Source organism: Sceloporus occidentalis, unplaced genomic scaffold, assembly GCF_023333645.1.
Source record: "Sceloporus occidentalis isolate IW3139 unplaced genomic scaffold, rSceOcc1.0.p SCAF_282, whole genome shotgun sequence".
Classification (NCBI taxonomy): Eukaryota; Metazoa; Chordata; class Lepidosauria; order Squamata; family Phrynosomatidae; genus Sceloporus; species Sceloporus occidentalis.
Genome location: NW_028317262.1, coordinates 236226 through 344518, shown reverse-complemented (window position 1 = coordinate 344518; position 108293 = coordinate 236226). Strand labels below are relative to the sequence as shown.

Genomic DNA, 108293 nt, shown 5'->3' with positions numbered 1-108293 from the left:
CAGAGCATCACACCACCCCTTAATCTTCTAACACAGTTCTGCAGAGCATCACACCTCCCCTTACTCCTCTAACACAGTTCTGCAGAGCATCCCACCACCCCTTACTCTTCTAACACAGTTCTGCAGAGCATCACACCTCCCCTTACTCTTCTAACACAGTTCTGCAGAGCATCACACCTCCCCTTACTCCTCTAACACAGTTCTGCAGAGCATCACACCACCCCTTACTCCTCTAACACAGTCCTGCAGAGCATCCCACCTCCCCTTACTCCTCTAACACAGTTCTGCAGAGCATCACACCACCCCTTACTCCTCTAACACAGTTCTGCAGAGCATCCCACCACCCCTTACTCCTCTAACACAGTTCTGCAGAGCATCCCACCACCCCTTACTCCTCTAACACAGTCCTGCAGAGCATCCCACCACCCCTTACTCCTCTAACACAGTCCTGCAGAGCATCCCACCTCTCCTTACTCCTCTAACACAGTCCTGCAGAGCATCCCACCACCCCTTACTCCTCTAACACAGGCCTGCAGAGCATCCCACCTCTCCTTACTCCTCTAACACAGTCCTGCAGAGAATCCCACCACCCCTTACTCCTGTAACCCAGGGCCCATACATACCCCTGGCCCTCCCCTACTGCCCCTGGACAGCAGCCTCATGGAGCCCTGGAGGATGTGAACTCCTAGCCGGGCTTCGTTCTGCGCACACATTCTGCATCACCGAGCACTAACCACACGAGACACAACTAACAGCCACTGAACTCCAACAACATGGCCGCCAGCACCACTTCCGAGACCGTCACACTACACCCCTCGGGATGCTGGGACTTGTAGTCCACGGGCTCACTACAACTCCCACAACGCAGCACCGAGCCCTGACAGGTTTATTCCCGCTAATTCTACACAAATATGAAAAATGATGACTTTGTGTATTTAACCTTTTTATGGCTTCTCTATGATCCAAGCACTACGGTGTTAATATTGCGTTTCTATGGCGATCGTAAAGCCACATATAGCGCCATACCGAAACCCAGCTCGCGGAGAGTGAAACGCGTCGTCTTCGGACACACGGGGTGGGGGGTGATTAATAACCGCGCCACCGCAGACAGGAAGTGACGAGCGCCGTTCCTTTTTTCCGTATTTGATGAACCTGCACAAAAATTAGCCGTCATTTTGTCCCGGAATAGTGATTTCTAAAATAAAGTGTACTGAAATAGGGGGAAAAAAGCAGACTTTTTGTCATTTCTCCAACACAGCAGGGGCCGCAGCTGGACAGCCACCCCACTTATGATCAGCGACGTCCCCTAATTCCAGGGATACCCCACATCCACGGCGGGGGCCACGTCCACTCCTTACATTACCCCAGAGCGTGTTATCGTAATACTACCGGCTTACAGGGGGGTACTTCTAACGATGGGGTAAAGGCCGTTGGGGTACATTTTTATCGTTTTCATTATTTTTTCCTCTTTTTATTATTTTCCAGGTGAAAAAAAATACAGTTCTTCTTTAGGGGATAACTCTCAAAAAAAAGTATTTAGTCAACCAAAAACAACCCCACGGAATTCTTAGAATAGTTTTATTAAGATGGCCACAGAACGGCGGCGCACAATATTCACATGGGGCGGAGCCACCAGCTCGCTCCGCCCGACAGCCAATTACCTCGCAGCGTTAAGCGGACTGAAATATCTTTAAGTGGCGTTGCATAGGCTCTCAGCGCCAAGCGCTCCTCCCCAGGCAAACGGCTGGGACGTTTCTGGGTTGAGTTCTGCTCAAGCAACAGGTCCGGGTTCGAAGCGCGCATGTTGGCAACCTTCTGAAGGTGTTACCCAGCCGCGCGTGGGATGTCTTCACCCCACGGACCAGGAAGCGACACGTTTGAAACGTTCCTCTCGCGGGTCAATGAGTGAAGTGGAGGCACTGGGTCCTGGGGGGCCCGTCTGTTAATAAATAACATTAAGTCTGTTTGGAACTCTGATACCAAAGCAGGTCTTCCCTGAAACGCGTCCCACCAAGCACAGGCTACTCGACGCAGGTCCACCGAATCCCTCCGCCACGCCGACCGGGAAGAGGCCTTCTTCTGGAACCGGCTTCATGCGCGGCTCTTCCTAAGGACGTCGTTCTCCTGCTCCGTTTGATTTCGTACCAAACCCTACGGAGAAGACGAGCGGACGCTGGCCAAGGGGGGGGGGGGGGGGGTGAAGGCCGTCCGTATCATATGTGGCTTCTCTGATGGAGGCTGAGGGACGACTTGCGGCTGAAGCATTTCCCGCATTGGGGGCAGGGAAAGGGCCTCGCTCCCGTGTGAATCATCCGATGCCTGATGAGGTGCGAGTTCCTGCCGAAGGACTTCCCGCACTCCGGGCACGAGTGGGGCTTCTCTTTCCCGTGGAACCTCTTGTGCACCATGAGGTTCTTCTTGAAGGGAAACTGTTCCCCGCATTCCGAGCACGTGAACGGCTTGTGGGTGGTCCAGTGGCGCTTCAGCAGGCTCCTGACGGCGAACGCTTTGCCGCATTCCGCGCAGACGAACGGCTTTTCCCCGGCGGGGCGGCTCTGGTGGGACGCCGCGTGATGCCCGACGAGTTCCGAGTCGGTCCGAAAGCACTTGTTGCACACGGGGCAGAAATACAGGTTCTCTGCCGAGGGCAGGACCTGCGCCAGCACGTAGCTCCTCTCGATTTCGTTGTACCTCCTGAAGTAGAGGCTTCCGTCTATTCTCTGCAATGGCGGACTACCGGCGCCGCGCTCCTCCGAGACACCGGCCGCGCCAAGGCGAGGAGCGTCTTCCCCATCGTCTGAAGCGCATTCTTCCTTAATAACCACAGAGAAGTACTCCTCCTCCTGATGTCCCTCTGGGGCGCAGTCGCTGGCGTCTCCAGGACTTCTTTCTTCCCAAGACAAAGGCTCTTCCTTAATACGCCTCGTCGTACATTGTGTGGCCCCGTACACGCTCTCAGGGGCCCCTCCGCCTCGACGCGAGCTCGGTTCCTCCTTTGTATCAGTGGAAGCGCGCCCTGGGGATGGGGAGACATCGGAGTCCGTGGGATCTTCTTCTTCACCAGAAGACGTCGCCTCGGTTGCGCTTCTCGCGGGTTTATTGGGTGGCTCGCTCGGAGGGCCGGCCTCGTCGTCCGTCTGCTCTGGTGAGACAAGGCTGGGAAGTTCTGGAGGTGGACCCCCGTCTGCCGTTGTGTCTACAGAGGAGAAGCAAGAAGACGTCTCTCCTGGTCATTCTTATCCCCGCTCGACATGTTAATATCAGCGCTAAAAGCCCCTCTACACCCCCGTGTCCCTGCTCCACCAACACATACCAACTGTCCCGAATAATATAACACTGTGTACTGGATGAAGAAAAAAACATATGGGAGGCTTTTCCTGTCAAGATTCCAAACCCTTTTTTATTTTATTTTTTTTATATACATTTTATATTTTCTTGATTTATTTTTTTTTTTCTTCAGTATTCCGGATCTAAAAAAAATGGCATTAACTGCAAACTTTGGAATTATATTTTTTATATATATATATATATATATATATATATATATATATATATATATGTTTTTTTGCCTTGTAAATGTAAATATTTATAAACAGCCATTTATTTATTTCATTAAAAATTAAGTCCCTGCTCCATAAGTCGTGTATTTTATTGCCAGTGAATAAATCTGGATTCTGCATCATTATATTTGGATTGTTCGTCTGTTTTTATCAATTATCCAAAAAATGTAAATGTAAAAAAATAAATAGAATTTAAAAAAAAATTAAATTCAAAAAGTAGAAGTTTCCTCCATCACAGAGTCGGGTATTAGTTAGAAGACCCTCGCTCGGGACCCCTTGGCCAGAGGATGATGGGAAACGTCTCCAGGTGTCTTACCCTGTGCTCCGAGGGGCCGGTGATTCTCCGACCTCTTAGGCATTTCCAAAATATCCACCTCCTGCGTAAAAAAAACGTGTCAGCGATGAGCCGCTCCCCACCCTCCATGGAGAAATATACAGTGACATCATCACACTGTACAGGAACAATGAGCCGCTCCCAACCACTACATGGAGAAATAGACGGTGACATCATCACACCTCACAGGAACCTGAGACACACAATGAGCCGTCACCATCCAGACACACGCCTCGGTGTTACTGTATAACGTCCCGTTCCCAGCAGCGCTCACCTCTCCAGTCAGCAGGGACATCATCTTGTTGGTCAGTTCCAGGATCTTCTGCTCGCGGTTCCTCTCGTGGGTCGGCGAGTGAGGTGGAGGCACCGGGCTGGGGCTCCGGGTCCCGGGGGGCCCGTCGGACACGCGGGGGATGGGGTCACTGGGCTTCCTGACGATCATATAATCCTAGGTATGGAGAAAGACTTTACGAGGAGCCAACAGCTTCTCCAACTACAACTCCCATGATCCCTGTAGTTTTTAGGTCTCAGAGTTACCCCCGCAGACAGCCCCCTAGGGTAGTAATCGAGTGCAGGAGCCCCGCTCCCCCTCACCTCTCCGGTCAGCAGGGTGATGATCTCCAGGGCGAGCTCCAGGATCCTCTCCGACACCCGGCTCCGCTTTTTCCCCATCTTGGCTGCTGGGCTGGAGGTGAAGGAAAAGCACATTAACCGGTCCCAGAAACATACCTGCTATGACTATAATGATACCGGGCCCCTGGGGGCCACACACTTCACCTGAGTGTCTGCTATTACAATATAAATACAGGGGCCTTAGGGGCCACAAACACCACCCCAGTGTCTGCTATTACAATACTAATACAGGGGCTCTAGGGGCCAAACACTCAACCCAAGTGTCTGCAATTAAAATACTGATACACTTCACCTCAGTACCTGCTATGCCTATAACGATATTGAGCACTATGACACAGGGCCCCAGAGGGCCACATGCCCCAGCTATCTGCTATTACAATAATGAAGCAGGGCCCTTAGGAGCAACGTTGTCCACTTGAGTATCTGCTATTAACAAAATGACACTGGGTCCATGGGGGCCACACTCGCTCAGCCTCAGTATCTGCTCTGCATGGTAATGACACGGGGTCCCTGGGGGCCACACATACACACCCGCTTTACCGATCTCTTCTAATGATGTCTGCACGCGATTCTTGCCCCCATAGAGCGGCGCTGACTACCCGGTTCGATAATAACCGATTCAGGGGGCCCCCGAGGGCCACAGAGGCCCTTTCGCCTGTCACCGGCAGCCCACTTCAGCCTCAAAGCCCGGCGCGCGGGGATGACGTCACTTCGCAAAGCATCACGGAACACTGGGCCAGGAGACGCGAGCCACGTTCTCTATGGCAACAGCGGAAGCAGCCAGGCAGCGCGACCCATCCTGTTACCATAGAGATCGGGAAATGCACGTCCCACACAGCCGTGACGCCACTTCCGGTAGAGTGGCTATAGGCGAGCGAACGGGACAGTTTGACTGCCTATGTCATTGTGTATAGTTCCATAAATGACAGACAGGGCAGTGTGGCCCTCAGGGGCCCCTGTATTATTATAGGGAGTCAGATACTCTACACTGCTGTAGATGGTAGGCAGGGCAGTGTGGCCCTCAGGGGCCCCTGTATTATTATAGGGAGTCAGATACTCTACACTGCTGTAGATGGCAGGCAGGGCAGTGTGGCCCTCAGGGGCCCCTGTATTATTATAGGGAGTCAGATACTCTACACTACTGTAGATGGCAGGCAGGGCAGTGTACCTCTAAGGGCCCCCTTTATTAGTATTATTATTGTAAGGACTCGGATACGCTACACTGCTATGGATGACAGGCAGGGCAGTGTGGCCCTCAGGGGCCCCAATGTTGGTGTTATAGGGCCACTGGATACTCCCCTCTGTCTATCACTTTAACAAATGCAAATTGCAGTCCACCAAAAAGATGGCGGTCGTTGCATCAGCGCTTCCGGTTTATGGCACTTGAATTACCGCAAGCTGTTTCCGTTGGTCAGTGGATAGGCGCAGGAAAGTTTCTACTCGCACCGAGCCGGCAACAGCGCAACAAAAAGCCTTAAAAAAAAAGGCAAAAACCTGGAAAACGTCTCTTTGCCCACAATAAAAATGGCGCCGGGTGACGTGCGTCGTTGGCAACGTCACTTCCGTTTCACTGAAGTAGTGAGGAAGAGCAGAGTGCATATTTTGAAGTCGCTGGAAGAGGTGTGTGTGATCTCAGGGGGGTGAAAACCTGTCTGTCCGGGGTTTACCCAGCAGGTGGTGGCTGTGTGTGATGGGGGTCACCTCCTGCCAATCAGTGGGGCACAAAGGGGGCAGGGGTAACTAGAGGGAGGTATATATGTGCCCAGTGGAGGCTTGTTAGAGGTAGTGCTGTGTATCTACTACTCCAACACACACCTGTGTACTATCTGTATGTGCCATACGTCCCAACTGCCCTTGGTTTCCAATCCAAATAAGTGCTGCGCGGGTTCAGGGCCGATAAACGCAGCCCATGAGCAACGTGGCTACTTATTGGTCAAATAGAGAGTAGTTACAATACCTGGGTTGCTTTTGCTAAGAAAATCTTTGGTATATGATGTCATACGTCCCTGTCCACACTTTGCGTGCGTAATAATGACATTCTGCCCCTGGATTGGCCCGTTTGCCGCGTGCGATGACTGTGACGATCTCCTCAGCCACTCTCCTTCAGGGAGTCGCTTACATCCCACATACTGCAGGGGGCAGCACTTTATACGAGTGTCGTGGAAAACGTAGCCGCTGCGGTCACTCAAGTGACCGCCGGCCCGGCTGATAATCGAGAGATAAGATGGGTTGTCTAGACCGTCCAAGTGAATTCCATATTGTTGGTGTACTCGGCGCTGTGCAGCGATAAGCAGCCATACATGGCGCTGTCCAGCCACGTGCCTCTTGGCATGGTAAGTGGGTCCCAAACATACAGTCTGTCTGGACCTGGGCCACAATTTGGGTAAATTCAGCTCATTTGGTTTATTAACCATTTATAATCTTGTAATAAAATGAATCAGGCTCTGAAATCCGTTCCATGGGGTTTCGGGTGGAAAGGAGTTTCTGCTCTGAGGGCCCTTTTTTATCATTTCAGGGGCCGTTGGTAAATACAATATATTCTCCTCCCCGGTCACTCCGAGGATAGACGGACGGACGGGTCGGACGCGATGATCAACAGCAGGAGCCGGGTGGCCGAGAGGATCCTGGACCTCACTCTGGAGATCCTGTCTCTGCTGATGGGAGAGGTGAGAGGAGGTCACGGCGGGAGACGCTCCATTTTCTCCGTGTTTATTATATTCGGATAACGCTGATTTGATGGAGTGCAGAAAGTTGGGGCTGCCTAGTTGCCTGTTTTTCTGTCAGTAGCCAAACACCTATCCCGTGCAGAAGTGTTACGGTAGGACATTTCATGATGCTAGCACTTCTCACGTTGCATAGGATTATTTTATCGTGGAGAAGTCCGGTGGCCCCGTCATGTGTAAAAAGACTCGCTGTGACCCAGACAGACCCCCCGGGACCCGGAGCTCCAGCCCGGTGCCTCCACCCCACTCGCCGACCCTCGAGAGGAACCGCGAGCAGAAGATCCTGGAACTGACCCACAAGATGATGTCCCTGCTGACTGGAGAGGTGAGCGCTGCTGGGAACGGGACGTTATACAGTAACACCGAGGCGTGTGTCTGGATGGTGACGGCTCATTGTGTGTCTCAGGTTCCTGTGAGGTGTGATGATGTCACCGTCTATTTCTCCATGGAGGAGTGGGAGTATTTAGAAGGACACAAGGAGCTTTACAGGGACGTGATGATGGAGGCCCACCAGCCCCGCGGCTCTCCGGGTAATACGATGACCGATCTCTGGCCTGTTTGTCACAAGCAGTGCTGTCTCCGTGATCTTCAGGTGGATTCATATCTAGAGTTGGGTTTCATTTCTTTTATTTTTTTATTCAGTAGCTGAATCTGCCTGCGGCGACATCTTCATTAATTCCGGGGATTGTGGGAATGAAGAGAAACGCGACCTTCTTCAAACAGACCCTCAGAATGTGAATATAGAAAGCGCGACGGCGAGCGAGTCTTTGGAAGATATTACAGGGCAGTCAGGCCGCGACGCTCACACATCACAAGAACCTGCGCGGCGGGCTCCTGCTCATACATCGCCGACCCCCGTCACGCGGGAAGCCGCAGACTTTACTTTGCTTCGTATAAAAGAGGAACCAGCCTCCTCCGATGAAGGTGACGTCACAGACGAGGAGGTTGACTACGTAGCTATTCGCATCACGGAGGACGCAGACTTGGAAGAGACGCAGAGATTGTGCGATATGTGGGAAAAACCGCTGTCGTGTTCCGAATGCGCAACATTTTTTGCCGAGAGCTCCGCTCTTGACCATCGCCAGGATTCGTTTTTATGCTCCGAATGCGGGAAGACCTGGGGGGAAAAGCCGTTCTCGTGCTCGGAGTGCGGAAAGCTTTTCAGACAGAACTCGAACCTCATCATCCATCAGCGGATCCACAGCGGGGAAAACCCGTATGCATGCGCCGACTGCGGGAAGACCTTTACCTGCAGCACTCGTCTCTTGAACCATCAGGGCACCCACAAAGCCGAGAAGCCGTACTCGTGTACTCAGTGTGGAAAATGCTTCACCATGCGAAATTGTTTCAACATCCATCGTAGGATCCATATGAAGGAGAAGGCACAGGTAGGATTATATATGATATTCCAAGCAGGGGTGCATTTATTTCTATAGACCTGATAGGTGGGCATTTTGGGGAGGAAGGAATTCTCCTTCCTGTTTTAGTCAATGGGAGTAGCAGTAGCCAATCGCTTGGATGCTATGCTTTTTTTCACTGTTTAGAGAAGTGTACGTCATATCTGTCCATCGATCTTCATTCTTGTCCCTCGATCTTCATTCTTGTCCCTCGCCAGCCGACTCTCGCCGGAGAAAAGCCGTTCTCGTGTTCGGAATGCGGGAAGTGTTTCAGATGGAACTCGGACCTCGTTATACATCAGCGGGTCCACACCGGAGTAAAACCGTATTCGTGCTCGGAGTGCGGGAAGAGTTTTAGTCACTACTCATCCCTTGTGAAACATCATCGGATCCACACGGGAGAGAAGCCATATTCGTGCTTTGATTGCGGGCAGAGGTTTACGAGCAGCTCGTCTCTGGCGAAACATCGGAAGGGCCACGCAGGAGAAAAGCCATATTCGTGCATGGAGTGCGGGAAGAGCTTTACAGACAACTCTTCTCTTGTGAGCCATCGGAGGGCCCACACGGGAGAGAAGCCATATTCGTGCTTGAAGTGCGGGAAGAGTTTTTCATACACCTCGTCTCTCACAAAACATCAGAGGATCCACACAGGAGAGAAGCCGTTTTCATGCACCCACTGCGGAAGGTGTTTTGCCCACAAAAGTAGTTTAAAAAAACATTCTAAGCTTCATACGAGGGAGCAGCCACAGGTATGACATCATGGTATCCGATTTAAATGAAAACTGTGTAAAATGTTTCCATGCCTTAATAAATCATGATACCCCAAGCAGGGGCGTAGTTTCCTGCTTCTCGGGCATTTAGGGGTTTTGTGGACCACAGGGTGGGTGTCAAAGAAATGTCCTTTTTGCATGCAACAGCTTAAATTCTGTACCGTAAATTGGAATATATATACGTCATGGGTCCCCGCCGCTGTGGTCCCGCTTGCCAGAGTATCCCAGGGACATGGTCTCTATGGCCCAGCCCATGCATTGGTGCGGAGCAGGGTTATTCTTATGGGAACGCGGCGGGGAATCCTCTTCTCCTGTGGTGGTCGGCATGTACCGAGCAACGCGCGCCCGGTTTTATTTGCCGGCTGTTCACTTCCTTTTCCTTATTCCTGCACTATATGGCCAAAAGTATAAGGACACCTGATCGTTACGCCAACAGGGACTTTGATGACATCACGTTTTAATTACATAGACTTTAATATGAAGTTGGTCTCAATCTCAAGTGCTGTAGGTGGCACAGTCGCCATGGAAACCAATAGATTTATTATTCTAGCAGCTCCTTGTGCAGCACAAAATTGCCGTTTTATAAAAATCCCAGATTTTGTGGGGTTTTTTTTCATGTTAAGGCGGCACCACTTAACGTTCGAGGAATATAACTGGCGCTTCTGTTCATTTGAGAAAAGAGGTTCAAAAAGCATTAACTGTGACAGAACGGCACCCAAGTCCCAAGCAGGACACCATAGTAGTCTTTGTGGTCTAATTCCGGAGGTATTTCCGACGGTGGAAATCTCAGACTCGCAGGTAATAAGACACACGGTCCTTCCTAAAAACACTTAAACCTGCTGGGTGTGGCATTATGCCTGAAAAAAAAAGAGAGTCCATAGGCGATGACCCCCAACTCAACAGTACTCGGAGGTCTTCTAGATCTTGGCGTACTTGACGGAAGGGCCGACTGAACTAGGATATTCACGACCTGAGTCAACTGAGCACAAGCAGTCAGCGGCCCTTGCTTTAGATGTTTCTGATTGGGATGTAGGACTGGACCCTGATGGAGAAAGCTTGGTCCGTCTCCATGGTCTTCTGGGCCAATCCAGGATGACGATCCAGTACACAGACGTGAGCTTTGTAACCCTAGCTCCGAAAGTCCACCAATAAGTGCTATTTTCTATTTGCCCCCCTCTTTTGTGACGTTTTGAGATAAATAGGTTCCAGTTATTTCCAGCTTCAGCATCCATTGAGTCCTACCGCCGGTAGGCTTTCTGATTGGGGCGAGAGCTCACAGTTGAGCCCCAGGAATTATTTAAAAAATGCATGCCCCTACATACCAAAAATAACCTCCACAAACCATATAATCCCTAAAAGAACACACCCCTGGGGCTTTAAATAATACCCCGCTTACCTTTCGAGGAGGCCCGGAGTCTCCCAGATGTGCCGACGTGTGACTCCCATACCTGGGAAAGCTCTAGATGAGCCAGCCTTTAGACTCTTCAAATATTAACCCTTTAATAAGCCCTAGTCATCTGTGCAGCGACTCACCAAATGGCTGATAACCTTGACTTGTCGTTATTTAATGGCACACTTCAGTCACCTGCATTCAAGGATGGATATCAACCGTAACATACTGCAAGCACAAGTACCAACTGGGAGTCTCATATATGATCACGGCGGGGGGGAAGAATAGGAAGGGGCAGCTCCAGGCTGTGACCCGAAAATCTGCCCCTTCACCCAGACATTGGGGCAAAAACCCTGAGAGGCCCCAGGTAGGGCAACTCCTCGGGTCACTGATGACCGGTGACCTAATGCCCTCCTCACCAGTTATGTTTGATTTCACTTGTTATGTCCGGTGACTCCTGTTTTACCCGTTGTACAGCGCTACAGAATATAAAGGCGCTATATAAAACAACAATAACAATAATAATGTGTTTATCACGACGATCACTAATATTTTACTTCACTACATTTCTTAATTGGAAATACTCAATACCTCTCGTTCCGGTGATATGACCACGCGGGCCCTAAGGGTGGTCTTCAGACGGGTAAACAATATTTTTTCTATTTAATATGGGAAATGTAAGGAAACGCCAAAAATAGGGTTACTGTAAGTGTCAGTAATTCCCTCTGCTTTATCTCCTCTACTCTCCATCCTTCTGCCTCATCATCTCTACACATCCTCTACATAGATAAGGAAAAGGGGGGGAATGGCGGCCATTCTGGGGGCAGGAAAACAGACTGACACTGATTACAAATTGTAACCCACCAACAAGATGGCGGCGTCTGCGTCCATTAATTACGACACTTCCGGCTAATGGCGGAACAGGTACCGGAAGCTGCTTGTGTTCCTCGGTTCGTAGTCGCAGATTATCTTTCTAGACTCACTGGGTTGCCGACGCTAAAAAGAAAAAAAGCCTCCGAGACGGAACAAGAATATTCTTGCTTCTGAAGACCTGGAAAGCTGGTCTCTGCCCACAACAAAAATGGCGCCTTCTGAAGCTTGCCGCTACTTAACGTTGTAAAACCAGGTGAGTACGTAATTTGAAGTCGCTGGAGAGCTGTGTGTGGTGTTAGGGGGGTGAAAACCTGTCTGGGGTTTACCCAGCAGGGGTGGCTGTGCGTGATGGGGGTCACCTCCTGCCAATCATTGGGGCGCACAGGGGTAACTAGAGGGGGTATTTTAGACTGGGTCTGTGGGGTTTATCCGAGTCCCAAAAGCCATCGCTTTATCCCATTGACCCTTTATAATCTCATAATGATAATCAACCTAGAGATCCGTTCCATGGAGGTTCGGCTCTGAGGGCCCTTTTTATGATTTCAGGGGCCGTTTGCTGCTGTTGGTAAATACAATATATTCTCCTCCCCGGTCAGGCCGAGGATAGACGGACGGACGGGTCGGACGCGATGATCAACAGCAGGAGCCGGGTGGCCGAGAGGATCCTGGACCTCACTCTGGAGATCCTGTCTCTGCTGATCGGAGAGGTGAGAGGAGGTCACGGCGGGAGACGCTTCATTTTACCAGCTGTCCAGCAAAAATATAATTAACTAGAACCTGCCGGGAGATCGGCCCCACTTGGCCCAGCTGGTCGCTCATTTCTCCTGCTGAAAAGACTCAACCATTAATAGTCGTTTGTGTTGTCTTAGATTATTATTATCCTTTATTTATATAGCGCCAACAGTTTACGCAGCGCTTAATACAATACATAAATTCAAGGGATCTGACAAGACAAGAATTGACAGACTAAGACAAACCGATACATTTGGTGGAGAGAGCCCTGCTCGCAAGCTTACAATCTAGATTCAGGAGCCGTATGTCTATCCATTCATTTCATTAGGTGTTTCTCGCACTCTCTTTAGGATTATATTATTGTGAAGAAACGTGGAGACCCCGTCATGTGTAGAAGGAGTCACTATGAGTCAGACGGACCCCCCAGCCCGGTGCCTCCACCTCACTCGCTGATCCATGAGAGGAACAACAAGCAGATCCTGGAACTGACCGACAAGATGATGTCCCTGCTGACTGGAGAGGTGAGCGCTGCTGGGAACGGGACGTTATACAGTAACGCCGAGGCGTGTGTCTGGATGGTGACGGCTCGTTGTGTGTCTCAGGTTCCTGTGAGGTGTGATGATGTCACCGTCTATTTCTCCATGGAGGAGTGGGAGTATTTAGAAGGACACAAGGAGCTTTACAGGGACGTGATGATGGAGACCCACCAGCCCCGCGGCTCTCCGGGTAATACGATGACCGATCTCTGGCCTGTTTGTCACAAGCAGTGCTGTCTCCGTGATCTTCAGGTGGATTCATATCTAGAGTTGGGTTTAATTTCTTTTATTTTTTTATTCAGTAGCTGAATCTGCCTGCGGCGACATCTTCGTTAATTCCGGGGATTGTGGGAATGAAGAGAAACGCGACCTTCTTCAAACAGACCCTCAGAATGTGAATATAGAAAGCGCGACGGCGAGCGAGTCTTTGGAAGATATGACAGGGCAGTCGGGCCGCGACGCTCACACATCACAAGAACCTGCGCGATGGGCTCCTGCTCATACATCGCGGGAAGATCCGGCAGATACTCTGACAGAACCCGCGCCCGCGGACTGCGCGCCGTCTCGTATTAAAGAGGAAGCGGCTTCCCGCGATGACGGTGACGACACGGACGGGGAGGCTGATTGCAGGGCAGTTCGCATCATGGAGGAGAGACGATGGGACACGGGGGTGAAGCCGTTCTCGTGTTCTGAATGTGGGGACTCTTTTACTGAGAGCTCAGCTCTTGCCCGTCACCAGAGATCCCACACACGGGAAAAGCCCTATTCCTGCTCCGTGTGCGGGAAAACCTTTAGCTGTGAATTTGTTCTCCTTACCCACCAGCGGATCCACACGGGAGACAAACCCTTCGCGTGTTCGGAGTGCGGGAAGCTTTTCAGACAGAGCTCCAACCTCGTTATCCATCAGCGAGTCCACACCGGAGAGAAGCCGTATTCCTGCTGTGAGTGCGGGAAGAGGTTTACGCACAGCGTGTGTCTTCAGAGACATCAGAGCGGCCGCAGAGGAGAGAAACCGTACTCGTGTACCGAGTGCGGGAAATGTTTCACCATGCGGACCTGTTTTAATGTACACCGTAGGATTCATATGAGGGAGAAGTCTCAGGTATGACATCGCCGTGTGTCGGGATGCGGTGTTGGGGGAAGATTGTTGATCTTGTGGGAGAGAAGGGCGCGTTTGAGAGATGCTTCTCTTGAGGTTGGCGGATTTGGTGAGTGACTGGGGCGGATGAAGGAGAGAGTTGAGTAAGGTCAGCGGACATGGTCTATGAATTCTTCACACTTCCATCTTGCAGATGTCGAGCTTTAGGTAGTAGGACACCTTCCGTGGTGCAATAAAGACAACATATAGGTGGTACCGGAAACCAAAGGATGTTGTCCAAGGAAGACGGTGTGGATGAGACGAGAGAGAAGGTCTCAGATCTCACACTGAAGAACACCAACTGAGATTAGTAGGGGGGAGAGGAAGAAGCTCCAGAAAAAGTTTGGTTAGAAATGGAGAATGTATGTGGATGGTGTTAGAATGAGTGTGGCAGTAGAGTGTACTGTAGAGTGTGTTAGCATGAGTGTGTGTCCGCATATAGATGTGTGTGTGTGTGTGTGTGTGAGAGCGTGTGTGCTCACGTGTAAGTATAGACTAGAGCGAGCGTGTGCTGCAGCAAGTCTGCGTGTTAGTATGTTATTATTATTATTATTATCTTTTATTTATATAGCGCCAACAGTTTACGCAGCGCTTAATACAATACATAAATTCAAGGGATATGACAAGACAAGAATTGTGCTTGTAGGTAGGGGCCCGCTGGAGAAATACTACACCCAGGCCCCACTTGCCCTAGGCTTCACCCCTGTGGTTTTTAGTGCCCGAGCTTCGTTTTAATCTGTTTCCTGTAGCCGTTTTTTTATTCTCGTTATTTCCTAGCGGATCCAGGCGGGGGAAAAGCCCTTCTCGTGTTCGCAATGCGGGAAGTGTTTCAAATGCAGCTCCGAACTCATCGTACATCAGCGGGTCCACACGGGAATAAATCCACACCCGTGCCCGGAGTGCGGGAAGAGATTTAGACACCGGTCGTCTCTCGTGAAGCATCAGCGGTCCCACACCGGAGAGAAGCCCTATTCGTGCCCGGAGTGCGGGAAGAGCTTCTCCCACAGCTCGTCTCTCGTCAAACACCGGAGGGACCACACCGGGGAGAAGCCGCATTCCTGCTCGGAGTGCGGGAGGAGTTTTTCTCGCAGCTCGTCTCTCACCAAACATCGGATAACCCACACGGGGGAGAAGCCGCATCTGTGTTCTCAGTGCGGGAAACGGTTTACCCAGAAAAGTAGCTTAAATAAACATCGGAAGATCCATGTTAGGGAGGAGTCACGGCTATGACATCACTGTCAGATTTGCATCACATACCCCAATAGATCATGTGATGTCCCAAGCAGAGGGGAGAGGGGGGTTTCCGCGTATATTTGGTTCCTGGGTATTTGGGGGTCTTGGTGGACGACAGGAAGTGATGTAATAGCTTAAATATGAAAATAAATGTATTCTGTTTTAATGCCGTCTCCTCTTATGTCATACTGGGGTCCATGTAAATCGCTGCTGGTGCGGTTATTGGGGTGTTCCTGGTGTCATCGACCTCTTCTCCTCCGGCGGTCTCTGCTGATGTCTTGGAGAACTCAATGGCAGTAGAAGCAGCCAATCACACGTACGGGATCTGAACACTGATGTCCTGCCAGCATGCAAACTGGCGGTGCTGCTGATCGTGCGCAATACATTTGCATATTAACACTTCCTGTTTTAGTAGGGGGGGTTCACACACTATAACACATACACACCTCCATCTCTGAAGAGGGGGAGTCCGTTATCATACTTACACATACACAGTTACACATACGCAAACCATACCACCCTTACACGTACACGCAGACACAGTAACATATGTGCACCGCGGTCTCTCTGAGTGATGACAGTGAGTATGTGCACCGCGGCCTCTCTGAGTGATGACAGTGAGTATGTGCACCGCGGTCTCTCTGAGTGATGACAGTGAGTATGTGCACCGCGGCCTCTCTGAGTGATTACAGTGAGTATGTACTCTATCGATGCTGTAAAAGTCGTGCGCTCTTATTGATTCAGGGCAAATAATAATTTAGGAGAAAAGATTACAGAAAATGGTAATTGTTATTATTTACCCCCCCCCCTCTCTGTACATACAAGAGGCACAAACGCTGATAGGGAAACAGAGAACCCACCAATAACATGGCGGCTGATGCCCCTTCACCAGGGACACTTCCGGTTGAAGGGAAGACCGGAAGCAGTTTCCGTCGCTCAGCGCACAGATCACTTTTACCGTCCCTCAAAGTCTCCCAGCTAAGAAATAACCCGGGGAGGAGCCAAAAACCACAACCAAAATGGCGCCCGCTGAGGCAGGTAGCTACCTGGCGTCACTTCCGCTTAACGGATATCGTGAGATAACTGGTGAGTGCAGATTTTAATGTCGTCGGGAAAGGTGTGTGTGACGTCAGGGGGATGAAACATCTCTGTGTCCGGGGTTTACCCAGCAGGGGGTGGCTGTGTGTGATGGGTGTCACCTCCTGACAATCAGTGGGGCAGAGGTAACTAGAGGGGGTATATCAGGTTGATTCGGTGCCCAGTGGAAGCCTGCTAGAGGCAGAGCTGTGTATGTACTACCCCAACACACACCATGTGTATTATTGCCATGCATAATACCTCCCAACTGCCCTTGGTTAACAACCCAAGTCCCACCATGGTAAAAATGATTTTAAACCCAGTACTGTGCAGGTCCTGGTGAATTAGAGTATTTGTGCAGTCATAGGGCCCGCCGTACTGCCCCGGGAAAGTGCTGTCCCCCCCCCCCCCGTATTGGGGAAGAGACCATTATACATCCATACTGCGCCACTGGCTAATATGTGAAATGTACGCACTTCACGGAAAATACAGCTGTAGCGGCATGCGACCTGGGGGGGGGTCAGGACTGAGCACCCCCCACCCAAAACATACAGTCCCATGCTCTGGGGGCTTGTAACGAAGTAAGTCCCGAGGCCTGGATTTACCTACTTATGCCCAGAGACTGCTGGGCTGGTGGCGGATGGCATTTCCAGTACTTTCCAGGAGGAGCCGGGGTTCCGCGTAACGTGTTTGTGCGAGCTGCACTGAAGCGAGTGAGGGTGTGAGTGTATGTGTGTGTGTGTTTTATTGTGTGACTCTTCTCACCTTTAAATTTAATCTATTGTCTTTTTTTTCTTTTCTCTTCTCCCATCTGTCTCCTCTCCTTTTTCTCTTCTCTCCTTTCGTCGTCTCTCTACCCCCTCTCATTCCTACTTTCTCTCATTCCTACTTTCTCTCATCTCCTCCTTTCTCCCTTGTCCCTTCTTTTGTCTCATTTCTCCTTTCCCTTTTCTCCTTTCCTTTTTTTCTCCTTTCCTTTTTTTCTCCTTTTTTCTCCTTTCCCCTTTTCTCCTTTCCCCTTTTCTCCTTTCCCCTTTTCTCTTTTCCCCTTTTCTCCTTTCCCCTTTTCTCCTTTCCTTTTTTTCTCCTTTCCTTTTTTTCTCCTTTTTTTCTCCTTTCCCCTTTTCTCCTTTCCCCTTTTCTCCTTTCCTTTTTTTCTCCTTTCCCCTTTTCTCCTTTCCCCTTTTCTCCTTTCCCCTTTTCTCCTTTCCCCTTTTCTCCTTTCCCCTTTTCTCCTTTCCCCTTTTCTCCTTTCCCCTTTTCTCCTTTCCCCTTTTCTCCTTTCCTTTTTTACTCCTTTCCTTTTTTTCTCCTTTTTTTCTCCTTTCCCCTTTTCTCCTTTCCCCTTTTCTCCTTTCCCCTTTTCTCCTTTCCCCTTTTCTCTTTTCCCCTTTTCTCCTTTCCCCTTTTCTCCTTTCCTTTTTTTCTCCTTTCCTTTTTTTCTCCTTTTTTTCTCCTTTTTTTCTCCTTTCCCCTTTTCTCCTTTCCCCTTTTCTCCTTTCCTTTTTTTCTCCTTTTTTTCTCCTTTCCCTTTTCTCCTTACCCTTTTCTCCTTACCCTTTTCTCCTTTCCCCTTTTCTCCTTTCCCCTTTTCTCCTTTCCCCTTTTCTCCTTTCCCATTTTCTCCTTTCCCCTTTTCTCCTTTCCCTTTTCTCCTTTCCCCTTTTCTCCTTTCCCCTTTTCTCCTTTCCCCTTTTCTCCTTTCCTTTTTTTCTCCTTTCCCTTTTCTCCTTTCCCCTTTTCTCCTTTCCTTTTTTCTCCTTTCCCCTTTTCTCCTTTCTCCTTGTATATCTTTGCATTTCCCAATGTCTCCTCTCAATTGTTTTGTTTTAAATGTGTTTAATTTTTTCACTCTTTTCTCTGTAAAGAACAAAATATGAAAAAAAAAATTATAATTACAAACCCATCTATCTCCTCTCTCTTTTCTCTTCTCTCCTTTCATCATCTTTTTTCTTTCTTGTGTCTCTTCCTCCTCTCATTCCTACTTTCTCTCTTGCCCCCTTCTTTTGACTCTGCTCTCCTTTTCTCATTCTCTCCTTTCTCTTTTCTCTTTTGCATTTCTCCACGTTTCCGCTCAATTACAAAACCCTGCCCCTGGCTGCACCACTGGAAGCAACCCTTAAAACATAATCCATATATATATATATTATATACTTAATCCTATCTGTTTACATTTTATTACTAACATATATTAATATGGTTTTAATAAAAAACAAAATTCTGGGTGAGGGAGATAATGGTTGTAAAATTGGGCTGGTCCTGATGCGTAAAATAGCTCTGGTACTTAAGGGGTTAATGGCGTTAACTGGAAAGAAGCTTCCTCTCTGAGGGCCCTTTTTATGATTTCAGGGCCGTTTGATGCCGTTGGTAAATACAATATATTCTCCTCCCCGGTCACTCCGAGGATAGACGGGTCGGACGCGATGATCAACAGCAGGAGCCGGGTGGCCGAGAGGATCCTGGACCTCACTCTGGAGATCCTGTCTCTGCTGATCGGAGAGGTGAGAGGAGGTCGCGGCGGGAGACGCTTCATTTTACCAACTGGGGGTCTCCGTGTTTCTTATATTCTTATAAAGCTGAAGAGCTGATAATCTGATTGGTCCCGGGGTGGGGGGAGTGCAGAAAGTGTATAGAATTATACATATTCCAGGGCTCAGTGACACTTGTGTTTCTCACGCTGTGTAGGATTATATTATTATGAAGAAACGTGGTGGCCCCGTCATGTGTAGAAGGAGTCACTATGTGTCAGACGGACCCCCCAGGACCCGGAGCCCCAACCCGAAGCCTCCACCTCACTCACTGACCCACGAGAGGAACCGCGAGCAGAAGATCCTGGAACTGACCAACAAGATGATGTCCCTGCTGACTGGAGAGGTGAGCGCTGCTGGGAACGGGACGTTATACAGTAACACCGAGGCGTGCGTCTGGATGGTGACGGCTCATTGTGTGTCTCAGGTTCCTGTGAGGTGTGATGATGTCACCGTCTATTTCTCCATGGAGGAGTGGGAGTATTTAGAAGGACACAAGGAGCTTTACAGGGACGTGATGATGGAGACCCACCAGCCCCGCGGCTCTCCGGGTAATACGATGACCGATCTCTGGCCTGTTTGTCACAAGCAGTGCTGTCTCCGTGATCTTCAGGTGGATTAATATCTAGAGTTGGGTTTAATTTCTTTTTTTTTTTTATTCAGTAGCTGAATCTGCCTGCGGCGACATCTTCGTTAATTCCGGGGATTGTGGGAATGAAGAGAAACGCGACCTTCTTCAAACAGACCCTCAGAATGTGAATATAGAAAGCGCGACGGCGAGTGAGTCTTTGGAACATATTACAGGGCAGTCAGACCGCAACGCTCACACATCACAAGAACCTGCGCGGCGGGCTCCTGCTCATACATCGCGGGAAGATCCGGCAGATACTCTGACAGAACCCGCGCCCGCGGACTGCACGCCGTCTCGTATTAAAGAGGAGGCGGCTTTCCGCGATGACGGTGATGTCACAGTTGGCGAAGACGATTACGTAGCTGATCGCATCACGGAGGAGCCAGACTCGGAAGAGACAGAGAGGCCGCGTGATACGGGGGAGAAACCCTTCTCGTATTCTGAGAGCTCAGCTCTTGCCCATCATCAGAAGACTCTGACGAGATACCGGCCGTTCTCGTGCCCCGTGTGCGGGAAAATCTTAAGCTGTAAATTCGCTTTCATCATTCACAGGCGGATCCACACGGGAGAAAAGCCGTTCGCGTGTCCAGAGTGCGGAAAGTGTTTCAGACAGAGCTCGAGCCTCGTGGTGCATCAGAGAATCCACACCGGCGTGAGGCCATACTCATGCTCGGAGTGCGGCAAGAGCTTCACGCACAAATCTGGCCTTGTGAAGCACCTGAGGACCCACACGGGAGAGAAACCGTATCCGTGCACGGAGTGCGGAAGGTGTTTCGCCCATAGGCACGGTTTGAGAAATCACCTGAAGATTCACGTGAGGGAGAAGTCACGGGTATGACATCACGGCGTCCGATTTAAATCCAGAGTGAATATATGGAAAGGGTTTTCCTCGCCTCAGTAAATCAGATCGTTGATTCCATGCACCGGTGCCTGTTTTGTGGGTCTTCTGGACTCTTGGCACACCAGGCGAGATGACGGGCGTCCAAGGAACTCCCTCCTTCTAAGGAACTTGGAACGGAAGCTGCTGGTTTTTGACGGTTCTCTTTTAAAGACATATCCTAATAGGATTTACAGAGTTATCCCGCAATAAAGCTTTCCATTCTTGGATGTGGGAAAATGTTAAATATTATCATTATTATCTTTTATTTATATAGCGCCAGCAATCTACACAGCGCTTAATACAATCCATATATTCAAGGGGTCCGACAAGACGAGAATTGACAGACTAAGACAAACCGATACATTAGGTGGAGAGACTCGGCTCGCAAGCTTACAATCTAGAGGGAATGGGGTGACAAAAACAAGGCACAGAGAAAAAGGGTGAGAGGTAGCATTGGGGTATCAGTGATGGGTGAGAGGTAGTGTGGGGGGTATCAGTGACGAGTGAGAGGTAGTGTGGGGGTATCAGTGACGGGGTGAGAGGTAGTGTGGGGGGTATCAGTGACGGGGTGAGAGGTAGTGTGGGGGGTATCAGTGACGGGTGAGAGGTAGTGTGGGGGGGTATCAGTGACGGGGAGGTTATGGGGCGGCTTCTCTGAAGAAGTGGGTTTTGAGATGGTTCTTGAATGTCGGGAGGGTGAAAGCTGAAGGTTCTTTGGAAGTCGGTTCCAGAGGTACGGGGGCAGCCCGAGTGAAATCTTGTAGACGGGAAGAGGTGAGGAGGAGAGCCTCAGCTATAGTACAAGGATTATAACCTTAATTATTGGGGTAATAGGGAGGCAGCAGAAGAAAAGCAGTTGGGAGAGCCCAGCGGGGTCTAGGAAGAACCTAATGAGGCTCTTGTCTTCTCGAGTTCACTTCCAGTGGGCGTCCCTTGTGGAAGGGAATGCACGATCGCGTAATCGTCATTCATTGGATGAAAGCGGCGAGCGCATCTTCTAACAGCATTACCCTCGAGTCCCCACTCAAGTAACACAGAAAGTAACTGCCTTCTAGGCTCAGTAGAACTGTCATGGGGGGTGGGGGCTTAAACAAAGAATAAAGTTACCTCCTCCATTTATACCATCGGCGGATAAATCCCCGACTCAGGTTTCGCTAACTATACGTTAGCTTCGTCAGGAGAACTCGATCGAGTGAAAGAGCCGATCCTATAGTTACTGGAATCTCGGTAAGAGTCACGTAAGGGAGAAGTCGCCGGTATGACATCACAGTGCGATTAAAATGAAAAACAGAGCGTATGCAGCGGTTTTCCAATAATAACACTCGGGGTCCGAGTTGGATGGTTGTCATGGTGTCCGCGGTCATGTTTCTTCTCCGTTGTCCAACCTAACCATCGTTGGGTCTACGACAAACTCTTTTCTGTGGGTGTAAGTTTGAGGCGGCTTGACGTAAGCTCTCCGGAGGCGACGCGTTGCTTGGAGTGGACCGTCGTCTTGCGATGAGGACATGCCCACTATCGTTCATTATATCGTTCGTATAGAAAAGTGTTTGGGACTAGTGTATATCGAGGACACGCGTGTGACTTATGGAGGCTTTGGCGGACGAGTTTAATGTGTATCTCTTTCTAAGTCATCGTAGTTAATTTGAGTGAAAAAATTACAGAAAATGGTAATTGTTATTTTTCTGAGTCTATCTCTCTCTCTACGTGTAAGAGGCACAAACACAGCATATGAATAACAGACAACCCAATGATTGCAAAACAAAGCCCACCAACAACATGGCGTCTAAACTCTTCTTATCAGCGACACTTCCGGTTCAAGACAGTTACCGGAAGCTGTTGCAGTTGCCTCCTGGCGCACAGCCGCAGATCAACCTTTCTAGAGTCCCCAAGATTCCTACCTGACCCGGGGAAATGAGTGTAAGACCTGGAAAACGGTTTTCTACCCACAACAAATATGGCGCCCGCTAAGGCTTGCCGTCACGCAACGTCACTTCCGTTTGGCGAACGAAGTGAGAAAAGAGGTGAGTGGGTGGTGGAAATCGCTAGGAGAGCTGTGTGTGACGTCAGGGTGAAATCCTGTCTGTCTTGGGGTTTACCCCGCAGGGGATGGCTGTGTGTGATAGGGGGCTCCTCCTGCCAATCAGTGGGGTACACAGAGGTAACTAGAGGGGGTATATCAGGCTGGGTCTGTCCCCAGTGGAGGCCTGCTAGATGCAGAGCTATGTATCTACTACTCCAACACACACCATGTATATTATTGGAATGCACCATACCTCCTAGCTGCCTTTTGTTTAGAACCCAAGTCCCACCACTCTGAAAATGATCCAGTACTACGCAGGTTAATGAGTGTAAGATCAGTACACATGCGCATCATTAGAACGCTTACATGTAGAGTGCAGCCCGGCTCAATAATTTTCCTGGGTGGCGCCAGACCCGCGCAATGATTTTTGTGGGTGGAGCTAGTTTGGCAGCGGGAACCCAGCAAGGTGTTGGGGCACATGGAGGAGTGAAGGGGTCAAGCGATACCTTCAGACAAGTTGGCAAACTGGGGACAGGGTTGGCAATGGGAGGCTGGGGACAAAGATAGTTGTAGGAAGATGTCGCTTTGGGAAGCTGCTTGGTGACTAAACGTGGGACTATGTCACTAAACAGCCTTATCTGTCACTAAACAGCTTCCCATAGCCCCATGGGACATGGCACTGTTAAACTATTGACAAACTGATGCTGTTTAGCTATTTGGGGACCACGATAGCGCTGTTTGGGTGTAAATATGGCACTGTTTAGCTGTTTGGGTGTAAAGATGGCACTGTTTAGGTGTAAAGATGGCACTGCTTAGCTGTTTCGGTGTAAAGATGGCACTGTTTAGCTGTTTGGGTGTAAATGTGGCGCTGTTTGGGTGTAAATGTGGCACTGTTTAGCTGTGTGGGTGTAAATGTGGCACTGCTTAGCTGTTTGGGTGTAAATATGGCACTGTATGTCTGGGTGTAAAGATGGCACTGTTTAGCTGTTTGGGTGTAAATATGGTACTGTGTAGCTGAGTGTAAATATGGCACTGTTTAGCTGTTTGGGTGTAAAGATGGCACTGTTTAGCTGTTTGGGTGTAAAGATGGCACTGTTTAGCTGTTTTAGTGTAAATGTGGCACTGTTTAGCTGTGTGGGTGTAAAGATGGTACTGTTTAGCTGTTTGGGTGTAAATGTGGCACTGTTTAGCTGTGTGGGTGTAAATGTGGCACTGTTTAGCTGTTTGGGTGTAAAGATGGCACTGTTTGGGTGTAAAGATGGCACTGTTTAGCTGCTTGGGTGTAAGTTTGCCACTGTTTAGCTGCGTGGGTGTAAATGTGGCACTGTTTAGCTGTGTGGGAGTACATGTGGCACTGTTTAGCTGTTTGGGTGTAAAGATGGTACTGTTTAGCTGTTTGGGTGTAAAGGTGGCACTGTTTAGCTGTAAAGATGGTACTGTTTAGCTGTTTGGGTGTAAAGGTGGCACTGTTTAGCTGTTTGTGTGTAAAGATGGCACTATTTAGCTGTTTGGGTGTAAATGTGGCACTGTTTAGCTGTGTGGGTGTAAATGTGGCACTGTTTAGCTGTATGGGTGTAAAGATGGCACTGTTTGGGTGTAAAGGTGGCACTGTTTAGCTGTTTGGGTGTAAATATGGCACTGTTTGGGTGTAAAGATGGCGCTGTTTGGGTGTAAATGTGGCACTGTTTAGCTGTTTGGGTGTAAAGATGGCACTGTTTAGCTGTTTGGGTGTAAAGATGGCACTGTTTAGCTGTGTGGGTGTAAAGATGGCACTGTTTAGCTGTTTGGGTGTAAATGTGGCACTGTTTAGCTGTTTGGGTGTAAAGATGGCACTGTTTAGCTGTTTGGGTGTAAAGATGGCACTGTTTAGCTGTGTGGGTGTAAAGATGGCACTGCTTAGCTGTTTGGGTGTAAAGATGGTACTGTTTAGCTGTTTGGGTGTAAGTGTGGCACTGTTTAGCTGTGTGGGTGTAAATGTGGCACTGTTTAGCTGTTTGTGTGTAAAGATGGCACTGTTTGGGTGTAAAGATGGCACTGTTTGGGTGTAAAGATGGCACTGTTTAGCTGTTTGGGTGTAAAGATGGCACTGTTTAGCTGTGTGGGTGTAAAGATGGCACTGCTTAGCTGTTTGGGTGTAAAGATGGTACTGTTTAGCTGTTTGGGTGTAAATGTGGCACTGTTTAGCTGTGTGGGTGTAAATGTGGCACTGTTTAGCTGTTTGTGTGTAAAGATGGCACTGTTTGGGTGTAAAGATGGCACTGTTTGGGTGTAAAGATGGCACTGTTTAGCTGCTTGGGTGTAAGTTTGCCACTGTTTAGCTGCGTGGGTGTAAATGTGGCACTGTTTAGCTGTGTGGGCGTACATGTGGCACTGTTTAGATGTTTGGGTGTAAAGATGGCACTGTTTAGCTGTTTGGGTGTAAAGATGACACTGTTTTTGTGTAAAGATGGCACTGCTTAGCTGTTTGGGTGTAAAGATGGTGCTGTTTGGGTGTAAAGATGGTACTGTTTAGCTGTTTTGGGTGTAAAGATGGCACTGTTTAGCTGTTTGGGTGTAAATGTGGCACTGTTTAGCTGTTTGGGTGTAAATGTGGCACTGTTTAGCTGTGTGGGTGTAAAGATGGCACTGTTTAGCTGTTTGGGTGTAAAGATGGCACTGTTTAGCTGTTTGGGTGTAAATATGGCACTGTTTGGGTGTAAAGATGGCACTGTTTAGCTGTTTGGGTGTACAGATGGCACTGTTTAGCTGTTTGGGTGTAAAGATGGCACTGTTTAGCTGTGTGGGTGTAAAGATGGCACTGCTTAGCTGTTTGGGTGTAAAGATGGTACTGTTTAGCTGTGTGGGTGTAAAGATGACACTGTTTGGGTGTAAAGATGGTACTGTTTAGCTGTTTGGGTGTAAAGATGACACTGTTTGGGTGTAAAGATGGCACTGCTTAGCTGTTTGGGTGTAAAGATGGTGCTGTTTGGGTGTAAAGATGGTACTGTTTAGCTGTTTGGGTGTAAAGATGGCACTGTTTGGGTGTATATATGGCACTGCTTAGCTGTTTGGGTGTAAAGATGGTACTGTTTAGCTGTTTGGGTGTAAAGATGGCACTGTTTAGCTGTTTGGGTGTAAAGATGGCACTGTTTGGGTGTATATATGGCACTGCTTAGCTGTTTGGGTGTAAAGATGGTACTGTTTAGCTGTTTGGGTGTAAAGATGGTACTGTTTAGCTGTTTGGGTGTAACGATGGTACTGTTTAGCTGTTTGGGTGTAAAGGTGGCACTGTTTAGCTGTAAAGATGGTACTGTTTAGCTGTTTTGGGTGTAAAGGTGGCACTGTTTAGCTGTTTGGGTGTAAAGGTGGCACTGTTTAGCTGTTTGGGTGTAAAGATGGCACTATTTAGGTGTTTGGGTGTAAATGTGGCACTGTTTAGCTGTTTGGGTGTAAAGATGGCACTGTTTAGCTGTTTGGGTGTAAATATGGCACTGTTTGGGTGTAAAGATGGCACTGTTTAGCTGTGTGGGTGTAAAGATGGCACTGCTTAGCTGTGTGGGTGTAAAGATGGTACTGTTTAGCTGTTTGGGTGTAAAGATGGCACTGTTTGGGTGTAAAGATGGCACTGTTTGGGTGTAAAGATGGCACTGTTTGGGTGTAAAGATGGCACTGTTTAGCTGGTTGGGTGTAAGTGTGCCACTGTTTAGCTGCGTGGGTGTAAAGGTGGCACTGTTTAGCTGTTTGGGTGTAAAGATGCTACTGTTTAGCTGTTTGGGTGTAAAGGTGGCACTGTTTGGGTGTAAAGATGGCACTGTTTAGCTGTTTGGGTGTAAAGTTGGCACTGTTTAGCTGTGTGTGTGTGTGTGTGTGTAAATGTGGTACTGTTTAGCTGTTTGTGTGTAAAGATGGTACTGTTTAGCTGTTTGGGTGTAAAGGTGGCACTGTTTAGCTGTTTGGGTGTAAAGTTGGCACTGTTTAGCTGTGTGTGTGTAAATATGGCACTGTTTAGCTGTGTGTGTGTAAATATGGCACTGTTTAGCTGTTTGGGTGTAAAGATGGCACTGTTTGGGTGTATATATGACACTGCTTAGCTGTTTGGGTGTAAAGGTGGCACTGTTTAGCTGTTTGGGTGTAAAGTTGGCACTGTTTAGCTGTTTGGGTGTAAAGATGGCACTGTTTAGCTGTGTGGGTGTAAATGTGGCACTGTTTAGCTGTTTGGGTGTAAAGATGGCACTGTTTGGGTGTAAAGATGGCACTGTTTTTGTGTATATATGGTACTGTTTAGCTGTTTGGGTGTAAAGGTGGCACTGTTTAGCTGTGTGGGTATAAACGTGGCACTGTTTAGCTGTTTGGGTGTAATGGTGGCACTGTTTAGCTGTTTGGGTGTAATGGTGGTACTGTTTAGCTGTTTGGGTGTAAATGTGGCACTGTTTGGGTGTAAAGATGGCACCCATCTCTAACATGTGAAATGTACGCAGCTGTCATCATGGTGACCTGTCAACGTCAGCACGGTCTCAGCCACAGGCGGCGGCCCTGACATCCATGTGATGCTGAGATCCGTTTCATGGAGTTTTTATCATTTCAGGGGCCATTTGTAAATACAATATATTCTCCTCCCCGGTCACTCCGAGGATAAACGGACGGACGGACGGACGGACGGACGGACGGACGGGTCGGACACAATGATGGACAGCAGGAGCCGGGTGGCCGAGAGGATCCTGGACCTCACTCTGGAGATCCTGTCTCTGCTGATCGGAGAGGTGAGAGGAGGTCACGGCGGGAGACGCTTTATTTTCCGAAGTGGGGTTTTCCATGTTTTTGTTGTTATTTACAATTTGTAATTCATATTTACCCAAGAAGCCAAAGTGCTGGTCAACCTGAAATTCAAAGAAGTACAAAACTGTATTTTAGGACTTTGTGAGAATATCTACTGGGAGCAGGAGGCTGAACGCCTTTCATTAGGTGTTTTTCTCGCTCTCTCTTTAGGATTATATTATTGTAAAGAAACGTGGAGACCCCGTCATGTGTAAAAGAAGTCACTATGAGTCAGACGTACCCCCCAGCCCAGTGCCTTCACCTCACTCGCTGATCCACGAGAGGAACAACGAGCAGATCCTGGAACTGACCGACAAAATGATGTCCCTGCTGACTGGAGAGGTGAGCGCTGCTGGGAACGGGACGTTATACAGTAACACCGAGGCGTGTGTCTGGATGGTGACGGCTCGTTGTGTGTCTCAGGTTCCTGTGAGGTGTGATGATGTCACCGTCTATTTCTCCATGGAGGAGTGGGAGTATTTAGAAGGACACAAGGAGCTTTACAGGGACGTGATGATGGAGACCCACCAGCCCCGCGGCTCTCCGGGTAATACGATGACCGATCTCTGGCCTGTTTGTCACAAGCAGTGCTGTCTCCGTGATCTTCAGGTGGATTCATATCTAGAGTTGGGTTTCATTTCTTTTATTTTTTTATTCAGTAGCTGAATCTGCCTGCGGCGACATCTTCGTTAATTCCGGGGATTGTGGGAATGAAGAGAAACGCGACCTTCTTCAAACAGACCCTCAGAATGTGAATATAGAAAGTGCGACGACAAGCGAGTCTTTGGAACATATTACAGGGCAGTTAGACCGCGACGCTCACACATCACAAGAACCTGCGCGATGGGCTCCTGCTCATACATTGCCGACCCCCGTCACTCGGGAAGATCCGGCAGATACTCTGACAGAACCTGCGCCCGCGGACTGCACGCCGTCTCGTATTAAAGAGGAGGCAGCTTCCCGCGAAGGAGGTGATGTCACAGTTGGCCAAGACGATTACGTAGGTCATGTCACTGCCGGGGGGGCTCGTTGCGTGACATCGAGGCTGCCAGAAGTACAGAAACAATGTGACAAGAGGAAGAAGCCGTTCTCGTGCTCCGAATGTGGGAAGGGTTTTCCTGCGCGCTCGGCTCTCGTTCTTCACCACAGGATTCACACTGGGGAGCGGCCGTTCTCGTGCTCCGTGTGCGGGAAAACCTTTCGGAGTAGATTCATCCTGAGTACCCACCAGCGGATCCACACGGGAGAGAAGCCCTTCGCGTGTTCGGAGTGTGGGAAGCGTTTCAGGCAGAGCTCGCACCTCATTATCCACCAGCGGGTCCACAGCGGGGTGAAGCCGTACTCGTGCTCGGAGTGCGGGAAGAGCTTCACATACAGCACATGTCTCGTGAAACACAAGCGGTCCCACACGGGGGAGAAGCCGTATTCCTGTTCTGAGTGCGGGAAGTCTTTCACCATGAGGAACGATCTAAGTAAACATAATAAGATTCATATAAGGGAGAAGTCACAGCTATGACATCACAAGCGAAAACTGAATATATTTAAAGACTTCCCGTTCTGCAGAAGATCATGTGATTGACTTCCTTCGTGGGCATTTTGGGCAGTTGACGGACGGCAGGAGATCAGTGTTTCCTGTATAATGTTTTTTTTTGTTATTTTAATGTATTCTAATACGATTTAACAAAATTAACCGTCAAGAACGCTTTATCTTCATGGCTGTAAAGAACCCCTTCCTTTGCTGTGTATGGATCTTCCATTTTAAGCACTGGTGCCCAGAATTGCAGGCGCATTTAAGGTGAGGTAATATGATATCCTCCTCCCGGGGGGGGGATACCCCGTTTTATACATGCTGATATCTCATCGGCCTTTGCGGCTGCTGACTGGCATTGTGCACTGTAGCCGAGTCTGTTCCCAATTATTCCTAAATCCTTTTTCTCCCATTTAAAGAATAAAGTTCTCCATAATGCATAGCTTCAGAAGTAAGAAGCTTAGTTCTAGCACGGCTCTACCGCCTACTAAGGGAACATGAGTTAAACTGATATTGGGATATGTGTGACGGCAGAACACACTGACAAGCGGATCAGAGCCGAGGAGCGGCTGGTAAACAGAAGATTATCTGGGGCAGGCAGGGGTGGGATGCTCTGCAGAAGTGTGGGGGGAGGGGGTGAGGATATGGGATGCTCTACAAAGGTGTGGGGGAAGGGGGTGAGGATATGGGATGCTCTGCGGAAGTGTGGGGGGTGAGGAATGGGATGCTCTGCAGAAGTGTGGGGGAAGGGCATGAGGATATGGGATTGCCCCCCAAGGGGCCGAATCTCTCCACATTTGATAACAGCCTGACTGCTCATTGGTCAGGTTACTTTTGACCCTTTCACTGCTCGGCGTTTAACATATGTCAGATGGACCGTCTATTAATGTTCATGGATAATGAGCAGATACAGAACGCTGGGCAGGTTGTGTGATGTAGTGGATGCGTGGACACCCGCCCGGCATCCATGTTTTTATCTGTATACAGACATTGAGGGCAATTAAAGTAGAATGTGAGCTCCTCGCGGGGGAGGCACATAACGCTGATGAGAAAACACCCTCACGCTCACTCACTCACGCTCACTCGACCGACTGCTTCCGCGTCGCTGATAGGGTAAGTTAACCCCGTTCCATAACCCCCAACTGTCCCGATTTGGTTGGGACAGCCCCGACTTTGGGGCTCTGTCCCGCCTATCCCTACCTCTGTCCCACTTTGCCGAAAGGCATTCACCTCGTCATCGTCATCCCTGTGCTCTGCATCAATAACCGGCGCGTAGTGATGAGGGACCAGAAAAGCAGAGATATGAAGTGACAGACCTCATGCTCCCACCACAGGATGGGGTAAGAGATGGTGAGAAAAGGGGTGTAAGGGTAGTGTATGTGTATATGTGTGTGTGTATGGGCAGGTGTGTGTAAGAGCAGTGTAGGTATTTGTAAACTGGTGTGTAAGGGAATACGTGTAAGGGCAGTGTATGTGTATATGTGTGTTTATGGGCAGGTGTGTGTAAAGGCAGTGTATGTGTATATGTGTGTGTATGGGCAGGCATATGTAAGGGCAGTGTATGTGTATATGTGTGTGTATGGGCAGGTGTGTGTAAGAGTAGTGTAGGCAATTGTAAGCTGGTGTGTAAGGGAAGACGCATAAGGGATGTGCATGTGTGTTTATGGGCAGGTGTGTGTAAAGGCAGTGTGTATGGACAGGCATATGTAACGGCAGTGTATGTGTTTGTGTGTATGGGCAGGTGTGTGTAAGAGTAGTGTAGGTATTTGTAAGCTGGTGTGTAAGGGAAGACGCATAAGGGATGTGCATGTGTGTTTATGGGCAGGTGTGTGTAAAGGCAGTGTGTATAGACAGGCATATGTAAGGGCAGTGTTTGTGTGTGTAAGAGTAGTGTAGGTATTTGTAAGCTGGTGTGTAAGGGCAGTGTATGTGTATGTGTGTGTTTATGGGCAGGTGTGTGTAAAGGCAGTGTGTATGGACAGGCATATGTAAGGGCAGTGTATGTGTTTGTGTGTGTATGGGCAGGTGTGTGTAAGAGTAGTGTAGGTATTTGTAAGCTGTTGTGTAAGGGAAGACGTGTAAGGGCAGTGTATGTGAGTGTTTATGGGCAGGTGTGTGTAAAGGCAGTGTGTATGTATATGTGTGTGTAAGGGCAGTGTATGTGTATATATATGTGTGTGTGTGTTTATGGGCAGTGTGTATTAAGGTTCAGGGGGGGAGGATAACATCTGCCAATGATACTGATAATTAATGATAATGAGCCAGCATCATGGTGGACAGCGCACTCCATTAGTTCTCCTTCCTCGCGGTGGAAGGTTTCGTTGACCGGGCAGACCGTCAAATGCACTTGTGTCAAATTGAAATGGCATGGGACCGAGAGTACCCAAAATACCAACATGAAAATAAATGAAACTCAAGGAAGAACCACCAAACCAACCCAAAATACACGTATGTGTTACATTTTATATCGTTACGTTTTATTGGTAGAGCACCGGTAACGGATTTCACAGCGAAATGAACAAAAGGGGAAAATATAAAATCACCAATCACGTTAACGCGAACCATATACAGAATGAACAATAACTCGAGCTCACGTTGACATATGCCGTCACAGAAGGAGAAAAGGGCTTGCCTTATGAGCTTGCAATCTATTCTGCATCCTCCTGAGCGGTGCTAGGATTGAGAATGATTGTCCGCAATATACTTTAAGGCTGCACTGAGCTCCAGGCTCGATGTCTCGCTCCTTTTTATGGATCATTCAAAACACAGAGCTGCCAGAGATCAAATGACATCACAGCTTCTGTCTCTTTCGGGGAGATTTGTTTCTTTTGAGCACTGGCACGAGCTGATAACGGACGCCGTGAGAAGAACGACGTTACCTCTTTGTGCTGTAGAGGAGAGGAAGAGAGAGGGGAATGCATGAGTTTTTCTCTCTCGATATTATGACAATCTCTCTACCACTCCTTGACCATAGTAACTTTCCTGAAAAAGGCCCTCTACCCGTCTAGATGGTGGAACCAACCTAAAGTAACGCCACCGGCGGATGGTGGAACCAACCTCCTTCTAATATAACGCTACCGGCGGATGGTGGAACTAACCTCCTCGTAATATTACGCAACCGGCGGATGGTGGAACCTACCTCCTTCTAATATAACGCTACCGGCGGATGGTGGAACTAACCTCCTAATATAACTCAACCGGCGGATGGTGGAACCAACCTCCTTCTAATATAACGCAACCGGCGGATGGTGAAACCTACCTCCTTCTAATATAACACAACCGGCGGATGGTGGAACCAACCTCCTTCTAATATAACGCAACCAGCGGATGGTGAAACCTACCGCCTTCTAATATAACGCAACCGGCGGATGGTGGAACTAACCTCCTTCTAATATAACGCAACCGGCGGATGGTGGAACTAACCTCCTAATATAACTCAACCGGCGGATGGTGAAACCAACCTCCTTCTAATATAACGCAACCGGCGGATGGTGAACCTAACCTCCTTCTAATATAAAGCAACCGGCGGATGGTGGAACCAACCTCCTTCTAATATAACGCAACCGGCGGATGGTGAAACTAACCTCCTTCTAATATAAAGCAACCGGCGGATGGTGGAACCAACCTCCTTCTAATATAACGCAACCGGCGGATGGTGAAACCAACCTCCTTCTAATATAACGCAACCGGCGGATGGTGAAAATAACCTCCTTCCAATATAACGCAACCGGCGGATGGTGAAACTAACCTCCTTCTACTATAAAGCAACCGGCGGATGGTGGAACCAACCTCCTTCTAATATAACGCAACCGGCGGATGGTGGAACCAACCTCCTAATATAACGCAACCGACGGATGGTGGAACCAACCTCCTTCTAATATAACGCAACCGGCGGATGGTGGAACCAACCTCCTTCTAATTTAACGCAACCGGCGGATGGTGAAACTAACCTTCTAATATAACGCAACCGGCGGATGGTGGAACCAACCTCCTTCTAATATAACGCAACCGGCGGATGGTGAAAATAACCTCCTTCTAATATAACGCAACCGGCGGATGGTGAAAATAACCTCCTTCTAATATAACGCAACCGGCGGATGGTGAAACTAACCTTCTAATATAACGCAACCGGCGGATGGTGGAACCAACCTCCTTCTAATATAACGCAACCGGCGGATGGTGGAACCAACCTCCTTCTAATATAACGCAACCGGCGGATGGTGAAACCTACCGCCTTCTAATATAACGCAACCGCCGGATGGTGGAACCAACCTCCTTCTAATATAACGCAACCGGCGGATGGTGGAATTAACAGATTGAAATAATAAATATAAGGATTACAAAACAATTTGTTTATTTTTAACAATTCATCCCCCCTCCCCCACAAGACTTTTCCTGCGCTAACAGAAACCCATTAATTCAATTTTGGAATAACCACATTTGGCCCCGTAACACTTTTTCTAAATGTAAAATTTTTCTCACGGCAAGTATCTATCAGCTTGGTGGATTCTCTGGTGCTTAAAAAGATGTGATTTTTGAGTAAAGCATCTGCCACATTCCAGACACATGAACGGCTTCTCTCTGGTGTGAATCCGTCGATGGGAAACGAGCTTCCATTTGTCGGTAAAACACTTCCCGCAATCCGAACAGGTGAACGGCTTCACCCCCGAGTGAACCATCTGATGTCTCACAAGCTTTGACTTGTCTGTAAAGCTCTTCTGGCATTGAGAACAAGAGAACGGCTTCTCCCCCGTGTGGACCCTCTGATGTCGGACCAGCTTTGATTTATCGGTGAAGCTCTTCCCGCAGTCTAAACATACGAACGGCTTCTCCCCGGTGTGAATCATGTAATGCCTCTCAAAGCTTGATTTATTTAAGAACCGTTTCCCGCATTCTGAGCAGGTCAGCTTATTGAGCTTGTGAATTGTCTGATGGTTAGAAAGTTCAAAGCTGTTGCTAAAGTATTCTGGACAATCAGAGCAGCTATAAATCCCCATTTCATGACTTGTGTCACCGGATACCATGTTATAGGTTTCAATATGGCCGCTGAAGTTTAGATCTGGAAAGCCTGGATGGGTTACAAGTTGATGACTGTTATTGTGCCAGGATTCTCCATAACTCTCAGGAACGTATTCCGCCTGCATACAAGCGCCAGAGAAATGTGCTTCTTCATCAAAGGTCTCTTCCTCCTTGATATGAATAGCTGTATACTCCGTGGGCATAGAAATACTGTTGTCCGTGAGATTCCCTTCTTCACACGAGACAGATTCCAACTTTGCGTAAGTTGGATATTCAGTCTGCGTGTATTCTGTAGGTGACAGAAGATCTCCTTCTGATGAGACGGACGGTTCCTTGCTACGCGCAGGTACATATTGCGATGAATATTCTGCCCCTGTGTGGTCTATGGCCGTGTAAACCACGATGTCCATGATGTCTCCGTCTTTACAGGAGACAGGGGCCTCCGTCGCGTTTTGTTCAGATCTCCCCTGCGCAGAGCGTTGTTGATCTCTTTTGGGGCATTTTGTTATTCGATTGGTTTGAAGTCCAGTTTCGGTTACATCATGTCGTGGAGAAACGGTGGCGCCAAATCCTTGAGATGTGTTTCTCCCCGCGGCATCATCTGTTGAAACCAAACGCGCCGATATTAGATTCGACAAAAAGCGATGGATCATTTTCTATAACACGTTCTACAGCAACGCCTGCAGCATGAAGTTATTACACGCTAGACTCCACGGTATAACCGCCCAACTCAACCGTTCTTGGAGAAGAAACCCAATGGAACATCTTACATTCCAAAGGCCCCTGAGAGTGCAACCAAAGTTCAATAAAGACCATCAGAAAGTTACATTCGGCTTCCTCCCGCTGTAAAGACTTAAACATTAACCAGTTGTTGGTCTCGTCTTAGATTCAGGAGTCGTATCTCTATCCCGCGCATGTTTAATACCCTCGCTGTATCTCGGCTCCAAGATGGACATATTGAGATCTTAGACTTTGCTATATTCCCCATTTTAGTAGCCTCCTCCGAACTCTCCGTCAATATCATTATGGAGATAGCTTGAAAAATTATAAATAATACATTTTAACTTTTAATCAGAACTTATAACATATAATTCCTCCAAAAGACAAAAAATAACAACACCTTAAATAATGTGCATATGGTTAAACGCATTGAGTGAAAATAAAGGCTTACTTGCCGGGGGGGCCGTCTTATATATCACACCTGCTCATTTTCATTAACTACTGGACCCCCATCTACCAAGAGTATTGTAAAGTGGAGCCTCACTTAATAAACTTCAACTATACTCTCCTCCAGTAAGCGCCTGTGAGAAGAAAGGACCGTGAAGACACCAACCTTCGAATGTCCGTGATAAGCACACGAGTTAATTCCTTGTCGTATGTTTCTGTCTCTTGCGTGGGACACGGTTACCAATATTCTCTGCTGCAAACATGACCGTAATAAACCCCCATCCTACCCATTGGACGCCAGTTATAAACCTCTTACCCAATGAGCAGCGGGGCTGGTGGGTCTCCATCATGACGTCCTCATAGTGCTCCTTGTGTCCTTCTAAATACTCCCACTCCTCCGTGGAAAAGAAGACGGCGACGTCATCACACCTCACAGGAACCTGAGACACACAATGAGCCGTCACCATCCAGACACACGCCTCGGTGTTACCGTATAACGCCCCGTTCCCCGCGGAGCTCACCTCGCCCGTCTCCTGGAGATCGTTCTTATCGGCCGGTTCCGGGGTTTCGTTGTCATCGTTCCTCTTATCTGTCAGCGAGGATGCTGGAGGCGCCAGGAATGGGCTCTGGATCCTGAAAGCTTTTTCTGCCGTACGATCCTCCCCGGGGTTCTTCATAATAATATAATCCTATTTATTGAGAGATTAATTCAGATGTTTTCTTTTCTTTTTTGCCCCAGTTGTAGTTTTTGCCCCATAATATAAAGTTTTCAGACAGCTGCATATCAGCCATTTGTATGATTCTCGCTTTGTTATCTGAGCCTCAATCTACTAAACAGAATGGCTCAGTCTTAATCAACTAGTTGGACTCTCTGACTAATGAAATTCTATGGAGGAACGGGCTTGATTAGCATCGCCATAAAGCATCAGCTCAGTGTGGTGATTGAGCCGGGAAAGTCACCCAAAATATCACTGACAACAATGGCGCTCTGTGATATATTATCAGGAACAGTCAGGTATCGGTGACCTTCCTGCGGAGTTCCCGGCCCCCTCACCTCTCCGGTCAGCAGGCAGATGATCTCCAGGGTGAGATTCAGGATCCTTTCAGACACCTGGTTCCTGCCCTTGTTCCTCCTCACAGAGTCCATCAGATGCTCCATTAATGGTCTCTGCTCTGTGCATTTACTGGGAAATTCTCTGCTCTGCATTGTCGGCTCAGTCGCCCTAAAATTGGGAGACACCCGTATTACACGTGGGTCTGGGGTCCCCCTGCAATGAGACACACGCAGCTGGCACAGCTATGTGCCCCTGCATAAACGCAGGTGACATGGGTTACAATCTGTAGGACAGGCCCTTGATGGGAGGGGAGAGAGAGTGGAGAGAGAAAAGAGGGGGGAGAGAGAGTGGAGAGAGAAAAGAGGGGGGAGGGAGAGAAAAGAGGGGGGAGGGAGAGAAAAGAGGGGGGAGGGAGAGGGAGAGAAGAGGGGGGAGGGAGAGGGAGAAAAGAGGGGGGAGGGAGAGGGAGAAAAGAGGGGGGAGGGAGAGGGAGAAAAGAGGGGGGAGGGAGAGGGAGAAAAGAGGGGGGAGGGAGAGGGAGAAAAGAGGGGGGAGGGAGAGGGAGAAAAGAGGGGGGAGGGAGAGGGAGAAAAGAGGGGGGAGGGAGAGGGAGAAAAGAGGGGGGAGGGAGAGGGAGAAAAGAGGGGGGAGGGAGAGAGAGAAAAGAGGGGGGAGGGAGAGAGCAAGAAGAGGGGGGAGGGAAAGAGCGAGAAGAGGGGGGAGGGAAAGAGCGAGAAGAGGGGGGAGGGAAAGAGCGAGAAGAGGGGGGAGGGAAAGAGCGAGAAGAGGGGGGAGGGAAGAGGAGGGAGAGAGAGGGAAGAGGGGGAGGGAAAGAGAGAAGAGGGGGGAGGGAAAGAGAGAAGAGGGGGGAGGGAAAGAGAGAAGAGGGGGGGAGGGAAGAGAATAGAGAGAGAGAGAAGGGGAGAGAGAGAGAAGGGGAGGGAGAGTGAGAAGGGGAGGGAGAGAGAGAAGGGGAGGGGGAGAGAGAGAGAGAAGGGGAGGGGGAGAGAGAGAGAGAAGGGGAGGGGAGGGAGAGAGAGAAGGGGAGGGAGAGAGAGAGAAGGGCAGGGAGAGAGAGAGAAGGGCAGGGAGAGAGAGAGAAGGGCAGGGAGAGGGAGAGAAGGGGAGGGAGAGAGAGAGAGAGAAGGGGAGGGAGAGAGAGAGAGAGAAGGGGAGGGAGAGAGAGAGAAGGGGAGGGAGAGAGAGAGAAGGGGAGGGAGAGAGAGAGAAGGGGAGGGAGAGAGAGAGAAGGGGAGGGAGAGAGAGAGAAGAGGAGGGAGAGAGAGAGAAGAGGAGGGAGAGAGAGAGAGAGAAGAGGAGGGAGAGAGAGAGAGAGAAGAGGAGGGAGAGAGAGAGAGAGAAGAGGAGGGAGAGAGAGAGAGAGAAGAGGAGGGAGAGAGAGAGAGAGAGAAGAGGAGGGAGAGAGAGAAGAGGAGGGAGAGAGAGAAGAGGAGGGAGAGAGAGGGGGAGAGAGAGAAGGGGGAGAGAGAAGGGGGAGAGAGAGAAGGGGGAGAGAGAGAAGGGGAGAGGGAGAGAGAGAAGGGGAGAGGGAGAGAGAGAAGGGGAGAGGGAAAGAGAGAAGGGGAGAGGGAAAGAGAGAAGGGGAGAGGGAGAGAGAGAGAAGGGGGAGAGGGAGAGAGAGAAGGGGGAGAGGGAGAGAGAGAAGGGGGAGAGGGAGAGAGAGAAGGGGGAGAGGGAGAGAGAGAAGGGGGAGAGGGAGAGAGAGAAGGGGGAGAGAGAGAGAGAAGGGGGAGAGAGAGAGAGAAGGGGGAGAGAGAGAGAAGGGGGAGAGAGAGAGAGAGAAGGGGGAGAGAGAGAGAGAGAAGGGGGAGAGAGAGAGAGAGAAGGGGGAGAGAGGGAGAGAGAAGGGGGAGAGAGTGAGAGAGAGAAGGGGGAGAGAGAGAGAGAGAAGGGGAGAGGGAGAGAGAAGGGGAGGGACTGAGAGAGAGAAAGAGATGGGGAGGGACTGAGAGAGAGAAAGAGAGGGGGATGGGGGGAGAGAAAGAGAGGGGGATGGGGGAGAGAGAGGGGGATGGGGGAGAGAGAGGGGGATGGGGGGAGAAAGAGGGGGATGGGGGGAGAAAGAGGGGGATGGGGGAGAGGGAGGAATGAGGAGGGAAAAGGAATGAAGGGGAGAGGAGGAATGAGGGGAGAGGAGGGGTGAAGAGGTTAAAAGGGAGAGAGAGTTGGAGTAGAATGGTAGAGTGAGAGGAATGAAGGGGAGAGGAGGAATGAAGGGGAGTGAAGGGTAAAGAGAGGAGGCAGGGAAAGAAGAAAGCGGAGGATGGAAGAGGGGAAGCCTGGGAAGAGATGAAGAGGAGCAGGAGTAAGAAAGGGGGGTGAAGGGGAGAGAGGAGGGTGAAGAGGGAGCGACTAGTGAAGAAAGGAGGTGGGGGGGGGATAAAGAGGAGAGGGGGAGATAAAGGTGGTCCGTATTTGACTAAAACTGGAGAGGTTTGTGAGAGAAGAGACAGAAAAAAACCCGGATCACCAACAACACAGACCGACCTGCACCTTCCGCCTCCCGATTATCACTGAGCCCAATCAAACCGGAAGTCACTAACGGGAGGTGCCTGCGTTTCACGAAGCTACCATCGGCTGCGTTTCAAACCTCATTCCTATTGTGGGCGGTTTCCGTGAAGAGTTCTATCCACTAGAGATCGCGACAACAGCAGAGCGTAAACCCATTGACTCCGAGCATTCTTCGTTTCTAAAGCAGCCGCCATATTGTTGGAGTCACGGAGCCATAAACCTGGTTAGAAACATTCAAAACGGCTCCTCCGGTGGAGACGCAATTTCAGAAACATTGTATCTTCTGTGTTTAGAGCTTCGGTGTCCTTAGCCCATCGCATTGTGCCTCCTGCGGCCAGGAATCTGTCGCTATGGTTACAGAGGGGTGCCCGCGGCATGCTGGGAGTTGTAGTAGAGAGTGCAGAGAGCCATATGAGTGACAGTCTTGGGAGAATGATTAGTTTATGAGCTGAGCTTCTCCTTCACAATTTATATTATTATTCATTTATTTCACCCAAAATCTTAAAAATTCTGCCATTCTGACCCAAAAAACACACAGAAAACATTAAATGAATGTGATAACTGAGAATGCAAATACTCCCATGACATCATCGGTTAACACAGAGGGTGCAGTTTGCGGTTTGGGAGGAGGTGGTAGCACAGAGCAGGGAGCTATTCTCAGGCGCTCCGTCCTTAGTAAATAGGAGTCTTTACACCTTTCATTGGAGCCAACAGAGAGAACCTCAGCCGGCAGACCCGCCTCATCGAGTCTGTAAAGACTCAGACCTTAAACAGTCGTTGGTCTCGTCTTAGGTTCAGGAGCCGTATGTCTATCCCATGCATGTCTAATCCCCTCACTGTATTACCCTCTACCACCTCTGCTGGGAGGATGCTCTGCTTACCTTTCACCCTCCCTGCCTCTTTCTGTGTGTTGAATAAAGACGGCGGGCTTTGCAGCGATCTGAGTTATCAGACCATTTGGTAGGTTGCAGAATGAAGAAGAACCACCGTACTTCTCGGCCCCTGTGTCCCCCTTCTATTGGGTCCCCCTAAATGAACTCTCGCCCCTCAATGCTCCTTTATAAGTATCAAAAACTGGTGATGCATGTATTCCAATTAAATGATCCCTCTTTGAAGCAGGTGGTCACCCTTATGATGTCACGGTGACATGGCCTCCATCCGCTGATTCATTTTTTATTTTATTCTATGTACTTTAACTTTTTTTCTATTTCTCGTTCTTTTCCCTTGTTCTTTAGCGCTGCATTGCTGATCGCAGTACCTCTGTTCAGCCTGCGGGGGAAATCATCAGAGGTCTCAGGAGGGTCTGGATAGACGAGGGGTTACTAAAGATTAATGAGGATCCCATCGGCCCCGTGGATCTCTGCCATGCCCTCATCATCATGCACGAGCGCTGGTACACTTTTCCACAAAGAATGCCCGATCGTGCAATCAGGCAGTCCCTTCTAGTTGGCGTCAGCAGTACGGTCACTAGAGGACAGGAGAGATTCAGCAGGGTCTCCCTAGACTCCCCCTGCTGGCTGATCACATGCATCGCGATCAGCAATGCAAGTCAATGGAGCCCTGATTGCCGAAGAGCAAAAAGATGCCAGATCAGAAGCAAAGCTGACGGAAAGTGAAACTTAAATAATAGAAGATACATAGGAACATGCTGATATGAAACAAGCTTTATTGAAAAAAGAAAAACAGAACAATCAGGAGGAAATAACGCTACAACTATTAGGATTTCTATTTTTTTTTTTATAATCTCGGGTTAAACCCGGAGGAAGAAACCAATATCCTAAATCGTTACCGCAGGATTTCCAAACCTACCGATCTCACACGGGATGTGATCAGAAGATTCTGTTCTCACAACTTTAAAGAGAAGGTCCTGACGGCTTCGAGAGAAAATAGAAGACGAGACGATATTTACAAAGACTAGGAAAGCCTGGAGATCGTCCACGAGTCGAACCAACTCCTTCGGAAAACAAAACATCCAATACAAATGGGGATTTCCTCCAAAACCGACGAGGGGTTACTAAAGATTAATGAGGAATTTCTGTAAATTCATTTCATCCATATGGGGGTTTTTTTGTTGGCATAGCCTATTGTTATAAAAATTATCTAATTAACAAGGCCTTTTTTCATTGGAATTAGCATTTTTTTATCTATCATTATCATTGGAAAGCTTTTTTCTATCTACCAACGATCTCCCAAAGTAGTCAAACTATATTGGGAAAGTCGCCTTAGATTTTTTTTTTTACATTTTTCCTCCTAAATTTGGGTTTGTAAATTACAAATATTTTATCAAATCTGCTAATCCTGCTAAATTAATTGATAAAGAATGTGCTTTACCTTAATGTTATAATTATTAAAGTATTATTAACTATACACTACAATTAAATTATATAAGTTACACATTTGTTTTTGTTTCTTGACAAATTAATCTATAAAAGATATATTTTACTTTTGGGAATTTTTTTTTTTTTTGTACAAACCAATTGTATTTTATAATTATTACTGAATTGTTCAGGATTCGTTCCTGGGTATAATTTGGGGTTTCTTATTGATAATTATATTTTACCAAATTCATCTATAAAAACGGGATACTTTACACTTGGTGTGAACCGATAGTTCTTTATAATTATATGTAATTAGTTTGATTAACTTTATAATAGAAATAACCTATGGCCTGTTCTTTACTTCATTAATTGCACTTTTGTGAATAATTCACTAACGAATGGTTTATTTCAATAGTTTTTTTTTTCTCCTCCCGTCTCCACGCGGCCCGGCCAAAGACGCCTCCTCGATGTCGTCGGTGACTGCAGCGAGGCTATATCTGATTATTTCTATTTGTTGTCTGGATACCCCATTGCGGAAGTTCCGCAGATAGAAGGTTATGAGGTCCACTGAGGATGTCCAGGATGCCGGATAGGGAGGGACGTTTGAGTTTTGCTTCTCATCACTCGGTTTATATCCATAAATGCACACGGTCTGAACTCTCCTCTCAAAAAAGATGGATGCTATCAGACCTAATGAAGAAAGAGGTCATGCATTTCTGGCTATGGTACCAAGTAGACTGACAACGACGTACCCCTCAATCCTCAGATAAATGTCGGAGATGCGAGAAAGAGGTGGGCTCATTCCACGCGTCTGGTGGGGCTGTGCAGAAGTCAGACCTTGGTGGCATTTGGTCATTTCTGGCCTCCAAAGGCTTGGACAGCTATGGTAGAAAAAGAAATCTGAGACAGCATCTAAATAGGTCAGATATTCCAAAGAATAAACTCTAGCGGTCTTCCCACTTCTTTGTTGGGGCTAACGTAGTCATAGCTAGAAACCGGAAGACAAAAAGCCCCTTTAGACTGGTCTACTTTGACTTATCAAGTCCCGTCCAGATGCAAATATCTGGACTAGGTGAATTAATACCCTAGAAGACTAATTAGAACTAGATTGTCGATATACTTTTTTACTCCTCCTCTGGCATCCTCTGCTTATTGTTTTATTTTGTCTAATACGGGAATTATAATAAAAGATTTCCCTCATTCACAGCAGCAGCTCGTTGGCTTGGTGGATCTTCTGGTGCTTGAGAAGCGTTGCCTTTTGAGTGAAACACTTCCCGCACAGCGAGCACGGGAACGGCTTCTCTCTCGTGTGAACTATGTGATGCCGGAGTAGATTTGATTTTTGAGTGAAAAACCTCCCGCAGTAGGAGCAGGAATACGGCTTCTCGCCGGTGTGTCGCCTCCTGTGTTTCTCGAGGTGCGAGCTATAGGTGAAGCGCTTCCCGCACTCGGAGCACGAGTACGATTTTTCTACATCGTGAACCTTCTGGTGCTCGACGAGATGTGACTTTTGGTGGAAGCTTTTCCCGCAATCCGGACACGTGAACGGCTTCTCTCCCGTGTGGACCTTCTGATGGGAGACGAGCTTCCAATTGTCGGTAAAACTCTTCCCGCAATCCGAACAGGTGAACGGCTTCACCCCCGTGTGAACCATCTCATGTCTCACAAGCTTTGATTTGTTGGTGAAGCTCTTCTGGCAATGAGAGCAAGAGAAGGGCTTCTCCCCCGTGTGGACCCTCTGATGCTGAGCGAGGTTTGATTTATCGGTGAAGCTCTTCCCGCAGTCTACGCACTCGAACGGTCTCTCTCCGGTGTGGATCATGTAATGTCTCTCTAAATTGGATTTACTTAAGAACTGTTTGCCGCAGTCTGGGCAGGTCAGCCGGTCATCGTCGTGGACCGTCTGATGTTTAGCAAGTTCTGAATGGTCAGTAAAGGATTTGGGACACTCAGAGCATCTATACGTCCGTTTCCCCTGGCAGTCTGACGAGACGGACGGTTCCTTGCTACGCGCAGGTACATATTGCGATGAATATTCTGCCCCTGTGTGGTCTATGGCCGTGTAAACCACGATGTCCATGATGTCTCCGTCTTTACAGGAGACCGGGGCCTCCGTCGCGTTTTGTTCAGATCTCCCCTGCGCAGAGCGTTGTTGATCTCTTTTGGGACATTTTGTTCTTCGCCTGGTTTGAAAGCCGCTTTCGGATGTGTTTCTCCCCGCGGCATCATCTGTTGGAACCAAACGCGCCGATGTCAGTTTCGACAAAAAAGCGATGGGTCATTTTCTATAACACGTTCTACAGCAACGCATGCAGCATGAAGTTATTACACGCTAGACTCCACGGTATAACCGTCCAACTCAACCGTTCCTGGAGAAGAAACCCAATGGGACATCTTACATTCCAAAGGCCCCTGAGAGTGCAACCAAAGTTCAATAGAATTTACATGCAGGAGATAAGACCCCAGCTCCTGCTGCAAAGACTCAGATCTTAATCCGTTCTTGGTCTCTATAACAGGAACCAAGGGGTCTAGCTGGACATCGCTGCCGTCCTCATAGCGAAAGCCGGCGACAAGATGCCTAGCGATTCCTGTTCTCAGGGTAGAGGGTCTGCCGAAGAACCCGTTCCACCACTCAGGATGCAAGAGAAATTCTCTCACTGTACGTCTGCGTTTGAGTGAAGCTCAGCGGCTGGCCTTTTCTTTTCTTCTTACTAAAACCTCGATGCGATGATCCACACCTTTTTATATTATACGGCTCTCAGTCTGTGTGACCGGAATAAATGCCCGTCCTACCCATTGGACGCCAGTTATAAACCTCTTACCCAATGTGCAGCGGGGCTGGTGGGTCTCCATCATGACGTCCTCATAGTGCTCCTTGTGTCCTTCTAAATACTCCCACTCCTCCGTGGAAAAGAAGACGGCGACGTCATCACACCTCACAGGAACCTGAGACACACAATGAGCCGTCACCATCCAGACACACGCCTCGGTGTTACCGTATAACGTCCCGTTCCCCCGCGGAGCTCACCTCCCCCGTCTGCTGGGGATCGTTCTTATCGGTCGGTTCCGGGGTTTCGTTGTCATCGTTCCTCTTATCTGTCAGCGAGGATGCTGGAGGCGCCAGGAATGGGCTCTGGATCCTGGAAGCTTTTTCTGCCGTACGATCCTCCCCGGGGTTCTTCATAATAATATAATCCTATTTGTTGAGAGATTAATTTATAACTTGCGCAAAGGTATGATGTCATAATACTGGGCAAATACAGTAACAAGCGAGGAATCGTGAAACTACGGGAATAGTCTTTGAAACCCAATCCCTGCGTCAGGAGGACATTCTACGGCCCTGCTGGACACGCTGTATGTTTCTAATGGAGATTTCTCGCCAAGTTTTCATAAATTTTGCTCTGTTTTCTTTTTTGCCCCAGTTGTAGTTTTCCCCCCATAATATAAAGTTTTCAGACAGCTGCATATCAGCCATTTGTATGATTCTCACTCTGTTATCTGATCCCCGATCTACTAAACACCCCGACTCCTTATCATACTGCCTGTGGGGAACAATAGAATGGCTCAGTCTTAATCACCAACAGGACTCTCTGACTAATGAAAGTCTATGGAGGAACGGACTTCATTAGCATTGCCATAAAGCATCAGCTCAGTGTGGTGTTTGGGCTGGAAAAGTCACCCAAAATATCACATGACTGTCCTATATTTTTAGTACTAACAAGAGATCTGCATACAGAAGACCCCAAAAATACCCATCATGAACGCTCTGATATATAGTCAGGAACAGTCAGGTATCGGTGACCTTCCTGCGGAGTTCCCGGCCCCCTCACCTCTCCGGTCAGCAGGCAGATGATCTCCAGGGTGAGATTCAGGATCCTTTCAGACACCTGGTTCCTGTCCATGTTCCTCCTCACAGAGTCCATCAGATGCTCCATTAATGGTCTCTGCTCTGTGCATTTACTGGGAAATTCTCCGCTCTGCATCGTCGGCTGAGTCGCCCTAAAACGGTGAGACACCCGTATTACACGTGGGTCTGGGGTCCCCCTGGAATGGGACACACGCAGCTGGCACGGCTGTGTCCCCCTGCATTAACGCAGGTGACATGGGTTACAATCTGTAGGCCAGGCCCCTGTATCTGGTGAAAATCTATCGAGTCTGTATCAGTAGCAGACAGACAGACAGACAGACAGAGTCCCGGTGTCCCTGTGACCCGAGTCTTCTCCCCTACGCCACAGATTACATGCAGGCGAAGGGGGGTCCGGCAGCCACCGTGATAACCGAAGCTGCTTGTACTGAAAGGGTTAAACCCATTAACGAAATGACTGAACATAACTCTATACATAATGATTGTTACTCTATATATCTCCCAGCGTCACTTCCTGTCTCAATCCCACCTTTACTTCCAGCTCCAACAATACAAGCCGAGGACATTAGTGTCAGGAGGAGGGAGAGAGAGGGAGAGAGAGAGAGAGAGAGAGAGGGAGAGGGAGAGGGAGAGGGAGAGAGAGAGAGAGAGAGAGAAGGGGGGTGAAGAGAAGAGAGAGGAGGGGGGTGAAGAGAAGAGAGAGCAGGGTGAAGGGAAAGAGAAAGGGGGAGGGTGAAGGAAAAGAGAAAGGTGGGAGGGTGGAGGAAAAGAGAAAGGAGGGAGGGTGGAGGAAAAGAGAAAGGAGGGAGGGTGGAGGAAAAGAGAAAGGAGGGAGGGTGGAGGAAAAGAGAAAGGAGGGAGGGTGGAGGAAAAGAGAAAGGAGGGAGGGTGGAGGAAAAGAGAAAGGAGGGAGGGTGGAGGAAAAGAGAAAGGAGGGAGGGTGGAGGAAAAGAGAAAGGGGGGAACAAAGTTAGAGGAGAACAGTAAAGCGTGAAGAGAGGAGGCGGAGGAGATGAAGAGGAGCCGGGGAGAGGAGGGGGCTGGAGGGGTCAGTGTTTGACTAAGATTGGAGGGTTTTGTGAGGTTTGGGGAGGACACATAAAATCTCAAATCCTTTTATTATGATGGCAGGTACATCCGGTACCGATCCCAGTAACCACCCGAATCACATAACACCCCGGAACATCGACACCGACAGCGAATCAAGCACCGACCTGAAGCTTCCGCCTCCCGATTATCACTGAGCCCAACCAAGCCGGAAGTCTCTGACGTAAAGAGCCTCAGTTTGGGCGGTTTCCGTGTAGAGTTCTATCCACTAGAGATTGCGACAACACTAGAACATTCTTCGTTTATAAAGCGCCGCCATTTTGTTGAAGGTATAGAGGAATAGACCTGGTTAGAAACAATCAAAACGGCTCTTCCGGTGGCGACGCAATTTCAGAAACATTGTATCTTCGGTGCTTAAAGCTTCTGTGTCCTTAAAGACCATTGAATTGTGCCCCCTGCGGCCAGGAACCTGTTGCTATGGTTACAGAGGGGCACCCGCGGCATGCTGGGAGTTGTAGTAGAGAGTGCAGAGAGCCATTCCACCTCCCAGCATGCACCGCTCAGGCTGTTATTAGATGAGTGACAGTCCTGGGAGAATCATTAGTTTATGAGCTGAGCTTCTTCACGATTTATATTATTATTCATTTAATGTATACAAAATCTTAAAGATTCTGCATTCTGACCCCAAAACACACACAGAAAACATAAAACTAACTTCTTCAGGCCAGGTTTTTTTGTACCCTTTGTCATCTAATTTACTTTAAAAAAAAATAGAGAAAATCTGCTAAAAAATAAAATACTTTTTCTGATTTTATTTGAAAAATATTTCACTCATCTACTAAATCTAATGAAAATACCAAATGTAATAGGTAATAGGGCATTTTTTCAAATCTGGTCGTTTTGTCCCATGCCCTATTTGGGACACCTTTAAACCTGGCCAATTCGATTTACCCCCTCATACCATATATTTATGAAAACCAACCCCCCCCCCAGGGTATTTCAAATGCTGGTATTTTAACACTTTCTATGGCAGGATTTTTGGAAAGATCTAGCGCTAATGTTAAAAATTGCTGATAAAATTAAGCAGTTTACTTTTGTTACCATTTTTGAATAAATTTTCTTGGAATTGGCTGGTTCCTGTTATGATATCATGCTGACATCACTGGAGCATTGTTTAAATGTTACTATATTTTTTTACTAATGGCAGTGATTAGTAAGCTGGGCTCCATTGACCTGCACGGTTGATTGCAGTACCGTATTGATCAGCCTTGAGTTAGAGGTCAGAGGTCTCGTGCGTCGGTGCGTACAGAACGCTCGATCGCCGCGGGCATCCCATTCCGGTAGGCGTCACTGCTGACACCCTCAGAAAACTCACTGGGGTTGAAAAAGGACTCAACCGCGTCCGCCTAGACCCAGATGAGATCTCTGATTACTCCCCCTGCTGGATGATCGCACGCATTGCGATGAGCGATGCACGTTCCATGGAGCCATGCTTGCTGATCACAGTGTGATCAGTGCAGGGGGAGAGCGCGGAGGGAAGAGATTGAGAAACGTTTCTCCTTCTTCCCACAGAGGGAAAAAGTTAAAAGAAAAAGTTTTTCTGATAAATTATAAATAAAACCACAATGCAGTGAATTTATTGATGTCATTGCGACAGCACCGGCATTCATACGATGTACGCGGGATCCCTCACATTGCTTTAGAATAATATGTAAGGGATGGATGTGGCCCTATAGAACATAAAAAATGTGTGTGTGGGGGGGTCTAATCAGGGGATGTTGCTGAATGTAAATCGGGTCATAGTTCATAAGAGGCAACTACAGAATTATAATTTTTCGTGTTTCCATGGTTTCAAACAAAAAGCCCCATCTTTTCTGACAACGATGTATAAATCAAACACGGAACTCACGGTAAAAACGTATCGGAAGGGGTTAAAGACATCCCCCTTTAAGAGGGCATGCTGAGACATGAAGTGACACAAGACTCGAGGTCATGCACCAATTTATTTACAGAAGCTTGCTGGCAGTGAGTGTCCACTCCATGCGCACTGATGAGCTGCGATTGGCCAAATCCATCCTGGGCATTTGGAGTTAGAGCTGGGGGAGGGGTGGTGAAAAGGGGATCACTAGTGAACAGCTACCACGTGCACTAAAGTGCACATGATGGCCGGTGATGTTTGATGGAAACGAGTCGATTCCTAGAACGAGACATCTTGTGACTACTGAGACATCTTCCTCCTCTCGCAGCGAGACAGCTAATCGGCCTTGTGGATCTTCTGGTGTTTGAGAAGCGAGGACTTTTCGATAAAGCACTTCCCGCACTGCGAGCACGGGAACGGCTTCCCTCTGGTGTGAATCACCCGATGCCTGACCAGGTTTGAGTTGTGCGAGAACAACTTCCCGCAGTAGGAACACGAATAGGGCTTCTCGCCCGTGTGACTCCTTATATGCGTGACGAGGTGCGAGCTATAGGCGAAGAGTTTCCCGCACGCGGAACACGAGTACGATCTCCCGCCGTTGTGCACCTTCCGATGTTCAACGAGATGTGACCTTTGGTGGAAACATTTCTCACACGCCGAGCACGTGAACAGCTTCTCTCCCGTGTGAATCCTGCGATGCGAAATTAATTGCCATTTGTCGGCAAAGCACTTCGCGCAATCCGAGCAGCTGAACGGTTTCTTCTCCGAGTGAACCGTTTGGTTTCTCTCGAGCGTGGACTTCTTCATGGAGTTCTCCTCCCCCCCCGTGTGGACCCTCTGATGCTGAGCGAGGATGTATTTATCGGTGAAGCTCTTCCCGCAGTCTATGCACCCGAACGGTCTCTCTCTGGCGTGGATCATGTAGTGTCTGTCCAGATGTGATTTACTGGAGAAGCGTTTGCCGCAGTCTGGGCAGGTCAGCCGGTCATCGTCGTGGACCGTCTGATGTTTAGCAAGTTCTGAATTGTCAGAAAAGGATTTTGGACACTCAGAGCATCTATACGTCCGTTTCCCCTGACTTGTGTCACAGTCTGATGAGACGGACGGTTCCTTGCTACGCGCAGGTACATATTGCGATGAATATTCTGCCCCTGTGTGGTCTATGGCCGTGTAAACCACGATGTCCATGATGTCTCCGTCTTTACAGGAGACCGGGGCCTCCGTCGCGTTTTGTTCGCATCTCCCCTGCGCAGAGCGTTGTTGATTTCTTGTTTGGAGTCTTGTTCTTCGATGGGTTTGAAAGCCGCTTTCAGTTTCGGTTACATCATGTGGTGGAGAAACGGCGGCGCCAAATCCTTGAGATGTGTTTCTCACCGCGGCATCATCTGTTGGAACCAAACGCGCTGACGTTAGATCATTTTCTATAACACGTTCTACAGCAACGCCTGCAGCATGAAGTTATTACACGCTAGACTCCACGGTATAACCGCCCAACTCAACCGTTCTTGGAGAAGAAACCCAATGGGACATCTTACATTCCAAAGGCCCCTGAGAGTGCAACCAAAGTTCAATAAAGACCATCAATAAGTTACATTCGTCCCCCGTCTACTCCCCCCGCTTCTCCTGCTGTAAAGACTCAAACCTTAATCAGTCGTTGGTCTCGTCTTAGATTAGGAGCCGTATGTCTATCCCATGCATGTTTAATTCCCTCACTGTATCCCGGCTCCAAACCGGACATATTGAGATCTCTGTGTTTCATCCAGCTAGCCATTCCTCATTTTAGCGGCCCTGCTCTCGATAACGCTATGGGATGGGGTCTCCAGAACCGTCCAGTTTTCCCCTCAGTTTGCGCTTCTTCTCTTAAAGCTACCGTCCTCACCTTCAAGATGAGAGCTGCATCTGTGGAGAGCCTCAGTGGTTTCCTTTTTTGTTTTCTGACAAATTTTATCGCGATGATCTGCCTATAACAGAACTTCTCTTAAATATACCCAGAAGGCCATCTAAAGATGTCCGACCCTCAAAGACTCTCTCTTTCTTTTCATTGTACAAAAATCATCCTAAATGTTAGTGTGAGTGTGGGTGCAGCGCAGCCTCCGCCTGTATATTAACCTGCACTGATTGACCCCCATCCTACCCATTGGACGCCAGTTATAAAACTCTTACCCAGAGAGCCGCGGGGCTGGTGGGTCTCCATCATGACGTCCTCATAGTGCTCCTTGTGTCCTTCTAAATACTCCCACTCCTCCGTGGAAAAGAAGACGGCGACGTCATCACACCTTACAGGAACCTGAGACACACAATGAGCCGTCACCATCCAGACACACGCCTCGGTGTTACCGTATAACGCCCCGTTCCCCGCGGAGCTCACCTCGCCCGTCTCCTGGAGATCGTTCTTATCGGCCGGTTCCGGGGTTTCGTTGTCATCGTTCCTCTTATCTGTCAGCGAGGATGCTGGAGGCGCCAGGAATGGGCTCTGGATCCTGGAAGCTTTTTCTGCCGGACGATCCTCCCCGGGGTTCTTCATAATAATATAATCCTATTTGTTGGGAGATTAATTAAAACCAGGAAACATCCTCCTGTGTAAATTATTTTATTTCGCAGTGAAGTGAGAAGACATCTTGCGCAGTGAGGTATGATGTCATAACAATACTGGGCAGATACAGTACCAAGTGCGGAATTATGAACATATAGGAGATTACTGTACCCAGTGTGCACATCATGAACGCTCTGATATATAGTCAGGAACAGTCAGGTATCGGTGACCTTCCTGCGGAGTTCCCGGCCCCCCTCACCTCTCCGGTCAGCAGGCAGATGATCTCCAGGGTGAGATTCAGGATCCTTTCAGACACCTGGTTCCTGTCCATGTTCCTCCTCACAGAGTCCATCAGATGCTCCATTAATGGTCTCTGCTCTGTGCATTTACTGGGAAATTCTCCGCTCTGCATCGTCGGCTCAGTCGCCCTAAAACGGTGAGACACCCGTATTACACGTGGGTCTGGGGTCCCCCTGCAATGGGACACACGCAGCTGGCATAGGGAGGAGGAAGGTGATGGGAGGGGAGGGAGAGAGAGAGAGAGGAGAAGGTGAATGGAGAGAGAGAGAGAAGGAGGGTGACGGGAGGGAGAGAGAGAGAGAAGGAGGGTGACGGGAGGGAGAGAGGAAGGTGGTGGGAGGGGAGGGAGGAGGAGAAGGGTGACGGGAGGAAGGAGGAGAAGTGTGATGGGAGGAAGAGAGAAGGAGGAGGGTGACGGGATTGAACAGGGTGAAGGGAGAGAAGGCGTTGGATGAGGGTGAGGGAGGGAGAGAGTTGGAGAAGTGTAAAAAAAGCTAAAAGGGTAGACGAGGATATGGAGAGACGCATGGGGATAAAGGGGGACAGCATTTGACCCAAATTGGATAGGGTTGAAGAGGGAAGAATAGGAGACGGGGTGAATATGGGAAAGGAGGAGGGAGAGACCGGGGGAAGGGTAAAGGAGGAGGAGTAGGGGAGGGAGAGGAGGAGTAGGGGAGGGAGAGGAGGGGTGAAGAGGTGAGAATTTGAGGTGGGGTGAATAGGGGAAGGGAGGACAGGAGAGATGAGGATGATGAGAAGGAGGAGGTAAGAGATGAGAATGATGAGGAGAGAATAGGAGGCGGGGTGAATAGGGAAAGAAGAAGGGGGAAAGAGAGGGAGGAGGATGGATGAAGGGGAAGGAGATGAAGAGGGAGTGTAGGGGTTAGAATTTCACTGGAGGGGTTTGTAAGAGAATGGAGGGGAAGCAGCAATACAAATCTAAAATCCTTTTTATTATAACGGTATATCGGTACATCCGGTACCGATCCCAGTAACCACCCGAATCATAAAAACACCCGGAACACCGACACCGCGAAAAAGCACCGACCTGCAGCTTCCGTCTCCCGATTACCGCTGCGCACAATCAAACCGGAAGTCACTGCGTTTCAAACCTCAATCTCATTGTTGGGCGGTTTCCGCGCATAGTTCTATCCACTAGAGATCGCGACAACGCCAAAGCTTAAACCCGTAAACTCCGAGCACTCTTCGTTTATAAAGCAGCCGCCCTATTGATGGAGGTAAAGAGCGACAGACCTGTTTAGAAACAAACTCAAAACGGCTCTTCCGGTGGAGAAATTGTGTCTCCTACGGCCAGGAATCTGTTGCTAAGGTTACAGAGGGGCACCCGCGGCATGCTGGGAGTTGTAGTAGAGAGTGGAGAGAGTAATAATAATATAATAATATTCTATTATTTTTCTCTGCAATATGGTTAGAGATGCATTTGAAGATCTCCTACATCTTTTGATGGCTGTGATGTCATGGTGACATCACTGGGCTCCCATTCAATTTTATTTTATCTTTATTTCATTTTTCCCCTTTAATTTTGGAAGGGGGAGGAACTATATTTCCGCCCTCTCCTCATCTGCTTGTTCCGATCACAATGTGCAATACAGATCGCAATAACTGTGATCAGCCAGCAGGTGGAGCAGCGGGAGAGCTCAGAAGGGTGTAGAAAGACCATGCCGAGGCTCTCCTCTCCTCAAAAGAACTCCCGGGGGCTTCTGCCAGGCTGTAGAAAAAAGCCTTCTACGGAGGCTGTGTACACCCTGGCCTCTGCATACGTGTAACAGAACACGTACCTCTATGTACATACACTGACACACGGCGTGTAAATCCAAACTTTTCCTCTCATTGTTGTGATTCTCAGTGAACAAAGATAAGCGGACCAGCCTCTCAGCAGAAGGGTATTAAACATGTATGGGACAGACATACGGCTCTTGAATCTAAGACGAGACCAACGACTGATTAAGGTTGGAGTCTTTACAGCAGGAGAAACGGGCGACTAGACGGGGGCCGGATCCTTTCCGTATAATATGCAGGTTGAAGTAACAACATTGATTTATTGATGAGATATTCCACATGTACAATAATCAAGTATCCCCCCCCCCCCCAATAAAATGTTCCTCAGGATCCAGAAAGGGAGATTTGTCGTCCCCCTCCCCTGGATGTCCATGAAGATGTGCCCCATGGTCATGGCGGCCCCCGTATCGCCTTGTCCCGGGATAGGTAAATATTTCTTCTCTTGCGCTCAGGACGAGCGCTTCTTGTGGACCCGCCGATGATGTATTAAAGACGACATCTCGATGAAGCATTTCCCGCACTCGGCGCAGGCGAATGGTTTCTCTCCCGTGTGGGTCCGCCGGTGCGCGACCAGGTTCGATTTCTTGGTGAACGCTTTCTCGCACTCCGGGCAGGGGAAGAGCTTCTCCCCGCTGTGAATGCTCTGGTGTCTCTCGAGGTGCGTGCTGCGGGAGAAACACTTCCCGCACTCGGAGCACGAGAAAGGCCTGACGCCCGTGTGAAGCCTCTGATGCGACACCAGGTTGGACTTGTCGGTAAAGCGCTTTCCGCACTCCGAGCAGGAGAAGGGCTTCTCCCCGGTGTGAATGCGCTGGTGTTTCACCAGATCGGACTTGTACGAGAAGCCCTTCCCGCAGTGAGGGCAGGAGAAAGGCTTCGCCTTCTGGGCCGCCTGGTGCTTCACGCACTTCTGGCAGTCGGAGCAGCTGAGCGCGTTTGGGGCGCTGTGCGTTTGTTGGTGGGCAGCGAAAGCGCCGATTTCGGCTTTCTTCTTCTCCTGATTGTCCACCATGACAAAGTACTGTAGCTGTATATGCTTGGCAGGGGCGTAGATGTCGGTGAAATTTTGCGCACGAGAGGCGGGTTCCTCCCTAAACCGAGAGGTGTGTCGCGTCATTGGGCGGCCGGCGGGTGGATCAATGACTGCGTCGGTGGGATTTCGTTGGCATATGGCGGAACCCTCCCTATCACGAGGTGTGCCCCCTCCTCGTTTGGCCAGTCCCTTCTCGATACGCGTAGATGTGCGTTTGGGGGGTGCCACGTCTGCGAGCTTTTCATCGCCCCATGACCCCGAGTCCTCTGTAATCATAACCGTTTTATATTCGATCTGTTCTTCCGAGGAGCTCTCTTCATCCCCGGAGTCCGACTCGTCTTTAACGATAACCGTTTTGTGCTCTATCTCGGGTTCCTCTCTGGGTGCGTAGCTGTCGCTGAGGTCACCTTCGTCACTTGTGTCCGGTTCTTCCTTTACATGAACAGACGGATGCTCTCTACAAAGGTCTGTGTCCGAGACAGTCCCTTCTTCACACGAGTCCCCCTGAACACGAGGAGGTTCTGTCCATGTACGTTCCGCGGGGGCGGTAACGTTAACGTCTGTCTTGTTGCCCTCTGTCCGCGCGATGTTCTGTCTCGTGCTTCGAACAGATTTCATGCGTCTCGGGGGTGATTTACTTGCAGTCGCGGATTTTGCTCCTTGATCGGTTCTGCTGCCCCATTTAGCTTCACGCCCGCGATCTGCTGAAGGAGCGGGCGTTAGAGAGCTCTCTTGTGTAGTTCTCTCCACTGATCCATCTACGGGAAATAAATAAATGTCAACATTTTAGACGGACATCATTTAAGATTTTCTGATCAAAAACAAACATTTGCATTTCAAGTGCCGCTCTTAACCAATCAGTTTAGTTATTTCTCATGCAGAAAAATGTATAATGAGCAAGAGAGAAAGGAGAGAGAGAAAGAGGAGAGTGAGAGAGAGATAAAGAAAGAAAGTAGAGAGAAAGAGCAAGAAAAAGGAGAGAGAGAAAGAAAAACGAGAGAGATACAGAGAGCAAGAGAGAGACAGAGAGCGAGAGAAAGGAGAGAGACAGAGATAGGGAAAGACCGTTTACCCCACATAACATAGACAAGGACACTTGGGGAAGACGCTTCGTGGAAGATGGTTACAGCCATATTGATCCAAAAGGAGATGGGGTCTAAGGTCAAAGCTGATCCTCTTTTTACTGGGTCGACATAGAAAAAGATATAGAGTCACCTAAGCTTTCAGGACACCAGAGGTCTTTTCTTCAGATGGAAAGTAGAAGAGACCTCTGAGGTCCTTCAAGTAATGTTGACCCAATAAAAAAGTATCAACTTCGACGGCGCAATGAAAAGATTCTCAAAAAGACAATATGGACTATGAAGTCATCAGTTTTTTGGCCTAACACACCAAACAAAAATCATCTTCTTACCCCGGAAAATAAAGGACTGTGGAGTCTCGGTCATGAAATCCCTGTCTCCTTCCAAAAACTCCTCCTATAGGAAGGAACACACACAATGAGCCGCTCCCCACCCCTCTATGGAGAACTAGACGGTGACATCATCACACCTCACAGGAACCTGAGACACACAATGAGCCGTCACCATCCAGACACACGCCTCGGTGTTACTGTATAACGTCCCGTTCCCAGCAGCGCTCACCTCTCCAGTCAGCAGGGACATCATCTTGTGGGTCAGTTCCAGGATCTTCTGCTCGCGGTTCCTCTCGTGGGTCGGCGAGTGAGGTGGAGGCACCGGGCTGGGGCTCCGGGTCCTGGGTGGTCCGTCTGATCCATGGGAGCTTCTGCTACACGTAACAGGTTCACCAGACCTCTTGACAACCTTACAATTCTACAATAGAGGGAACCGACAGGTGTGATGGGCTTCAACACTGAGGTCCCTGATTGTCCATCCAGACTCATTATACACCCAAACATCTCAATACCATAACCGCGCCTGATGAAGACGAGAAGATGTCCGCCTCAATTCAGCTCAGGGTAAGGGTTCTTCTGGGGCTCTCGGTCTCATTACCTGCTTTCTCCAAACCTACAGCAACGTCACAGTGACCGGGACAAGACATTCCCAGCGGCCCTCACCTCTCCAGTCAGCAGGGAGATGATCTCCAGGGTGAGGTTTAAGATCTTCTCACAGAGCAGACCGCGGTCCCTCATTACTGCCGGTAACCCGATGGGCTCTGGAACGAGTAAAATATATACGGCGCTCACCATATGTCACACATGACGTAACCGCAGATGGCGTCAAATGTCCTTGACGGAGGTTCTTCTGCTCTTCTTCCTCAAGCTACTCACCTGTTCAGAGGAGCTTACAATCTACCCTTCTAATACCCTCAGCCAGCACCTTGAAGAAGCCATCTGTCCCACCACCTTCGAGATCTCCGGCCACATCCCTATGTCCGCAAATCGGGGCACCTGTAGCCATCACGAGCTATGACCGGCTCCTGCCCCAATAGCCCCTTTAGTCTTGGTCTACGTGAGGCAGGGGAAGTCAGGTGAGGTTTGCAGCCTTAGGGCTCCTTATTACGGAGGATATTACCCCTGGGGCATTAGTGGGCGTATTTTAGATCCACACTGACCCCCCCAAAGCCCCCATTTATTCCAAGTGTGGCGGAGACAGGGGGCAGACAGACAGGAGGTTTTCTGCTTACTGGGGAGGGCATTACCCCCGGGGCAATAAGGGGTACATTTTACATCTTGGATCCACACAGACCTGTCAGTCCTGCCCCAAAACACATGAACTAATCCCACACTGACCTGCAGCTCCTGCTTCATAACTGAGATCATTAGAAACAGGAAGCCACTAACCGGAAACAGCTCACTTCCTGCTTTTTGCGTTCCGAACCTCTTCCTAAACCTTTTTTCGTTTTCAACCTGTCGCTATAGAGTTGCAAACACCAGAGTTCGTGGCTTCTGCTGCCATTTCACCGAAACTCACACAGCTTCACTGAGCAAAAGGCTCCGGCACCATGGCTCCTGAGATAATAGTGCATCATGTCTCGAGTGTTTATGAGTCTCACGAAAAGAAAAAAAAATCCAGTTGCATGCTGGGAGTTGTAGTCCACATTTCTATTTATGGGTTTTCCAAGAATACAGCTCCCAGCATGCACCGCAACACCAGCAATCCTATTATTGCCCCCCACCATTTACATAGAAATACTGTTTATCCCTTAACTCCTTCAGTCCTGGGTGGATTTTTTTTGTCATTCCCCCCCCCATATGTTTGTAAACCCACAATTCCCCTTTTCCATATATGAACGCACACAAATTATACATCATTTTTTTAGGGAGAAGTAATATAATAAAAAAACATAAAACAGAATAATTACCAGATTTGCTCGATTATAAGACGACCCCCCAAAATCTGAATATTAATTTAGGAAAAAAAAAGAAAAAGCCTGAATATAAGACGATCCTGTAGGAAAAAAGTTTTACCTGTAAATGTTAATTCATGTAAAGTATTTTTTTTACAAATAAAAGCTATGATTGAGAAAAATATTTTGTTTTTATTTCCTTTTATTTTCCAACCTGCCCCCCCCCCCCCAGTTATGCACATCTGCCCCCAGGCAGCGCTTAGAAGCAGTCATGTAATTTTGTTTCTGGAAGAATCATTATGAAGCCCCCCCGATTCAATGTTATTTATTGATTCTTTTGGTTCATAGATCCAGTGACAAAGCGACCGTCTCCATTTCACCAATACTGTGCTTAGCTCTGGATCGGAACCCCAACAAACACATGGGACGCTATTGGAAGCCCCACCTACGTTTTAAAAAATGTTACCCTCTTTACAGAAATGAAGTTGGAAATCACCAGAATTGTTTTTTTCTTGGGTTCATTCCGGAATTAGTGACAGGCGGTTGATTTCTCTCTCGTGTGAATCAGCTGATGTTTAAGAAGGTTGGCGTTTTGGCTGAAACGTTTCCCGCATACCGCGCAGGCGAACGGTTTCTCCCCAGAGTGAATCCTCAGATGCGTGACGAGTATGGACCTCTGAATAAAAGATTTCCCGCATTCGGGACACGCGAATGGTTTCTCCCCCGTGTGAATCCTCCTATGCCTGTCGAGGGTTGATTTATCCGTGAAACATTTCCCGCAATCAGAACATGAGAACGGCCTTTCTCCGGTGTGAATCCTCCGATGTTTCAGGAACTTTGACTTATGGGTGAAGTCCTTCCCGCAGTCAGAACACGTGAACGGTTTCTCCCCGGTGTGAAGGAACTGGTGTCTAACCAACCGCGAGCTACGGGTAAAACATTTCCCGCACTCGGAGCACGAGAACCCTCTCTCCCCTGTGTGGATGATCTGATGTCTAAAAAGACTCAACTTGTCGGTAAAGCATTCCCAACACTCAGAACACGGGAACGGCTTCTCTCCTGTGTGGCTCTTCTGGTGCGTGAGAAGGTGCACGCTTTGGGTAAAACCCTTCCCGCAGTCGGGACACGAGAATGTTTTATCTTCGTTGTGAGACTCTTGAGAACTAAGATCTGAGGTCGACGTAAAACTTTCCAAGCTCTCGGAACAGTTGTGAACGCTCTTTGTTGGGTGATCTGCTTGGAATGGTGCATGAGAAGATGCATCACTACACGTCTCCATCTTAGACATCTTTAGCGAGAGGCTTCCTTCTTCGTATGTGGCCGATTCATTCTTAATTAAGGTTGATGTATACTGTAACTGTGTATTGTCTCTGGATGTAGATATGTTGGGGTCTATGAAACCTCCTCCTTCACACAAAGCCGATTCCTGCTTAATACGAGTCACTGGATACTCTGTCGCTGTACCTGGTACAGGTGTGGCGTTGCCTGCAAGAGTTGTGTCTTCGCAGGTATCTGAATTCTGCCCCATATTCCTCAGACAGTTGGTCTGTTTCTTCTGTGGTTCTCTGGCAGGCAAGCATTGGGTTCCCTTATTTTTGGTACGGTCTCTGTGTGATTCCGCAGAATCGGCTGACGTAACACGAAGGGGAAATTCGCTGCACGTAGTGCTTGCCATGAACCCTTCTCCTGGAAGTAGATGGATTATGAGGCGATTGCGAAACTAAACACGTTGGCGATCAACATTCAGTGGCAAATGACTGACTCAATCAACAACTAAACAATAGGGGAGAGATATTGTTGTACAACTCTTACCCGGAGAGCCGCGGGGCTGGTGGGTCTCCATCATCACGTCCCTGTAAAGCTCCTTGTGTCCTTCTAAATACTCCCACTCCTCCATGGAGAAATAGACGGTGACATCATCACACCTCACAGGAACCTGAGACACACAATGAGCCGTCACCATCCAGACACACGCCTCGGTGTTACTGTATAACGTCCCGTTCCCAGCAGCGCTCACCTCTCCAGTCAGCAGGGACATCATCTTGTTGGTCAGTTCCAGGATCTTCTGCTCGCGGTTCATCTCGTGGGTCGGCGAGTGAGGTGGAGGCAGCGGGCTGGGGCTCCGGGTCCTGGGGGGTCCGTCAGACACATCACCACCCTTCTTAACAATCATGTAATCCTACATGTAGAGAAAGTTAAGGACATCAAAGTGTCATCTTCTCATGTCCTATATTATGCCCTGTTCATGCATGAAGATGAAGGGAGGTACTGGAGAAGTAGCTGTGGATGTGATGTGGATAGAGACCCTGCCGCTACAGAAATGTATGGATATGCATTGGAGGGATCAAGACATTCCTGTATGCAAATGTTAGACTGGAGTCCAATTAAGAGACCTCAGTGGACTGGAGATTATCTTCTGAAAATCCGATTTAGCCTTCGTTATAATTGGGTAATTCACACTAATACCATGAAGCGCAGTCTCACCAATGCCCTCACCTCTCCGGTCAGCAGAGAGATGATCTCCAGGGTGAGGTCCAGGACCCTCTCAGTCACCCGATTCCCGTCGTTCATGATCGTGGGGTCAGTGGGACGCTCCGAGGATAGGGTCTGGTAATCCCGGCCACTGAGGCTATTTTTCATGTTTCACAGAAAAGGAATCTAGAAAGGGAAGCAAAAAGTGCTCAGATAACCAGAGAGAGGACTGAGAGTAACTTCCGGGGACCAAATGAAATCAGAGGATATGTGTGACCCTGAGAATCTGCCCCTTAGCTGATTTAGCCCATTTACCCTGAAACTGGGGTGAAAACCCTGAGAATCTTTATATTTATCCCGAGACTCGGGTAAAAACCCTGAGAATCTGCCCTTTCACCCCGTGACTGGGGTAAAAACCCTGAGAATCTGCCCACTGACCCTGAGACCCTGGAGTGGGGTAAAAACCCTTAGGTGCCGGTGATGCTGGTAGGTCTCTCACCCGTTTCATCATTCACCACATGCATTGCATATAGGAGGGTAGGGGCTGGCGACAGACCACCTGGAAAACAAACTCACGTGACGTTATAGTCATGTATGACCAGTAACCGCTACAGCTGCAGATCATCTCATTACTGGAAGCACTGGAGAGCTCCCAGTCTCCACTACCCTTTCTCTGTTGCCCTGTGGGACACATAAATCTGTGACTGTCTTAGTTAAATCCCATTACTGCTTTTACACATCACCAGCAGCTGTCCGGGAGGCTTGCCCTAATCCAACATGGCCACCAGCAACTTCCTGACAAAGACACTCCAGCCACTTCCTGCCTCTATCTGCTGCACAGGCGTTTCTAACAACGAATGAGTAAAACTACATCTCCCATGAGCCGCTGCGTGAGGAGCGCCTCTGCGAAAAGGGGTCTCTGGGGGCTTCCCTATCTGGGGAGTGATGATGATAATAATAATAATACATTCATTATTTAACCCCTTCAATCCCAGGGGTTTTTGGTACCTCAAGTCCCGGAGCAATTTTGCCATTTTTGCGCTATGTCGGTTTTCCTGTGAATAGTGTACCCGTGTAAACTATATATTGTTTTTTCAAGGAGAGATAGAGCTTTCTTTTCATACCATAGTTAGATGATTAACTGAAAATTTAGAATGAGAAATTTACTAAAAACTAGCGAAAATTAGAAAAAAACACCCAATTTTTTATAAATTTTCCCTCTGAATCCTCACAAAATTAGGTAATGTGATGGAAAATCCCCTCCAAGTTTATCAATTCAGGTGTCCTCATTTATATAGATTTTCCATACTTTCCCAGCACTTTTAGGGAACAAACTATAAGGTGTACATTATTTTTTCTTTTTTATTATCTTTTGTATATATATATTTAAAAAAAAAATGATTTTATTTTTTGTATTTTTTTGTAGGGACCTTTTGAACATGTTATTAATGCCACTGATGTCACAATGACATCACTTAGCTCACTTTTTTTTTTAATTATTAATTTTTAGGTTTTTTAAAAAAATCACTAACCTTTTTTTCCCCCTATGTTTCGTTTTTCATTATGTGAGTATGTGAGGAGGTTGAGAAACATGATCTCCGCGATCCCCCTGCACCGATCCCACTTTCATCTTTTTGCAGCAGTGACGCGACCCGGAAAGGAATGGCCGATCGCGCGACCACCGTATAAAAATGTAACAGTTTTACGGCTTTTTACGGCGATGCTGGCTTCTGCTGTCAGGGGGGAGTCCAGGCTGTCGTTTGACATCCCTGCCACTGCAAGAAGGGCGGGACGTAGGGGATACTTGGGATGCGTTTTTTAGACATACCGGTACGTCCATATCTATAATATGTTTTTACATTTATTTTGATTACTTGATCACAAAATCAATTAATAAAATCTTTTATTGGTTTATTATATTAAATATATATTTAAGAAATGGTGCAGTTTTTTTTTCTTTGGTGGTGCTTACAGAGAAGACAGTCTAGGTATGATATTCTCAGGCAGCTCCCTTGTAAGGGGCCACTTTGTTTTTTTTCCTCCCCTGATGCTCCTTTTTTCTACCCTGCTGCCCCTCTTTTCTTCCCTGCTGCTCCTTTTCCTCCCTTGCTGTCTCTCTTTACTCTCCTGATGCCCCCCCCCGATCCCCCTCTTTCAACCCCTGATATTTCTCTTTGCCTGATGCCCCTCTTTCCTGGTTGCTGGGTATGAGGGTATTAAGTGTAAAACACACAAAGGTATTTTTCCTTTAACCCTAACCCCCCCCCCATGCCCATACAAAGTTAAAGAGTTGAGGGGGTCTTTTTGCCCCTCATTAGGATGTCCTTCGGACTGGAGAAGTGCGGCCGGATAGCAGTAAAGAGAGGGAAGATGCTTAAGACCGACGGGGTGGAACTACCAGCAGGGCACACAGCAGACATACAGGCCAGCTACCAGTACCCCGATACCCCACAGTCACATGGGTTCCACGATTAGGAGGCAAGGAAGGCTGCAACATCTGAGTATCTCCAAAGGATAAGGGAGATCCTGAAGAGCCAGCTTAACGGGAAGTCTGCGAGAGACCCCAGCATCAGCGCACCCGGGTATTCCAGTTACCCCGGGCAGTGGGGCAAACACAGGACTCGGGAAGCTGCTCACTGACTCCGAGATCCACCCCTGTAGGGCACTTCATCATAGCTGACAGCAGACCAGAATTTCCTGGGACAGTCACACCCATTGGTCTCATGTATATACTATTATCTGTGCAGGGGGGGGGTTCCAAAAAAAAAAGCACTTTTGGTAAAAACAATACCTTTATCAGCCAACCAAACTGCATTAGATTGTTAGCTTTCAATACCACGTAAGTCTCTACTTCAGGGATTTTACCAGAGAGTCTCAAAAACAAATCTTCTTCACCAGATTATCGTTCCCTGTGTGACATGATCCGATGTATCTATGGGTATGAAGCAAACAGATTCCTCCTGCCCCTCACCTCACGTGGTTTCTTCCATAATAATGAGAATAGTTGATTCAGGGGGAGGAGGCAAGTAGTTTGTTCCGTTGCTCTTAAGGGCAAAGGCTGCGTCGGCCATGTTTTCCAGGCCTTATATAATTGTCACATGTTGCTGAGTGCCACAAGTAAAGTTCTGCCCCTTGCAGGGCGTGAGGGGTAAAATTGGGTAACTCATCCTAACCCACCGCCAGTTGTTTTTATCCTCTTTAGCAGCCCGAAACCACTTACCCCTAATGACTGCTCCAGACAGCTCCTCCTCCTCCTCACCCCTTCTTTTGTTTCAAGTATAAATGGGGCCCTCATAAACCCACAACTCCTGCCAGGAACTTTGTGTAAAAGTACCATAAGGATAGATTGTAAGCAGGGCCGGCCCAAGACAAAATGCCGCCTGGGGCGAGGTTTAAAATGCCGCCACCCCCCATTATCTACCCTTCCTCTCCCTGCCGCCCCCCCATTATCTACCCCTCCTCTCCCCCCCCCCGTACTTACCTTTCAGCAGTCCTGCGGTGAGTCTCCCTGCTCGGTCTCGGTGCCGGCTTGTAATGCTGAGCGCCGGAAATGACGTCATCTTCCGGCGCTCAACATTACAAGCCGGCACCCTGACCGAGAGAGAGGGGCGCCGAGTGGGTGCCGCCCCTTCAAAAGTGCCGCCTGGAGCGGTTGCCCCACTTGGCTCCATTGTCGGGCCGGCCCTGATTGTAAGCTCACAGCCCCATTTTTGTACAGCGCTGCGTAATTTGTTGGCGCGTAATAAATAAAGGATAATAATCGCTGAAAAAGAAGTTAATGTGATCTGACCTAACTAAACAACGTTTGGCCAGCTGATTTCCGCGCTCACAGAAAGGACAGGCGGAGAGTTTTATTTAAGTACAACGGGAATCTCCTGAAGCCCACATGAGAAGGTAATGTGTCGCAGTGTCTGTGAAAGCGGTAGAGCCTGTTTGTAAATAAGGTGTGATGGGAGCTGTAAAAAGACTCCTGAAGCATTTGTTTAGGCCTCAGATCTCTGTAAACGTGATGTCATTGTCTCCCCCAATACTTTATCATTCTTGTTGCCGTTAGTTACCTGAAATTGGCTCCTGATTCATGTAACCCTGCGAATAGGGCATATAGGCCTCTTTACTGAAAAAAAAATCTTCACATATTAAGAAATTGGATCCATTTGCACCATCTACACTAACATGACCAGAAAGAATTTGCCCCTAGAGGAAAGTGTATCAGCAGCTGGATACCCCAATATATATCCAATTTCTGACAAACCGACCATCAGAAATTAGTGATTATGTAATTTTAATAATAACGAACGTGTCTATATTCAGGTTAAAATAAAAATATGTGAGAGAAAAAAAATATTCAGACACAGAAGGGGTTAAAGATAAAGAAATGTGTGTGAAAAATAACAATACGAGGGAAAAAAAAGAGGAAGAAATAAATATCTTTTAAGAGAAAGTGTTCTGTTGGTGAGTCAGGAGCAGGAATGATGCATTGGAGGGTAGGAAAAATAGAAACACAGGGCACAAATGTTGGGAAGATGGCAGACGACAGAGGTGGAGACGCGCTCCCCAACCACAACCCAACCGGAAAAAGACAAGGCCGGCGGAAAACCATACCAGGGGACCAAGAGAAAGAAGTGTTTTTGCATCTCCCTTTCTCCACCGATATGTCTGCATTATTCTGGCCAACTGGAGCACTACCTGGGGCCCAAGGAGCTACCGGAAAGGAGAAGGGGACACAGAAGCCGTTGGTGGAAAAGGTAAAGAGACTTTGAGAATATCTAAACCTTGGTTGTAGGCCTCACCTCCCCTCAGGGAAAACTGCAGCCCGTATTCGAGATAATAACGTATTTGAACCGTGGGAACCATTTCTCACATTTGTAACAGGAATAAGGCTTCTCCCCGGTGTGAATTCTGACAAGGTCAGCGAGTCTCTTGCTACTATTAAGCGTTCCCCACACATTTCCAAACTCACGGAAATGTTTTTTCACGCGCGTGACTCCGCTGGTGGGCCACTAAATGTGACCTTTGCTTGAAACATTTGCTGCAGTCTGAACACGTATAAGGCTTCTCCCCTGTGTGAATTCTAACATGTTGAATAAGTCGGCATTTCCGAATAAAACATTTCCCGCACTCAGAACACGGAAACGGTTTCTCTCCTGTGTGAGTCCGCTGGTGGAGGGTAAAATCTGATGACCTTGTGAAACATTTCCCGCACTCTGAGCAGGAATAAGGCTTCTCCTCAGTGTGAATTCGAAGATGTCTAACAAGATCCCCTTTATTGCTACAACATTTACCGCACTCGGAACACGCAAATTTTTTTTCACCCGTGTGAGTCCGCTGGTGGACTAAAAGATGTAACTTTTGTGTGAAGCGTTTCCCGCACTCAGTACATGGAAAAGGTTTCTCCCCGGTGTGAATTCTGAGATGTTGAACAAGATGCCACTTACTGGTAAAATATTTCCCGCACTCGGAACACGGAAATGGTTTTTCGCCCGTGTGAGTCCGTTGGTGGACGACATAATGAGACTTTTGTTTGAAACATTTCCTGCACTTGGTGCACGAGAAAGGCTTCTCCCCGGTGTGAATTCGGAGATGTCGAAGAAGGTCCGCGTTCCACTTGAAACATTTTCCACACTCTGAACATGGAAACAGTTTCTCTCCTGTGTGAGTCCGCTGGTGAAGGGAAAAATCTGATGACCTTGTGAAACATTTCCCGCACTCTGGACATGAATAAGGCTTCTCCTCGGTGTGAATTTGGAGATGTTTAATAAGTTCCTGTTTACTGTTACAACATTTACCGCACTCGGAACACGCAAATGGTTTTTCACCCGTGTGAGTCCGCTGGTGGTCTAAAAGATGTAACTTTTGTGTGAAGCGTTTCCCACACTCAGAACACGGAAAAGTCTTCTCCCCGGTATGAATTTTACGGTGTCGAAGAAGGTCTGCATTCCACTTAAAACATTTCCCGCACTCTGAACACAGAAAAGGCTTCTCGCCGGTGTGAACTCTGAGGTGTCGAAGAAGATCTGCTTTCCACTTAAAAAATTTCCCACACTCTGAACACGAATGAGGCTTCTCCCCTCGCTGATGGTTAATACTCTCCGATTTCAAGTGAGAACTTTTCTCGCCGTCCTGAGAGGAGACCACCGATCTATTATAGATGGTCTGCTGTAGAAGAAGATCAGAGTCACTGGTAAACCGTTCCTGACACTCGGGGCAGCTATATGTACCCTCATCGGGGGGTGTTTCACACTGAAAATGTGTGTTACTGGTTTGGGTTTTATCAGTAGAAGTAGATCCCTTGTGTTCGGTTGGGATCCAATAATCTTCATTGGAAGCGGATTCCTCCTTTACGTGGACAGACGTATTATCCCCCCCGTCGTGCTCTGTGTGCGTATCGGGGGCTGAGACATTTCCGTCTTCATCTGAGGGGGATCCGTCCTCATTACGAGTCAATGTGAGCTCTGTCTGTGGAGACTCCGTCGGGTCACAAATGTCTGTCTCTTCACATGAGGCGGATTCCTCCTTAATAAAATGAGACGTCTTACAGTCCAGCGGAGAATTAGGGGCTCGATCTCTGACTTTGGATGCGTCAGCTGGAGAGAAATCATCAAATTAAGTGAAGCAGCCGTTTTCCCAAACAAGTAGATTTCAGAGTCTCTTACAGATAAATGTCTTCCACCTGCAGAGAGGCCGCTCCCCGTCTGGCAGAATCTGTAAACCCCTTACCAGCGGCCCCGGCTCCTGAGAGTATTTATTATACGGACCTCACATTTTACACGTTATTTGTTACAGTAAAGATGCCTTAATATCTACACACAGACCGCAGGGATTAAACCTCTTACCCGGAGAGCCGCAGGGCTGGTGGGTCTCCATCATCACGTCCCTGTAAAGCTCCTTGTGTCCTTCTAAATACTCCCACTCCTCCATGGAGAAATAGACGGTGACATCATCACACCTCACAGGAACCTGAGACACACAATGAGCCGTCACCATCCAGACACACGCCTCGGTGTTACTGTATAACGTCCCGTTCCCAGCAGCGCTCACCTCTCCAGTCAGCAGGGACATCATCTTGTGGGTCAGTTCCAGGATCTTCTGCTCGCGGTTCCTCTCGTGGGTCGGCGAGTGAGGTGGAGGCAGCGGGCTGGGGCTCCGGGTCCTGGGGGGTCCGTCAGACACATCACCACCCTTCTTAACAATCATGTAATCCTACATGTAGAGAAAGTTAAGGACATCAAAGTGTCATCTTCTCATGTCCTATATTATGCCCTGTTCATGCATGAAGGTGAAGGGAGGTACTGGAGAAGTAGTTGTGGATGTGATGATGTGTAGATGTAGATATGCATTGGAGGGATCAAGACATTCCTGTATGCAAATGTTAGACTGGAGTCCACTTAAGAGACCTCAGTGGACTGGAGATTATCTTCTGAAAATCTGATTTAGCCTTTGTTATAATTAGATAATTCACACTAATACCATGAAGCGCAGTCTCACCAATGCCCTCACCTCTCCGGTCAGCAGGGAGATGATCTCCAGGGTGAGGTCCAGGACCCTCTCAGTCACCCGATTTCCGTCCTTCATGATTGTGGGGTCAGTGGGACGCTCCGAGGATAGGGTCTGGTAATCCCGGCCACTGAGGCTATTTTTCATGTTTCATAGAAAAGGAATCTAAAAAGGGAAGCAAAAAGTGCTCAGATAACCAGAGAGAGGACTGAGAGTAACTTCCGGGGACCAAATGAAATCAGAGGATATGTGTGACCCTGAAAATCTGCCCCTTAGCTGATTTAGCCCATTTACCCTGAAACTGGGGTGAAAACCCTGAGAATCTTTATATTTATCCCGAGACTTGGGTAAAAACCCTGAGAATCTGCCCTTTCACCCCGCGACTGGGGTAAAAACCCTGAGAATCTGCCCACTGACCCTGAGACCCTGGAGTGGGGTAAAAACCCTTAGGTGCCGGTGATGCTGGTAGGTCTCTCACCCGTTTCATCAGTCACCACATGCATTGCATGTAGGAGGGTAGGGGCTGGCGACAGACCACCTGGAAAACAAACTCACGTGACGTTATAGTCATGTATGACCAGTAACCGCTACATCTGCAGATCATCTCATTACTGGAAGCACTGGCTCCGCAGAGCATTTTATTACCCCCTAACTGCAGAACCTCTCACCCATCTCTCTCTCCTGTGAACCCTCCCCTATGTGACACCTTCCTAAAGACAGCTACCTGTCTCCACTAACCTTTCTCTGTTGCCCAGTGGGACACAGAAATCCGTGACTGCATTTACACATCACCAGCAGCTGTCCAGGAAGCTTGCCCTAATCCAACATGGCCGCCAGTAACTTCCTGACAAAGAGACACTCCAGCCACTTCCTGTCTCTATCTGCTGTACAGGCTTTTCTAACGACGAATGGGTAAAACTACATCTCCCATGAGCCCTTGCGCAATAAGCTCCTCTGGGAAGGGGGGTTTCCAGGGGCTTCTCTATATGGGGTGTGATGACAATAGTAATAATAAAAAACCCCCCATTATTTAACACATAATATATATAATACGTTTTTAAGTGTATTTTGATTATATCACAAAATAAAATAAATGTTTAATTGGTTTATTATATTAAATATATATTAAAGAAATGGTGCATTCTTTTTTTTCTTTGGTGGTGCTTACAGAGAAGACAGTCTAGGTATGATATTCTCAGGCAGATCCCTCCTAAAAGGTCACTCTGTTTTTTCCTCTCCTGATGCCCCTTTCCCCCCTGTTCCCTTCTTCCATCCCCTGATATTTCTCTTTCCTCCCCTGATGACTCTCATTCCCCCCCTAATGCCCCCCTCTTTCCTAGAGCTGGGTATGAGGGGATTAATGGTAAAACACACGATAGTAGGTACCTTCCCTTTAAAAACACTCTTTAACTTTGTATGGGCATGGGGGGTATCTTCTTGCCCCTCATTAGGATGTCCTTCGGACTGGAGAAGTGCGGCCGGATAGCAGTAAAGAGAGGGAAGATGCTTAAGACCGACGGGGTGGAACTACCAGCAGGGCACACAGCAGACATACAGGCCAGCTACCAGTACCCTGATACCCCAGTCACATGGGATCCACGATGAGGAGGCAAGGAAGGCAGCAACATCTGAGTATCTCCAAAGGATAAGGGAGATCCTGAAGAGCCAGCTCATCGGGAAGTCTGCGAGAGACCCCAGCATCAGCGCACCCGGGTATTCCAGTTACCCCGGGCAGTGGGGCAAACACAGGACTCGGGAAGCTGCTCACTGACTCCGAGATCCACCCCTGTAGGGCACTTCATCATAGCTGACAGCAGACCAGAGTTTCCTGGGACAGTCACACCCATTGGTCTCATGTATATCCTATTATCTGTGCTGGAAGGGGTGGGGGTTTAAAAAAAAAAAAAAAAAAAAACCTTTTGGTAAAAACGATACCTTTATCATCTACATGACTGTTTTAGATTGTTAGCTTTCAATACCACCAAGTCTCTTCGTAAGGGATTTTATCAGAGCATCTTCATTATCCCCGCGCTCGGCCTTATTTGCCGGTGCGTAGTGATGGGGGGGGGGGGGGGAGCAGTAAAGATTGTGATCTCCCAACTAGTCTGCAGCTGCTGATTGGGCGACTGTGCGCGCCCCCGCCCCTGAGGTGAATGCAGATCTTGCCTCACCCAGGGCCGGACTGGGAATGAAAAGCAGCCCCATATAATTTATCTCGCAGTCAAGCTCTTAATTCTTTCTGGTGACTCGGTTATGGATAAAGGGTGCCCTTATACATAACCGAGTCACAAGAAAAAATGTTCCCCTAGCTGAATGATATTATATATATCCCATTTCCAATAAAAAGACCATCAGAAACATTACTGATTACGTAATCTCAATAATAATGTATGCGTGTCTATATTCAGGTGAGAGAAAAAAAATATTCAGACAAAGAAAAATAACAATAAGAGAAAGGGCTTTGCTGGTGAGTCAGGAGCAGGCATGATTCAGCAGAGGGCAGGAAAAAATAGAAACAGAGGGCACACAAGTTGGGGAGATGGCAGACGATAGAGGTGGAGACGTGCTCCCCAACCACAACCCTACCGGGGGAAAAGTCCAGCAAAAACCAGGGAAAGAAGTATTTTTTAATCTCTCTTTCTCTGTGAATCTGCATTATTCTGACCAACTGGAGCACTTCTGGAGGCCCAGGGAGCTACTGGAAAGGAGAAAGGGACACAGGTAAGGAGACGTGGAGAATATCTAACATCTGTTTATAGGCCTCACGCCTAACTAAGAGAGTTGAATTAGAAGGTAAACGGCAGCCCGTATTCGAGATAATAACGTATTTGAACCATTTCTCACATTTGGAACAGGAATAAGGCTTCTCCCCGGTGTGAATTCCGACAAGGTCAGCGAGTCTCTTGCTACCGCCATGCGTTCCCCACACATTCCCAAACTCACGGAAATGTTTTTTCATCCGCGTGCGTCTGCTGGTGGGCCACTAAACTTGACCTATGCTTGAAACATTTGCCGCAGTCCAAACACGTATAAGGCTTCTCCCCGGTGTGAACTCTGAGATGTTCATGAAGTCGGCATTTACTGATAAAACATTTCCCGCACTCAGAACACGGAAACGGTTTCTCTCCTGTGTGAGTCCGCTGGTGGAGGGTAAAATCGGATGACCTCGTGAAACATTTCCCGCACTCTGAGCAGGAATAAGGCTTCTCTCCGGTGTGAATTCGAAGATGTCTATCAAGAGCCCCTTTATTGCTACAACATTTCCCGCACTCGGAACACGCAAATGTTTTATCACCCGTGTGAGTCCGCTGGTGGTCTAAAAGATGTAACTTTTGTGTGAAGCGTTTCCCGCACTCAGGACATGGAAAAGGTTTCTCCCCGGTGTGAAGTCTGAGATGTTGAACAAGATGCCACTTACTGGTTAAACATTTCCCGCACTCGGAACACGGAAATGGTTTTTCGCCCATGTGACTCCGCTGGTGGACGACATAATGAGACTTTTGTTTGAAGCATTTCCCACACTTAGAACACGGAAAAGGCTTCTCCCCGGTGTGAATTCTGAGGTGTCGGCGAAGGCCTGCTTTCCTCTTGAAACATTTCCCGCACTCTAGACAGGAATAAGGCTTCTCCTCGGTGTGAATTTGGAGATGTTTAATAAGTTCCTTTTTACTGTTACAACATTTCCCGCACTCGGAACACACAAATGGTTTTTCACCCGTGTGAGTCCGCTGGTGAACTAAAAGATGTAACTTTCTTGTGAAGCATTTCCCGCACACAGAACACGGAAAAACCTCCTCCCCGGTGTGAATTTTACGATGTCGGAGAAGGTCTGCATTCCACTTAAAACGTTTCCCGCACTCGGAACACAGAAAAGGCTTCTCACCGGTGTGAACTCTGAGGTGTCGAAGAAGATCTGCATTCCACTTAAAACTTTTCCCGCACTCTGAACAGGAATAAGGCTTCTCCCCTCGCTGATGGCTAATATGCTCCGAATTAGAGTGAGAACTTTTCTCGCTGTCCTGAGAGGAGGCCACCGATCTATTATGGATGGTCTGATGTTGAAGAAGATCAGAGTCACTGGTAAACCGTTCCTGACACTCGGGGCAGCTATATGTACCCTCATCGGGGGGTGTTTCACACTGAAAATGTGTGTTACTGGTTTGGGTTTTATCAGTAGAAGTAGATCCCTTGTGTTCGGTTGGGATCCAACAATCTTCATTGGAAGCGGATTCCTCCTTTACGTGGACAGACGTATTATCCCCCCCGTCGTGCTCTGTGTGCGTATCGGGGGCTGAGACATTTCCGTCTTCATCTGAGGGGGATCCGTCCTCATTACGAGTCGATGTGAGCTCTGTCTGTGGAGACTCCACCGGGTCACAAATGTCTGTCTCTTCACATGAGGCGGATTCCTCCTTAATAAAATGAGACGTCTTACAGTCCAGCGGAGAATTAGGGACTCGATCTCTGACCTCGGATGCGTCTGTCGGAGAGAAATGATCAAATTAAGTGAAGCAGCAGAATCTGTTTCTCTGTTATATTAATAGTTTTTGATTATTTTAGAAGAGAACGGCGGCCATTCTCTTGAACTGCAATATTATTATTCCTCCTCATTAAGTTAAGATGGCCGCTCCTATAGTCTACGTGTAAGAGGGGTTTCTTTACATATACATATATACACATATATATATTGCTTATTCTTATCTGTGGATTACGTGGGTTTAGCGGATAGAGATTCAACATGGAGGATCTGAGGGACAGATCTGCCTTAATCAGTGACAGTTCTCATGAGTATAAACTCGCTCCCCGCTGTCTCCCCGGCTCTCACATGTTGTTGGGTAACAGCGGCCCCGGCTCCTGAGATCTCTCGCGGCTGCCTTATTGCCGAGTATTTATTATACGGACCTCACATTTTACACGTTATTTGTTACAGTGAAGATGCCTTAATATCTACACACAGACCGCAGGGATTAAACCTCTTACCCGGAGAGCCGCGGGGCTGGTGGGTCTCCATCATCACGTCCCTGTAAAGCTCCTTGTGTCCTTCTAAATACTCCCACTCCTCCATGGAGAAATAGACGGTGACATCATCACACCTCACAGGAACCTGAGACACACAATGAGCCGTCACCATCCAGACACACGCCTCGGTGTTACTGTATAACGTCCCGTTCCCAGCAGCGCTCACCTCTCCAGTCAGCAGGGACATCATCTTGTTGGTCAGTTCCAGGATCTTCTGCTCGCGGTTCCTCTCGTGGGTCAGCGAGTGAGGTGGAGGCACCGGGCTGGGGCTCCGGGTCCCGGGGGGTCCGTCTGACACATGGGGGCCGTTGCTGGGTGGGACGCAGTCACTGGGCTTCCTCACAATCATATAATCCTAATTGTATTAAACAAATCTTTATCACAATGGAAAGAAAAAGGCGTCTAAACCCCAATATGTTAATGGACCACCCATATGCCAAATTATCTCAGTCTGTTACTGGTTCCAGAAGAAAGCCTCCTAGGACCCCTCACCTGCCCAGTCAGTAGGCAGATAATCTTCAGGCTGAGGGTTAATATCTCCTCAGCCAAATGGCCGGTCTTGAGGTGGCTTCCGATGACCATTGTGCTCTCCGTTCACAGCAACATCAACCTAAAGAAAGACAGAACATCATCTGTCTGCACAGAGCGGCCCCTTGGGGGCAATCACCTTCCCGACAGACGCCCACATCGCAGGGAATGTGAGGAACGACGTGTCAGGGGCTACGTCACACATTTCCCTCCTGGGATATAAATCCCACTCCTGTAAACTAACAGCCCTGATTTGCCCACATGATTTGTTATGATGTCAGTGCAAGGATGAAATGGGGTATCTGGGGGTAACAGAGCGGATTGAATTTCAAATAAAAAAAATATACAGTGGCCATAATATTCTGCGTGCGGACAAGTAAGAGGAATAATGGCATCGTCAGCGGGGGTATATCAGGCAGCGAGCTATCATTTCGTTCTGTCAGAAGGACGAGTGGGCAGAGTAAGGGTCTGGGCGACTTTCACGAGGGCCACATTGTGGAGGCGAGATCACTGGGCCAGAGCATCTCCAAAACTGCAACTCTTGTGGAGGTTCCCGGTCTGCAGGAATGATCAAAAGGGGTCCAAAGAAGAAAAAACCGAGTCTGGCGACAGGGTCAGGGGCCGCCGAGGCTCATTGATGCACGTTGGGCGGAAGGCCAGCCCGTGGGGTAAAATCCAACAGACGAGCGACTGCAGCTCAAGTTGCTGAAAGAGCGAACGCTGGTTCTGAAAGGGGTCAGCACACGCAGAGCATCGCAGTTTGTTGGGTATGGGGGCCACGTAGCCGCAGACCAGTCAGGGTGCGCATGCTGACCGCAGGGCACGCGAGCAGAACTGGGCCGCCGAGCGATGGGAGAAGGTGACCGGTCTGAGGAACAACGAGTTCACAATCCCTATCTGTGCAGCTCAGGGCCTGGAGATGTCACATGACTGCTTTATAAAGAGAACTACAACTCCCATAATCCTCAGCACCCCATTACAATCCACACACATACAGCTTCTGCCTCATAATACACACAAGGACTGCAACTCCCATCACACACCGGTCTTCTCTCATAACGTTATTACCATAAAGTGAAAATATTGCAATTCGCACCATCCAGATACCCCCTTTGCTTGCCTCCCATCATGCAACGGGCTCAACAGTCACTTTAAACAAGGACTCCAACTCCCACTATGTATCCCGATGGACAGAGAGAGTAAACCATCATCCTCATGCCAGTTTGGGGTAAGAACCAAAAGGCCAACAATGACTACAAACCGGTAATCCTCACAGGAGAGCGTCCGGTCTGCAGCTTCCCGGCGCACAGGAAGTACTGCAAGCACTTGTAACGCAAAACCGGAAGTTAAATGGAACGCAAAACGGGAAGTAATATATTTCACAGAAGAAACGCATCCTGAGGAAAGGAAACCAAAGGAAGTTTGTAACTTACATCCGGTGTTGGCATTTAAAGAGCAACGTGACCCCCAGGAGCTGACACTCTACCTGTAACCCCTGGCACGTGTGTGCGCAGGTAAATGCTGGGGGAGAGGCAGTCTGGGCCCAGGAGATGACACTCTCCCTGTAACCCCTGGCAGGTCTATGCTGGGGGAGGGGCAGTCTGGGCCCAGGAGCTGACACTCTCCCTGTAACCCCTGGCAGGTCTATGTGCAGGTAAATGCTGGGGGAGGGGCAGTCTGGGCCCAGGAGCTGACACTCTCCCTGTAACTCCTGGCAGGTCTATATTTAGGTAAATGCTGAGGGAGGGGTAGTCTGGGCCCAGGAGCTGACACTCTCCCTGTAACCCCTGGCAGGTCTGTGTCCAGGTAAATGCTGGGGGAGGCAGCCTGGGAAGGGTTAATGTAACTGGAAAGATGTTGTCAGAAGGTTTTACATCATGATTTCCTCTTTTATAGGTGGGACTCCATCCAGATGCCTCTGCAGGGTGTGAGAATGTTACAGATGAGGTGCCTGTAAGTCTAGCTTCAATGTAACCTAAAATATTATTATTATACTTTATTTATAAAGCGCCAACAGATTCTGCAGCGCTGCACAAAGATGAAAATGTTACAGATAACGACAATATAATACAATACAGCAATTGACGCGCAGATACAAGAGCAATGGAGGGCCCTGTTCCCGCAGGAACTTACATTCTAGGTGGATAAAAGATAGGTTAGAGTCTAGGGTCACTCCGAGGCAGCGGACTTGTGGTGAAGGAGCGATGGTGGTACCGTCGACAGTGATAGAAAGGTTAGAGGGAGGGATTAGGAGGAGTTTAGGGATTCGGGATGCAGTATAGAGCAGATGGGATTATGCACACGGTCATATAACATATATGTTATATATCTCACATACACAGATTCACGTATGCACATACCGTCATGTAATACATTTTATAGAAATTAGGAATTTACGCTGCACCACCATCGATGTCTAGCTCAGCATTTAGTGACGGTAGTTATGTTGTACCACTGTCGGTGCCCGGCTTGGTATATGATAGGAGTTATGCTGTTGTGGTATACTGTTGCTTTAAGAAAGGACGCTCTGGACTGATTGTGGGGAACTCTATGGTCAGCGGCCATTTTAAGTTTAGCGTCAGTTTTCCGGTTTGGGAGTTAGCTTTGCGTCTGAGCTGAATAAAGAACTGCTCTGTGTAGTGCTGGCTCCTGCTCTCCATGTTAAACACTACACACAGAACACTACACACAGAGAACACTACACACAGAAAACACTACACGCTGTCAGGAGTGCTGGAGTAAGGATATTGTTACAAGGACTTTATTACGGCTTATCCAGCATCAGCATGGAGATTTTCAAACCACCAGAGCCTCTGCGGTTCACAGGACACGTCCACATCTGGAGGGGCAGGATGTTGAAGGTTATATGACAGAACTAAGAGTGAAGGCAAGAGACTCTGAATTTGGGACTATTGGTTTTTAGTGTTACTGATTTTTGGTTTTTTTTTTAGTTCCGAGGTGTCGTGCTTCTCGTGGAGGTACATTTCAGTGAAGAACCGCAGCAGTGCCAGATCCAACTTCTACTATTCGTCCGGCAACCCCCCATGTGATACACCAGGACCTTTCCTTCCCTCCCCGGCCAGAAGGCCTGCAGGAGGGCCGGATGTAATTGGTCCCCTCCGAAGAGGAAGACCACTGTAAGGAAGCGGTAGGGAGCCACAAGGCCTCCCCTACCTCTCCCAACAAAGAAAAACTGTAATCCGGTTTCATCTTCACTGCAGTGCTCAAACGTCGAAATCAAAATCGTGTCCTAAAACAATCGGTGTGCTTGCCGTATTTTCAAAAGCCGTGATTCAGTCCTAGTTCATAGGCACACGTGGATAAATAAAGTGTCCAGGCCACCGTTGAGCGGCCAATTCAAGGAACCACCGTAATCCAAAGAAAAATGTTTGAGCGACACCGGTTTTGGACACATCCGCTTCTGGAGGGGCAAGGTGTTGAAGGATATATGACAGGACAGAAAAGAGTAAAAGCAAGAGACTTTGAATTTGGGACTATACTTCATGACATGTTAAGAGAGAAATTGGTTTTTAGCGTTAGTGATGCCAGACTCAGAGAGTCTGACCTCGCACTTCAAAAGGCAGTAGAGATGTGTCAGGCTGCTGAAGCCACAAAAGCCCAGGTTCAAGTAATGGCTGCAAACGTGTCAGCAAGCGCTTACCAGCCTATTCATGCATTAGAGCACAAATCTATTACATAAGTTATGGTGGGTAAAGGTGATGGAAAACCCTTCCACTTAAAATTAAAGGGGTAGTAGAAGCATTATTATTACACACTCATCTACAGACACCAGACAAGCCAGAAGGCATGTTGTTCCCTCAGACATTTCATGGTGCTGCCACAATCACAAGGGATTCTGGGTAGCCGCTCCCTCTAAGCCAACAGAGACTACTAAAGGCAGAAACAACAAACTTCACTATGTTACAAGGGCTGAGCAACAACGGAATGTGTGGCAGCGTTCACCCATCTCAAAGATGGCCAGCCTTTTAGTGTGTTTGTTACACGTGCAACAAAAATAATCACTTTGCAAAATGCTGTAAATCCAGGAGCCAGGAGGGTGAGAAAGTAAAAACAGTTACGACTTTATTTATGGGACCAATAGCGAGAGATAAGATGTCTAACCAAGGAAAAGGAAACAAACTAAACCGCTCGGCATGCTTCTCTGAGGTGCAAATCAATGGTGCACCCGTTACCTTCAACCACTAAAGACTTTATTAAGCAGTCCCTAGACTCTGGGTCACGACTCATTCAAGACTATATTAACGCTAACTCAGGGGAGAAGAAATGAAAATAATTTCTGATAAGATTATAAACCCAGAACAACGTATAAGTAAAATAGACACTCAATATAAAGACATAAAAAACGTGACTGTGGATTTCAACCAGAAAATTTAAAATATGGAAATAAAATTGAACCGCTTTAGGCGATTAAACTTATGTTTCCGGGAATATACCGGAGGAAATTACACCAGACAAACTGGAGGATTATTTGTCAGAATTTAGCGAACTTTTGAATGTAAAATCTATAGGACCTGAAAATTGAGCTGGAAAGGGTACATTGAACGTATAAATCAAGACATTCCTGAGGTGTTCCCCAGGGATGTTATTGTGAACTTCCACTCACTTTTTATTAAGGAAAAAATACTAAGAGCCTATAGAGAATGTGACGGAGACCCGTACCTGGACTGAGTAGCTCCGCCGTAGAGATCTTCCCTGCCGCTGAAAGCTTAATTGCTCAAGGGATTAACCCTTCATTTTTCCCCAAGCACTAGCCGAGTCTTAGTGTAGGGGTAAAAGAAAACAGACTTTATTGAGGACAGCACAGGTATTGATACACACAAACATGATAGGATTACAGGTATAATCTCATCACTCCCAGACAGCCCGGCATCTCCACACAGTTCTATGGCCAGAAATGCCCATCTGACAAAGAGTCACTATTTGCTGGGTGATCCCGAGGGAGCGCCGTCAATCCCGGGGCACCATTGGAGAGCTCAGGATCCAAAGATGTTATGGTCCAAAAAGCGACGTGATCTGATGTCGGGACTCTGAGCGACAGGGTTGGAAACTTCCCAGGGAATAGTCCATGTGGTAGCCGGACCAGAGTTCCATTTTTTCTCTCCTTTCATCTCCTCCGGCATTGGGTATGCTCTCCTTATGGCGATGTACTATCATCTGTATTGATCGTACGATTGTCAATAGGAGTAGAAACATTTTTCTTTTTTTTCTCCTCACGTATGTTGCTAAACTGATTGAAGGCCTGTCACTAGGAGCGATATAATGTTATTTTCTCTTTTCTTCTTCCCGCTCGCGCCTAATGAACGTAGGGCAAGATTTTGCTGTGTTTCCCCTCTTGTGTCTCTATAGTAAGACACAGTGGAGTGTATCGAAGGGATACAGGAGTGATGTTCTTTGGTAAATGGTCCAATAGATCATCAATACTACAGGAGGAAATCTATGCGATTATGTATTGGTATGAGTGTGACGTAGACTTACTATTGGATTTTTACTAAAGTAGGGTGAAGGAAAAGGGAGAAAGAAAGAAATATGATTAAAATGATATCATTAAAGGGATTGCAGGGATTAAATTCTATGTACCTTACTAAAGAAGAAATTAAGTTATGTCTCCTACAAGAAACTCATTGGAGAAGTCCCGAGAAAATTATATGAGGTGGGTGCAAATTGCGAATAATAATATATGCTTCCTCGATATAGTGTATACCATAATAAATCTATATTTACCAAATAAAAATCCTGTTAAACACCTAAGATTAAGTTTGGAAACCTTTGAGAAGGTAAAAGTAGGTAAACGCCTAATGGCCGGGGACTTTAATATGATTTTAAATCTGTATCAAGATAAAAAAAAATTATGAGGCAAGCAACGTTAGATAAATCTTTGATTAAACAAGGAAAACCTTAAGAGACTCTAAAAATAATTTCAACCTCCTTTATATTTGGAGAATACAACAGCCTAAAGAATCAAATTTAACTGATTTATCAGGGGTCCATGGATCATACTCTCGAATTGACATGGTGTGGGGGAATATGGAGATACTGGAAAAAACTCATAACCCCCCGTTATATGGAGCACTGAAGACTCTAGACAAAGAAATAGATCAACATGGAGATTTAATGACTTTTTAATACAAAATCCACACAATATTGAGCCACCAAAAACAGAAATTGCGTATTACTTTAAGGAAAATATTTCAGAATAAACCCCACCATCTTATATCTATATATCGATATAATTTACCCCATAAGTAGAATACGAAAGATATAAATACTTTCAGAGTGACAGGATTAATTTATCTGCAATATCCAAACTGGTAACCAGGAAAAGCGCCGGTCCAGACGGATTTACTGATCTCTTCTATGAAATGTTTAGTCCTCGTATAGCAACCCATTTAACTACTACTTTCAACAGTATAGTTCAAGAACGAAAATTCCCACAAGAAATGACGCAAACTAATATTCTTCCCATAAGAATATTATTAAAACTGGAAAGTCACCCACGAATGTAGCAAATCATAAAAACGTCTTTAATACTAGACACTAGATTAAAATAATTTATTGACTCTTTAATCCATCCAGAACAAATAGGTTTTGTACCAGGAAGATCCTCCACTAATAACACCCGATGAATCATAGATATATGAGATTCAGCCCGTAAAGAAATGATCCCAGAGTCCTGAAGGTTATTCTCAGGGTCCAGTATATAATAATAATAACATCTCGCAGATCCTCGCAGCAGGATGAGGTCAGACTACAGTGCAAAAACCTGCAGACAGAAAAACCCAAGAATTAGACCCGATTGCTTCCTAGTGTCTGAGGTTTTCCCTGCTGGACAGGAAGTGACTCTATATAAAAATAGTCTGTGCGCCTGACAGCCGTCTCTATATAGAGCTGTTTCTTTTTTACCTCCCAGCCCAGCTCCCGTCTTTCCCCTGTAAGCCGTTCTCCTTCCGGTTCCCACATGCGCTCGCTACATTTCCCTTTCCCCTCTCCTGTTTGAGCGCACGATGATGATTGGAAAGAAAGGAATGTTCTGTATCCGGCGTATGATCAGCGAGTCAGCGTCCTCACTGCTGATCTTCATTCCTGGACAGTGCGTTGTCTCTGAAACGGATTGCCCAGGACGCAGGACAAGTCCCCTAAATAAACTCCTAACCCAGAAAACCCTGGATGCGTTATCTCCCTGATACTCACACAGGGAGTTCTTCACGATTTATTGGCTGTGCTAATTAGATATTTTATTCCATTCCAACTTTTGTGCTTTTGTCATAAGAGGTAACATAACTACAGCACTATCCTAGATTTTAACCCATCCATGCCCTCAGGTGAGATGATTATTGTATAAATATTAGTCCAACGTCACGTAGGGTGCAGTCTGGGTGCCAGAGACACTCACGCATACGTTTTTGTTCCGAGTCCTGAAGGTTATTCCCTGACAGATCCAGGTTGGTCAGAGATTGGTTTGTGAGAACATCTTGTAGATCCTTACGGCAGGATGAGGTCAGACCACAGCCACGCAACCTGCAGAGAGATGAGAAAAACACAAGAATTACACCTGATTGTTTGGCATTTTTAGTCTTGGATTAGTCAGACGGCCGTCACCAAGTGAGTGAAGTAAGATGTGGGAACTTGAATGTTGCTGATTTGGAAAATGCGAGACTTTGAATTCACAAACAAAACTTGACAGACCTGAGATAAAGAAAAACAGCTGCTTTCTTTTATTAGGAAACATCAGATAAGACGTCCTTGCTGCCGCAGTCTTAATACTGAACAAAAGTCACCCTCCATTGCCACGGCCCCACACCCTTTTCAAAGACCCTTTAACTCCCATCATGCAAAGTAATTTACCTTTAAATACCCAGACGTGCAGCTGGCCGGCCTCTTAGAGGAACAACCTCCCTCCCTTCAACACGGCTACAGGTAACCGGCATAAACAAGCATTTAACAAACTAATCTTACGCATCAAAGAATACTTTACAGAAGACAATACAAGAGTAACAGCGCAGCTTGGGTTCACTCCACATAAAACACATTCTACATTCACGCTGCAAATCCCAACAATGTATCCTGCCGCTGACCCCTCCAAAACCCAAAGAAAGATTTTATACGGTGTCCGGCCTGACAGAAATCAGAAATTAACAAAACATTCACACACCGATCATTCAAAGTAAAACATTTATCAGGAAACACTTAAACATTACGCCTATAAATGTAACATAAAAATAACCAAATCACTGCATCTCAGCTAAAGACAAGGACAGGGAAACGTAGTGACCCCCAAAAGGAAACTGACCCCATAAATCATAGCTTCACAAACCCCAGGCCTGAGGTTTCCATGATAACTAATAATTGCTTCCTAGTGTCCGGGGTTTTGCCTGCTGGACAGGAAGTGACTCTATATAAAAATAGTCTGTGCGTCTGACAGCGGTCTCTATATAGAGCTGTTTCTTTTTTACCTCCCAGCCCAGCTCCCCTCTTTCCCCTGTAAGCTGTTCTCCTTCCGGTTCCCACATGCGCTCGCTACATTTCCCTTTCCCCTCTCCTGTTTGAGCGCACGATGATGATTGGAAAGAAAGGAATGTTCTGTATCCGGCGAATGATCAGCGAGTCGGCGTCCTCACTGCTGATCTTCATTCCTGGACAGTGCGTTGTCTCTGAAACGGATTGCCCAGGACGCAGGACAAGTCCCCTAAATAAACTCCTAACCCAGAAAACCCTGGATGCGTTATCTCCCTCATACTCACACAGGGAGGTCTTCAGGATTTATTGGTTGGGGTCATTAAATATTTTATTCCATTCCAACTGTTGTGCTTTTGTCATAAGAGGTAACATAACTACAGCGCTATCCTAGATTTTAACCCATCCATGCCCTCAGGTGAGATGATTATTGTATAAATATTAGTCCGGTTCTCACCCCAGGTCCCGCAGGGTGCAGTCTGGGTGCCGGAGACCCTCACACAGAAGTTTTACTCCTGAGTCCTGAAGGTCATTCCCTGACAGATCCAGTCTGGTCAGAGATCGGTTTGTGATAATAACATCTCGCAGATCCTCGCAGCAGGATGAGGTCAGACCACAGCCATCTAAACTGCAGAGAGATGAGAAAAACACAAAAGATAAGTACTTGTCAGAATTACACTTTGTAATTTTTTTTAACCTCTTCAGTCCCAGTATATTGTTACTTAATCTTTGTTACACTATGATTCCCCTTTCCTTGTTTGATGAACCCGCACAAATTATTAGTAATGATAGATAAAACACTATACTAAAACAGATTTATTTTTTATTTTTTATTTTGCTTCTTCTACACAGGAGGCGGTAAGATTTTATTGGCTCCGGACTGACCAAGAGGGCGGCGCGTGTTGTCCCATGACTCCTCCTCATTGGACAGCCTCTGGGGACTTCCTCAGCATGTGAAGCATATGTGATGCGGCCCTCCCCACCACTTTTTTTCTCTATTTATCCTCTCTATTTCTCCCCTCTCCTTTGCCTTTCTCTCTCTCTTTCTCTCTCTCCTCTCGTCCTGCTCTCGAGCTTCATCAAGACCGTGAAAGCCGTAAGAAATTTCTGTTGAATTATTTTGGAGTATTTTACCTTTAGTCCTCTGCAGCTTTTCTTAGAATATTCTAAGAATACTCACACAGGGAGTTCTTCAGGATTTATTGGTTGGGGTCATTAAATATTTTATTCCATTCCAACTGTTGTGCTTTTGTCATAAGAGGTAACATAACTACAGCACTATCCTAGATTTTAACCCATCCATGCCCTCAGGTGAGATGATTATTGTATAAATATTAGTCCAGTTCTCACCCCAGGTCCCGCAGGGTGCAGTCTGGGTGCCGGAGACCCTCACACAGAAGTTTTACTCCTGAGTCCTGAAGGTTATTCTCTGACAGATCCAGTCTGGTGAGAGATCGGTTTGTGATAATAACATCTCGCAGATCCTCGCAGCAGGATGAGGTCAGACGACAGACACACAACCTGCAGAGAGATGAGAAAAACACAAAAGATAAGTATTTGTCAGAATAACACTTTGTAATTTTTTTTTTAACATCTTCAGTCTCAGTATATTGTTACTATATCTTTGTTACACTATGATTCCCCTTTCCTTGTTTGATGAACCCGCACAAATTATAAGTGATAATAGGTAAAACACTATACTGAAACAGAAAAAAATTGTATTTTTATTTTTGCTTCTTCTACACAATAGGCAGTAAGATTTTATTGGCTCCGGACTGACCAAGAGGGCGGCACGTGTTGTCCCATGACCCCTCCTCATTGGACAGCCTCTGGGGACTTCCTCAGCATGTGAAGCATATGGGATGCGGCTCTCCCCGCCCCTTTTTTCCCTCTATATATTCTCTCTATTTCTCCCCTCTCCTTTGCCTTTATTTTTTCCTCTCTCTCTTGTACTTTTCTAATGCCTTATCTTTGCTCTTCCTGCTATCAAGCTTCATCAAGACCGTGAAAGCCGTAAGAAATTTCTGTTGAATTATTTTGGAGTATTTTACATTTAGTCCTCTGTGGTTTTTCTTAGAATATTCTAAGAATACTCACACAGGGAATTCTTCAGGATTTATTGGTCGTGTTCAGGGCTGGCCCCAGGCGGCACTTTTGAAGGGGCGGCACTTTGCCACCCCAAGCGCTTTTTTTAAAAACAAATTTTAAGCGGAGTAGAGAGAGGGGCGCCGAGTGGTTTTCACTTACCAAGTTGTCAGTACCCGCTCGGCGCCCCTCTCTCTCCTCTGCGAGCCCTCTAGCTTGGTCTCGGTGCCGGCTTGTAATGCTGAGCGCCGGAAGTGACGTCAATTTCCGGCGCTCAGCATTACAAGCCGGCACCGTGGCAGAGCAGGGAGACTCGCCGCAGGACTGTTTAAAGGTAAGTACAAAGGGGGGGATAGAGTAGATAATAGGGAGGGAGGGTAGATAATGGCGTTGGCGAAGTTTAAAATGACGCCCCCCCCCCCCGGCGTCGGCAGGGGGGGGGGCGTCATTTTGTCTTGGGCCGGCCCTGGTCGTGTTCATTAAATATTTTATTCCATTTAAACTTGTGCTTTTGTCATAAGAGGTAACACATAACTACAGCACCATCCTAGATTTTAACCCATCCATGCCCTCAGGTGAGATGATTATTGTATAAATATTAGTCCAGTTCTCACCGCAGCTCCCGCAGGGTGCAGTCTGGGTGCCGGAGTCCCTCACACAGAAGTTTTACTCCTGAGTCCTGAAGGTTATTCCATGACAGATCAAGTTTGGTCAGAGATCGGTTTGTGATAATAACATCTCGCAGATCCTCGCAGCAGGATGAGGTCAGACGACAGAGCGACAACCTGCAGAGAGATGAGAGAAACACAAAAGATAAGTACTTGTCAGAATTACACTTTTTTTTCAACCCATTGAGTCCCAGTATATTGTTACTATATCTTTGTTAAACTATGATTCCCCTTTCCTTGTTTGATGAAGCCGCACAAATCATTAGTGATGATAGATAAAACACTATACTAAAACAGAACAAAAATATTTTTTTTTAATTTTGCTTCTTCTACACAGTAGGCGGTAAGATTTTATTGGCTACAGACTGACCAAGAGGGAGGTGCGTGTTGTCCCATCATCCCTCCTCATTGGACAGCCTCTGGGGACTTCCTCAGTATGTGAAGCATATGGGATGCGGCCATCCCTACCCCTTTTTTCTCAGTATATCCTCTCTCTTTCTCCCCTCTGCCTTATCTTTGCTCTTCCTGCTCTCGAGTCTCGTCAAGACCGCGAAAGCCGTAAGAAATTTATGTTGAATTATTTTGGGGTGAGTATTTTACATGTAATTAAGTCCTCTGTGGTTTTTCTTAGAATATTCTACCTGCCATAATGTATATAATAGGCCTTCTGCAATGCGGCGGGTGCTCGTTTGAAGCCTAGGGTGTTTTGATGTTAAGAGATGTGATCCGCACATTGTACAAGTGTTGGATCTTACCCCTTGGAGATATGACAAGGAAAGCCTTTATCTTTGATCATTGTACGGAACAAGGGGTGTTATCGATCTATTACACAAGATCACAAGGGCCTGCCTGGGGTTGCCTATGATTCTTGAAAGGTATGTTGATGTCTGAATCCGGGTTTGGCAGATATCAGGAGAACGCTGCCCACCGGAATATATAGTGCCTGCTGTAATGTTTGGGGGGGAGGATAATGGTTTGGGGCTGTTGATTAGGGTTTTGGTTCCTTAATTCCAGTCAAGTTAATGCTACAGAATACAAAGACATGTTGGACAATTGTATGCGTCCAACTTTATGGAAAGGCCTTTTCTGTTTGAGAATTACTGTGCCCCAGTGCACAAAGTCAGGTCCATGAAGACACGGTTTCACAAGTTTAGTGTGAAGGAACTCGAGTGTCCCTCTCAGAGCACTGACCGTAACCCTATTAAACACTTTAACAATAAACTGGAGCTCCGATTGCAAGCCGGTTTTTCCAACCTCAGACCTGACCACGCAAACGGTCTTCTGGCAGAATGGGTGTAAGTTGTTGGAGGTCGTTTGGAAACGTATCTCAATCTTCACACCGTGTCTCCATGAGTTTACTAATTTAAGCCGTCAATAAGCAGTTCATCTCCTGCTGCAGAACCATTTTCAAATCACTTGACAATTAACAATATTTTGAGGCACATGTTGTGAGATATTGTCATACCCATGGACTATTCACAGGTGCTGTCCCCACATAATCAAGCAAACTTTGATAAAAAACACCCGCGAGGTCCCTTTTATAAGGCCAACAGCGATATCATCTACGGCATTTAATTCACAAGGAATCAAAAACTAGAGAAACGTCCACAATTCACAACTACTTGTTATGTCGTGTCTACCCATTGTACAGCGCTACAGAATATGATGGCGCTATATAAAACAATACATAATAATGACAATAAATTCAAATATTCACAGATCAATGTTCATATTTCTATATAACCAGCTCAGCTACGTAATATGGATCCAAGGGTTTTCTCACTTTCTGGAGTTACACAGGTGGATGAAGCCATGTCCCTCATTAATCTACATAAACTCCCTCTCCTCATCTATAAATCCTACTCACAGGATCAGTCATGGTACAAACACTTACGTGATCTCTGAACACTTGCAAAAGCTTTTGGAGAGCATCTTCATTGCCTCGTGAGTCAGATTATAATGACTGAACTCCACTGTGTGAACTTTCTCGCTATTCTCCAAACAGTAGGCCATGGCTTGGACAAAGAGGGTTTTTACAAATTCTTCATCAGAAGCAAATAAAGAACCGATCTCCAAGTGCATCAAACGAGACATCATTCTCTTCACAAACGTCGTATCCTGAGTCTCGTACAAATAGCACAGGATTTCTTTCCTATCTGAAGCTGTGGATATCTCTTTCTTCATCCATTCTTCCAGAATAGGTTTCAGTCCCGATGACATTTTACACCCAACACTTTTTGCGATTTCATTTATTTGGTTTTCCCAGCAGAGGCCAAACAAGAATTGTACAGTTAATTTTAAGTGCTCATGTCTCTCAGACTTCTCCAGTAGTCTCCTGACTTTCTTCTTATGCCGGTTCGGATTAGTTCCTCCATCCAGGGCATAATAGAGAGCTGCGAAGAACTCCTGTACACTCAGGTGGATGAAGCTGTAACATGTCTGAGTTTCAATGTCCCTCTGAAACACGTTCTCGTTCAGGAAGAGAGATTCTTCTTCTGACAAATCACATTCGTACTCTTCCAAATCTCCTTTCTCAAATATGATCTTACGGCTCCAGACTCCATTCTTGGCCAAATCACTCAGCTTCTTCATGTAGAGATTTATGGGCACATTGGAAGTTCTGCTGTGATATTTTAACAAACCTTTCCAGTAAAGCGTGTAAACAGAAGTGGATGTTTTATAACGAGTCACATTAAAAGTCTTTTTTATCTCCTGTTTGAGTACAGTGCATACAATCCAGGATATAATAGGGACGGCACACATAGTATAGAGCACCGCATTCTCTTTTATCGCATTGAGAGCTGCTTCCGCTTCATCTTCATTCTCAAAGAAATTAAAGAAATAATTTTCACGTTCTTGCCTCGTAAATCCCAGGATTTCCACATAACGAGGACGCTCAATATAGTCTTTCAACTTCTCCAGTGCGAAAGGTCTTGTTGTAATGATCATTGAAGAAGTCTTGAGAACCTGTTTTCTTATCAAGCTGCTTAAGATGACTTCTTTGGGGACCACCTGAAAAGGATGGCTACAGTCCTCACTGAGACCCATAAATGACTGATCCAATTCATCTAACCCATCAATAAGGAAAAGGATTTTCTCAGGATCTCGTAAAATTGACTCCATCGCACTCTGTGAACAGTTTAGCCAACACATCTTGGATATAAAATCAGCAATGCTCGTTTCTCCGGTCATTCGGTTTATCTCCCTGCAACTCAGATAAAACACATAATTAAACCGGTCCTCATACAGTTTTCCCGAGGCCCAGTCCAGCATGATCTTCTGGGCTGTCATAGTTTTTCCGATGCCCGCAGGTCCCTGTAACACCACAGTTTTCGGAGTAAACCCATCTTCCTCGGGATCAAACAGCTTGTCAACAGTGGTTGGGGAATAATCCTCCGAACATCTCCGCTCCATCATCTCAAGATGTTCTCTACCCAAACCTCTTATTTCCTGTTCTCTCTCTTCTTCGTCACGCTGTGTTTTTATTAGTAGCAGATTGGTGTAGATCGTCTCCATGTTAACGTTCTCTCCCATCAGCCCATTTTTATGTTGAATCCTTTGGTATTGATTCTTTACAAAATCCAGGTAATTTCTTCTGCACTCTGTGGAGGATAAAATATATCAGATCACCTCAGTATGGAACATTTAAACCCTTCCTGACAATGGCTGATTTTATTTGTTGTACCCTTTGTTACCGAGGCTGCTCGTGTTTGGCTGTAATTTTATTCTTTCCCATTTACTGAACCCACACAAGTTACATATGGGGGTTTTTTTCAGGACAAGAAGCGATTTCTTTAGATGTCATTGTTTTGATTGTATCATATTTTTTACTATAAAAAAAAGCATGAAATTGTTACTCACCTGTCCTCGGCTCCCACGTTGCCGCAACAGCCGCCGCGAAGGAGAGGGAGACCCCCCTCCAACGCACGGCCACCTCCACTGCAGCCGCCACGGAGGAGAGGGAGACCCCCCTCCAACGCACGACCACCTCCACTGCAGCCGCCACGAGGGAGAGGGAGACCCCCCTCCAACGCACGGCCACCTCCACTGCAGCCGCCACGAGGGAGAGGGAGACCCCTCTCCAACGCACGGCCACCCCCACTGCAGCCGCCACGAAGGAGAGGGAGACCCCCCTCCGCCCCACAGCCGCTTCCGCCACCGTCCTCGGAAGTGCCGCGCAGGAGAGGCAGACCTCCTGGTACACGGCGTCCTGCTTCTGCGCTCGCGCACCCTCTGGTGGCGAACTCCCAAACTGCAGGGCTATATGAAGGGAGGTTACGCCACACTCATGATGGCCGCGAGTCCCGGACACCGGAGGTGACGTCATGAGGTTTTGGCGGGAGATTCGAACTTCCCCTGCGGTTCATTATTTAAACCTGCTCAGTTCAGTTATGCCTTGCCTTCTGATGGTTGTCTATACCTAGTGCTAGCTCCCAGATAGCGTTTGATTACTGTTTCCCGTGTTTGATCCTGGCTCGTCTGACTTCGTTGTTTTCCTGAATCCTGACCTCGGCTACGTTTACGACTATCCTGCTCTCTGGAATCCTGACCTCGGCTACGTTATACGACTATCCTGCTCTCCGGAATCCTGACCTCGGCTTACCGTATATTCCGGCGTATAAGACGACTGGGCGTATAAGACGACCCCCAACTTTTCCAGTTCAAATATAGAGTTTGGGCTATACTCGCCGTATAAGACTACCCCTCTACCCAGCGTACAACAACCAGCCAATCACGGCAAGCGATGTACCTTACCGGTGATTGGCTGGTTGTTATACAGACTTATACTGCCCGTATATATATATATATCTATCTACACATACGCCTGTCCATACATACACAGTTATACACTGCCCTCACCACACACCCCTGCCTTTACACACACATATATATGTATACACATGTGTATATCTATATATACACACACATGTATATATATGTGTGTATACACATGTATATATATGTGTGTATACACATGTGTATACACATGTGTATATGTGTGTTTACACATACACGTGTGTGTATATATGTGTGTATACACATACACATGTATGTATATATATTTATACACATGTATGTATATACACACATATATATACACACCAGCTTACAAACACACAAATACACTGACCATCTCACACCAACATACATACACTGCACTCACACCCCTTTCTCCCCATCTCTTACCTTATCTTCTGTCTTCTTTCTTCCATCCAGTTGCGGGAGCGTGAGGTCTGGCACTTCAGACCTCTGCTTCCCTGCTCCCTCATCACTACGCGCCGGGACATGACGTCATCCCCGTGCTCGGCATCAATAGCCGGCGCGTAGTGATTAGAGAGCAGGGAAGCCGAGGTCTGAAGTGCCAGACCTCGAGCTCCCTAATGTTGGTTTAGTTAGAGAGAGGTCGTGATCTCCCCAACCAGCCCTGCTGATCAGGGCTAGTTGGGGAGATCACGATCTTGCACCTACCTCGGCGCGGCCCTGAAGACCGGCCCAGGGGAGGCGGCTTCTCCGCTCGCCCCTCCCCTAGAGATTGGTGGCTTCGTGGGAACCTCCGGCTCGGTAAGTACCCGGTACTCGGTTAGTACCCGGCGTATAAGACGACCCCCGACTTTTGAGAAGATTTTCTGGGGTTAAAAAGTCGTCTTATACGCCGGAATATACGGTATATGAACTGTTCTGTCCTGGAGTCCTACCTGACCTCGGTGTCTCGAATTACTTGTACGTGACAGAATCAGAAGGCCAGCATGAGACCCGCTTCGGTGGGACTTCAAGGTTCCTGTGAGGATCGTCTGGATGAGATGGATCATCGTCTGGATCAGTTTGCCCAGGCGTTCCAGACTCTTCTACAGCGCACTGATCCCGGACTACAGGTGCTTCCTCCAGCAGTAGCACCCCCACCAGTTCCGTCTCCGGCTCCAGTTCCTGTGTTTCATGCTCCGATTAATCTTCCACCGCCACAACGTTACGGAGGAGATCATGCTTCATGTCGGGGGTTTCTCAATCAGTGTGAAATACATTTCGAACTTTCTTCTTACGCCTTTGCTTCTGACCGGGCTAAGGTTGGCTACATAATTTCGCTCCTCACCGACAAGGCTCTGGCATGGGCATCTCCCTTATGGGAGAGGAACACTCCAGGAGTTCGTTCCTACTCGGAATTTGTGTCTGCACTACGCTCCGTATTCAACGTTCCAGGCAGGAGGGCAACCGCTTCATGCTCTCTCTTTAACATTCGTCAAGGGGTTCGTTCTCTGATGGACTATGCTATTGAATGTCGCACTCTTATGGCTGAGGTGAACTGGACTGGCGAGGCACTGATTGCAGCCTTTTGGAATGGATTATCAGAGACTTTGAAAGACGAGTTGGCTGCTCGAGATCTTCCCTCCGACCTATACTCTGTAATTTCATACGTGACACAGATTGATCTTCGTCTCCGCGAGCGTCAGGTGCAACGGGACAGTCTGAAAGCACGTGAGAGAGGACCTGCTTTGGGTGTGCTGGGTCTGTCCTCTGTTTCCAGCAGTACTCGGATGACTGTTCCGATTCGGGTATCATGGTCTGAGGGTTCCGTTTGCACCGAGGCTTTTTTGGATTCAGGAGCTGCAGAGAACTTTATCGATGCCCGTTTTTGTGAACAGCAGCGTATTCCCACTATGCCTAAAAAGATGCCTGTAAGACTTGAGGCCATTGACGGCAGACCACTTCATCCTGCTCAGGTGACCCAGACTACTATACCGGTGACGCTCTCCGTAGGCATGCTTCATAACGAGAGACTTCAGTTCCTAGTTATCTGCTCCCCCTCTACTCCAGTCGTTTTGGGTTTTCCGTGGTTGCAGACGCACAACCCTACCATCGATTGGTCAACTGGAGAAATCACTTCATGGAGTCGAACCTGTGGGGAGCACTGCACCGAATCCATTAGACTGGCCATGGTGTCTACTACGTCGGAGATTGTCGCGACAACCCTTCCCAGTCAATACCAGGACTTTGCGGATGTGTTTGACAAGAAGGAGGCTGAGAGGTTGCCTCCGCACAGACCCTACGATTGCCCTATTGATCTCCTTCCAGGTACCATGCCACCCAGAGGCCGAGTCAACCCTTTGTCCGTTCCTGAGACTAAGGCCATGGAGACCTACATCGAGGAGAATCTCAAACGGGGCTTCATCCGTCGGTCCACGTCCCCGGCTGGAGCTGGTTTTTTTTTCGTCAAGAAGAAAAATGGGGAGTTGAGGCCATGCATTGACTACAGGGGTCTGAATAGGATTACTAGACGGAACTCGTATCCTATTCCTCTCATCTCCGAACTTTTCGACAGGTTACGTGGGGCCCAGATCTTTACTAAGTTAGATCTTCGTGGGGCCTATAACTTGGTCCGTATCCGTGCCGGTCACGAATGGAGGACAGCATTCAACACACGTTCTGGACATTACGAGTACCTGGTGATGCCGTTCGGCCGGTGCAATGCTCCGGCAGTGTTCCAGGAGTTTATTAACGATTGTCTTCGGGACTTTCTCCAGCAGTTCGTTGTTGTTTACCTGGATGACATCCTGATATACTCTGCAGACTTACCTACCCATCGTGAACAGGTTCGGCAAGTACTAAGTCGTCTTCGACAGCACGGACTGTATGTCAAGTTAGACAAGTGTGTCTTTGAGACCCGCAAGGTGATTTTCCTGGGGTACGTGATTACTCCTGAGGGGTTCGATATGGATCCATCAAAGGTGCTGGCAATCAAGGACTGGCCGCAGCCTAGGGGTCTCAAGGCTTTTCAACGCTTTCTTGGTTTCGCTAACTACTACAGATGCTTCATCCGTAATTACTCGAGGATTGTTGCTCCCCTAACTGACTTGACTAAGAAAGGGGCCAATGTCTCTGAGTGGTCCTCCGAGGCCGTATCTGCGTTCGCCCTTCTCAAAGAGAAGTTCACGACGGCTCCGGTGTTACGGCATCCCAACCCTCTTCTGCCGTTTGTTCTAGAAGTGGATGCCTCTGAATCTGGGGTTGGAGCTATTCTCTCCCAACGGGCTTCGTACAGTGGACCATTGCATCCTTGCGGCTACTTCTCCAGGCACTTCTCCGCAACTGAGATAAATTATGATATCGGGAATAAGGAACTGTTAATGGCGGTTATCCTGGCCTTGGAGGAGTGGCATCACCTGTTGGAGGGGGTTTCTGTACCTACCTTGATCCTGACCGATCATAAGAACCTCCAATACATGGAGTCGGCCAAGTGCCTTAATCCTCGTCAGGCCAGGTGGTCTCTCTTTCTCTCTCGTTTTCCCTTCGTGCTGACGTACCTCCCTGGTTCAAAGAACGCTAAGGCGGATGCGTTATCTCGCATGCATGTACAACCAGAGGAGGAGAGCAAAGAACCCGAACCCATTGTCCCTTCTACCAAGGTTGTGGCAGTCATTCGGTTACGGGGTTATGCTCCACTGCTGGATCGCATCACTCGCTCTCAAGGTCAAGCTCCGGACTCCTTGCCTCCAGGGAGACTGTATGTCCCTCCCGCACACTTCATGGCGCCAGAACCTCGGGACATTCGGGAGTGGCACGCACCAAGGACTTACTTTCATGGACTTTTTGGTGGCCTCACTGGGGTAGGGACGCTACAGCGTTCGTCCAGTCGTGTACCAGGTGCGCAGCTAACAAGCCCTCTCGCACTCGTCCTGCTGGTCTTCTTCGACCTCCTCTTTGTCCCTCGGTCCCCTGGACTCACGTGGCCATGGACTTTATTGTTGAGTTGCCTCCGTCCAAGGGACATACCGTGATTCTCGTGGTGGTCGACCGTTTCTCAAAAATGGCTCACTTCATTCCGCTACGAAAATTACCCAGTGCCTCCACCCTGGCAGACGTTTTCATCCGGGAGATAGTTCGACTCCATGGAGTGCCAGCTGAAATCGTGTCGGACAGAGGTACCCAATTCGTAGCAAGATTTTGGCGTGAGTTTACCAAATCCTTGGGCATCACCTTGGCCTTCTCCTCGGCTTATCACCCTCAGACGAACGGTTTGGTGGAGAGAGCGAATCAACATCTGGAGCAATACCTGCGTCTCTTCATCAATGACCATCAGGATAATTGGGTCGATCTACTGCCGTTCGCGGAGTTCGCAAGGAACAACACGCTCCAGGAGTCTAACAGGATTTCTCTGTTTTTCTGCCTTTATGGCCTCCATCCGCAGTCTCTCCCAGAGACTTTACCAGTTTCGCCTGTTCCTGATCTGGAGGAGAGACTTGCTGCCATTCGTGCCACCTGGGCTTCGGTTCATTCCGCACTGGAACGCGCGGCTCAGCTCCAGCAACGTCAGGCTAACAAGAAACGTTCTCCCAACCCCTCGTATCGACCTGGCGATAGGGTTTGGCTGTCTACACGGTTCCTGAGACTCCGGGTTCCTTCCATGAAATTGGCTCCATGGTTTATTGGTCCCTTTCCGGTTCTACGTCGGATTAATCCGGTGGCGTACGAACTCTCGCCACCCAGAACACTTCGCATTCCTCGGGTATTTCATGCCTCGCTGTTGAAACCTCTGGTCTGCAACCAGTTTACCCGAGGCGAGAGGTCCACTACCGAGACTGCCAGGAGGACTTCGGAGAGACGCACTCCTCAGGTCATTCTTGATTCCCGGCGGCAGCAAGGCAGCTTACAGTATCTGGTACAGTGGAGGGGACTCGGTCCAGAAGAACGCTCCTGGGTACCAGCGGCACGCCTCTCCGCGCCGCAATTAATACGTGCGTTTCATGCTAGACGCCCTTCTCGTCCTGGTGGTCGCCCTGAGGGCGCCCTTTTGAGAGGGGGTACTGTTACTCACCTGTCCTCGGCTCCCACGTTGCCGCAACAGTCGCCGCGAAGGAGAGGGAGACCCCCCCTCCAACGCACGGCCACCTCCACTGCAGCCGCCACGGAGGAGAGGGAGACCCCCCTCCAACGCACAGCCACCTCCACTGCAGCGGCCACGAGGGAGACCCCCCTCCAACGCACGGCCACCTCCACTGCAGCCGCCACGAGGGAGACCCCCCTCCAACACACGGCCACCCCCACTGCAGCCGCCACGGAGGAGAGGGAGACCCCCCCTCCAACGCATGGCCACCTCCACTACAGCCACCACGGAGGAGAGGGAGACCCCCCTCCAACGCCCGGCCACCTCCGCAGCAGCCGCCACGAAGGAGAGGGAGACCCCCCTCCGCCGCACAGCTGCTTCCGCCACCGTCCTCGGAAGTGCCGCGCAGGAGAGGCAGACCTCCTGGTACACGGCGTCCTGCTTCTTGCGCCCTCTGGTGGCGAACTCCCAAACTGCAGGGCTATATGAAGGGAGGTTACGCCACACTCATGATGACCGCGAGTCCCGGACACCGGAGGTGACGTCATGAGGTTTTGGCGGGAGATTCGAACTTCCCCTGCGGTTCATTATTTAAACCTGCTCAGTTCAGTTATGCCTTGCCTTCTGATGGTTGTCTATGCCTAGTGCTAGCTCCCAGATAGCGTTTGATTACTGTTTCCTGTGTTTGATCCTGGCTCGTCTGACTTCGTTGTTTTCCTGAATCCTGACCTCGGCTACGTTATACGACTATCCTGCTCTCCGGAATCCTGACCTCGGCTTATATGAACTGTTCTGTCCTGGAGTCCTGACCTCGGTGTCTCGAATTACTTGTACGTGACAGAAATATGGTGAAAAATTTTGGAAAAAAAGGACTTTTTCTAACTTTAAGTTGAAAAATCTTTTACACATCTATAAAAGCTAATGAAAAAACCTACTAAATAAATTCTACTATTTGTCCTGAGTTTAGAAATAACCCATGATACATTTTTTTTTGTTTTTTTCTGCAATAAGTACAGGTAGCGTTTTGCTATTTAAAAACCATTTATTCCAAATCTGGTAATTCTTTCCCCCATGTGCTATTTCGGGTATCTTTGATTTGAATTTACCCCATCAAACCATATATTTTTTTAAACTGGACACCCCAGGGTATTTCAAATGCTGGTATTTGAACTCTTTCCATGCACTAATTCCACCACCAGTCTTTGTCAAACTTTGTGGTAGTAATTTTTTTGTGTGTTTTTTACACACATTTTATTTCAGGTATGCATTTACAACTCCCCACATGCACGGGTTTGTCGGGTTTTTGGGGGCTAAAAGGCCAGATTTGGGACGTGTGCATTTTTCAAGTTGGAAATTAGACGTGTGGTCATCCTCCCCCCCCCGTGTTAATTGGGACATTGTTGAACCCGGCCCATTCAATTTACCCCATCAGATCATACATTTAGACAGCAGACACCCCGTGGGCATTTAACATGCCAGTATTTTAACTCCATGCGAGAATTGTTTTAAGCTAAAGAGCTAATTTTAAGACTTGCTCATAAAAATATTTATATATTTATTTCTTTTTGCCTTTTTTATTTATTTTTATTTACATTTTTTGGAACTTGAAGGTTCCCCTGATGGTGACATCAGTGAGAAATGATTTTTACATTTTACTATTTTTTTACTTTTTATTTATTTATTTAAGCTCTCTTTGGTGAATAAACCCAAATGTCATAATAACAATAAATCTTGATACTGGACAGTTAAAAGATGATGGTAGCCCTCCTTTTTTAATGGGGCGTAGTCAGGAACCAGTAAGCATTGGGGGTTATCCACCTACCCACGCCATGGCCAAGAGAATCTGGTTCATTTCTGTGTTAACTCACACCATTTACCTGTTGGCATTATAAAGAAAAATATCAATAGTTTACATACCATTAACTTCTTCCGACGGTTTGAGGCCGAATGAGCCTGAAATGTAAAGTACGGCCAGTCAGCATCATGTAAATAAACTCATTAAATAAATAGAAAGGGCGAATCTTCTACATTCACCAAACTTACATGATTTTACTGTCTCCTGGAGTTTTTCTACAAGTCCCATCAGACCAATTGACTGTAAGACTTGACTCATCGCATCCAGAGCGTTCCTCGCTCCATAATAATCCACGAGACGCCATGAGATATCAACAGGGTCTGCACCTTCCAGGCGTCCTCGTCCTAAGGGATCTTTATTGTTATAGCTAAAATCTGACAGTTTACTCCGAAATCTCTTTAAATCTTCTCCTCCCAAATCATCCAGAAAGTGCTGGAGAATGTCCAGAACAGTTGGTGTATCAGTCCTGGAGGACGCGTCTGGAGAAGACATGCTAGAGGTAAATGCAGCATCAGAGGATGAATCTGGGAAAGGCATGGAGGGGGTGAATAAAATAATAATGCCATTCTAAATTCTGGACACATATGGTTAACCCCTTAAGGACAACAACTTATTAGCATTCATGGGACAGGGATATGGCTATCCTAATGAGACCAAGGACTAACATACAGCTATCTCATTTTAAATACCCACCCAATCTGCATTTTAATTTTTTTTTAAGGGCCAAAACATCTATTAAATTTTTTTCACATTTTTGGGCAAATAAGGTTTTTTTTTTAAGGTTCACAGAATACTTAGAGACTTTGTTTTTAGCGTTATTTAAATTTTATGTTTTTAAATTTTTCCTTTTTTTGTATTTTATTTATGTTTGGAAACCACCAGGATATTTCTTGTACCTAAAAGTAACCTCAGATGAGGTCATTATGACATTGCAGGGCCCCTTTAAAACTATATCTACAACTACAACTGTTTATTTTTTTAATTATTATTCATTTTTATTTTTGTGCCGTATTGGCTGGATTATAGGCCACCCCCGATTATAGATTTTTAGAGAAAAGCTACATATGAATGGAATGGTAAAGCAGTATTTTATCTAATGAACATTATCACTTTTAGTATCTATTAAGCAGTTAGTCAGCATAGGTTATATACAAACAGAAATTTAGAAAACCAATAGCCATTTTAAGGTCCCCCCTTAATTCACAATGCACCTTACTTATAGATATACCCCCCTGATATCCCACTCTGCCCCCCAGATATTCTTTATAACTCGTGATATGCCACTCTGAAATCTGGACGCATTTCGAACGGCCCGCTCTTTATCACGACAAAAATTGTACCTGTACGGACTCACACTGCATTGTCCTTCAGGGGTTAAGAATCTCCCTGTCTTACTGACAGGGTTTTTTTTATCCTCTGCCCCGGCACTTGCTCATCTAATTATTTACCCTTAATTACTCTCTATCACTTTCCAAATGGATCTGCGGGTTCTCAGTATACACAAGTTTTTGTTTTTAGAGTAGCCGTCCCCGTCTACAGACTAAAAATCATCCTTTCTAAAATCCACACCTTTAGTTTTTGTGATAAAACTTTGTATTTTTTTCCCAAAACTCCAAGGAGTTTTAAATGTAATATCGCTTCCTAACGGTTCCTTCTCTTCAACAAGTGGCTACACTCACGGAGCTTGCTCACAGTAAGGGCTTGCATTGTTTCATTGACTTGCAGCAAAAGAGAGCAACTCATCCAGTGTACAGAGGAACCAGAAGGAAGGGAAGCCCCGGCAGTTATGGTGGTAGGCACTCTATTAACCCCTTAATGACAATTGACAGTCCGGGCACAATTGACGTGCCAGGACCAGCATGACTTCAAATGGGTGCAGAAGACGATCTACGTTCGCATTCTGCACCCAAACGGTGTTGCTGCAATGTTATACGTCGAGGCATTCAGCAACATTGTGATCGGCATCAGGGGCCATGTCTGCCCCCCCCAGGGCGTCATCATCCACCATATGCAGTAAGGATTGCCTCCTAAACTTCAATGGTGTCGCTGAAATGCCTCAATAGCGACACCGAACACCCACTTTAGGACTCAATGTGGTCGCTCCAGAGAGCGGTCACAACTGCCACTGCGAGAAACTTTGCTACTCGAAAGATGGCGGCGCGTCCAGAGGGGCTCCCCTTGCAGGATTGAATACAGGTACTGCAGTCAACCATGCAAGTCAATGGAGCCCAGCTTTCTAATCACTATGTGTTTAGTAGAATAAATTAAAAAAAACAATAATAATAAGAAAAAAAAGTTAAAAATAAATAAATAAATAATAAAATGTTAAAATAATTTCCCACTGATGTCACCACCAGGGGAACCTTCAAGAAAAGGCAAAAAAAATAATAAAAATATATATATATATAGATAAAAAAATATATATTTATAAGCAAGTCCTAAAATTAGTGCTTTAGCTTAAAACAATTCTCGCATGGAAAGAGTTAAAATACTGGCATGTTAGATGCCCATGGGGTGTCTTCTTTTTAAAAATGTATGATCTGATGGGGTAAATTGAATTGGCCGGATTCAACAATGTCCCATTTAACACGGGGGGGGGGGGCTGGCCACACATCTAATTTCCAATTAGAAAAATGCACACGTCCCAAATGTGGCCTTTTAATTCCCCCAAAAAATGACAAACCCATGCATGTGGGGTATCACTGTACTTAGGAGATGTTGCTGAACACATATCTGGGTGTTTTATAACAGTGCCATATACCAGGAGCTGTGAATTCATACCTTAAATACGTGTGTGGGGAAAAATACACACAAAAAAATACTACTATAAACTGAAAAAATGCTGGTGGTAAAATGTGTGCATGCAAAGAGTTAAAATACCAGTATTGGAAATACCCTGGGGAGTCTAGTTTTCAAAAATACATGGTTTGATGGGGTAAATTGCATTGGCCGGCTTCAAAGATACCCGAAATAGCACGCTACTTGTACTTATTGCCCCATAACGTGCAGAAAAAAGCAAAAAAAACATAAAAACATAACAACATTGGGTATTTCTAAACTCAGGACGAATAGTAGAATCTACTAAGCAGGTTTTTCATTAGTTTTTATAGATCAGTAAAAGATTTTTTAAGTAAAAGTTAGAAAAAGTAATTTGTTTTGACATTTTTCACCATATTTTATACTTTTATAGTAAATAATATGATACAATCAAAACAATGACATCTAAAGCTAGATGTGTTAAAAGGGGTGTGACGAAGTGCTGAGGCACGGCCATTGGGCGGCGCGGTGCGTGCACGCCGGCCCCTTTAATTTCATTAGACACCGGCGGCCGGAAGAGGCTTTCAATACCGTTCTCAGCCGCTCAGCGGATGTTTTGAATGTTGGTTTGCCGGCGTATGGGATTGAAAGCCTCCTCCGGCCGCCGTTATCCCGGTGGGCCAGCCAGGACCTAGCCTCACCCTTCCTCTGCCCCTGCAAAGCGGGACAGAGGAAGGGATAGGGGGGATGGCGAGACAGAGACCCAAAATCGGGACTATCCTGCCTAAATCGGGACAGTTGGGGGGCATGAGTTAGTAACCAGGTGGATGATTTGGGGGCTTGGTCTGCACAAATAATAGGGAGAAGCATATAGTTTGCCTCCCCCCAAAGTATGTGTGTTAAATGACAAGCTTAAGGTCATGTATACAAATGCTAGCAGTTTGGGGAATAAGATCCGTAACCTTGTGACAGTCGTGGCAACTGATTTAGTGATTTAGTGGCTGTTACTGAGACCTGATATAATGAGAAAAATGATTGGGACATCGCAATACCGGGGTACTCTTTATATACAGCGAGGGCAAGAAAGGGGTGGCCCTATATAAAACAATAAATAATAATAATATGTGAAAGATCAGGCTGGGGCCATTTAAATGAAGTGGCCAAAATCTTAAAAACAAGTCAGCATTTAGTAAATACAAAAAGACAAAGCGAGTTATAAGAGCTGCCAAAGCACACGCAGGAGAGAGAGAGAGAATGTCCCCTTCAAGAAAAAAGGAGATGAAACATTTTAGATATATAAATGAGCAAAAGTAAAACATGGAATTAGTTCAATTAAAAACAAAAGAAGGAAGGAATGTGGAAGAGGATAAAGGACTCGCCGACGGCCTCGATGAATATTTCTGTTCAGTTTTTACAGATTAGGAAAAAAGACGTTTGATAGATGAGAGTTTATCGAGGAGGAGGTTCTACTTCAGCCGTCTAAAGGTAAAGACAAATAAGTTGATGGGGCTGATAGGATTCACCCTAAGTTATAAAAAGAGCTTGGTGGGTACTAGCAAAACCGTTAAGGGGAGGCGCGGTTGCCGACAGAAGGGGTCGCGATTCCTCGAGACCCTGGTACTGCCTCCCATACTGGATCCCATCACGGAGCGCATAGGGGCGGAGCTAGTGACGGCATACCTGGCAGCCCTATAAAAGCCCTGGAGACCCCAGATATTCAGGTACTCTGTGTGCTTTGTTGTGCTCTGCTACCTTTGTTCCAGACCCCTGCTTGATCCCCGGATTTCTCCTTTGCCTGCCAGTTGCCTATTACCTGGACTGTTTCCGGTTAACCATTTATTTGCCTGCTGTCCGCCTCTTGAACCCTGGACTGTGACGCGGAGATAATTTGCCTGCCGCCTGTCCTTTTGATCCCCAAAGAGTGCCCTGGATATTCTATTTTTCCTGCTACGAGGGGGGACTTTGTTCTTACCCATCTTACAGCTGTCTCTTTTGGTGCAGCGCTCTCTAGCTTTGTGTTCCTATATATATATATATATATATATATATATATATATATATATATATATATATATATATATTCCTTCAGACTCCTGCCTCTCGACCCTATCTCAGGACCATTACATTTAAAACATATGCTTTACATGCCGCTATTATGAAGGGCGGCAGATCTTTCATTAAAGGTGTTTGCAAAACTGTCTGACTCCACGTAATAAAGTGAAACAGACGATGAGCGAAGTTTTGGTAAAACCGGAAGAGAACGCGCCGGTTACACGGCAGTAATATGCGAGCTCTAAACATAAACGTTTTCTCCAACCTTTCATACCTTATCTTAAGGAGCGGCTTTATTTGCGCAAGCGGGCAGTTTTAAGCATATAGGGGCATTTTACAACATATAGGGGCAGTTTCCAACATATAGGGGCGGTTTCCAACATATAGGGGCAGTTTCAAACATATAGGGGCAGTTTCAATCATATAGGGGCGGTTTCAAACATATAGGGGCAGTTCCGTTCACTCTAAAGAATGTGGGGTGTCATGCCATGGCATGAGTAACTGGGGCTTGGCACTGAATGGGTTAAGGGATTTGAGGCTAAGTCCAGTAACATTTGTTCACACCTTTCCTTTTGGAGCCAGAACCCAAAATAAAACTTGATTACCACATGCTGGGTATTGTCACCTGGGACAGGAAGGTATGCCTGTGGAAGAGTGATGGGTGCATAACTTTTGGGCCCCATCGTACATTGCATCCTTATGTCTGTGATGTGCTGGTTTCAGGGAGACCAAACACGCCATGCAGGCATGACCATAACACGTGTTATGCGAACTGTCCCGGTGCCAACTGATACAGGTGTGGAGTTTGGTATGAAAATGATCACTAGGACCAGAGAATTACGATGATCCTGGTGTCATAATTATGCCAAGCTCGGCCGGCGTCATATTACATATTTTGGGATCCCAGACCAAAGTTGAGAAGGTATAACCCCGCCTTCAGAAGGTCATAGTTCTGAACCCCCTACTCCCATCCTCTTGCTCAGGTAACAGGAAAAGGGCGGTCTTGGGGGGGATAAAAAGGTGGGCAATTGGTAATGGAAAAAGAGCCTGTTTTTTCCATCACAGAGACAACATCAAGGCTCCGAGGAAGTATGGTATGATACTCTGTTTTATCCCTTTTATTTTACACTGTTTTTGTACTATCTAAGTCTATGTCTCTTTTTGTATGCATTTTTATGTAACAGCACTGTGACCCATTTTATACTCAGATTAAACATTTTTAATCAGTTCTGTCTTTGTTCTCTAACCGAATTCAGCCTGGAGATAGCCTTTTGTATACATATAGATACGTCACGTTACTAAGCGGTTAACTATATAGATATCAGTTTGGGGATTGTGTAGTTATCGCGGTCTGATTGTTTTTGGGTAACCTAAGACGCCCGGTTTTAAAGTTCTTGGTGGTGGCAGCGTGGTTTACACTGGGAGTTTTGGGGTGACTGGTTGGAGTTGGTGGTGGTTGCTTGGTGCCCTGCGGGGAAAGTGACCAAACGCGCCGGAGGTCTGGTTGGCGTTTAACCCTTGTTACGCCCGTACTCCCACGTTGCGGCTCCGCCGATAGCCCTGTCCGTGACATGGGGCTCTTAACTTTCCGCAATAAACATCTTTATCTCTTTTTAGACAAGGCAGAGTTTTATTAGCCGAGGTATTATCAGCAGTTTACATGTAATCTGGAACATTCTGGGATCTGCTGAAGAGGTCCACTTTCAGAGGTAAAGATTAACCCTATGTCTCCTACAAAGGGATGTAAACAACTTATGTAATGTTTATAGAACTCAAGCAGCGGGAGGAGGATCTACAGTCTACACACCCCTGCGATTTAATTGTTCCCGTTACCGGTCACAATAAAGGTGGAAAAAGTTCTGACCTGATTTATCTTTGTCTCATTCTTTAACATCACAAGAAGCTGGCATTTTACCAGGGGTGTGTAGACTTCTCCGGGGAGAGCCAGCGGGTTGCCACGTGTTTCAGAATGTTTCAGTTTTTGATCTTACAGAATTCGCGGAAGTTCTGCAGTCCTGCCATTCTTCAGGATCTCCGGTCGGTGCCGACAACCTCTTTTCCACACACAGGTTTATTAGGTGGCACGTAGACATTAACTAAGTTAAAAATACCCTTTGCGGAAGAATCTTCATTGTAGACAAGCATTTCCAGCGTTCCCAGTGAAACTTGGCCGGAACATGAAGGGTCAATAAATGGCGCAAGTAATGGATAGAGCTTATCACCATAAATCGCATTGCTTCCATCGAGACACATTGTAAACGGCTCTGTTTGTAGCGGTTTCATTATGGCTTCTGTGCAGCTCGGTTATTTATTATCGCTGTGGTTTTACGAGCTCCGCATCCACACTGTTTTGCTGGTAAACATTCTCCTGAACAGAGGCCCTACGTGACCTGCTGCTGCTAATGGTAAATGAGGCTCAGTTAAAAGTCCTCTGCCTCCATTATGTTATCGGATGGCTTTCTGCGTTCACAAGCTGGAGTTTGGTCCGTTGTATCCAGTGGCTTCCGTTTCCTTGTGGCCGGTGCTTTCTATGAGCGATAGAAATATTCTGGCCCTTTGGTTGATTTTTTTCGTTATTGGGTATTTATTACGATATCTTTGGAATAGCAGGTATACTTTCTTTTACGCATTTTTCTCTCCTCTCTGTCTGGATTCTGTTCACAAAACAAAATGAAAACTACTTTCAGATCAATATTTCTAAATATTCCAAATGAAGAGCATAGAAATCTCGGAAATTCAGAGATTCCCCTTTGGGACCATCGGGTCTGCCTGTTATTCCAGCTGAAAAAACTCAACCTTAGTCCTTGGTCTTGACTAAGGAGCCATATGTCTATCTCATCCGAGTTTCAATTCTTTCATTGTACCACTTCTGCTGGGAGGCTGTTCCACTTATCTAACACCCATTCAGTAAAGTAAAGAAGGAACTTGCTAAGATGGGGTTAATTAACATGTGGCTGTCTGCTACACTAAATATTTTATATTCTATATGTCTATATTCTATATGTCAAGACACTTTAAATACAGCGCTGCAGAATCTGTCGGTGCTTTATAAATAAAATATAATAATAAATGGTAATAAATACATGAATTCACCAAAATAGAGCTTTATGGAATAAAATCCCTAAGAAAGATGTGCAATATTGTAACGCAAATATTACAGGACCAACATTAGGCATTTATCCCCCAAGAAACTATGAATTTAAAAATGTTGGAAGCACTTAAAGGCTGCAAAAATAACCAAATATTTCTTCAATAAAACCCGCATAGGGAAGAATTTGAGGAGAAGCAAATATTTTCACAGCATTAACACTTAACATGCCGTTATACTTGCAAAGGAGAATTGCACAGCAGGACTCCCCCATTCTTTTGCCGGGCACTTGGCGCCTCTTGTAATGCTGATTGTCATGATTAACTCATATAATGTAGTGTATACATGGAAGGGTAACCCAGCAGAGGTGGTTAGTTTCTTTGTTTAAGCATTCCATAAATTAATTTGAGGTTGATTTACATGTTTCTTTGTGCATGCCCTCTGTATCTGTTCTGGCTGGAGGTGTCATCTTCCCAAAGGACCCCTGTGGTGATTCATGGCCTAACAGATAAGGACCCTGAGTTATAGGAATTCCATTCCTATCTTAAGTGGAGGGGTTTCCATCACCTTTACCCCACCATAACTTATTGGCAGATCAAAGATGGGACCCGATTCTTGGGGATGGTGTCATATAATCAGTCATGTGGTCAGAGGGGTGTTTGCTTGCAAAAGTCTGATTTAGGGGCGATGCAGCGACCTCAAAGCAGAACTCCGTGATATACTCTGATCGGAACAACATCATAAGAACCATCTGGACTTAAGGAGTTCCCACAGGCCTACTTATTGGAGAAATTCATGAGTGAGGGTCCTGCGTATTGTAAAAACTCGTGAGTAAGCGGCCTGCTTATTGGAGATACTCGTGAGTGAGGGTCCTGCGTATTGGAGAAACTCGTGAGTGAGTGGCCTGCGTATTGGAGAAACTTGTGAGTGAGCGGCCTGCGTATTGGAGATACTCGTGAGTGAGGGTCCTGCGTATTGGAGAAACTCGTGAGTGAGGGTCCTGCATATTGGAGAAACTCGTGAGTGAGGGTCCTGCGTATTGGAGAAACTCGTGAGTGAGGGTCCTGTGTATTGGAGAAACTCGTGAGTGAGGGTCCTGCGTATTGGAGAAACTCGTGAGTAAGGGTCCTGCGTATTGGAGAAACTCGTGAGTGAGGGGCCTGCGTATTGGAGAAACTCGTGAGTGAGGGGCCTGCGTATTGGAGAAACTCGTGAGTGAGGGTCCTGCGTATTGGAGATACTCGTGAGTGAGGGTCCTGCGTATTGGAGAAACTCGTGAGTAAGGGTCCTGCGTATTGGAGAAACTCGTGAGTGAGGGGCCTGCGTATTGGAGAAACTCGTGAGTGAGGGTCCTGCGTATTGGAGATACTCGTGAGTGAGGGTCCTGCGTATTGGAGAAACTCGTGAGTAAGGGTCCTGCGTATTGGAGAAACTCGTGAGTGGGGTTCCTGTGTATTGGAGAAACTCGTGAGTGAGGGTCCTGTGTATTGGAGAAACTCGTGAGTGAGGGTCCTGTGTTTAAGTCCCATTGTTTTTAAGAACTGTTTGCTGTTTTATGTTTATTTTGTATGTCTTGTTTTTTGTAATTCTGGCACTGTGTAATCTTTGTCTTTTTGCTATTAAAATATTCATAATCCAAGTCTGTCTTTGGGCTCTGGTATCGATCTCCACAAACCCTAAGAGAGGATAACACGTTACCGTAATGTTATTGAGTTCTACAGGATATATATATGTTGTTTGCCCGGGGGGGGTTGATATATATATATGTTGTTTGCCCGGGGGGGGGGGGGGTGGTGGTTGATATATGTATATGTTGTTTACCGGGGGGGGGGGGGGGGTTTGATATATATATATAGAGAGAGAGATAAATGGTCTAATTCGGATTTCTCACGAATCCGGTATCAAAATGGTGAGTGGTGGCAGACTACCTGGGGGGATAGAGAATACCTGGGGGGATACAGGTAGGATTTGGGGGTTAATTTGGTATAACTGATGCCTTATTAAGGGGTGAAGTTAGTAAATCCAGAGGCCTGGTGCTATTAACCCCTTCATGCCCACGCCCTCCACACAGTCACGGCTTGGCAAGTAGACCTGACCGTGACAGGGTAAGCCTCGGTGTTGTCCTTGTCAGGACAGTAAAGCACTGTATTGCTATGTCACGGCGCCACTGAGGTTCCTGAGAGGCTGTATTTCCTGCTGACATCAACGCTATTTCCACCTGTCTTGTATTCCTAGTGACTATGGACAGAAGGAAGCAATGTCTGGCAGGTGTACTGTCACAACCCTGGGTTGAAAAGTGCCGTTTAATATCAGGGTTTGTGAGAGTTATGTATATCTATCTGTGTCTTCTGTGCCTTTGTTCTCCCTCCCGGGCCACCAAATGTGACGGGCCTCGGGTACCCCGGCTGGGTACACCCGTCGATTCTTTGTTGCTTCCTCCCGGAACCACAAGGGTTAAACAGCTGTAGCGTATACTAGCGGGGAAGGGAGCAGGAATGTGGCTTGGATTCTTTGGTGAACGAGCACCTTAGCTCGCCGAAGCGTAGCCGGATCCGCTGCTGTAACTGTCCTGAGAAGGACAGTGAGTGATCCAGCAAGCCCCTGAAGCATTAGACAAGACTGATGTCCAGGGAAGTGACACTTTATGGGGAAACACACAGGCTTATATACAGGTCAGCTGATAAAAAGGTCATAAATCAGGACACATCTTCCCGCCCTGCCCAGACAGTCCGGCACCGCGCTTAGGCTACTGAGCCCCGCAATGACCGTATACTTTGGTCATCGTTCTCGGGGTGATCCCGACGGAGCAGCGGCGATCTTAGGGGTGCCGGGGGCGCTCGGGGACCAGGAAGATCTGGTCCGAAAAGCGACGTGATCGGTCAACAGGGCCAGAGCTTCCCCGTTTCCCCGGGACGAACCGCGAGATAGCCAGCACGCGTTCGGCAGCCGTGCCGGCCGTTTTCCGCTCTTCCGGAAGTCCCGATGACCAGGCATCCAGGGGAGGCTTTTCCCCGAAATGATCTTGCTCTGTACCAAACCCATGTTGGGTTAATAGCAAGGTAAACGGTGAGGTAGGTGGGAGCTGATGGCGTCTGGGATACGAGGGGTTAAACTATGTGGGCAGGGCATGTGGAACATGGACAGGGGCGGCACGGGAGGGAGAACAAAGGCACAGAAGAGACTCACACAGATAGATATGTATGAAGGGCGATTTATTGGCCTGTATTTGTGGGAGGGGCGTTAGTAGCACTTATATACCAGGCAGGGGCCTCCCTTGGGTGTGACGACAGTGCTGTGTACCTGGAGTATCCCGAGTCAGCTGACACGTCACGAGAGTTCCGGGTCAGCAGGTTCCCTTTCGAGTCGGCGGTTAGGAACTGACACTAAGGTCGTTCCGGTCCCGGGTCAGTGTACGCTGCACGCTCGAGCAGCACCGTCTATTTTGCTGCCCGGTCGGCGGTGTGTCAGTTTCCTTAGGTGAGGGGAAGCTGGGCACCGCACCGAAACGTTCTGCCTGGCAGCCCACGTTGTGGCTCCAGCGCAGCAGTACGGCTAGGGCACAGGAGTCAGCGAGACTCAATCTTGGTTTGTCACGCAGGTTTCCCATGTCTTGCACGGGCCGCTGTGCTTTACAGGGGGGGGGGGGGGGGGGGGGCGGCTAGGTAGTACACCGGCCACGTCACTGTTTTCACTTCACGCAAACAGATTTCTCAGCCTGTCATTACAGCCAATGCCGGCTGCTTCACGTCTGCACCAATTGTTTCAGAGCTCATCCTAAAATAGCGTGTCCATTAAAATGAGATGTCTCTCGCATTTGAGATATTGGTCATGTAAGTGTTGTTTGTAATAAACGGTTATGTATCATTTTGTGTTGTTTTGCCCTCTTTAGGCATTCCTCCTACGCAGCGGTTATGGCAGAATTCAAGCCGCTTAGTTTAGTTAGTTAGGCAGGTAGGTAGATGGTAGTATGTCATGGAGTTATACACGTCACAGGTAAGCCCTGACCACAAACATAACTATCACAAACCCTGATATTAAACAGCACTTTTAAACCCAGGGTTGTGACATGTACCCAGTCGATGTAAAGGTTGCTCCCGTCACACCCACAAAGAGAGTTCTTCAGGATTTATTGGTTGGGGTCATTAAATATTTTATTTAATTCCAACTTTTGTGCTTTTGTCATAAGAGGTAACTACAAAACTATCCTAGATTTTAACCCATCCATGTCAGGTTATTCCGTGACAGATCCAGTTTGGTCACAGATTGGTTTGTGATAACATCTCACAGATCCTCATAGCAGGATGAGGTCAGATCACAGTCACACAACCTGCAGAGAAATGAAAAAAAAAATAAACATTAGACCTAATTGTTTGGCATTTATAGTCTTGGTTTAGTCAGACGGTCGTCACCAAGTGAGTGAAGTAAGATGTGGGAACTTGAATGTTGCTGGATTTGGAAAATGCGAGACTTTGAATTCACAAACAAAACTTGACGGACCTGAGATAAAGAAAAACAGCTGCTTTCTTTTATTAGGAAACATCAGATAAGACGTCCTTGCTGCCGCAGTCTTAATACTGAACAAAAGTCACCCTCCATTGCCACGGCCCCACACCCTTTTCAAAGACCCTTTAACTCCCATCATGCAAAGTAATTTACCTTTAAATAACCAGAAGTGCAGCTGGCCGGCCTCTTAGTTTTGCTGCAGTGACCCCCAAAAGGAAATTTGTCATAAGAGGTAACACAACTACAGCGCTATCCTAGATTTTAACCCATCCATGCCCTCAGGTGAGATGATTATTGTATAAATATTAGTCCAGTTCTCACCCCAGGTCCCGCAGGGTGCAGTCTGGGCGCCGGAGTCCCTCACGCAGAAATTTTACTCCTGAGACCTGAAGGTTATTCTCTGACAGATCCAGGTTGGTCAGAGATCGGTTTGTGATAATAACATCTCGCAGATCCTCGCAGCAGGATGAGGTCAGATCACAGCTACACAACCTGCAGAGAGATGAGAAAAACACAAGAATTAGACCCGATTGTTTGGCATTTATAGTCTTGGATTAGTCAGACGGCCGTCACCAAGTGAGTGAAGTAAGATGTGGGAACTTGAATGTTGCTGGATTTGGATAATGCGAGACTTTGAATTCACAAACAAAACTTGACGGACCTGAGATAAAGAAAAACAGCTGCTTTCTTTTATTAGGCAAACATCAGATAAGACGTCCTTGCTGCCGCAGTCTTAATACTGAACAAAAGTCACCCTCCATTGCCACGGCCCCACACCCTTTTCAAAGACCCTTTAACTCCCATCATGCCAAG

General features: G+C 47.4%; 4 protein-coding genes across 4 annotated transcripts in view; all 4 read right to left on the bottom strand.

Annotated features, from left to right (window-relative positions):
- Positions 1 to 42069: 42069 nt before the first annotated feature.
- LOC149275516 (uncharacterized) lies at positions 42070 to 59310 on the bottom strand. Its single transcript, XM_089504634.1, has 11 exons — positions 59167 to 59310; positions 58688 to 58849; positions 58483 to 58606; positions 57212 to 58356; positions 52787 to 53211; positions 50491 to 50659; positions 50067 to 50234; positions 49862 to 49985; positions 48044 to 49083; positions 42769 to 42843; positions 42070 to 42699 (listed from the first exon to the last, which is right to left on the bottom strand). The coding sequence occupies exons 1-11, from the start codon at positions 59308 to 59310 to the stop codon at positions 42070 to 42072; spliced, it is 4206 nt and encodes a 1401-aa protein (XP_089360760.1).
- Positions 59311 to 64098: 4788 nt separating this feature from the next.
- LOC149275515 (uncharacterized) lies at positions 64099 to 72237 on the bottom strand. The gene is made up of 10 exons (XM_089504633.1): positions 72148 to 72237; positions 71822 to 72010; positions 71617 to 71740; positions 70671 to 71116; positions 69580 to 70598; positions 66640 to 66772; positions 66181 to 66342; positions 65976 to 66099; positions 64929 to 65726; positions 64099 to 64850 (listed from the first exon to the last, which is right to left on the bottom strand). Exons 1-10 carry the CDS (start codon positions 72235 to 72237, stop codon positions 64099 to 64101), a joined length of 3837 nt encoding a protein of 1278 aa, XP_089360759.1.
- Positions 72238 to 72622: 385 nt separating this feature from the next.
- On the bottom strand, positions 72623 to 86924 carry LOC149275514 (NACHT, LRR and PYD domains-containing protein 3-like). Its single transcript, XM_089504632.1, has 6 exons — positions 85303 to 86924; positions 83355 to 83525; positions 82006 to 82176; positions 81113 to 81283; positions 79595 to 79719; positions 72623 to 72741 (listed from the first exon to the last, which is right to left on the bottom strand). Exons 1-6 carry the CDS (start codon positions 86922 to 86924, stop codon positions 72623 to 72625), a joined length of 2379 nt encoding a protein of 792 aa, XP_089360758.1.
- A 20334-nt stretch (positions 86925 to 107258) lies between these two features.
- Positions 107259 to 108293, bottom strand: part of LOC149275513 (NACHT, LRR and PYD domains-containing protein 3-like) — a 22494-nt gene continuing 21459 nt past the window's right edge. The window contains exons 7-8 of the mRNA XM_089504631.1: positions 107802 to 107972; positions 107259 to 107304 (exon numbers count right to left, since the gene is read on the bottom strand). Coding sequence (XP_089360757.1) covers positions 107259 to 107304; positions 107802 to 107972 — 217 coding nt within the window. The remainder of the gene's footprint in view (positions 107305 to 107801; positions 107973 to 108293) is intronic.

Excerpts from the sequence above, each read along its gene's own strand:
- LOC149275514 (XM_089504632.1), bottom strand. The coding sequence starts at position 86,924 with ATGGAGACGATCTACACCAATCTGCTACTAATAAAAACACAGCGTGAC. Across the intron at positions 83,526-85,302 it reads TGCAAGTGTTCAGAGATCAC|GTTGTCGCTCTGTCGTCTGA; the intron begins GTAAGTGTTTGT and ends ATCTCTCTGCAG. Across the intron at positions 82,177-83,354 it reads TGCACCCTGCGGGAGCTGCG|GTTGTGTGTCTGTCGTCTGA; the intron begins GTGAGAACTGGA and ends ATCTCTCTGCAG.
- LOC149275516 (XM_089504634.1), bottom strand. The coding sequence starts at position 59,310 with ATGAAAAATAGCCTCAGTGGCCGGGATTACCAGACCCTATCCTCGGAG. Across the intron at positions 50,235-50,490 it reads TCTGCCTGCTGACCGGAGAG|GATTATATTATTATGAAGAA; the intron begins GTGAGGGGGGCC and ends CCCAACAAATAG. Across the intron at positions 49,986-50,066 it reads ATCTCCAGGAGACGGGCGAG|GTTCCTGTAAGGTGTGATGA; the intron begins GTGAGCTCCGCG and ends TGTGTGTCTCAG.
- LOC149275515 (XM_089504633.1), bottom strand. The coding sequence starts at position 72,237 with ATGGTCATCGGAAGCCACCTCAAGACCGGCCATTTGGCTGAGGAGATA. Across the intron at positions 71,741-71,821 it reads TGTCCCTGCTGACTGGAGAG|GTTCCTGTGAGGTGTGATGA; the intron begins GTGAGCGCTGCT and ends TGTGTGTCTCAG. Across the intron at positions 70,599-70,670 it reads AGACCATCCATAATAGATCG|AAGCCTTATTCCTGTTCAGA; the intron begins GTGGCCTCCTCT and ends CAGCGAGGGGAG.